Raw genomic sequence first — 144,179 nt, forward strand, 5'->3', positions numbered from 1 at the left:
TAAAGAATTGTACATTCGAATTAATCGATTAAAAAGATTTATCGCCCAGCCCTACTCCAGGTGTTTTAAATGTTTGTCCTAATCTTCTGTAGAAAAACGTAAGCAAGCTTCAACATGCTTTTTTCTTGTCGTGTTCCCCCAGGTGATCGCAGTTTACTGAAGTAGATATTTTGTCATGAAAAACTGGGCAATTCTCGTGTTTTGGACAAATTGGATGATTTTTTTTTACAGAAATCCTACAAGGAGCACCGGAGTGTGTCTGGTTTATAGTTAATATAAATGATCTCCCATCCCTCCATACTCCCTCATCTGAGATCGGCTTGTGGTCCAGGAGGGAAGGCCAGATCATTAGGGGATCCACAGGCTCCTCTAATGAGGGGACACAAGTTCTGGGTCGTTCATGAGATTGTCTGCAAGTGGGACGTGTCTAGCAGTGGCTTTTTAATTTGGGGGGAGCAAAGCTTTCTATGGGGAAAGGAGGGGGGGGGGGGGGGTTAGGAGAATGACCAAGTTCACAAGTACCCCTTTAAAACAAAGTACTACAACAGATAAAATGATTTCTTAACTGTACCTCTCGTTCCATTTAGGAGGACAAAAGGAAATAAAAAAAAAATCCCTAACCCTGCACCGTTAACATAACTTAACATTCTTTAATAAATTGGTCTCTGCTAAAACTGTGGAAAACACAGGTCCACTCAGCCAAAGTTAGTACACAGGACCTTGAAGAGGGGGTGGAAAAAAAAAGGCACAGGTCTGTTTAGAAAATAAACGTTTCTATCTTCAGTCCAAACTTGAACTATTATATATTCCAAGTTTCCAATATTCCTCTTAGACTCTATTCTTTCTGCCTCCTCTTCTTCATTCTCTAGTTCTTAGAGGTTGGCAAAAGAAAAAAAATCCTGGAGGTGTGGATTACTGCCACATTCTGGTTGGAGTGTGGTTCTTGATGGTGTTGTCTTTTTTTTATTATTCAATGTAGCAAAATTAATTTCAATCAATATGTGTGATCAAAACGAAAAAAATATTTTAAACATAAAAAACTAAAACAAATGTCAAAATACATGTATAAACAAACACTAGAAAAATCTAATTCTATTAATCCTTTTTATATTAATTTCTATTTGCTCTATGAGTTAATTTACAATGTGCCTATTATGTTAAACTTTTTATTTAATCTTTTTAAATTGTAGCCTAAATTCTTTTCCATGTTTGTATTTCAGACATACCAGAATAACAAGTTCTCCTGTTTCATCCTCCCCACAGTGGTCACAGCTCGCTGTATTGTACTTTTGTATTTTAAAAAAGTATAATGAAGTATAGTTATAATCAGGTCCAGTTTCCTGTCTTTTTATTCCTACAAAACTATCTTCCTGTTCTTCCACATCTCATCTTTTCTGCAATTCTTTCTTCAGTTTTTGATTGATACAATTGACTTTTATGTACTGTAACATTCTTCCTCTAGTTGGTTGGATTGCAACAATTTGTGTTACATAGCGCCACCTACAGTACAGGAGTGACCTGGTATTGTGACATGTCAATCAAACCCCCCTCCAGCTCTGCCCCTGGATTCTAGGGCTGGACAATAAATTGATTTAATTGATTAATTCGAATTTGCAATTTTTTTTATGATTATATTTTTTTTGGAAAATATGGGTCTTATTTTGCCAATGAACTCTTTGGGCTTCCATGAAGAGAATAGCAGCGATACTGAATATATGTTCAGCATTGCTTGCTGTTCTCTTCATGGAAGCCCACGCTTCTTTTAAGACTAATCTTAAAACTTTCCTTTGTGACAAAGCTTCTAGTCAGAGTGTCTCATGTTACCCTGAGCTACCTCTATAGTTATGCTGCTATAGGCTTAGGCTGCTGGAGGACATCAGGGTCTATTTCTCTCTCTCTGCTGAGTTCTCCTACTGCTCTCCAATCTGCATTGTTTGTTGTTATTTCATCTTTTAACTTTTTGTTCTCTGTCATTTTCTCTCTTCATAGAAGGTACACCTGGTCTGGCGTTCTGTTAGCTGTGACATCATCAGGGGAGGCAGATCATCCTCTATTACCATCTAACATAGAAAGTACTCCTGGGTCAATGTGAGCTTCTGTGCTTTCTGTGTCTCTGCTCTGTCTTCTCTAACATAGAAAGTACTCCTGGGTCAATGTGAGCTTCTGTGCTTTCTGTGTCTCTGCTCTGTCTTCTCTAACATAGAAAGTACTCCTGGGTCAATGTGAGCTTCTGAGCTTTCTGTGTCTCTGCTCTGTCTTCTCTAAGCCCCAGTGGGTGGAGGCAGATGAGCGTTCACACTGAGCCTGGTTCTGGTTCTGCTGGAGGTTCTCCTCCCTGTTAAAGGGGAGTTTTCCTCTCCACTGTCGCTTCATGCATGCTCAGTATGAGGGATTGCTGCAAAGCCATCAACAATGCAGACGACTGTCCACTGTGGCTCTACGCTCTTTCAGGAGGAGTGAATGCTGGAACTTTTTGATCAATCTGTATAATCAGATTGATTTTGACTTTGTAAAGCGCCTTGAGATGACATGCTTCATGAATTGGCGCTATATAAGTCAAATTCAATAGAATTGAATATGTTTAGGAAGATATATTGTTAAAATATTGTTGTAAATAAAACGGAGAAATATGCGCACATTAACCCAGTGTTTACATTTCTTCTCTGGCTGCCCTGTCATGTTCGAGCAGACTTCAAGATCCTGTTGCTAATCTACATGGCCTTAAACGGATTGGTGACCTCTGACCTCTCGGACCTTTTGCATTTGTACGTCTCTCCTCGAGCTCTCAGATCTCAAGGCACTAGCCTTCTAAAAATCCCTAAAGCGCTGTCTTCTCTTTCCGTGCCCCTTTACTGTGAAACAACCTCCCTCAGGACATCAGGCAGGCGGGTTCTGTTGGTGTTTTTAAAGCTAATTTAAAGACCCACTTGTTTACTTCTAAATATAAGACGCCGTTGTAAAAATCCCCATTAAACCTTTAAACTGTCTGACGGGGTTCTGCAGCAGCAGCTTTCATCGTGCAGGCTTCACTGGCAGCCAAAACAGTTTAGACTCAGGACAATGACCCAAAACAAACGGACCACAGACAAAGTTAGTTGTCTTTTAGAAGAAAGGAGATCTGCAAACCATTATAGATCTGAAGAAGGGGAAAAGGGCTACTGCATGATTGCCTGTTTAAAAGAAGGATTTTCTGTTTTAGGTTAATTGTTGTCTGTTTTCTTGTTCTAGAAAACATTTTGAGTCGTTGCTCAGCATCAGAGCTGGATCTGGGTCACTCGTGCTTCAAAACAATTGCTGTTTGTAGCCAAGTTTAATGAGACCGTGCTCCAAAGTCTGAATAGAGGTCCTTGGATGAGTGTGGCTAATTAAAGATAAAGAACATTAAAAGATGGAAAAAGATTAACTTATAAAGTTGCAGAACTTAGCACAGCTGTGCTGGGAAACCATCTTTGTACCATTCTGGAATCATAATTGGCAATAAGGCAATTTTTTTGGGTACATTATGCAAATAATTTAGAAAGCAGCTATTTTTCAGACTTTTTCTCAATCCCTCAAACCTACAGTAATCCTGTTATTCCTGGGAATGTCCAAAGTGTAGTTCGGGGGCCATTTGTGGCCCCTGGGCTGACTTTGTGTGACCCCAGACTGCAATTAAAGGATTATACTAATACTAATGAAATTTGGCCCTCCAGCACAGGTGGTTGATGCAGAGGGAGATTTTAAAATTCTAATTAGAGCAGAGTTATTATAGACAAATTAAAATCTTCTTAAAATGGAGAAATGTCAGATACGTGGTAGGTACAGCGTGTTTTTTTAACAACCATGCTTACCTTTTAAGAGGACCACATCTACCCAGACACTTTTGCTCAAAAGCAGACTTTAGTGCACCAAAATCTCATTTAAATATATTTATGAAATTTGTATAAATGAAATTATCTGTGCAAAAACATTATTTTTCAAGTGTCTTAAGCTCCAGCCCCAGTTGCAAGCAGGGTATTATGAGACTCTGGAATGACATGGAAATTTTAAAGAACACTTTTCCAGGCCTTTTTTTATAAAAAAAAAAAAGCTGTGTGTATTCATGTGTGCATGCACAGCACACAAAAATAAGAATTAAATTATTGTTGCTGGTGTGTAAATACGGTTCACGATTGTATGTATACCTTTAAACAAGCTTTTCTTTTATTATTTTTTCCCTTTATTAATTTATTAATATATATTATATGTCTCTTTGTTTAAGCATATAAAACCAAGTACTTCAGCATGAAAGTATGTGTTTCTTTAGACATTAATATGCCAATATGTCTGTCTTTGTTAAAGAGCATAAAACAAAGTATTTTAGCATGCAAACCCATTTGTTATGTGTAACAGCATCCTGTATCAGAACTACATCTGGGCCCTTGCTAACAAACCAAACCGCGTTAATAAATGCACTGGGGTACGTGAGAGACCCATCCAAGATGGCAGCCGTGCTGAAACGTCAGCTCGTCTTTGAGCCATCTATAGATGTTATAGGAAATAACATTAGAATAACAAAGCTTGTGTACAAATAAGAAGACTGATTTTAACATGATCGCTAGCTTTATGTCTCTCTTGTCCATTTTTGGTTAAAACACGTCTGTTCTTTATTCATGAAGTTACTCGCAGCAGGTAGAGTAGCCAGAAACTCACGTAAGAGTAGGACAACTTCAACATATTTTTATTCAAGTAAAAGTAACAAGTAGCCAGCCAAGAAATTACTCAAGTAAGAGAAAAAAATATTCAGTAAGAAGGCTACTCAAGTACTGAGTAACTAGTCATAACAGCTGATGATTTAATTTATAAAAATTATGTAATTGGACAGACATAAATATAAAGTTATGTGCAAAAATGAAAAATACACACAGAAAAACATAGTTGCTGCTGAACTGCTGAACTATAACTCATAAACTCTGCACAACATTCGTATATTGCACATTTCGCATCATTGCATCTCCATCTAGCAGTACAAATGCTGCCGAACTCTTAGTTGTCAAATTCTGTACATACAGATGTTTTTTTTTTTAAATATTCACCTGTACACTGTGACTTTCTCCTGCATTGTTTACATTTCAATTGCTTTACTTTCAAATCACTGCTGCACCTTATACTGTTTTTTAAATCTACGGTAAATTACAAGCTGTATTCTTGCACAAATGCCCTTTGCACAATCAAATTTCTGCACATAGAAATGGTTTTAAAAGTACTCACCTGTACACTGTGACTTCTCTTGCATTGTCTACATTTAATGTCATTGTGCATACAAAATAACAAATAAAGTTGTCTAAGTCGAAGTCTTACAAAAAAACAAAAAAAAATCAGGCAGAAAAAACACTTCTAAATCCTTGTTTTTCAAACATTGTTTTTAAACTTGAAATGTAATACTTAGAGTAAATATACATACAGTATGTTACAACAGTGAAACTTACTTCTAACAGAATACTTTTTTTACTCTCACCTGAGTAATTTTCTCAGCTGACTACTTTTTACGTTTACTGGAGTAAAAATATGTTAAAATATTTTTACTCCAGTAAAACCTTTGTGCACCCTGTGCTCTTGTCTGAGTGAATCTGTGGGCGTGGCTTCTGGAGGGGGCGGGGCTTCCGGGGGGCGGGGCTCCCGACGTGAAGCCGACGGCTCTGGCCCACTGAGCTGTATAATACACTGGAGTGCTGATTTTGCCGAAAAACTGAAGCCACTGGCCGCCATCTTGCTACTCCCTACTCTCACAGAATCCCACAGGATTTGGTTGCAACAACAAGCAGTTTTCTGGCTGAGTGAAAACGTTTCACAGGTAATTCTACAGTCAGTGGATGTACTAACACTATCAACTTCTAGGAAATTAGGTGCTGAAATATTTTCCATGTTATTCATATTAAATATACATATATGTATATATAAGTATGTGTATATGTATATATGTATATATATGTATACACATATGTAAATATATGTTGTTGTACATTGTTATTTATATATTTATAAATGTTAAACATATATATTTAAATGAATAAAATGCAAAATATTTCAGCACATGACTTTCTCAGTACTTGATAGTTTTAGTACATAACATAAAACTATATGGCATTTGACATTTTAAAAGTTTTAAGCCCGCCCTGAACATGAGAAAATCCTCGTTATTTAATGCTGTAGCGCACATATTCCCTAGTTACTGGGGGGAAATAGGGAGTACCAATATGGCGGCTGGTGGCTTCAAAGCGACTCGTTCAAACAGACGGTGATTAGCACTCCAGTGTATTATATAGCTCAGTGCTCTGGCCCTGTAAACGGAGCGGAACCGGGCGGAGCCTCGGTCTGTCAGGCTGCAGGGAGCAGGCAACACTTTAACCCTGGTCTCCGGCATGCCCCGACCGAGAAAAACTAACGTTTAGCAGGATTCAACCGGCAGGAAGAACTTTTAAAGGCGGGTCCAGAGCAGCCGGGTCCGGGTAAGAGCCTCTTTGTTCGGTGACTTTAGTGGTTTAATCGCTTTTAAAGGCGTTAAAGTTCTCCGGTTGGAACCTGTTGGAGCAGCTAGCCGCTGGCCGCTAACGCTTCCTGCCGCTAAACGAACCGGGTTCGCCGCCGGGCTCTGCTGGTTCCTCGCTGGTGACCCCGGATGATCCACCGGGCAGATGTCTCCTCCGGTCCGGTCCGGTCCGGTCCGGTCCGGCTGTCTGAGGGGGAAAACCGGGGCAAATGTCCAGAAACACGATATAAACAACTTTATATCGGAGCTTTTTTGTGGCGATGCTCGCCCTGTTTGTTTAAAGTTGACCCAAACTGCAGAAAAACGTGGTTCCTGACCCACACTACAGGAACCCACTCGTGTTTTAAAGTGTTTTCCGTGGTTTTAATAACAGCTGAGCCGCAGGAACCGAACCCTGCGCGGGTTCTGGCCAGAAGCAGCTGACTGGTTAAATTTAGAGCTTTCTCCCTGCTGAACAGGACTGGCTGTTTTCTGCTCATGGTGGTGATTTTATGTTATTTTGGTTATTTATGCTCCAGATAAAACCTGCTGGTATTCACGACCTTTGAGCTTTCCCCACATTTTTCCAACCACGGGTTTCATGTGATCTTAGCGTAAGCTGGCAGGAGATGGAAAGGCTTGGAATGGCTTCCTGTGACAAAATGTTAGTTAATATATTGTTTCATAATTAGTCAGAAAAGGTTTTCAGTCCCTAGTCCTTACTTTAACTAGGCCACTGCTCCATTTTTAAAGTGGATCTCTAAAGCATGTCGTTGTGTCTCTGGCTGGATGTTTAGGTTCAGGGTGGTTCTCCTGCTGGAGGTGGACCTCCACCCCAGTGGCTGCAGCCTCTTAGCAGGTTTTATTCCAGGATGGTTCAGCAGATTATCCCACCTGAGCTGTGGATCTCTGCAGCTCCTCCAGAGCCACCATGGTCCTCTTATCTGCTTCTCTGATCAATGCTCTCCTGGTCCATCCTGTCAGTCCAGGTGGACGTCCATGTCCTGGTAGGTCTGCAGGTGGTCCATCCTCTCTCCAGATCCACATGATGATCAGAACTCTGGGAGGATGATGTAGAACCTGATCCTGCTGTAAACTGGACCAGAACCTCCTCCCTGACCCGTCTGCTGGGTTCTTGGTCTTCATGATGTTCTCTGAAGCAAGAAACGGAACCGAGCTGAAATGATCCCCAGCTGGGCTTCTAGGCTGGTTTTCATTTGTAAAAAAAACAACAACAAAAGAAACAAACAAACTTCAAAAAGGCCATTTTCTGTTAAATTTACAGCTCTGTGTTTTTTTTGTAAGATGAAACGTTTAAATGGTGTGAATACTTTTGTAAGCTCCTGTAGATCAAACGTTTTTGCAGTTCAGGTCCAGCTGCGGGGAAAGAGTGGAAGCTGCTTCTTGCTCTGACCTACAGTCCCTTAACGTGAATTTAAGCTTCATGTCCCGTAACACGTCACTAATTAAGTACTAATTAACAGCCGTGACGAGCTTCAGGGTTTTATCTGCGTTTATCTGTGATGCGGTCGGCTCTCAGACTGAATCGGGGCTAATTATCCTGAGTTTAAACGCGTTTTTATCTGGGCTTTGTGGGTTTTAGGGCGTTGCTCGCTGCGTGTCCTTTGTGTCGGGGAGCGATGGGCGTTGGGCCGGCCCCCCTCATCTAATATTCAGCAGATACTTAAAGCGGGGGATGCTGAGCCTGAGCCGCCAGAGCTTATTGAACCCTGCCGGTCCTGAACTCGTCGGTCTCCTCTAACTTTACCCCACACAGAGGTAAGAGCTCTGCCCATTTTTTCCTCTTTCTCTGCGTTAGTAGCTGTAGGGTGTGGTGTGTGTTGATGCTTCCAGGGGGGAGCCAGAGCTTCACTGATTGGTCCTCGTGCGCCGTGAGCACCCGGCCATTGTGCCGAGGTGAGGAGGGTGTGTCGGCGTAAACAAAAGCAGGCGGGGGGGGGTTCTTCTCTTTTCCACTTGTGGGACACGGTGTGATCTGGAGACGCAGGTGATCCCTGAGTGAAAGAGAGCTCAGCAGATAAAGCATTGATCCCCCACATCTGACTGAGCTGCTGGGGCCTTTGTACCGGCAGGCATGTGGAACATTGACCCGAGCTGCAGTAGCTCCACCTCGGGGATCATTTGGGGGGGGGGGGGGGGGGGTATTTTGATGAAACCGGAGTTGGAGGCCATTAATTCAGCTCCGCTCTGAGCAGGAAGTGAGTCCGGTCATGATGGATGGGCACAACTTTCTGAATCATTAATGAGCCTTTTATTGATCCACTGAATCCCTCATACAGAACCCCCCCCAACTTACCCGCTGCTATTATGTTAGAAAAACAGCACTGCTAAAACAAAAAGCAACAATTTTAAAGCATAAATGTGTTTTTTTTTTAATTGTAGTATAAATGAAAGTGAAGGTTGAACCGATTCCGCACTGCAAAAAGGGAACTAAAAGTAGGTAAAATCCTCTTGAAATGAGTGTATTTTTCTTTGATTCGAGCTGGTAAATCATTCTATCTGCCAGTGGAATCAGATTTTTGTACTTAAAATAAAAACAATTCATCTCTATCATCTTATTTCAAGTGCATCTTATTTCAATCCATTGGCAAATAGTCTTATTTAGCTGCTCAAATCAAAGAAAGATATACTAATTTTAAGAAAATTTTACTTCCTTTTAGTTCCCTTTTTGCAGTGCGATGGAATTCTCCTGTTCTTTGTTTCTGATTTATTTATTTATTTTTATTTTTCTTTCCTAAAGATTAGAACGTATTAAAATGCCAAAAGGCAGGTTGTAATTGTGTGACGGAGGAACTGGTTAAGGCAGCTGGACAACTTCGCGTTCCCTTCAAGGAACAAGAGAAGACGTCCAGATGGCTTCTCTGAGCAGCAGCCCGTCGTTTTTAACGATGGCAGATGCGTTTCACTGCAGAAATGTAAAATTTTCTTGAAATGAGTGTGTTTGTCCTTTATTTGAGCCGGTTAATAGGATTATCTGCCAGTGGAATGAGTATTGTGACCCCTATGATAATATAATTAGATATACTGCACTTGAAATAAGACGATGAAGATGAGTTGCTCCTATTTTAAGTGCAAAAATCTCATTACAGTGGCAGATTATCTTATTTGCCCGCTCAAATCAAGGATAAAAACACTAATTTCACAAAAACTTGACTTACTTTTAGCTCCCTTTTTGCAGTGTTATAGGCAGTGGTTGGGACATCTCTTGATTCATTTCCAAACAGACGTAGAAGCTAGTGATGCACGATATTAAATATTTTAACAGATATCGATAACCAATATTTTTTTGCTTTTCATGGCCGATACCGATACCGATAAGTTCATATTCAATATAGTTTTTACATAATTTGCAGCTTGTGCTATGAAAAACGAATTATTTAGCAGCTGTGGTATATTTATAACAGCAAAGAAAAGGTTTTGGCTCTTCAAATGTTTATTTTTTATACCATCACACAAAAAAGTTGTAATTTGCTTTTAATAACAAAAGACACAAATCAATTTAGAATACAAAGAGCATCCCTTAAAAATTACTGAACAAATCTATGGTTTAAAGGTCAAAGAAAAAAGTGAAACTCCTTAAAAAATGTTTAGAAGGCTATCAGCAAAGGTACTTCTGGAGTCAAGTCAAATAATTTTCGAACATGAAATTATCTGTACTAACATATGCATATAAAAATTCAATAAACTCAATAAAAGTGCATTCTCAAAAATGAGGTGCCATGATGACGATTTTTCAGGTGAGCTAATAGGTTTGTTGTGTTAAAACCCAAATTCTTCTTTCCTCCTCTCGAAATTCTTGCTGAACAGGTTTTGCAAACTGCAATGCTGTTGTCATCTTCTAATACCCATTTTGTTTATTTATAGTCAGGCAATAATGGAGCCAAGCCTGGGTCCTGATAGTAAGGAACGCAAAATCCATAGACATAATATAAGAGTAGACGCGTCATTGGGCGGGTTCTGCCTATGCTGCGATGCGTCAGAGCGTCCGCCATCTTAAATGTGGCAAATCTGCAGTTACTCAGTCACTTAAACAGCATCAGAGGGACTTTAATCTCTGAATATACTTTGTATTCGTAGTATTTTTGTTTTTGTAATAATACAAGTTTATTTTCGTATCCCTTTAGCTTCATTCTCCTGAATTTTCTCTCCTAAAGAATAAAAATAATTAAAATAATCTAACCTGGCCCTATTACTCCAGGAGTGAAATAATTCTGTAAACTGTGATTATTCTGGAAATGTTCCCCCTTAATTCTCATAATATGATGTTTTTATCATAACATTATCACTTTTGTGTTTGTTAGTTTATTTTTACTTTAGGACTTTTTTTTCCTCATATTATTAATTTTACCTCTTTAATACTCACCCAAAAAGTCTGTTCCTAAAGGTTCACATGTGACACGGTTTTATGAAATAATGAAGACCACAATGTTTAGATTTAACAAATTTATCCTTATATTCATAACACATAAACACACACACATACATATATATATATATATATATATATATATATATATATATATATATATATATATATATATATGCGTGTGTGTGTGTATTTATTGCAGCACAGGAATGAGGCATCTTTTCTGATTCACGTTCACAATAACAGAACTCGACTTTTTTCTGCCACATACAATATGGCGGTGACGTTGACGTGCGAACCTGCGCCCTATGACGCGTCTACGTATATGATGTCTATGGCAAAATCCACAGGTCTTGTCCTGCTTTGGGGCTACTCTGCCTGAATAAAATTCCACCACATTTAATTAATTTATCGGCTATTTTTATCGGAAGAATTTACTTATCGGGCTGATATAAAATTCCACCATATCGGCCGATGTTTTATCGGGCCGATATATATCGTGCATCCAGAGAAGCTGTCCCTAAAAGAAGCTCAGATCCAGACCTGGATTCTACTTTTCTGCACAGCAGGTCAGTGAAACGGCGCTCAGCTTTGCAGCAGTTCTGCTGTGTTTCTATCCCCAACGCACAAAGTCCACACCGTCATATTTCTGGCAGCGGAGAGAGAGCGGCCTCGCTGTAACTGGAGCCCACGGTCCAACGCGCCTGTTGGGAAACTTTGCTGCATCTAATATCAGAGTTTGGAGAGCGTCTGTTGGCTCCCTGGGCTTTCAGAGATGGTTTACCTACGGTGAGCGGAGCGGCCGGACTGCAGCAGCTTCGTTAGCCAGAGTCAACAACTTTCAGGTCGAGCTTTACGCCTGAACGGACCCGGCTGAACAGAACCAGCGGCTGAACAGAACCAGCGGCTGAACAGAACCAGCGGCTGAACAGAACCAGCGGCTGAACAGAACCAGCGGCTGTTGGACCTTTGGTAACGGCCAGCATGACTTTAGGGACCTGTTGGTTTTCATTTGTGGCTCTTCATGCTTAGTTTTTACAGAAGTTTTCCTTTTTTTTAGGCTATTTATATGTAATTATCTTTTTGTTTTTGCTCATACACTGCAAAAACAGAACTAAAAGTGAGTGAAATTTTCTTGAAATCATTGTAATTTTCCTTGGTTAGAGCAGGTAAATAAGACTATTTGCAAATGGAATAAGATTTTTGCACTTAAAATAGGAACAATTCATCTCCATCGTCTTATTTCAAGTGCAGGATGTCTAATTATGTTATTTTAGAGATGAATTGTTCCTGTTTTAAGTGCAAAAGTCTCATTCTATTGGCAAATAGTCTTATCTACCTGCTCAAATCAAGGAAAAATACACGAATTTCAAGAAATTTTTACTTATTTTTAGTTCCCTTTATGCAGTGTAGTGTCTTCTAGGGCTGGGAGATAAATCGATTTAATCGATTAATTCAAATTTACAATTTTTTTTTTAAGATTTTATTTTAGTAAAATCAGGATTTTATTTTGCTAGTGAACTCATTGTGTTTCCATGAAGAGAACAGCAGCGATGCTGAATATATGTTTAGGAAAATACAATGTCAAAATATTGTAAACGGGAAACTTTTTTCTTTCTTTTTTTACACTTTAATTTATTCATTTGCTTTTTTATTAGTTTAAAGTTCACAGGTGAAGTGAATTCTGTTCTCAGCTCACTGTTAAAACTACCAGCAGCAAACATTTAAGCTTAGTTATATTCTCATAGTTTACTACGACAGGGCGGCCATCTTGTTTTACCAGCATGTTTCTCAGCTTGGATTTAGATGCACTTTAAACCCAGATAGACTTCCAGATGCAATGCTTGACATAAAAACAAGTTGTTTTTTTTGTCAAGTGAAAAGGTGGGGAATCAATCGGATTTGGTGTAATAAAATTAGCATTTTTTATTTTTAGGCCATATCGCCCAGTCCAAGTGAATTTTTCCCATTTTGTCACATCACGACTGGCTTTACTGTATTTTATTGAGATCTTGTAGTGCATAATTGTGAAGTAGATGCTTTTTAAAAAAAAAAGAAAAACAATGGCACTCAGTTTTACCCATCCCCCCTTTACCCTGATACCCCTAAATAAGATCCAGGACAACGTGCTGCTGAGACCCACAGCTCAAGTGATTAAAATCTTGCTCTTCACAGCAAAAAGCCGCCGTGGACAGAAACCCACGGGGTGTCCAGTTTCCTGGCTGCCGTTTGCAGCAGACATAGCAAACAGGAAACATGAGCTGGAAGGAGGCGCTGAAGGAGATCACATGCAACCAACAACATCGCGCCAAGCGACACAAACACTTAAAGGAGACACAATTTTATTCCTTTAATACCAGCAATGGAACAATTTAATCGTTTTAACGCAGTATTTAAAACCACCAATGATGTTTTCTGCAGAGTGTGCAGCTTTTGCTGCTGCAGGGCATCTCTGGGTCCATTTATTGACAGCAGCATGCAGGCTGCAGCATGGCCTCCCTGTGGCCTGTCACAGATGCTTGTCTCCATCTGCAAACACATGAAATGTGAAGCTTTAAAGGCGAAAGCTAATGGCGGCTTAAAACAGCCAAAAATACCCGTCTCTGTATCTGTTTATGTATTTCTACGCCAGCATCAGTATTTCCCCCGGGTTGTTCAGCAGGTGGTTGCGACATCTTTTCGGGGCGTGGTCTGTGTTTCTACCTGTGGGAGTGTGGGCTCACCTGGCGGCCCGCAGGTGTCGTGTGTCTCTGCTTGTCGGAGCGCCGCTCCAGCGATACAGAGGGTGGGGATTATTTAGTTTGTTTCATTCACTGCAAAAAGGGAACTAAAAGTAGGTAAAATCCTCTTGAAATTAGTGTAGACGGAAGACGTTTTATCATTCTCTTCCTTTTATCTCTTCTTTCTTTCACCTCTTCTCTTTTTTTTTTTCTCTTCTTGTTTTTCTTTTACTCTCCTACTTTCCCATTGTAGTTTCCATATAATTTGAAATTCTCCCTGCAGGAATCACAATAAAGCTATTTACATGCACAAATCAAGCAGAGCATTATGGCGAAAGCTGTTTGCTCCACTTGTGAAAGCAAAATCTGTCGAGCTCTATTTGGCATTATAAGATATCAATTCTTATTGCCACATTGCTAGACAGGACACTGGAAAAAAAAGAAATTAGTGTATTTTTCATTGATGTGAGCAGGTAAATGACACTATTTGCCAATGGAATAAGATTTTCGCATTTAAAATAAGAACAATTCATCTCCATCATCTTATTTGAAGTGCAGGATGTCTATTTATCTTATTTTAGGGGTATAAATTCTCATCCATTGGCAGATAATCTGATTTAGCTGTTCAAATCAAGACAAAATATACTCATTAAAGAAAATTTTACTTACTTTTACTTCCCTGTTTGCAGTATTAAAGGACAATTTATAAACCTGCTTCAAAGCGCCTCGATCTCCTGCCTGTTGCTGGTTCTGTGTTTCTAACCCGTTTCTCCACAGCGCTGGACCTGCAGCAGGTTTTGGTCCTTCCTATGAACCCCTGTTTGATTTCCTGCTGTGTTCCAGCGACGCCGAGGGGTTTAGCAGCCAGCCATGGACACCACCACCTCCCTGAAGATGACCTCCCTGGCCGTCCAGAGCCTCTTCATCTACGTGGAGGAGGAGAACCTGGCTGCGGTCAGGGCCCACCTGGACAAGTTCAGAGACGTGGACTGCAGGAGCGATGTGAGTCGGCCGCTGGGTGGACAGGAGGACGTGAACACAGCGGGAGTTTCATGTTTCCTACAAGGAGAAAGTGAACTGTCATTCTGACTGTTGGGCCGAGAATAGACGGGCGCATGACGCCGTAGAAGAAGCCGTAAAAGACGCTTATTCTGGCGACTCCTAAGAGGTTCCCTAGTTAGCAGGCATAAACAAATATGTATCTTTAAGTTAAAATCTCATCAAAAAGTTAATTTAATTTCAGTAATTCAATTCAAAAAGTAAAATTAAGAAACATTCACTCCACACTAGAATATTTCAGGCATTTCTGTTAACTTTAGTTATTCTAGCATCAGACCAATAAAAAGTAACTTTTTTTTTATGGCAGAAATGTTCGTTTGGCTTTCACAATCATTGTGAGACGTCCGGCTTGGCTGTTGGCACAGAATTCTCTGTACTATAGCTCTTCGTGGAAAGTTTGGTGGAAGGAAAAACTGTCAAGGGCTCACAAGCAGCAGGCAGCCTTCAGGGGAATATAAAGCAAAGTCTGTTAAAGGGTTTGGGAACGATGTCTCTGTTGAGCAGGTGCACCGTGTGCAGAGGCTACAGGTATATAGTCCTCGACGCAGTTGTCCTGGGTTCAATTCCCAGACTCAGGCTGTTTGCTGGATGTTTTCCCCTTATCTCTTCAAAAAAAGCATGGATTACATGGGTGTCAAACTCATTTCTACTTCATGATGCCACTTTGGAATCATGAAGTCATTAAAACGGCCGGTTGCTCCTGCATAGATGATACTGTTGATTTAAAAATTTCATTTCAAGTCACATAGAAATATCAATATTATGGATAGTAACATAAAAGTAGCACCTTAGGCCCAGTTTATACAGTTTATATGAAAAAAAGTTGATATTGGGGTGAGTTACACTTTAAACTCATCATTCTGCATCACTTCTTCTCTCTTTGGACATTTCTGGGTTGTTTTAATGTGTTGTAGGAAATCTGACATCTAGTGGCAGGATGGTGTTACTACACAGTAAAAAAATCAACATTCGCTACAAGAGGCAGTTTTAGCCAATTTAAAAGGATATATGCCTCTACTTTATGACATGATATGCCTTTTTTTGGTTCTTGAGGGCCAGATAAATTGCCTTCATGGGCCACATTCGGCACGCGGGCCTTGAGTTTGACACGTGTGGATTACGGCTTGAGTCTTTGCTTTAAGACAGCGTCTCTGGGCCGTTAAGCGGAAAATGAGACACCAGAACCAGCAACTCAGACGAGCTGAAGGCTGTGATCTTTATTTTTTGAGTTTATTTAATAGGGACATAATAAAAATAACTGCATAACTGTTTTTTTATTAGATATTTTGCAGAAACTGTATGGTCCACAGAGACACTGTGCAGCAGGACCACATTTCTGTATTAAAAGTCCTTTTTTATTAAGTTTGTGGTAAAGTGAAATTCAGTTTATTTTCTTTATTTTTTTTAACTCGAAGCCAAATTGATCAAAACGAATAAATCTTGAAATAAATCTCTGTGAGGAACAAATATGCATTAAAACTATATATTTACAGACACGTTCTAACTTTCAAGTGCAGGATTACTAATTATCTTAATTTAAGGGTCAAAATACTCCATTGGCAGATGATCATATTTACCTGCTCAAATCAAGGACAGAAACACTGTTTAAGAATTTCAATTCAATTTTATTTATATAGCGCCAAATCATGAAACATGTCATCTCAAGGCACTTTACAAAGTCAAGTTCAATCATATTATACAGATTGGGTCAGATTATACAGATTGGTCAAAAATGTCCTATATAAGGAAACCAGTTGATTGCATCAAAGTCCCGACAAGCAGCATTCACTCCTGGAGAAGCGTAGAGCCACAGGAAGAGTCATCTGCATTGTACATGGCTTTGCTGCAATCCCTCATACTGAGAAAGCATGAAGCGACAGTGGGAAGAAAAACTCCCCATTAACGGGAAGGAAAACCTCCGGCAGAACCGGGCTCAGTATGAACGATCATCTGCCTCGACCGACTGGGGTTACAGAAGACAGAGCAGAGACACAACAAGTGAGACAAAAAAGCACAGAAGCACACATTGATCTAGTAATCTGTTCTACATTAGATGGTAGTAGCGGGTGAGCCGTCTTCTCTGGATGATGTCACAGTTAACGGAACGCCAGACCAGGTGTACCTACTATGAAGAAAAAGAGAGAGAGCAAAAAGTTAAAAGCTGAAATGACGACAGTCATTTCAACGTAATACAATGCAAAACTGGAGAACAGTAGAAATCAGTAGAGTGAGAAAATTAGACCCTGATGTCCTCCAGCAGCCTAGGCCTATAGCAGCATAACTATAGAGGTAGCTCAGGGTAACATGAGCCACTCTGACTATAAGCTTTGTCACAAAGGAAAGTTTTAAGATTAATCTTAAAAGTAGACGGGGTGTCTGACTCACGGACCAAAACTGGGAGTTGGTTCCACAGGAGAGGAGCCTGATAGCTAAAGGATCTGCCTCCCATTCTACTTTTAGAGACTCTAGGAACCACCAGCAGACCTGCAGTCAACATTTTGCTTATTTTTAAATCCGTTTTTGCAGTGTGCAACTGAGATTTAAGGCCCGTTTACACTTTTTTAACCGAGCCGAGACCAGTCCGAGCTCGGTAACCGAGATAACTCTTGTGTGTAAATGGTCAGCAGACTGAACCGGACCGCGCTAACTGCGGACCAGTTCCCTAGCAGGTCTCGGACTGTTTTTTTTTGGCCCGGTTCCCTGATAACGAAGAGCGCATGAGCAGACCGCGTCATGCCCTTACAGTCAGCTGACTGTCCGCGTTTTTTCCGGCGTGTCTGGCTGCACGTCCCAATTCACACTCCATTCAGACAAATTTCAGACATTCATAATAATACTAGCTTCCTTACCGTGCCACACGATTTCTAGAGATGATTCTGCTTAGCACCTGTTGTTGTTTCCTGCGTCTGTAAATCCTTATTAGACGTTCGTTTGTCTTATCCACGTCCCAAAAGCCGACTCTGTCTAACAATAACATCCTGAATGTTACGGGCGCCGCCATTTTGATTTGTTCGGTCCCGCCTTCAATCCCAGAGAACAGTAGTACCGCAGATCGTCACTAGGAGGCGAGGAGCAACCAAGGAACCAAGATAACCGAGAAAACTCTTGTGTGTAAACGGCTGCATTTATCTCAGTTAACTGGACCAAGCTCGGACCGGTCTCGGCATGGCTTGGTTTTTAGGTGTAGTGTAAACGGGCCTTAAGTGTTTAGGTTTTTATTCATGTCGGTTTTTTTTATTTTTTATTACCAATATTGTTATTGTTTTCGTAACTCAATTTCATTAGTTTTATCCTTTTATGTGCCTGTGATGTGATCGTTGTGAAGCACTCTGTTCAGCAGAGGTTGTTGTAATAATAAACTTTTCTCATTGAGTTGGTGAACTCATTTTGAAGGAGCTTATTGATGAGGACAGGCCTGTAGCGGCGTGCTAACCCCTGCTGTTCTTCCCCCACACGCTGCAGAACGGACAGACTCCCCTGATGGTGGCAGCAGAGCTGGGCTCTCTGGAGATCGTGCAGGAGCTGATCCGCAGAGGAGCCACCGTCAACATGGACGATGTTGTAAGCGTGAAGACGCCGCCGCCGCCTGATCAACGCGGTGCTCATGGGAACCGCGTCGTCCGCTGGAACAAACAAAAGATGCAGCCGGAGGCTTTGATGTTAGATGCTGCTGAGGTCAGCCCCAGTCACAGCTCAGCCTCGGTCATTATGAGCCACCATGAGCCATAATGACATCTCATTACAGGTGAACTCTTTTAACCAAATGACAGGATCTGCTCCCCAGGCGACGCCCTGCCTCTGCAGGAGCCGGCCCCCTGTACACACACACTAACTCACGCGTTTAGTCTCCCTCCCGCCTCAACACTCATACCCTCACACACCTCTCATTACCCGCCATTACTCATGGCGTGTTTCAGCCCTGGGCTTTACTCCGGCTGTAGCAGACAGCAGGAGGGTTAGATTCTCCAGTCGCCGCTCTGTTGACGTTGCTCTCTGGCTCTAAGCATCAATGCGGCACCGGGTTCCCATGAGCACCTGGTACGATCAGCTGGTGGGTATGGGCTGCCCGATTGGCCGGGGGTTCTGCCGGGTTTGTTGTCTCCTGGGAAGTCCACCGGAGTAACGGCTTGAAACTGTGTGCAGGACTGCTGGACGGCGCTGATCTCCGCCGCCAAGGAGGGACACTTCGAGGTGGTGAGGGAACTCCTGGAGAACAATGCCAACTTGGAGCACAGAGACATGGTGAGAACAGACCGTTAATGGCAAAATATATATGTGTGTGTGTCATAAAATGTGCTTATATTCCTTATATAGCGCTATCATGTAAGTACATTTAACTAAATTAAATTCCACTAAACTTCCAGCTTTTGCGTTCTTTCTATTCATCAGGAGCTGCCATAATAAATGTAATTTCAGTGGTTATAAGCTACTCTAAACTATATCAATGTAAATAAATCGGCCTCATGATTGATTTAAAGGAAAAAAAAGGACATTTATGTATTTTTCCTCAAAGCTAAGATCTCTTAATGAAGAGGCATTACAATTTAATTTTATATATATATATATATATATATATATATATATATATATATATATATATATATATATATATATATTATATATATATATATATATATATATATATATATATATATATATATATATATATATATATAAAATATATATTTTATTATTAATATTTTTATTATATATATTATTATATAAAAGATTATAACAAAGAACGTACATGAACTTGTAAATGATGTAATCAGGAATTTTATTACTAATCAAACCCTCATGTTTGTCATTTCTTTAGGCAGAAACGTTTAAAGACAAAAAAACTGAACAAAGTTGCTAACTTTACAACAAACAACGTATAAAAGATAAAAAGAAAATGAAAAAAAAGGAAAAGAAAAGTAAATACCAAAATATCTAAATAGTAACTGGTTGTTTCCGTTCCTTCACATTTCTTCCTGGTTTCCATCAGAACCTGATGACGTTCTTAGAGGAAGTTACTCCTGAGCCCTGAGATTAAACATATCTAAGGTGTGAGCAACTTCATCAGTGTTATTTATGGCTTAAAACGTTTAATTGTCGTTTCGGATAAACGGTCTAAAGCATTAATACGATTTATCTTGCTATGACGAAATCTAAAAGGTTTTAAAGTGATAAAATGGTCACATCAGAGGTTTTCTGTGCTCTACATAAATATTTATGTAAAAAAAAACAACTTGTAGTGGGACTGAGCAACTACTCATTATAGATTCTCAATTTTAGTATTTTATAAAGAGAAGTGGTGGCTAAGTGTCGATTAAAACTGACCTAAACCCTGACAGTTTGGGAATTTTCGTTTATTCCCGTTTCTGTTCGAAGCGGCGCCTCAGTTCTGGAGAAGCAACCTAATTTACTTTCTCTGAAATGGACATGAAATCGAATCAGTTTCTGTGAGCTGGCTCCTGTCTCACAAAAAATCAATGAACTTAAACCTGGTTGCCTTGGCACTGAACAGTTATCTCTGCTCCTGAGATCTGTTGCCGTTTCCTGAACCAGGTTTGGTTTTCCTTCATTAGTCGGGTCCTGGTGGGATAAAATACCGGCGCTCTTTCCTCGGGTTAGACGTTGAAATTAAAAAGACGATCCAGTTTTAACGAGTCCTGGACATTATAATTGAACGGTTCGTAGAAAAACTAAGTTCACTGCAAAAACAGAACTAAAAATAAGTAACATTTTCTTAAAATTTGTGTATCTGTCCTTGATTTGAGCAGGTAAATAAGATGATCTGCCAACAGAATAAGATTTTTGCGCTTAAAATGGGAACAATTCATCTCCATCATCTTATTTCAAGTGCTAAATGTCTAATTATCTTAATTTAGGGGTCAAAATACTCATTCCATTGGCAGATGATCTTATTTACCTGCTCAAATCAAGGACAAAAACACTATGTTTAAGAACATTTTGCTTATTTTTAGATCTGTTTTTGCAGTGTTCAGATCAGTTTTTGAAGGTTGCAGGTCTGACCAGGATGGGAGTGACGCGGCTGCGGTTCAGGATGGGTCTGAGCTGTCCAGGAGAAGTCCCAGCCGCTGATCCAGACGGATTAAAATAAACCACATTGTGTGTCACTCACTGGAAACTGTGTCACTCCGTCCATAAATAGCACATTTTCCTGCTGCAAATCTGCCTAGATTTGGTCTAATCTGCAAGACAGAAATGTGACGTGGCTTATCTCTACTGCTGCTCTTTATTTTAGCAGGAAGAAGCTTTAATCCTGTAATTATTCTTCTATTGGATCTTTCTGCTGACCTGCCCTGGTTTTTCTGCTCAGGGAGGATGGACGGCTCTCATGTGGGCCGCCTATAAAGGCCGGACGGAGGTGGCCCGGCTGCTTTTGGAAAAAGGCGCCAATCCGAACATCACCGGCCAGGTACTGAAGCCACAGAACTGGGACCCAACATACAGAGCATTAAAGAATGATCTGCGTTCATTTCCACATGCAAAAACTTTGAATGTGTTTAGCGGGACGTGTTAGACCAGGGGTGTCAAACTCATTTTGGTTTAGGGGCCGCATTCAGCTTAATCTGATCTCAAGAGGGCCACACGAGTTAACTCATTGCAAGATTAAATAGAACTAATAAAAGTGGACTTGTTGTTGATTTTTATGTTAAATAAATTTCACTTTTACACAATATATTATGAATAACCTCAGCGTTTTTAAGAAATGTATGTGCAATTTCACAGTGATTGTGCAATGTTGAAAAACATTTATTCACATTTTTTGGAACTTAAAAACACTGTCCTGCATGACAAAATACATCAAACAGATAAAAATTAAGAAATGATTTAAAATCAATTTTCCACATCTGAAGCTCAGTGCTACCATCTGCTGATTAAAACACAGCGTCCCTCGTGGTCAATATAGGAACTGCATATTTTCAATTAAAAGAAGTACATGTTTTTTTCAATAATTGTTTCATCATTCTCTTCCTTTTATCTCCTCTTTCTTTCACCTTTTTTTTTCTTCTTGTTCTTCCTTTCCTCTCCTACTTTCCCATTGTAGTGTCCATATCATTTGAGATATTCATAATAAAACATACATACATAATAAATAAGACATACATAATAAAACTATTCACATTCATAAATCAAGTGGAGCACTATGGCTAAAGCAGTACTGCTCCACTTGTGAAAGTCAAATCTGATGAGCTCTTTTTGGCATTAAGACAACAATTCTTATTGCCACATTGGCCGACAGAACACTGGGAGTTTTTTTTTTTAATAATGATAATGCATTTAGCCACAGGGCCGGACTAAATTGTTCGGTGGGCCGGATGTGGCCCGCGGGCCGTATGTTTGACACCCCTGTGTTAGACGCACAGTAGTCCAGAAGATGTTTGCATTATTAGTGAGGATGAAGTCAACGGCGCCGTAGGCATCGCTGCAGCTTCACCTTTCTTCAGCACGTCCCCTCCTGCATTACCTGCTGTTTAAGGCAGCTTAAAGTTTTTGTTATGAGCGCAGCGCTGACGCTGATCGGTGGTTTCAGTCTGCATGACTTCACCTCTGTCCTCTGGCCCTACAGTACAGCGTCTACCCCATCATCTGGGCGGCTGGCCGGGGCCACGCGGAGATCGTCCATCTCCTGCTGCAGCACGGAGCCAAGGTCAACTGCTCCGACAAGGTAGCTACTTCCTCTCACTTTGCTGCAGAGCTACGGGGTAGAGCTCTCCTGACTGCAAAAAGGCAACTAAAAGTAGATCAAATCTTCTTGAAATGAGTGCATTTGCAGGTAAAAAAAGATGATCTGCCAATGGAATGAGATTTTTGCACTTAAAATAGGAACAACTTATCTATATCATCTCATTTCAAGTGTCGTATATCTAATTATGTTATTTTAGGGGTAGTAATACTCATTCTATTGGCTGATCATCTTATTTACCTGCTCAAAATCAAGGAGAAATAACACTAATTTAAAGAAAATGTTACTTTTACTTGCCCTTTTGGAGTTTGTCAGAGTTAGACTAAGGTCAATATACATGTTTACGTTTCTGAGTCCTCTTTTATTTTTTTTAAAGCTAATTTAATTGCTAATGTTGTAATTTTTCTTTGCAGTACGGCACCACCCCTCTGATCTGGGCAGCCAGGAAGGACCACTATGACTGCGTGATGCACCTCTTGGCTCATGGAGCTGATGTGGATCAGGAAGGAGCAGTAAGTGGTCTGCAGTCAGTTCATCTATGTCAGGGATGGGCAACTTCCATGATAAAGAGGGCCAAATTTTTTTCAGCACGACCATTGGAGGGCCACATGACCACGCACTTCAAATAATTGGATATGAAAGACGCTACAAATTATTCTCAATAAGAACAAATTTTAGATGAATTTATATCTGTATGTTTACTGCACCAACATATAACTATTTTCTGCATATAAATGCATTTTAATATGTCCTTAAGCAAAAGACAAACCGTTTGCTTTAAAAAAAAAATTGCAAAAAAGGAATTTAATCTCCATATCAATGCATTCAGGAGCATGGGTCATTTCAAATTTACAAGGAAAGAGGCATAAAACGGAACAGAACTTAACTCAAACAATAATGTGTCTATCCAGAAACTGTGTGGGCTTTCTTACAATACTGAATGCTCTATAATTGTATTTCTGTTAATTTTTGATTATGCACATCTGTTAGCTTTTTATTCTGAAAAATCTAATGTCCCATGCTCCTGAATGCACCATAGCTTTCTGACGCTCACGAATGCATCACACTGGTCTGTGAACGCGGTGCTGCACGTTTGATCTTCTGCTTAAGACAAAGCTTTGCAGTTTCAAAACTCACGTCGGCTCTCACGGTTTATTGTTGTGTGTGAATGACAAGAGACCAAAAAAAAAAATTCCCCATGTCCGTACTTCTTCCCATTTTGTCTGAAAAATGTGACTTTCTCGTCAAATTTTCCCTTTATTCCACTGCTAGTGGCCATGGCTCTTGACTTTCTTCCTCGCTGTTGCAAAGCGGCCCATGCCCGCTATTGTTTGGGTACGGCCCCCTATCGGTCAAAAGTATAATTACATTTTTTTTTTCTATCATTATTAAATTATTATCGATCTATTCGCGGGCCGCACTGAGTGATGACGAGGGCCGTGTGCGGCCCCCGGGCTGCCAGTTGCCCATCCCTGATCTATGTTTTCACGTTTACTGGCACTTCTGGTAAAAGCCTTAAAATGAAGCAACATATTCTCACAGTGAATAATAAAAAAACAACAACATTTCATTTAAGCATTGAAGGAGTTAAATGGTTTTCAGCAAATCAGTGGCGCCAATCTATCAATTAATATTGGAAAGTGATTTAATACTCAACAGTTCAGGAAACCCACTTACCTTTATGATAGCTCATATAGTTCATTTATGGGGACTGTGGCTCAGTGGGAAGAGTAGTGGGTTCAATTCCAGCTTCCCCCTGTCACATGTCACTGTGCCTCTGGGCAAGGCACTCAACTCCAAGTAGCCTATCGATCTGCATATCTGTGTATGAATGTTTGCGTGTTATAAGGCGTCTACCCCATCATATTGGGTGAACATGACTAGAAAAGCGCTATATAAGTTCAGTCCATTTACTATTTAATGGGAACTATATGGAGGTATTAATCAATGGATTTTAAGATATGATAAATTGCACATATATTTTAGTATTTATCATGTATACAATATATAATTATAAAAAACTTTTTTGTTTAAATTAATGTTTTCCAACATTAAGAGGTATAGTCCCATATAAATCATATTAATACCTCTTCCAGCATATAATCTCATATCATTTGGGACATATTTAATCTATATCTAACAACATATTAACTAGTTTAAGAATACATTCAGACAATATATGAAAATGGAAATAATTGCAGTATTGTCCCATTTACGAAATATCACTTTCATATATAAAGTATATTATATGATATATTTTACTATGTTAATATTTAAGTTTCACAATGTCTTTAATTTACATGAAATATATTATCACGTATTGTATTGAGAAATATATATATATATATATATATATATATATATATATATATATATATATATATATATATATATATATATATATATATATATATATATATATATATATATATAATTCTTTTATTTAATTATTTACTTATTTTTTTATATATGCTGTGGGCCCGTTTCTCCTACTTGCATGGCTGAATGTTACTGAGCTGATACTTAGTCCCAGAAATAAACAGTCAGAGGCCAGATCTGCTGAAATCAGTCTCACTATTTCATATTTTAACACCGATGTGAAGAACTGAGAGCTTTTGTGAGACTAATGTGAAAAATGTGGTAAAACGCTGCAGGGGTTTAAAAACCACTTTGTCGTTTTCTCCACAGAACTCCATGACGGCTCTGATCGTGGCGGTGAAAGGAGGCCACACAGGAGTGGTCAAAGAGCTCCTGAAGAGGAACCCCAATGTGAACATGACTGACAAGGACGGCAACACGGCGCTGGCCATCGCTGCCAAGGAGGGCCACACGGAGATTGTGCAGGACCTGCTGGACGCCGGCACCTACGTCAACATCCCAGACCGGGTAAGCAGCACCGGGACGCCCCCTTAACCAGGCGTATGACCCAGTATGAAGAATAACTCTCTGTTTCCCTTCTTGAACTGGCTTCAGAGTGGAGAGACTGTGCTGATCGGGGCGGTGAGAGGCGGTCATGTGGAGATAGTCCGAGCTCTGCTGAACAAATATGCTGACGTCGACGTCAGGGGCCAGGTAGGGGCCCCTTTCCTGTTTGTCTCCCTTCTTGGGTTCTCTGTGTGAATTGTAACTCTATCGTTTTATCTAGTTTATATTTATTACACTATGTAGGGTTTAACTGTTTGATATTTTTATCAGTTAATCGTTTATTTCGTAAGATAAATCACGGTTTTCCTTTTCCCCTCCAGGATGGAAAGACTGCCCTCTACTGGGCAGTGGAGAAAGGTAACGCTGCCATGGTGAGGGACATCCTGCAGTGTAATCCTGATACAGAGAGCTGCACCAAGGTACACACAGGCTTAGTAAACGGGCAACATTTACTCCTACAGTTTGAAGTTCATGAGTTTTACTTGTTTTTTTGTTCCTCAAACTTTTCATATCTTCTATGAACTATTAAAAAAACAAAATAATGTAAATAAAATGAAACTACAAAATTAAAGTTTTAAACTATTCCCAACAAAATGATCATACAATTAATACTCCACACTATTATCTGGGTTTCAAATGAAAGTAAATTATGCCAAAGTAGTGATTCTGTAATATTAAATGATCTCATTCCACATCATGCAGGTGCTCTGTCTGCACTGAAGAAGATTCACTTACCCTGAGAAGCCCGATACTTGAAACTGATAGCATGACTCACTTTCAGACTGATTCAGCTAATAATCACCTGACCAGATGGAGGCACTTATTGAGGATTCAAATTTCGTTTCTCGGATGTTCGGTTGATCCTTAAATATGGAACAAAAATGTGAGACTGTGACGTCGGGGCAAAAGTAACACACCCTGTCCTGATGCAACAGAATACTATGAGTTCCCCCGCCCTTAATCCCAAAACTCATGCGTTATTCAAACTGAGGTTGCATTAAAATAACACACATGCTTCAAAAACTTGGCAGGATGTTGATGATGCATAAAATCTGCTTTATTTCTTTATGCTTAGATCAATGCAGCACTCTGTTTCCAAAACAAGGAAGTGAGGAGAAATATTTAGGACGCAATTTAAGAAAAGAAAAAATCCCATGTGGTCATGAACATCCTTCACAATGAATAAAGGGATGTTTCTGGATTTAAAAAGAATCCAGTTCCTCCCAAAGAATCATTTTAATGTGTATAAAGAATTTATATAACATTTTTTAGCTTTAATGGATTTCCTATACTCCAGAAGTTAAAAACGGATATTAAGTTTAAATTGGATGTGCATTTTCTGTTTGTCTTTCAGGAAGGAGAGACGCCGCTTATTAAAGCCACAAAAATGAGGAACATAGACATAGTGGAGCTGTTGCTGGATAAAGGAGCCAAAGTGTCTGCAGTGGACAGGGTACTGTCCAGCAAACCCTAAACCGTCGTTGTTCCTTTTATTTGGTGCCTCTATGGCGTCGCTCTTCATCAGTCGGCACGTTCTCTTTTAGAAAGGAGACACGGCGCTCCACATCGCCATCCGCGGACGGAGCCGGAAGTTGGCCGAGATGCTGCTGAGGAACCCAAAAGATGGCCGCCTCCTGTACCGGCCCAACAAAGCTGGAGAAACGCCGTACAACATCGACTGCACCCACCAGAAGAGCATCCTGACGCAGATATTTGGAGCCAGTAAGAGCCGCCTTTGCATTTCGTTACAGAGGAGTGTTTCTGTTTGGAAAGTTGTGTTCACCCCCATCCCGTCCGGCCTTTCCACAGAGCACCTTTCCCCGACCGAGTCTGACGGAGACATGCTGGGTTATGACCTGTACAGCTCGGCTCTGGCCGACATCCTGAGCGAGCCCACCATGCAGCCGCCCATCTGTGTGGGCCTGTACGCCCAGTGGGGCAGCGGCAAGTCCTTCCTCCTTAAAAAGCTCGAGGGTGAGCAAGTGGAGGAGTCCTCTGGAAAAGGAACTGGCTTTTTGCAGCACGTCTCGTCACGGTTTGGTGTGCTAATTGGTTTTTTCCTCACCTTGTGTCCCTCAGATGAGATGAAGACCTTTGCAGGCCAGCAGATCGAGCCGCTGGTTCAGTTCTCCTGGCTGGTGGTCTTCCTCTCGCTGCTCCTCTGTGGCTCAGTGGGCATCATCCTGGGTTTTACTGTTAATCCACACCTGGCGATCGCCGTCTCCATCAGCCTCTTCGCCCTGCTCTACATCTTCTTCGGTGAGGAGACAAACGAGCTGGACATCGGGTGTTGAACTGTGTTCATTTGGACTTTATTTGTAGTAAATGTAAAAGCAGTTCAGCTGTCTGGAACCTTTTCAGATGTTACATCGCAGCCACAGACGTTGCTGTATGTTGTTGGGGTTTTATATGAAATACCAACACAAAGCAGTGTAGAGTTATTAAAAAAAAGATGCATGTTTTTTTATGAAATAGAGTATAGCAGGGCCCCATTTACTCTGAAAACCCAAATGACAAGAAAATCTTGACTTTTATGGGAGCATGATGGGAAGAAAGCGGTAAGAAATCCCCGTTTGAGGTTTTTGACCAGTCAAAAGTTTCTTGAAATAAATGTATTTCTCCTTGATTTGAGCAGCTAAATAAGACTATTTGCCAATGGAATGAGTATTTTTACCCCTAATATAAGATAATTAGAAATATGTAGAAGAAGAAGAAGAAGGTGCTCTGCGCAGACAAAAACTGAACCTTTTTGGCCTTCAGACATAAACATAACGAAGTGAAAAGTTCTGCATATTATCCTGAAAACCCCCCCCCCCCCCCCCATTTTAAAACATGGTGGTGGTAGCATCATGCTGTGGGGATTTCTCTCTTCTTCTGGGGAGCAGGTCAGAAGGAAGGATGGATGGAGCTAAATCAGGACAATCCTGGAGGAAAAACCATTAGAGGCTGCAGGAGACCTGAGCCTGAGAGCCACCCTGAACATACAGCCAGAGATATTATGGGATGGTTCAGATCAAAATGATGGTCTAGTCAAAGCCCGGATCTTATTCCAATTAAGAATCTGTGGCAGAGCTGGGAAAAGGTGTTTAAAGAAGGTCCAGCCTTCTTTAAACACCTTCTGGAGACGTATCCCAGACGGCCTCCTGCTGTGACTCTGGGAAAAGGTGATTCTATACAGTATTTATTCACATATGTAGACCACAACAGGTTTTTATTTATTACATTAAAAGAAAATAGGGTGGTCAAAATACTAAACTTTCAAACTCTATATCGTCACGGAGGAAAATATTTAATATTATTAATAAAAAAAAGTGACAAATAAGTTAAATTAAAGTTAAATTAAAAACTCCAATCTCAACATGTAACATGCTTTCTCAAAAAAATAACCATAAATGCTAAATATATAACCCAAATTAACATATGCCTAGTAGCATGCGAGCCACAGCTACACAACATTAATGCGGCCCGCCGGTCGTGCTGACATCAGTTTAATGTATTAAATTATGAACGGGAACTTTGACTTACTAACCTGTAGGAATTCGTCATGAAGGCCAAAGTGTCGGTTTTGAGATGTTTGGCCACGTTTGTTGTGCTGTTTGACTTCGTCGCCGCTTTAAAACTCTGTTTGCTCAACGGATTGTCAAGATCTTTGGGTTTCCCATCTTCATTTGCCTTACATGCTTAACAGAAAATCACATGTACTCCCTTTTATTTTTCTACCACTTAAAATTCACTCCCTGCTCTGTTTGTCACATGAAATCACCGTCGATACTTTGTGGGGTTAAAGTGTAAGAGGTGCAGATACTGTTTACTGGCTCTGGAGGATGTATGATTCACAGGAGCCACTAGAGGGCGCCACAACCCTTGTTTTCCCTACATTTCTCTTTACTGTAGCCACATCCTCCTGTTTACAGAGCTTCATTTAGACAGGAGCTGGTCTGTGTCTTCCTCTTTAGCGCTGGTGTACTTTGGAAGTCGGCGTGAGAGGGAGAGCTGGCACTGGGCGTGGGTCATCAGCACCCGCCTGGCCCGGCAGGTCGGCTACATGGAGCTGCTGCTCAAACTCATGTTCGTCAACCCGCTGGAGCTCCCCGAGCAGACCACCCGCGCCCTGCCCGTCAGGTGATCAGCACATTCTCAGACCCAAGCACGCCCAAGTCACCTGATTAATACATTAACACGCTCACCTTCTGTTATATCTCCGTTTTTTCTGGACTCAAACGTCCAGAATGTCGTAGAAATCTGTCACCGTTGAGATTAGAAATGCATATGAACTCTTTAGTCTTTGTAGCTAAGACCAAACACGGCGTCCGCCTCGTCCCAGGTTCCTGTTCACGGACTACAACCGCCTGTCCAGCGTTGGGGGGGAGACCTCCCTGGCAGAGATGATCGCCACGCTGTCGGACGCCTGCGAGAGGGAGTTTGGCTTCCTGGCCACCCGGCTGTTCAGGGTGTTCATGAACGACGAGATCAAAGGTAACGCCGCCGTCCCAGTCTCAACGTTTCACGTCTGTTTACAGGACAGGCAGCCAGTGTTTGATTTGGGGCTAACCTATCAGATAATATGTGAAAGGTTTCATCTTTATCTAGACCACACGTGTCAAACACGAGGCCCGCAGGCCGAATAAGGCCCGTCAAGGCAATTTATCTGGTCCTCAAGAGCCAAAAAAGGCAGATGACGTCTTAAAGTAGAGGCATATATCCTTTTATATTGTATAAAGTTGCTAAAACTGTGCCTCCTGTAGCGAATGTTGATTTTTATTTTTTTTTTATGTGGTAACAGCATCCTGCAACTAGATCTGAGCTTTCCCAAAACCCATTAAAACAACCCATAAATGTTCAAAGAAGAGGAAAAGTGATGCAGTATGATGAGTTTAAAGTGTAACTCACCCCAATTGCAACTTTTTTTGCAGATAAACTGTATAAACTGGGCTTAAGGTGCTACTTTTATGTTACTATGCATTTTTTTTATACTTCTATGCGAACAGAACTGAACTGAAATCAAAAGTATCGTCTATTCAGAGGCAACCGGCCCTTTTAATGACTTCATGATGCCAAAGTGGCCCCATATAGAAATTAGTTTGACACTCCTGATCTATACACTCTCAGGTTTTTATTGCTTATCCCTCCTTCTCCTTCCCAGCTGTGGCGTTAGACTGTAACCAAACTGCATTTAGGTTTGTGGTTGTAAAGCGGTAACATGCTGCTTTTCATCCGTCTGTCTGATGTTACGGTCCATCTTCCAACACCTCAGGTCAAAAATGGAAGAAAACCTGCTGCCTTCCCTCCTTCGTGCTGTTCTCCCTGACGCTGGCGTGCCTGATCACCGGTGTGGTGCTGTTGGCCATCTTTAAGGTACCTAAGGCAATGAAAAGTTCAGCAATCTCTTTATTTAGATCTATTTCTAATGAGGATTTAGTTATTTCCCAACAACTGCAGACCAGTCTAATGGAGATTCCTGGCTGTTTTAGCGTGTAGCTGTGCCGGGGGGATGAACGCTGTCTTTAAATGTGGGATTATTATTGTTCCTCATTAGGTCGACTCTGAAAACCTGACGGTGAACGCGGTGCTGATAGCCATGGCCAGTGTGGTGGGTCTGGCCTTGCTGCTGAACTTCAGGACCTGGTGGCAGGTGGCCGACTCCGTCCTGAACTCCCAGAGGAAGCGGCTGCACGGCGCTGCCAACAACCTGCATAAGCTGAAGAGTGAAGGATTTATGAAGGTACAGTAATCAACTTAAGCAATTCCACCAAACCAGACATAAATCCTTTATCCTCCTGTTGTCAGATCCTTTTTGCGTATGAAGTTAGAGTTTTACTCTCTAATGCGGTTGACTTCCTTCACTGAAAATAAAATTGCCATGAATTGTGCCGTCCAACGCGTGTCGCCAGGTCCTGAAGCATGAAGTGGAGATGATGTCAAAAATGGCCAAAACCATCGACGGCTTCACCCAGAACCAAACGCGCATGGCCGTGATCATCGACGGGCTGGACGCCTGTGAGCAGGACAAAGTTCTGCAGATGCTCGACACGGTGAGCGTTCCCCGGACGTTGTTTCTGCCCAGAGACGGGCTGCTTCATCAGACCGCACGGCTTTAGAACGACATTTATTCCTCCGAAAAGTCATTACACAGTCAGATGTTTCATGATTTGTAGCTTTGATATCACATAAGACCAATAAAAAAGGATTTTTAGTCAAGAAATAAAGCTGTTACAGCCTTCGTGATACAGTCCCTATCATCCTGAACTAAGGAGTCAGGCATATTGATGGAAAGTTGAGTGGAAGGAAAAAACTCTTTCCGCTAACAATTGTCAAATGTACCAATGCCTACCTGTGACTGTGGTATTTCTGGACCGGCCGGCAAACTAGAGCATCTGCTATTCAAGAATTGTGAAAACTGGGTCCAGCAGAACAGGAAGTCGATGCAGATGGTCACTTAAAAACAAATTATTACAAGATTTTCATTGATAAATTATGATTAATTGGGAATCCTTGCTATACCACGAAGTATTGGTCTTTTATGAACCACGTTTTTGCTTTCAATTGAAATTTAAAGTAAACAGAATCACTAACATCTAGAAACCTTTTCTCTAAAGCATCCATGTGTTGATTTAATGAAGCAAGGCGCTTTTTAAAGAGAGAACGACCCATGCAGGCCAAGGGAATAGAAACCCTTCTGGACATTAATGACAAACGCCAGACGCTTTTATATTCCAGATCTACAAGGAGTTACTGACCCCTTTTCTACACAAATCAGAATATTTTGTGTATTTATTGTGGCAAAAGGTAAAAAATGTGAAATGTTGCAAAAAATATCTTTTTGCGTTTTAAAATATAGGAACGTCAGACTTTAATTTTGCCGTTTGAGTAGTTCTGACTTGATGATTTTGGCCGACACCAGAACCAGCAAGGCAGCCAAACTGAAGCAACCTGAGCAGAACCACAGGCGGGTCGCATTTCTGCAGGAAGCCATGCAAAAGGTTACCTGACTCCGCCAGATAGATTTGCTCCGCATATCCATCTGGAAACCTTCCGTTGAAGTAATTTTGGGAAGGGGCGAAAATACTGGTTAGCTGATTGGCCTATGTTGGTGATAGACGGGCCAAATGAACCAATCAGATTCGTCGTCGCTCTGTTACGAGCGACGACGAAAACACAACCACAAGCCAAGCTACTCTTGCTGCTGCAGGTAAAGGCTCATTAGCTCAGCAAAGAAATACTCTGTAATTCCGATAAAACTTGCTCGATAGCCACGCTAACGCTAGTTTCATCGGCTGAAGCCGCCATGCTGTTAAGACTGAACTGACGCGCTTCCCGTTGCGTCACACCTCAACCCGCCTCAAAGCCAACGCTGATTGGACGTTCGTTTGGTGAACGGCTCCAAATTTTCTTCAACGGAGAGTATCCAGACTGATCTGCGAGTGAAACCTTGAAAGCTCGCGAGATCAGGATGGTCTCGCGAGGCTATGCAAAAGGAGCCCAGACCCGGTTCTGAGAGCAGATACTGAGCAGAACACGAACGTGTAGCCCCACATTTCTGCACGAAAACCCGCTTTTATTGTCTGAGAAGACTTTAGGTTTTTATTGGCTTCTATCATTCACTTATTATCTAATCTGGGATGCACCTGCGTAGCAGAGCAGCCTCAGTTCACCTCTGGGTTTAGATCCTTCTCCCCGGTGGCTGTAATATGATTTCCTTTAGCTAAATGTTGTTATTTGGTGCAGTAATCCCTGGGAAGATGCCAGTCTCCTGTGTTCTAATGTAATCTTCTCGTCTCTTCCAGAACCTCCCCCATTTATTTATTTTTATTTCATGTTTTGAAATGTTCCAAACGGCCCTCAGAACCGAGCTTTAGCGCCGTAGCTGCAGACCTCATGTGACGGCGCCTCCGTTTACGGTGAAAACCGCAGCGCTAGGTGCAGAGAGCCACCGGCCCTCGGGGTGAGCCTGAGGTTGCTGGTCGGGGTTTAACAAATCACGAATGCATGGAGCACAAATTGGTGTCCTGTGACTCCCGGACAATGTGCTTTAGTGAGCCGAAAGGAAATCCCCGGCCTCATGTGCTGTGGACAGGCAGCGCTCACAGGAGTCATTAATTTTAAGGGCCACTGCTGACTGCAGCCTCCAGCTGTTAGGATGTCGACTGATTAGATGTAGAAGTAGCCTTTTTAACGCTAAAGTTATAGAAGCTACATTGAGCAATCTGCTGGGCTGATGGCATTTCATGTGACTCGCACAGATCCGGTTCCCATTTTCAGCAGAAGCTCAGGCAGCAAATGTAGAGATCATAAAACGTTTATTCCTCTTCTTACGGAGGTGTTTTTTTTTTTTTTTTACCGCAGGTGAGGGTTCTCTTCTCCAAGGGTCCCTTCATCTCCATCTTCGCCAGCGACCCGCATATCATCATCAAAGCCATCAACCAAAACCTGAACAGCGTGCTGAGAGACTCCAACATCAACGGCCACGACTACATGAGGAACATCGTCCACCTGCCGGTGTTTCTCAACAGCAGGGGCCTCAGCAGAGCCAAGAACCTGTGCATGGCCACGCCCAGCAACGGAGAGGCCGTGCCTGCAGACGGTGAGCCACAGCCAACAGGAATGGCTGCACACTTATTCAGATCAGCAAAGTAATAGATTCGCTTATTATGGCCGACAGCTGATGAAAAACCCAAGTTCTGTTTCATAGGAAGTGAATTAATTCAGTTAATTACCGTAATAAATCACGTTTTTAATGAGAATCCAATTAATGGAGGCGCATCTGTATGTTTTGATAACTAGAAACGGTTTATTTCCTGATTTATTTCTTCTGTTTTTCCTGCTCTTACCTTTAGGGTGGCATGAGGACGTGGACAGGAAGGTGTCCCAGAACAGTCTGTCCCAGGATCAGGCCAAGCTGGGCAGCAAGAACGCTCTAAACCGAAGGGTAACGGCCTGCCTGCCTGCTGCTGCGAAGAACTAGAGCTTATTATTGTCAGGCATCATTTTAAGACGGCATTGCAGTTTTAGACAGTACACTGCAAAAACGGAACTAAAAATAAGTAATATTGTCTTGAAAAAGGTGTATCTGTCCTAGATTTGAGCAGGTAAATAAGATTATCTGCCAATGGAATAAGATTTTTACACTTGAAATAAGAACAATTCATCTCCATCATCTCATTTCAAGTGCAGTATATCTAATTATCTTATTTTAGGGGTGGAAAATACTCATTCCATTGGCAGATAATCTTATTTACCTGCTCAAATCTAGGACAAACGCACTAATTTTAAGAACATTTTTCTTATTTTTAGATCCGTTTTTACAGTGTAGATGATTCACCAACAACTTCCTCAGTTTTTTTATGACAGGGAACTATTGTTGGACTGTAACGGTACAAATCACAGCGTTTCTGGTACATTTAGTCAAACTAAGTAAACTAAGAATCTCCATTTCTGAAATCAATTTATTTTTATTGTCCTCTAAACCTTTAAAAAGTGGACAGTGATTTTGGTTAGATTATTTTCAGTGAATAAAGAAGTATGAGCAGGCATAGCTGATGCCTGGATAGATGGATTAGAATAGAAACACCTTTATTCTCCCATACTGGGGACAGGATGCACCACAGTTACACACTATATTGTAGTTAATTAATAAAATAATAAAATTATATCAACCCTGGTCCTCAAGACACATTGCCCTGCATGTTTTCCCTGCTTCAACCCCCCCAGATGTAACGGGCAACCATCTGAATCAGGCGTGTTTAAAGCAGCCCAGCATGCTTTGAGGACCAGAGTTCAAAAACGCAACATTATACAACAATAAAACCACTGGAAGTTGGTCAGTGTTGGCTTTTATAAAATCTTAAATAAGATTGAGCCCATATTTGAGGACTAAACATGTTTGAATCTGATATTTACATAGTCCCAGCTGTACCTGAATGCAGCGTTTGCAGCTGTTGGGGAAAATCCCGTCTCATCAGGAATTTCATTTTGCAACTTTCATTTCATACCATGTGTAGAAGTTGGGCTGATTGGAGGCCAGATTATCCTCCCATCTCTCAGCGCTGTGAACAAAGGCATGAAGTAATGTTTGAGTCCAGTCATTTAGGAAATGAAAAGTGAACTCTGTGAGCTACATGCTAACGTAGCGAAGAACAAACCGCGTACCTCACCGTAAACTCACATCCGTTTGCAAATATCTCCGTCGCTAGATGTGCAACGCTGGCTACCTTCTCCCTGTCCTGACTCAGGGCGAGGAATACGAATGCATGCCGCACTTTTCAGATGTTTATTTCCAAGATAATTGTGGAGAAACCCTGAATTATTCTCCTTTTTGTGTTGAGTAATCACAAAAAAATACCATTAAGAGACCTTTGTGTTTGTGTTTTTGTGGCGACTAGATGTCTGGGGCTTCGTCCATCGTGCAGCTCTTGTAAACACGCTTCGTCTCACGTCAGTCAGATTAGTGCATGTCTGATGATGTCACGTTTTTTTTTAGCCATAATAATTTGTTTACTTTGTCACATTTTGTCCTGAAACGGCTGATCGTGGTCAGGAAGCACAGATTTAGCTCTAACTGCTGTGTTTACTCCTCCTCCCTGGGGGGGGGGGGGGGTAGTGTAGGCGTGGTGTTGGCGGGTTACGGGGGGGATGAGGTGCTCTGTGTGCGGCCAGGGTTCCTGGTGTAATTGATGTAATGGCTGTTTATCCTTCCTGCTGTGTTGCCACAGCCTAATGACAAGGCCTAGCAGCAGTGGGTCCCTGTGACAAAACACTGGCACCAGGTCTGCTGGCAGGAGGCTAAGTGACTCTGCTGCTTTAGCTCATGCCGTCCTCCCTCCTGTGGACGCTCCCCCCCCCCCACCCCCGTCCTCTCCGCCTTACTGCCTTGTTTGTCAGTTTTCTTGTGGATAACGTCACAGAAAATGTATGAAACCAACAAATCTGCCGTTAATTCTTCCCAAATGAGCAAAAAAAAAAAAAAACCCAAGGAATATATGTATTTGTATGTTTAGAGCCGACCTAGTGGTGGCCAAGCGCTCCGTCTCCCAGAGAAAGAGGTCATGAGACGGCTGTTAGGACTTCAAAGTGGACCACAGGGCTCCACTGGCTGCTGACCATCACAGCTGTCTGATTTCCACACAGATGTCTGCTGTGGATCTGTGTCGGCGCCGGGCCTGTGTCCCGACTCTGCTGCAGCGGCCAGCAGCTCTGAACCGAAGGGATGAATGATCTCTACAGACAGGGAGACTCCTCCTATAGACCTATAGATCTTTTTCTTCCCTGGATCAGAGTTATTCTCAGGAACGGCCTCTCGGTTCACACGGGCTTCTCTTTGATCAGTGCGTCGTCTTCATTACGCTTCAGTGACCATTTTTGAAGCCATTAGGATGCTCCTCTCAGTTTTTCCGTATGTAATGCAACACCCCGCTGACTCCTGGTTTCCACCGTCTAGCTGTTCCTGTGATTTGAGGTTGAAGAATTTGGGACTTAACCTGACAAAAGCCAGCTGTATGTCGCTCCGCCTAGCTCCACTCACATCCATCTGGGACATCGCCCATAGAAAGTGATTTCTCCAACCAATTTTATGGTCTGGCCAATCAGGACGCAGGGCTGGAATTTCATAGATGTGACGTAGTGGAGACGCGACCGTGACGTCAGACTGTTTTGATAGCAATGGTGGCTCGTCGAGAAAGCAAGCGTTAGCATTGATGCTGCTATTTCTTCCATGTTCTCCAATCTACCTAATATTGTTTCATTAAAAGAACATCAGAGAACGCCTCTGAAGGCTTTTGTTGGTGGAAACCATGTTTTCGCCCTTCTCCCGACCGCATTTGGCAAGCTTTGTCCGCTAACCGCTCCGGGGCGCGTCCGCGTCTGCAGCGGACGCGCCCCGGAGCGGTTAGCGGTTAGCGGCTAACGAGCGGTTAGCCGCTAACCGTTAGCGGTTAGCGCTAACTATGTTAGGAGGCCTTTAGTCCTCAACGCGGTCGGCCCGGGAATCAACTCCGACCCGCGGCGCTTTGCCGCCTGTCTTCCCCCCTCTTCCTGTCAGCTCACTGTCAATAAAACGCGGTCCACTAGAGCCGGAAACACATTATTATTATTATTATTATTATTATTATTATTATTATGTTTTTTTTTCTGCGTCGCTCTCATTAGCGTCACGGGTTAGCTTCGGTGTGAGTGGTTGAAATAGCACGTCGATTAAGATGACAGACAAGTGGCTTATCCAATCATATGCAAGAATTTTTGATAAGGCCCAGCCTTCAATAAAGGCAATTCCTATGGCGGTGTCCCAGATGTATGTGAGTGGAGCTAGGCGGAGCGACATGCAGCTGGCTGTTGTCAGGTTATGTGGGACTAGCCCTGCTTCTTAATCGTTACGCTCAGTTTGAGCCGTCCACCGTCACCGCTGGGAGGGCATCAGGCCCCCATCATCACACCGCCACCACCGTGCTTGGTACAGAACCTCGTCTTGATCCCTTCCAACAGTCTTCTTGTTGTTATAATGGCGCTTTCAGTGTTTGTCCTGCCTGAGCATTAAAGGTTTTAGATCCCTGGACAGCTTGAACTAGTTGTCTTTGCAGCGGCGGGGTTTCTATCCGTCTATGTTGGTATTAAAGTTGCGCTACGCTCTGGACTGAGCCTCTGCGGTTCCTGCAGGGTGCAGAGTGTGGTAAACCTGAGCCTCTGCGGTTCCTGGTCATTTAAGCCAATTAGCTCTCTCGTTAGGGGAACATGTTTGGGTCAGACGGTTGAAATTTGGTGTTCCAACTGGATAATGATCCCAAACACTGAGTCCTCCGGCTCTTGGAATGGATCAACCGGACCGGCGTTCAGCTTCTGACCCCGGCCTCCACCCTGCTGAGTGTTTCTGAACTACGATTAAAAGTCCCGGTCCGTGCCAGGAAACCAACCCATTTAGAGGAAATCTGACGGTTCTGCCAAGAAGAGCGCTTTACATATCCAGCATGTTTATGGCTGCAAACAGGGAGCGTTCAAGACGCTGTTTGCTAAGCAGGGGTGACTCCTGTGTAGAATAGTGGAGATCCTCAATAATTACATCAGATTATGTGGCCTTCAGGCCTTTTTATGGGAGAATGGAAACTTCTGCATGGAGCCACACATGCAGGGCACAATTATTTCTATAGAACACTTCAGTACAGAGACAATGCAAAGTGCTTTACATGATTAAAATATAGGGGGAAAAATTAATAAAAGCAAGTGGGAATAAAATGTAGGAACAAGATAGAACATGGAAAAATAGAAACTAAAAGCAAACAATAAAAACAGTTGGACTACAAAGTTTAACTAATGATGTTTCAGTAAAACAGTTTAACTAGAACAGTTAAAGATAATCCTGAACAAATGTGTTTTAATCTTGATTTAAAGGAACTCAGGCTTTCAGTTTTCTAGAAGTTTGTTCCAGAAGGAAGGAAGGACTTCAGAACCGGGTCCAAGTTCTCTACGTTCTTAGTCTTAGTGAGGACTTCAGAACCGGGTCCATGTTCTCTACGTTCTTAGTCTTAGTGAGGACTTCAGAACCGGGTCCATGTTCTCTACGTTCTTAGTCTTAGTGAGGACTTCAGAACCGGATCCATGTTCTCTACGTTCTTAGTCTTAGTGAGGACTTCAGAACCGGATCCATGTTCTCTATGTTCTTAGTCTCAGTGGAAGGACTTCAGAACCGGGTCCATGTTCTCTACGTTCTTAGTCTTAGTGAGGACTTCAGAACCGGGTCCATGTTCTCTACGTTCTTAGTCTTAGTGGAAGGACTTCAGAACCGGGTCCATGTTCTCTACGTTCTTAGTCTTAGTGGAAGGACTTCAGAACCGGGTCCATGTTCTCTATGTTCTTAGTCTTAGTGAGGACTTCAGAACCGGGTCCATGTTCTCTACGTTCTTAGTCTTAGTGGAAGGACTTCAGAACCGGGTCCATGTTCTCTACGTTCTTAGTCTTAGTGGGGACTTCAGAACCGGGTCCATGTTCTCTACGTTCTTAGTCTTAGTGGAAGGACTTCAGAACCGGGTCCATGTTCTCTACGTTCTTAGTCTTAGTGGAAGGACTTCAGAACCGGGTCCATGTTCTCTATGTTCTTAGTCTTAGTGAGGACTTCAGAACCGGGTCCATGTTCTCTACGTTCTTAGTCTTAGTGGAAGGACTTCAGAACCGGGTCCATGTTCTCTATGTTCTTAGTCTTAGTGAGGACTTCAGAACCGGGTCCATGTTCTCTACGTTCTTAGTCTTAGTGGAAGGACTTCAGAACCGGGTCCATGTTCTCTACGTTCTTAGTCTTAGTGGAAGGACTTCAGAACCGGGTCCATGTTCTCTACGTTCTTAGTCTTAGTGGAAGGACTTCAGAACCGGGTCCATGTTCTCTACGTTCTTAGTCTTGGTGAGGACTTCAGAACCGGGTCCATGTTCTCTACGTTCTTAGTCTTAGTGAGGACTTCAGAACTGGGTCCATGTTCTCTACGTTCTTAGTCTTAGTGAGGACTTCAGAACCGGGTCCATGTTCTCTACGTTCTTAGTTTTAGTGAGGACTTCAGAACCGGGTCCATGTTCTCTACGTTCTTAGTCTTAGTGAGGACTTCAGAACCGGGTCCATGTTCTCTACGTTCTTAGTCTCAGTGGAAGGACTTCAGAACCGGGGCCATGTTCTCTACGTTCTTAGTCTTAGTGAGGACTTCAGAACCGGGTCCATGTTCTCTACGTTCTTAGTCTTAGTGAGGACTTCAGACCCGGGTCCATGTTCTCTACATTCTTAGTCTTAGTGAGGACTTCAGAACCGGGTCCATGTTCTCTACGTTCTTAGTCTTAGTGAGGACTTCAGAACCGGGTCCATGTTCTCTACGTTCTTAGTCTCAGTGGAAGGACTTCAGAACCGGGTCCATGTTCTCTACGTTCTTAGTCTTAGTGAGGACTTCAGAACCGGGTCCATGTTCTCTACGTTCTTAGTCTTAGTGGAAGGACTTCAGAACTGGGTCCATGTTCACTACGTTCTTAGTCTTAGTGAGGACTTCAGAACCGGGTCCATGTTCTCTACGTTCTTAGTCTTAGTGGAAGGACTTCAGAACCGGGTCCATGTTCTCTACGTTCTTAGTCTTAGTGGAAGGACTTCAGAACCGGGTCCATGTTCTCTACGTTCTTAGTCTTAGTGAGGACTTCAGAACCGGGTCCATGTTCTCTACGTTCTTAGTCTTAGTGAGGACTTCAGAACTGGGTCCATGTTCTCTACGTTCTTAGTCTTAGTGAGGACTTCAGAACCGGGTCCATGTTCTCTACGTTCTTAGTCTCAGTGGAAGGACTTCAGAACCGGGTCCATGTTCTCTACGTTCTTAGTCTTAGTGAGGACTTCAGAACCGGGTCCATGTTCTCTAAGTTCTTAGTCTTAGTGAGGACTTCAGAACCGGGTCCATGTTCTCTACGTTCTTAGTCTTAGTGAGGACTTCAGAACCGGGTCCATGTTCTCTACGTTCTTAGTCTTAGTGGAAGGACTTCAGAACCGGGTCCATGTTCTCTACGTTCTTAGTCTCAGTGGAAGGACTTCAGAACCGGGTCCATGTTCTCTACGTTCTTAGTCTTAGTGAGGACTTCAGAACCGGGTCCATGTTCTCTACGTTCTTAGTCTTAGTGAGGACTTCAGAACCGGGTCCATGTTCTCTACGTTCTTAGTCTTAGTGGAAGGACTTCAGAACCGGGTCCATGTTCTCTACGTTCTTAGTCTTAGTGAGGACTTCAGAACCGGGTCCATGTTCTCTACGTTCTTAGTCTTAGTGGAAGGACTTCAGAACCGGGTCCATGTTCTCTACGTTCTTAGTCTTAGTGAGGACTTCAGAACCGGGTCCATGTTCTCTACGTTCTTAGTCTCAGTGGAAGGACTTCAGAACCGGGTCCATGTTCTCTACGTTCTTAGTCTTAGTGGAAGGACTTCAGAACCGGGTCCATGTTCTCAGTGATCAGTTCTACTAAAGATAAACATGGATTAGTTTTTCCAGATCCTGCTGAGACATCAGTCCTTTAATCCTGGAAATGTTCTCCAGGTTCTAGAAGGTCCACTTTGTCTTTAGATGGAGGTTCAGGTCTGAGTCCATCACTACTCCCAGGTTTCAGGCCTGATCAGTGGTTCCTAGCTGAAGCAGCTGAAGCTGTGAGCTAACTCTGGATCTCTCCTCTATTGGTCCAGAAATTATTACTTCAGTTTTGTTTTTATTCAGTTAAAGAACATTTTGTCTCATCCTGCATTGATTTCTTCAATCCAGACTTTGGCTCAATCCAGACATAACTCTGGATTTCTCCATTCTCATTGGTGGCACAATAAAGCGAGGCTGCATTATTTTATATTCCAAATAAGCTCTACGGTACTAAACATAGTTTAAATGGACCGTGTGAGACCCAGTGACCGTTAAATGTTAAATATCCGGTTCTGATCCGGTCGTCCAGGACACGTACCGCCGCCGGCAGATGCAGAGAACCCTGACCAGGCAGATGTCGTTCGACCTGACCAAGCTGCTCGTGACCGAGGACTGGTTCTGTGACATCAGCCCGCAGACCATGAGGAGGCTGCTCAACATCGTCTCCATCACAGGTGAGGACGCCACCGTCGAGCTTCACTTCCTGGTGAAAATGTGACGCGGGTTCACCTGCAGGGTAAAGCTGTTTATCTGCTTGTTGTTTTTTTTTTATTAATTTTAACCTGGTTAAAATGGCTCGTCTAATGCAGGCATGTCCAAAGTGCGGCCTGGGGGCCATTTTTGGCCCCCGGACTGACGGAGATGGAAACATTTTATTTTTATTAGGTTAAAATGATACAGACAGGTTAAGATCTTACAACTGAAAATGTATTCATCTTCTAATAACAACACTTTGTACATTCTATTTAATTTCATAGTAAATACGACCACATCTGTTTGAGGACTTTAACTCAGATGCAAGCTTTTGTGCATTAAAAGCTGCTTTTTTACCCCAAATCATTTATTAAAATGAGCATTTTTTTTTGTTTTTAATCAATAGTCTAATGCAATTTGCAAACTAGATGATCATCTTTTAATAAAGCAAATGTGCAAAACCCGTTTTTAAGCTATGGCTCTGCAGCTATTTTCCTTCAGAAAATCTGAATAATTAGTTTAATTAAAATGAGCATATCTTATCTGCATAAAGCAGATTAAAAAAAATTCACAACATGATTTTTGGGTCATTTTTCATTATTATTATTTTTTGGCCCTCGAGTACTTTTGACTCGATAATTTCGGCCCGTGTGCCAAAAAGTTTTGACACCCCTGCTCTAATGCAACGCTGCAGAGTACGGTTACATCTATATATGCACTGGTGACTGCTACCATGTTTTAAAATGACAGTCGGAATGATAAAGGCAAGCTCAGCCCTTCCTCAACCTGTTACTGCACACTGCAGGTCAGCTTGCTGAAAGAACGCAGTCAAACTTTCCGTGTTTGGAGATATTTTGGTCACGGTGTGGAAATTAGAGCCACAAATGACTGTAGAAACTAAAATGCACTAGGCAGCCTCCTGCAGCAGGATGCTAGCGCTGCTGGAGCCCATATCCTAAATTAGTGCCTAGCTAATGTTAGAAGGTGTGATCTTCAGCAGGAAAAACATCTTTATCTGAAACTATCTATAGATATGCTTTAGTCTACCCAGCAAACTCGTCACAGCAAAGAATAAAGACGGATTATAACAAAGATTCCAGTAAAGATGAGATCTACAGCGGGCGTGGAGCAGGTGGCGGCGCGTCCTAACCCTCTGTTACCGCGCCAACAGGTCGGCTGCTGCGGGCCAATCAGATAATCTTCAACTGGGACCGCCTGGCGTCGTGGATCCACCTGACGGAGGAGTGGCCGTACAGAACCTCGTGGATCATCCTGTTCCTGGAGGAGGCTGACGGCGTGTCGGATCAGGTCACGCTCAAGGCCATCTATGAGAGGTATGCACCTGACACCCATATGTTAATCACCTGCACTCTTTTACCGGCCAATTAAAAAGTATTTTCATACCTTCAATGTTGTTTTTTTTATCACAAATTATCACATTACAACCACAAACTACATAGTGTTTATAGGGATTTTGTGAGATGGACACAAAGTAGTGCATATTTGTGGAAGGAAAGTTATGCTTTGTGTTTTTCTTTTCTTTTGTTTCACAAAACAAGAATCTACAAAGTGCATTTATATTGAGCCCCCCTCAGTTAATGCTTTTCTTCCACCAACCTTACGCTGCGATCTCAGTCTGTCGGTGTGTGTCTCTAGCACAGTCTCAATTGGATTGAGGTCAGGACTTTGACTAGGCCACTCTGACAATCAAAGCATCTCCATCCATCTTCTCATCAGCTCTGACCTGCTTCCTGAGGGTCAGCCTCCCCGCAGCATGACGCAGCCACCACCGTGGTGGACCTCTGAAGGGAGCTGGTTGCACCGGTCCTTTCACAATAGTTCACTTTCACTTTATTTATTTTTTAGTAAATTATCCATCATTAAACACAGGAAACAGTAAAAAAAAAACAACGACAGACAAACAAACCCACAATTTACCAAAAAAAAAAGGAATAGGCTGAAGCAAAGCTTATTATTGCCTACCCTGTTTTATACTTACAAACCTTTACAACCTACCAGGTTCTATACAGTACATATATAAATATTCAAAACTACATAACATAGGATTTTATAATTTTACATTTTAAAGCCCTTTTAAAATTCATCAAGAAAGGACATAACTTTAAATCGTCATTCAGTTCATTCCACAGTTTCACACCAATAACTGAAACACATCTAGACTTTATCTGGCTCTTCTCTTTTGCACATTCAAATATAAACAAACCTTGCAAATTATATTTATTCTCTCTTAACTTAAATAATTTCTGAATACCAGAAGGAAGACTTTTGTTCACTGCTTTATACATTATTTCCAGTATTTTTATATAAACACTGTCTTTGAATTTTAATGTGTTGCTTTGAATGAAGAGTTTATCAGTTGGTTCCCGGTATCCCACCTTATTAATAAGCCTTATAGCTTTTTTTTGCAACTTAAAACAATTATTGATAAGTTAGTTATTTGTATTTCCCCATCCTTCTGAACAATAAGACAAATAAGGCATGACCAAAGAGGAATATATAATATGCAGGCCTTTGATATTTATTAAATCTTTTATTTTAAACAATATTCCAATAGTTTTTGCAACTTTGTTTCTAATATATTCTATGTGAGGCTTCCAACAATAATGCACAACACGGTAACATCTGTTACTTAAAATCCCCAAAGAAACACATTTGAGTTTGTAGTTGTAATGGTACAAAATGTGAAAACATCGCAGGGGTTTGATTAAAGCGTTGTATCTTTATTATTTATTTTTACTCCTTCTGCTGGTAGCAACCAGTGATCTTTATAAATTAGCTGTAAAACAATTGTTGAAACTAATTTGTGCTCCCTTGATTTCTGTTGCTAAATGCGACCAGCAGGTGGCAGTAGTGGACTTCGTTTTCAAGACAACGTCATTAGTTCTCATTTAATTGGAAGCTGGCAGATTTTTTGTAACTGATCACATTGTTTAAGGCAACAGAAGTAAGAACTTTATTAACTCGAATGTGGAGGAATAATCCAAGAGTCGTGCCTTTGCACATGCTCAGTACGAATCTTTGTCCCTGTGAGGTCAAGAAGTGTTTTTCAGGCCGACTCGCTGCGGGAGCGGAGGGGAGGGGAGGGCGGGGACTGAAAGAGCCCGAGTCTCTGGGTTCAGGAGCTGCTGTGCATCAATCTCTGGCCTTTAAAGGTCGCACTCTGTCACAATACACTAGCGCCCACGACTCCTGCGGCGGGGATGTGTCACAGACCGTTACTGTCAGCCACTCGGGCACACGGCGCTCCATCCCCCATCTCCACGCAGCTCTGCAGCCTCATTGCATTTGCTTCTTTAGCCGTGTGGCCCGTGAAGGAGCGCGCATTTTACATTATGTTGTTTAGGAAGCCTTAAAATGTGCGTCTGATCAGAATCCGTCACTACGGCACCCGTTGTGGCGCCGGTCGTTTCGCTCAGTGTTGGCCGTCTAAGTGTCTTTGACCAACAGTGCTGTCCGTCTTTATCTCTCCGCTCTGCAGCGGCGGTCCGAGGAGCCGACCTAATGATGATGACAGGAAATCTCAAACAGGCTAAACGCAACGCCTCGTCTGCTGGCCTTATCGCGAGCTGCTATCTTCCGCTGATAAGACTCAGGCCTCTGTCCGTGGAGCTTTTTATGTCTCAGCTCGCCTCTTCCTCTTTCTGCTCACACTCTTTAGGTCCCTTTTTTTTTTTTTTTTTTCGGTTGCTTATGTGCGACCACTTTACGTGCCTCCACCAACTCTCTCTCCTGCCTGTTTGCTTGTGAAATGAAAAGCTGTTCCTCTTTATTCACCCTGTCAGCAGTTTTCATTTCATACGTGCACAGACGACGTTGTTCCGTCGTCTTAACGTTAAACCGTCCGACCAGCAGCGTTGCTTTATCACATTGGCTTTCTGTCACGAGTGTAATGTTTGCTCCGTTTGCACAGAGCGGCCTGCGCGCACGCCCCCTGAGCGCTACTAAGTGAATATATTAGTGGTGAAGTGAACGCGGGGGTGAGTCAGCCCCCTTATAGGTCAACTGTCGCCCTGCATCTCAGTCACAAGGCAACACGCTCTCCTCCTCGCCTCCTTCCAGATCCTAGCGCTCAGCAGTACGTAGATCAGCGGGAATATTGGTCATTTCTCCTCCAGAAGCACATAAACAAGGACTGCAGCACAGGAAACGGCTCGTTCTAACCTTGTGTGCGGTTCTTCAGCTGTTTTATTTTTTATTTTTAAAGCTCCTGTCCAGTGCAAAAAAACAAAGACATTTTTCCCCCGTTGTCTTCCTGTCTCCCACAAACAAGCAGACTGCAAAAAGGCAACTAAAATTAGGTAAATTATTCTTGAAATGAGTGCATTTTTTCTTGATTTGAGCAGGTAAATAAGATTATTTGCCAATGGAATAAGATGTTTGCACTTAAAGTAGGAACAATGCATCTCCATCAACTTATTTCAAGTGCAGAATATCTAAATATCTTATTTTAGGGGTAGAACTACTAATCCCATTGGCAAATGGTCTTATTTACCTGCTCAAATCAATGAAAAATACACTAATTTCTAGAAAATGTTACTTACTTTTAGTTCCCTTTTTGCAGTGCAGCCTTTCTGACCACACATGGCAGGAGGAGCGCAGAGCTAAATCCCGTCCTGGGAGCAGGTCCGTGCAGCCTTCCTAATCTGATGGGGAATGTGTAATCGCTTATTAACCGCAGCCTTTTCTCTCAGTAAAGGCACGACTGCTGGACGCCATCCATGTTTCTGATAGTCATGGTAAAATAATTTAAGATGCATCATATCATTTTCACAATCTATGAAAAATGGTTTCTTGATCTGAAAATCAGGCTGAAGGAGGAATTATTCTCTTATCTATTGACTGATCTCTTAAGATTCCTGTTATTTTCTGATCCTCAGATCAGTCAAGTATATTTACACTTCAGTTAGAGACCAATCACTGAAAACTAGTATAAAATGTCATTAATCACTGTAAGATTTCTTCACCGATGATTTGACAAAGAGAAATAAACGTATGAACAATTCAAAGATAATTTTTTTATTTAATTATGTTGTGTAAACTACTTGTAAAGATTGGAGGTTATAAGGCTGGAAAACTGAATTTATAAATATATTATTTTATCCTGACTGATCACAGATCTGACATTTATCAAGACTTTTTGGCTTAGCTGGGGTTGGACTGAGGGTCGGTCTCCTTGAATCTCCTATCGTTTCCTAACGAGGAGAGGAGCCATCATTAGGGGCCGATCGGCCAATCAGAAGCAGGTAACCCAGAGGAGATTTCACTTTAGACATAATAATAAAATAATATATACGTTTTTCCTTTCTTAAATGCGTTATCTAGATAAATATAAAAAATATCTGCGGTACTTTACTGTAGCTAAGATTTTCTCTTGTTGAGGCCATCTTCACCTTCAGAGATTTAAATATGTAATCAGTCCATTTAATGCCACAAATATTTAGTATTTACTGTTACAGTTAATTACCCATTATTTCAAAAGTTTCTTACTTTTCCGAATAGGAAAACAAAATATTAAATCATTAACAGATTTGACATATTTTTACATACCTTCAGGAAAAAAAATACTTATTTTCAGCTTTAATAGTAGAAAAGTCTACTGTATTTTTCAGATCACAAGATGGACTAAATATTCTCCCCTAGTGTGTAATATCTCTCCTCCACGTCCACAGCTCTCTATCTGTCCCTGTCTGGAGGACAGAGTAGCTGGATTACACTGCCCTGTTTCCAACATAAGGCCAACATAAACTTTTATATTTAATTAACTTACAAAGTTTATTGTTGCTAGCGCGTACTCCAGGCTGCCTTACATGAATGCACTTCTAGTTTAGACTTTACAGTCAGGCAGTCTGGTAGACAGCTCAGGGGTCCTATCAGGTAGTGACCACTGAGCTATATAATACACTGGAGTGCTAATCGCCCGCTGTCAGAAAGAGTTGCTTTGAAGCCACCAGCCGCCATATTGGTACTCCCTATTTCCCCCCAGTAACTAGGGAATATGTGCACTACAGCATCGGATAACGAGGATTTTCTTATGTTCAGGGGAGGCTTAAAACTTTTAAAATGTCAAATGCCATATACTTTTATGTTATGTTCTAAAACTATTAAGTACTGAGAAAGTCATGTGATGAAATATTTTGAGATATATATATATATATATATATATATATATATATATATATATATATATATATATATATATATATATATATATATATATATATATATATATATATATATATATATATATATATATATATAAAAAAATAAATAAATAAATAAAAACATATAAAATATTTCAGCACCTAATTTCCTAGTAGTTGATAGTGTTAGTACATCCACTGACTGTAGAATTACCTGTGGAACCTTTTCCCACAGCCAGAAAACTGCTTGTTGTTGCAACCAAATCCTATGGAATTCTGTAAGAGTAGGGAGGAGCAAGATGGCGGCCAGTGACTTCAGTTTTTCAGCACTCCAGTGTATAATATAGCTCAGTGGTAGTGACACAGTGTACCGTAACGCTCCTAATATCCACTGAGTGGAGCGGCTTTGTTGCTAACCAAAGTCATATTTACACGTTTTAACAGATTTCTGAGCTCATTGTACCACATAAAGTCAGTCAGTAAGCACAAAGGTGATCATAGATAAGGCACATCATCAATTATTGAGAAATTTAAGGATTTTAAGTACACCTTATAGTCTGAAAAATATTGTAATCTGGTTTGTTTTGTCTACAAGAGTAATGAAACAAAATTCCCCCTTTTTGTAGTTGGGAATTAAACTTCCCATCATCCATGTTTTAAGTGTCCATGCTTGAACTGTCGTGGATTTTTATCTCATTCCTCTCTGCTTCATCACTTCTAAAGAGTTTTCCTTTGTTTCAGCAGCCGTTGGGCGACTACTGAGCGTAGCTAGCGTGGCTAGCGTGGCTCTTTCCTCAGTGTGGGTTAGAGGTTTTTTTACCCCCAAAGACTGGTAACTGAGACCTTTACTCATCCTTGTTTAGTCGATGTTGTTCAGAGTCGTTACCGTTTATCTTCTGTAGAGGAACGTGAAGAGATTATGGTTTGATGGGATAAAGCGCCACAAAGTAGAGCATCACTGTGAAGTCCAGCAGCACAACGTTACATGGTTTTCAATTTACTGTACCATTAGAAATAAGACACGCATTTTCCGTGTAAATATTCAGTTTTCAAATCCTGCAAAATTCACGACTGCCGTTGGTTCTGGACTTTGACTAGGCCGTTTCCAGCACATGAATATGCTTTCATCTAAACCATTAGAATGAGCAGATTTCCTGTCCCTGCTGAAGAATGGCTTCCACACAGCGTCATACTACCCCCTCCATGTTTCATTATGGGGACGGTGGCTTCAGGTTTTTCCTACACATAGTTATTTTAATGCAGTTTAGTTTGTCTCATCTGACCAGAACTTCTTCTGCAGGAGCGGGTCGGCAGCCAGGTCCTGTCAGATTAGCAGCTCTGAGGGCATTTAGTTGGATTTTATTTAAGAGTAGAATATCATGATGTTCCACTTGGTGTTAAACTGTCACTCAGAGCCCAAATAAAATATGGAACAGTTGAAGTGGCCTAAATAGTTTTGCAGCATATTAAAATCAGTCAGCAAATGAAACGAGTGATTAAATGGATGAAGTTTTGTTCTGGGAAGGAGAGGCTGTGCAGTAAAACCAGAAGCTCGCTTTAGAACAAAGTTCTACGTTTATTTCTGATGTTTTTCAGGCAAGCTGCGACTGGTTTCGAGTCGAGTAGCTGTAGCCTAACATATTTGGACCTTGTGATGTGCGAGGGCGGGTTTAGTCAGACCATCAGTGGGAGTTTATTCCTGGAAGCCCAGATCCAAATTCAGCTCTAGAAAAAGTGTCACTGGTCCACTGAGCAGGTTCCTGCACCGCTCTGACATCTGCTGCCCCGTCTGTGCCAGGATGGCCCCGCTGCAGCCCGGACTGGGTCTGCGGCGCTGCAGCCCGGACTGGGTCTGCGGCGCTGCAGCCCGGACTGGGTCTGCGGCGCTGCAGCCCGGACTGGGTCTGCGGCGCTGCAGCCGAGTCGCCTGCTCCGCACACACCCCACGCGTTCACACGAACCGGCGAACGCTGCGCGCTCACACACACCGGCGTACCTGAAACGCCGTTTTCCATGCATGTTCTGCAGTTGAGGCACGTACACTAATGGAAGCTCTGGTAAATCTGATGCATATGCTGCCTATAATACCCTCCTTAAACACGCGTGTTTTCACACGTGAACGAGCTCCCACGCCGGTGCGTGAACATATGTCGCCTCCAACTCCTCCGAGAGTCGGCGTAATTAATCGGGCCCTGAGATGCGGGCCGCGTTCGACAAACACGCTCGCACAGGTTCGCGCTGGAAATAGTTACATTAGAGAACATGTTTACAATAGTTTAGCCTGCTGCTGAATTCTGTTAATTGATCAGAAGTTCATTCTCACACCAAATCCACTCCTTGGACTCTGGAAACTGACTGAATCTGTACTGCAGCAATTCTCTGTTAATTAGAGCGAATTCTGTTCCTCATACTGAGAAATTACGACGATGCTCTGTTCAACCAGGATTACTTTAATTGGCACAATTAGTGTAATTTACTTGCAATTATGTACTACATTTAAAAAGATAATTCCTGAGCACACACTGGTCTTTTCCTTTATGTGAAACTCTTAAATAAGCTTTTATTATCTGCACACCAACAGAAATGCTGCAATCTTCTTTTCTTGTTAATGAGCCCTTATAAACTTTCCCTGTCCTCAGGCGAAAAGTGTTTCATCCTCCTCTACATGTTCCTTTTTTATATTCCGCAAACTTCAATGTCTTATTGGGAGTCTCTGTCTCTCTGGAGGAGCAGCAGAGTTCTGCAGCTCAGGTGGGGGAATCTATGGTTGTGCACGCCACAAATCAGCCCTTTTATAGAAGAGTGGTAAAATAAACCACTCTTGGTTCTTCTCGGTCCTGTTGGTGGACATGAGAACTGAGGAAAGTTTGCCATAAGCCAAGAAGAAGAAGCTCCTGTGGTCCGGAGAGAGGAAAACTGACCTTGAGCTGTAGACGGAGCAGTGGGTGGTGGTAAAGTAACTCGCCACATCACCCTGGACCCACCTCTTATGTGATGCATGGTAGGGCTGGGATTAAAAAATAAATCTCCGATTTTATCATACTAAATCCGATTAATCGATTTTTTCCCCCTCCTTTTTGCTTCATAAAACGAAATTATTTTAAAACCTTGCTTTTTATGTCAAGCATTTCATCAGGGAGTTGACCTGAATTCAAAGTGCAACTAAAACCAAGCTGTGAAACATGCAAAACAAGATGGTAGCCGTGATATTATAAACAATGAAAATATAACAAAACATTTGCTGCTAGTGGTATTACACATTGAGCTAAGAACAGGCTTCACTGCACTTGTGAACTTCAAACTAAGTTTAAAAATAAAGTAAATAAGTAAATGAAGTACCTCGAAATTATGGTAAAAAAAAAGTTTCCACTTAACAATATTTTGACAATACATTTGCCTAAACATATATTCAGCATCATATGCTGTTCTCTTCATGGAAACCCAATGAGTGTATTGGCAAAATAAAATCCAGATTTTCCAAAAATGAAATCTTCAAGAATTGTAAATTCGAATTAATCGATTAAATCAATTTATCGCCCAGCCCTAACTCATGGTAGTGGCAGCATCATGCTGTGGTGATGCTTTTCCTCAGCAGAGGCATGGAAGCTGATTAGAGTTGATTGGAAGATGGATGGAGCTAAATGCAGAATAATCCTGGAGGAAGAGCCTTCTGGATGCCGCAGAAGTCCTGACACTGAACATGTAGCCAGAGCTACGGAGGAATCGGTTAGGTCAGGGGCCTCCAGTGATCATCTGTGGGTAAATATTGGTTTATTATAGTGGCCTAGTCAAAGTCCAGGTATAAATACAGTTGAGTATCTGTGAAAAGACTTAAGAGCAGGTCTGTTCAGAAACTCCAGCCGATCTGAACGATTTGCTTTAAAGTATTTCATTTAGGGGTTAACTAAAAATGCATCCCACACTTTTCAGAGTAAAGTAATTTATAATTTTACTTTAAATTGCCAGTTCTAAAGTAGCTTGTCCTGAACTCTCCTCCGTCCAGGAGTTGTCCATGTCAGGAGAAGGGCAGCTAACATCTGTGCAGCAGACCCCACACATCCTGCACACAAGCTGCTTAGACTTTTACCTCCAAGGCGGCGCAAACGTATAAATAAATAAAAATAAACTTACAAATTTAGTTTGTTTTTTAAATACTCTGAAGTTAACAAGACCAATTTGAAAAGATTAAAGAGGCGAGGAGGTCCCTTGTCTTTGGTTAACGTATATGACGTATTTTAGTAAAAGTGATAATATGCTGCTAGGACTGAAACTATTTCCCTGTAAATGGGTGAAACTGTAATAAATAAATGAATGACGAGTCGCCAGTAGAGTTCTGGTTGTATATTTATTCAGGGTGCTGAGAGATCACAGGGCAAAAAAAAGCCCAGCGAGGAGAACAGAATGGTCTGTATGAGATAAAGATGGAAAAGGGAGCCTGGTGGAAAAGATAAGAAATGGCATTTAGAAAGAAATCAGAGTGTGTGAATGTTACAGAGAAACCAGGCAGAAATGTTGCCTTTGTGTTTGAAATGTAACGTAATATCGGTTCTTCTGGGTCCTGTTGGTGGACAGGTTTGCTCTGCATTGTCGCTGCTGTTGTTCAGGTGCTGATGGTGACTAAGCCATGAATCAGCCCAGCTAGCTCTCACACCCCCTATTCCCCGCTGAGCTGCTTAAAATGTAAAATGTTTATAAAAAAAAAGAAAAAAGAAAGGCAGTTTGCACAGGTGACCCAGGAGGAGGCATGATGTGTGTGTGGACGGCACCACGTGAGGATGGAAAGAACGTCACGCAGCATTCTTTGGTAGAAAATCCTTAAAGCCCTTTTTATTTCTGCCTCTAAGCCAAGGTTGAGGGATTAGTTTAATTGGTCTGAAACAAGAGAAGTCCTCTGTTCTTTTTCTTTGAGGACAAGTAATGCCGATGAAACCTCCTCTACGCCTCAGAGTGCTGACCTCTGCTCCCGAGTCACATTTGATTACGGCGCGATTTTAAATTTAATTGCGACATTAAGATGGAAGATCACAATCAGAAGACGTGTGAGATGTGCGGGACTTTCCGCCGCCGGCACCTTCAGCACTGATCTGCCCCGCTTCACCGTCTCCTGGTGCTGGAGCTCCTGGAAGCTAAAGGCGTCTGATTAGACAGAGCAGCGCGGCGTTGACCTTTAAAGGGACCCCCCCCCCCCCCCCCACACACACACACACGTCTGGTCTGATGTTAACATCTTCACTCTGCAGAAGCCAATGAGCGGCACAGAGGCCGCCTGTGTCTGTGCAGCTCCAGGATCTGGTTAGATTATCAGGAGGGACACTTCCTCTTCTCCTCTCAGTTGTCTTCAAACCCAATTAAAGACGCTTGTAATTGTTTCCTTAGTCGTTCTCTCTTGTCCAGGGTTGAGCTTTAAATTTGCTCAAAGAGCCACAAGAGCAGCTATGATTACATTTGACGACTAGATCATTATCTGAACTCAGTTATTGCAGATGTGTAGTTGGTAATGAACTATAAATATGGGTTGTTTTGGCTGTTTGTAACAATAATCATTGCAACTTAAAGCTGCAGTAGTGTGATTGACATTGCTAACAACCAATCAGAGCCAGACATTCCACCTGGCTCTGATTGGTTGTTTCTGACCGGGAGCGCCGTTTCTGCAAATGGCATTAGGATTACAGGGAGGAGCCAGAGGAGCTGGATTACCTGTCATGGTAATAGTGGATTATCTGCCTCCCCTGATGATGTCACAGCTAACAGAACGCCAGACCAGGTGTACCTTCTAAGGAGAGAAAAAGAGAGGGAACAAAAAGTTAAAAACTGAAATGACAATAAACAATGCAGATTGGAGAGCAGTAGGAGAACTCAGCAGAGAGAAATAGACCCTGATGTCTTTCAGCAGCCTAAGCCTATAGCAGCATAACTATAGAGGTAGCTCAGGGTAAGCACTGTTATGCTGATGACACTCAGCTATATTTGCAGTAATCCCTGATGTATTAATATTTAATACACGCCTTATTACACGGTTCTTAAACTTGAAGATTTCGATTTTTGCTAGTGACTATCTGCACACTATTTTTTTTACTTTTCCAGGATTGTTTGAGACATTCTTTCAATTGTCCAGTGATTTACTTCATCCGTCAAGTGACTATCTATCTTCTTTTGACTTGAATATTTAAATCTTAATAGAAGCTAAGGACTGTTTGCACACTTTTAGCTTCTTAAAGGTGTTGTTGGCACATTTTACTGTATTTATGGGTTTAATCATGTCAGGATTTGCGTCTGTGTCGTGTATGAATTGTGAGCCGTGTCTCACCAACGTTTCACTATGATGACGTTAAAGGTTATCGGTTGGTGCTAGGGTACGGTGCGTCGACTGATTGGAGAGCATCTGACTCGCCGTTTGGTCCGATCAGCAGCTGATTTCTTTCTGATTTATTGACTTATTGACTGTTAGGTTTATTCCACGCGTGTAATCCACTGCTGCATGTTTGTCTTCCCTCCACCCGTCCACTTAACAGAGCAGCACGTGGCCAATCAACTGGCCATTTAGGCTGCTAAACGTGCAGATTTGAACCTCATGAACCAGTTAGTGTCACAATGAACAAACCCTGCTATGGCCCGGGGACGCCTGAAACTTCTCCCCTGCACATAAATCTACAGTTGGAGGTTTATTGCCCTGCTTTCTGCTGCAGGCTTCGGTTGGGGCTTTAAGGGCCTGGCAGAGGAGGCGACCGCTTCGCTGCTACACACGAGTTTAATCAGGATTTCAGGGAACCGGCGAGCGTTGAGCCCCTCTCACCGAAAGGTCCGCCCTCCAAGACGCCTGGTTTGTAGCAGCCTGGTGTGTTTCCCATTAGGCTGCTTGTCTTTGTGGTCTGCGCTGGGATGCACAGGTCCACTTTAGTAGGAGAGATTTATTTACTGGACCAAAGTTTGCCACAAATCTCCATGGAAAGCAAACTTTGCTATGATTTGTCATCTGGCCCTGCCAAAAAAACAGAGAAAGTGAGAGAAACTCCGAGTCAGAGGTTGTCCGCAGTACGTGAAGCATTTATTTAAGTTTGGGGGGGGAAATGCATCTGGATGCATGGCGTCATCCAAAGTGAAAACATATTTTTCTTTCTGCCTCTGCCTTTGGGGTGGTGGAGGCCTTGGCAGCGTTCGCTGTAACAATAACCTCCCACAGCAGCGACGCTTAAAAGTCCACGCGCCAACGTGCCCGCTCGCTGTTTTTCCCCCTGAGAGAGCCTCGGCGTCTTCAACCACGCGGCGGGGCGGACCCTGCCAGCGGAGGAATGCGGCGTACCCGGGCCTGGTTAACTTCTGCACCCACACACTCCGGCGCTGGCCACACAGCGGCTGACATTGAAGCTCTTGAGCGGCTCGTACACAATGTGCACAGGCGGTCGTCTGTTCTCCTGGCATCTCTCTGTCTTTGGGTCCCTTTATGGAAATGTTTGGCAGGGAGACCACCTCTTTGTGGCGTCTGTGTGAAAGTTGTCCGTAGGCACAGAGGGTAGCTGTAGAGCAACATCAAGTGGCACATTCATGCTCTGCGTGCCCGAGGAGTGCACTTATGGGATAGGTTGATGAATTCTGCTCCTGCCCACTTATTGCAGTGTGGAGGAGGTTTTAGGGAAGAAAGGCTGCGCTTCAGTCAGCTTTGGGACCTATTAGCACTTGGACATGCTTAGAAGGCTCTCAGTGGCCACGCTACACACCATGCGCCTGGCTGGACGGGTCTGCACTGCTGCAGCTATAAGCTCAACCCTTCAATGGGCCTTTTGTAGCAAAGCTCCTCAGATAACACACTTTCCTCCAGCTCACCTTTCGTCCTTTTGAAATCAAGACGATTGCTTCCTGGGCGCTCCGGCCCGAACAACAAGCTTCTTGTTTACCGACTGGTGGCTGAGCAGCAAAGTGTGACGTTACAGCTGTGCTCAGAAGTTTACATACCCTGGCAGAAGGCCGGAGTTCGTTGGTCAGTCTCTGTTGAAGATCGAGGGGAAGATATTTGTTAACAAACTTAATGACAGCTGAATCTACCGTTTTGCATTGGCTTTTTACATCTTCATCGTAGATGAAGTGTAAGTTCTAAAGTCCTTCCATGGCTCCCTGGATCTCAGAGAATAGACTTTAAAATCCTTCTGTTAGTCTATAAATCCCTGAATTAGCACCTAAATACATCACAGACTTGTTATCAGGGCATCAACCCTCCAGACCACTCAGGTCTTCTGGCTCCAGCCTGCTCTGCAGAACCAGAACCAGAACCAGAACCAGACATGGAGAAGCAGCATTTAGTTCCTATGCTCCACTGATCTGGAACAAACTCCCAGAAAACTGTAAAAGTGTGGAAAGCCTGAGTTCCTTTAAATCGAGATTAAAAACACATCTGTTTAAAATTGCCTTTGACTGTTCTAGTTAAACAGTTTTACTGTTTTTAATGTTCTTTTTTGTTACTACATTCTATCCCTACTTGCTTTTATTCTATTTTCTATCTACATTTTATTATTTTGCTTTATCTTAATCATGTAAAGCACTTTGTATTGTCTTGTACTGAATTGTGCTATATAAATAAATTTGCCTTGCCTTGCCTTGCCTTGCCTTGGAAATGAGAGGCTTTTTATTCTCAGATGGTAAAGCTGGAAACTAAACTTCGGTTCCTGTAGTTCTTCATCCGTCTTGCATGAACGGTGTGCTTGAGATCCGGAGACCAAAATGTCCAAGTCTGTCCCACGGTCAGCTTCCAGAGTGAGCAAAAGTTTGACTCCAGTGTTTTTCTAAGGTGGAGCATGTGTGTCTCCCCGTGTCGCCGTAGCTCAAACATACCCAAACTATCGGTGCTCCACCTCTGTGTGTCTCACTAGGATCAGGAAACGTTTCATCTAAGGTTCTTTGGACCTCTCTCCTGCCATAGGAACGTTATGATTGCATGGTTCCCGCGGATCCTTAAAAAGTCTTAAAAGGCATTGAATTCTGTAATATAAAACTAAGGCCTTAATTGGCATTAAAATGTCTTAAATCAGTCTTTCTTAGGTCTTAAAATTTTGTCTGGAGCCCAGAAACTCACTGCCTCTTAAACATGCACAGAATTACAGCACAGGTGAGGCGGCTTACCTTTACGAGGCAGTGTCTGTTTGCTTATGTGTCTGCGATTTCAGGCCAAAACCTCCAAGTTATAAAGGATATAGTTATAGCTAGAGACGCAGGTTATAAAGGATCATTTGAGTAGTTTCTAATAATTGGTTGACTATTAATGGTTTCAACCAACCGCTAACGAGGAGAGAACGACGTACGGAGTAAGATGGCCGTCATAATTATGACTTCTGAAAAATGTGTCAGGGTATGTAAACTTAAGAGCACAAGTGGATCTGTCTAATATTCATTGCAATGGTCAATCCATCCATCCATCCATCCATCCATCCATCCATCCATCCATTGGTCTGAGATTTGATCGGAGGAGCGAGACATCCAGGATAGAATCCGGATCTTCCGAGGCCTAAAAAAAAAACACCTTAATATGTTTTTTATGAAAAGACTGAAGTTTCTAGCTGGATGGACTCATAAAAACATAAATTCCCTGTAAAAACCCAGAGGCTGTTTTTTTTTTTTTGTATACCAAAAAGAAGTGTGTGTTTGTGAGTCATTGGCTCCTATTGGTCTGTGTCTCCAGACAGCAGTGGAAGGGGGGGGGGCAGACTTCTCCTCAGACTGTATACGGGGGTTAATGCAGTTCACCAGAACAAGAACAAACACACACACATGCACGTGGCTACAGATGCTGCAGAGTTCCTCCCTGCAGATGTGTCCTTGGTGGACATTGTGGTTAATCTGCACCGTGTCTGTCTGGAGCTTTAATTTCTGCTCCCAAAGCTCAGTGGACCCGTTCTCCACAGTGGACAGGGACTCTGTGGGGGTTAAATAATGCTCAGCTGGTACTGCTGGGGAAAAGTCCCCCCCCCACCATGACACCACCTCCACCCGCCTGAACCGTGACTACAAGGCAGGATCCATGTTTCATGCTGGCTCCACCAGAATCTGACCCGACCATCAGACTCATCGGACCCGTTGTCCAGTTCTGCTGGGTCTGTGTGAATTATGGCCGCCTGCTGCTGTAGCTCTTCTGCTTCAAGGTTTAACGTTTAAACCTGAGAGATGGCAGCATGCGAAAGTCCTCAGATCAGCAGCTTCTGAAATACTCAGGCCAGCCGGGCTACGTTCAAAGTAAAATCCCCCTTCTCCCCCATTCTGATGCTCAGCTTGAACTTCATCAAGTCTTCATCACAGCGTCTGGAAGTCCAGCGCTTGGAGTCCCCCAACCCATGTGATATATCTACCCTAACAAGCATATAATAATAATAATAATAATAATAATAATAATAATAATAATAATAATAATACATTTAAGTTATACTGCACTTTCTATCAAAAGATCTCCAAGTGCTACAGGGAAAAAAAATAAAATAATAAAAAAAATATATATATATATAAATAAATTAATTAAAAACATAAATAAAAAATAAATAAAAGCGTTAAAAAACGTTAAAAATAAAACATCTAAAGGGGACCAGAAGCTTTCCCAAAAAGAAATGTTTTAAGGCCTTTTACTAAAAACCGCATGTTGTGGCCAGCGGCTGCACAGTGTTGGTGGATCCGTCTGTGGTGTTCTTTCTACTGGAAAATAGTAGAAACAACACTAAAATTAGATTTTTCTTTCTTATTTCTGTAATTTCTTGAGAGCAGGCATCCCCCCCCCCCCCACCCCCGTCCACCAGAGCTACTTTTAGATGCATCCCTGCATCAACACCTGAATCATGCCTGGAAATAAGCCATTTATTTGTTTCCAGTGTCTTGGACCAGGAATGCTCTCCTGAAAGGCCACATTTTCTGAGTTATGATGTTCATATTTGTCAGTTTTCATCTTAAAGCTTGTGTAATTTTTTTTTAAATTCTAGTATCTAGCTCCTTCAGGGCTGGAAAAAGCAGAAGTTTCCTGACGTGGTATTTACTTATGCCTGTGATAAACACGCTGTTAACCGCAGCAGCGCATCATAACGCGCTTCCGTCTGCTGCTTGCTAAATTACCCTGATTGTCATCTTCTCAGGTTTCCTCCTCTGCTCAGAGGAGATAACATCCCTCACTCTATCTGTCCCCGAACATCCACCCCGTTACTATCTTGCCTTCTCTAAATCCGGTTATCTCTCTGCTCTCATGATGATGATGACCGTTGGCGTATCTCTTTAATCTTAGCAGCACGGCTTGCTATTTCCCCTTTTTTTCCTCCCATCAGCATGCAACGCTTTTTATTATGAAGGTAAAAATTCACAAATTAATATGAGCTGAAGGATCTCCGGTGTGTGTTTTAGTCTAAAATTAATTTAAATTCTTGGGGAAAGTTTTTAATGTGCGGCTGATCCTGTGACACTTGTCGTTTTTTTATGTTACTTGAAGAATCTCCAAAAACATCCCCACCACCAAGGATGTGGAGCCGCTGCTGGAGATCGACGGAGACATCCGCAGCTTCGAGGTCTTCCTCTCGTCCAGGACGCCCGTTCTGGCCGCCAGAGACGTGGAGATGTTCCTGCCCTGCACCGTCAACCTGGACCCCAAACTCAGGGAGATCATAGCAGGTTTGTCCGCACGCTGAACTTCTGGGCCTCCGATCAATTCTCTGTGTAGTTTAGATCATCCGCTGGTTTTCAGCTAATCAAACTTAACTTTCCATGTTTTGGGTCATTTGTTTTTTAAATGGCAGAATACCTCCTTCAAATTAAGAAGCTATACACATATACTAAAGTTATTTTTGCTTTTATCCTGAGCCAGGATGATGGGCTTCTGATTGGTCCAATTCATAACATCTGAGGCACGCTTGATGTATTTTAAGACGACGTCTCAAACACACGGCATCCTTCTTTGAGATAATTGGGGAAATAAAAACTAATCGGCCAATGGATCAGGAAGAACACCGTGGACCTCCACAAGTCGGGCTGATCTAATTTCCAGATGCCTAAAGGGAATGTGAGGCCATCGTCTCATTCACAGAGGAGATGTGTTTGGTGTTTCAGTACAAAATATGCAAATCCACCCCAAAAGTCCGTGTGGAGACGATGTTGAAGCTGGCAGGAGGTTCTCCTCATCCATCGTGGAAGCAGTTCTGGAACAACATGGAGGCAGAACCCGTTACTCCGAAGCTTTTCCACCGCATCCAAAGACCAAGACCTTGGTGTTTTGGTGACGATGTTCCAGTGTTGTAGTACTCGAGTCCGAGACTAGAACTCGAGTCCGAGTCATTAGCTAAATTTAGAGACTCGTGACTTGACTTGGACTTGAGCACCGATGACTCGAACTTGGACTCGGACTCCTACATTCAGATCATTCTGACTCGGAAATTGAGAAAAAGACTCAACTTTTTTTTTATATCATTAGGCTATAATTTTAATATGTTATTAGAATATTATTTGGTGTATGATTTTAATATCAAAATTATTAGTGCAATGTGGTGGAGTCTGGATTTTTTTTTTAGTTTAAAAACATGTAGGCTATGCTTACTTTAGTGCGGAACTTGGACTCGACTTGATCAATAAGGACTCGACTCGGACTCGACTGATTTTTTTTTTTTAATGACTTGGACTTGACTCGGACTTGAACACTGGAGACTCGAACCTGTACTAGGACTCGAGGCATAGTGACTTGACTACAACACTGCCATGTTCTGACACAGCTAAAGTTTGGCCAACAGAACTGGTGCAGGAAGATGGAGGCCAGAGAACACGGTCTCCACTATGAAGCACGGAGGAGGCAGCATCATGTTGGGTAGATGTGAGACGGACTGGTGCACGGCATAAATTAGATGGAAACAAGTTTATGTGGAAATATTTAAGATTTTGCACTTTGAAAACGACCCTAATCACCCCAGCAAAGTTACCAAGGGACAAGCTGTCATCTTGAAACTCTGATCTTAAAATCTGTAGGAGAACCAAACCTGACCCAGTTACAGCGGTTCTGTCCGCAGGAATGGGTCACAATTCCTGCAAACCCAGAACTTCTGGGCCAAGTCATAAAGATTAAAAGGCAACGCCGCGAAATACGGAGAAAATGTTTGGAAACTTACTGGCCTAAACCAGGAAGCATTTAGTCTGGTTTTACTGTCAGTGAGGAGAAGAGCTTTTTATTTAGTTTGATGTGACACGGCTTTTATTTCACATCAGACCGGAGGGTTTGGTTCTTAGTCTGGTCGGCCCAGAGGTCCAGTTAAATCCCAGTAGAGCTCCATGTTTACATTATGGCCTCCTTTATTCATGGAAAGCCTCCCAAACAGCTGCTTGCATCTAGTGATTGTTATGGTTATTCCCCACGATGCCACCCTGCAGTTCAACTAGTTTTTAGTGTCTTATTTTACCAACTCTGAATAAATACACTTTTTAAATGTTTGTTTCTGATTTTCCAGTCTGAGATTTTGTTGCTGCTGCCATTAAATATGACTTTTCTTTTTTTTTTTAAGTGTTCTTTGTCAGGGCTTCAGATTAAAGTGGCTTTAACTGGACTTCTGCAGCAGCTTTATAAATGTAATTGATTAAAATGTAATGTTGCATTTTCAGCTTCTGGTCTCAGATTACGGTTTCTCTAGATAAAATACTGCATTTATTTTTTAAAAGCTGTTTCTGTTGTGCTCTTGCGATCTCTGGCAGCGTTACGTAACGCTCGCCCCGCTCTAAAAGCGTCGGCTGCAGGAACTCTCCGTTCCCACATCTTGTTTCTCATTTTCAAAGTGTTGAATGCCAAGCAGGTTTTTACTCCAGAAGCTGTGAAAACGGGACAATGTCATTCAGTGTCGCCGCTCTGCGTGTGGTTCTTCACAGTTTGTAGTCACTGTGACGTAAAATAGCGCATCGCTATAAAACTCTGAGGCCCCGGCGTGGCTGCTGCGATGCGTCAGCGGCTTCTCGGGCTTTTACAGGAGCGTCAGTGACGCCTGGTGTGAAGCTGCTGCATCATGGTGTGGTGAGACCGCTGAAAGCCACCGGTCACACACCAAGCCCGGTCCGTTCAGCCCAGACTGACTCACGCAGGGCGCAGGTGCATGAGCTCCGCAGCCAGAAAGCCAGACTAATAGTCTGCAGCTTTTCTAAGTCATCGTGCCCCTCTGTGGGTTTTAATTCATGTGTTATTTGGGTTTTATGCGACAGAGCACACAATATTTCTTTGCAAGTACAAATCTAAAAAAGTGCGGCGTGCTTTTGTGGACCTTTTATTGTATATCTATCGTCTTTACTCGGTACGGCTAAATCAATCTCAACTTGTTTTCCTCCAGGTGTCGCCCTAATTGGTTAACGGGGTTCTCCTGCGTGTCGTTTTTAGATTCAGGATAAATGCCTCAGAGGTTTGTTGGAGAACATTAGTGGTTGTCCTCCAGACAAGGAGCAGAGAAACAGCCTAGAGGACCAGGTTAACTCCGGATGAGCTGCAGGACAACTGCGGGTATTAGTCAGACACTTCAAAAGTCAGAAACTCATGGAGGCAATAAGAAATCCACAGAAAGTGGATAAACTAAAACATGACATTTTCCTTTAACTTTGCAATTTACCCCCACACCCATTGAGAGTTAAAAGGGCCTAGTCAAAGTCCAGACCTGAACCTGAGTATCTGTAGCTCTGATATTCACAGACGCTCTCTGTCTGATCGGACCGAGCTTGAAAACTGGGTCAACACCGAAGTCTGCAGACGTTCAAAGCCGGCAGAATAAAACCCAAAAGAGCTGCAACTGTTGGAAAAGTTGGTTCCACACAGACGTCATTTTCCTTCTGTCTCACATGTTTGCTCTTTGAACAAAATCCCCCCTAAAAGAAAAAAGTTTTTGGTTTTATGCTGTGACCAAATGTTTGGGGAGTGAAAACTTTCCCGCGGCGCGGCGGTGCGTCCTCCTCCACTCGTCGGTCCTGAGGGAGCGGGAGGCGAGCGGCGCCCCGGCCCAGTCATCCTGGGCGAGCAGTTGGCGGCTGACGGCCGGTGTGCCGTGGCCAGCCAGTTGGCCGTGCTGTCGCTGATGGCCGCCCCTGAGCCTGACTCACATCATAAGGGCCCCATTGTGTTCACAGGCGGGATTGGGTCTCACTCAGCGCGTCATTCAGCTGCCACTTCTATGACTAGGAGACATTCTGGTGCCTGCGTCTTGTTTCTGGGCCGGTGCACACAGAGCCGCTCTGTTCTGCCTTTGGGCTCCTCCGCCTGAGTTTTGGGAGGTTTTTAGCCGAGCCTGCTGCTCGGTTCCTCTCACAGACCGGCACATTTATGGGGGAACCATCGTGGCGACGGGCTCAGGGTTTGTGTTGAGGCGGCGGGCTCCGTTTGGGCGTCTGAGCTGATGTCCTGCACTGCAAAAATAGAACTCAAAATAAGAAATTATTTATTAAAATGAGAGTGTTTTTTCCTTGATTTGAGCAGGTAAATAAGATTATTTGCCAATGGAATGAGATTTTTGCACTTAAAATAGGAACAATTCATCTCTATCATCTTATTTCAAGTGAAGTATATCTAATTATCTTATTTTAGGGGTAAAAATACTCATCCCATTGGCAAATAATCTTATTTACCTGCTCAAATCAAGGACAAATACACTCAATTAAAGAACATTTTACTTATTTTTAGTTCTCTTTTTGCAGTGCTGAGGGGGCAGCAGGAGCCTGCATACGTGAGGCTCGTCTCTTGGCCTGCTAAGAACTGGGGAGAAGAGAATATCAGCACATCTGCTGTGTGCAAATAAAAAATAAATACATATTTATTTCAGGAATCAAAGTGGGAACAGAAGTCCTGGCAGCTCCTGGGCGGTTCGAGTGTCTCCCGTTTCAGGGGAACATGGGAGAAATGACGAGTTCGCTGGAATTCCCAGCTGCACTCTGAGCATCCAAGAATTTTCTTCTTGCATGCATCAGATGTTTGATAAGCATTTTTTTTCTTCTTCCTTTTAAATTCATAAGCGTCCTAACCCCCCCTCTGGAGATCATAAAGTAAACCAAAAAGATTGATGCGTGGGCGGATCTGAAGGGTCTTTATAGTGGACGGCTGATAAACTCTCCTCTGTTCTCTCTCTGTTCTCTCTGTTCTCTCTGTTCTCTCTCAGACGTGCGTGCCGCCAGGGAGCAGATGCATTTAGGAGGAGTGACCTATCCCACGCTGCCCCTGCAGGAGGCAGTGCCCCGCCCGCAGCCGGGCTACGGCCAGCTCTCCGCCGCCTGCTCCCCGACCGGCTCCTTCGGCGGGTCCCTGCCTCCGCAGCCCCACAGCTCCTACTTCAGCGGCATGACGGGCCCCCAGCACCCCTTCTACAACCGGGTGAGACACGGCGGCTCCACACGCTCAGATCAGTGCACTGCTCTGTCAGATGTCCGCACAAAACCCACCCCCCAGATGTTCCCACAGTATTTTGTGTTGTGTGCATGAGCCTCCCCTCATGATTTTATTCTTTTCTCCCCATGTGAATGTGCGTAATGTCCCTTCTTTCTCCCCCCCCCCTGTAGCCGTATTTCCCCCATCATGTGTACCACCTGCCTCGACATTACTCTCACCATGTCCCCTCATCCTCGCGTCCTTCCATTAAACCGCCCAGTCAACCTCAGGACACCAATGGACTTGTGAGTAAAGATGAAACACCCGACCCGTCTCTCCGTGTGGCGAGCTCAGCACCAGCTGCTGCTGCTGCTGCTGCTGTGTCTCTTCCTCAACCCTTGAGCAGGGCTTTTGGTCCATGGTGTCAATCTGCTGCATGAACAAACCAAATCAGCCTCACTTCCTTTTCTTTTTAACACTCCCTCTTGTCCCACGTTGTTTTTTTTTTTCTTTCTTTTCTTTGATTCCTCCTCCCAATCTGATTTGCTTCAGCTTTTTTTAATTTTTTTTAAGTTTTTAATATTTCCGCTGCTTCCATGCTGGGTTAATGTCGTGATCCCATCCAGCTGCATTTATTTACATTCCAACTGCAGACTTTCATGTATTTTATTACGATTTGATGTGATAAACCAACACAATTAAGTGGATTCTTTCTAAGTATAGGAACATTTTTACAAATAAAACTCTGAGAAATGTGGCGGTTCCTGTTGCAGGTTTGTTTCCACCAGCTCTGCACATCCAGACGCCGACCCGTTCTCAGCAGAATAACGCGAGTTCAGACTGATTGGAGGGAGACCGTCTGTGTTCATCACATGTTACCAGTGATTTTGAACTGGATTTGGGTCTGGACTTTGACTAGGCCATGATCTGAACTGAACTAAAGCTGTGAAAGCTTCTTCTCACGCCACCCGTTTGAGTCGTCTCTTGACACACAGACTGAAACCTTTTGCTCGCTCTTTGTTGCTCGGACCAGTCAGACCTTATAGTTTCAGGTCTGGCCACAGATTCTCAGTTGGACTTAAATCTAAACTTTGACTAGGCCACTCTGACACACAAACCTGCTTTAACATCTCTGGCTGCGTGTTCAGGGAGTTTCTCCTGAGTGGGACTCTCCGCCGCAGTCTGAGGTTTTCTGCAGGTTGTTTCCTCCAGGATGGACCAGATTTATCTCCATCCATCTTCCCTCCACCTCTGACCAGCTGAAGAAAAGTATACCCACAGCATGATGCTGCCACCACCGTGTTACACAGCGGGCAAAAAGAAAGAATGCATAAATAAAATAATTATTTGTTTACAGAAAAGAGTTATTGAAGAGAAATTTTACAGTGCAATTTATAATTTGTTACCATACTTCCATAAAGGCCAGATTAGTAGAGTGCATGACTCTCTGCAGCTCCTCCAGAGCCACCATGGTCCTCCTGCTTCTCTGATCAATGCTCTCCTGGTCCAGCCTGTCAGTCCAGGTGGACGTCCATGTCCTGGTAGGTCTGCAGGTGGTCCATCCTCTCTCCAGGTCCACATGATGATCAGAGCTGTGGATGTTGCTGTAGAACCTGATCCTGCTGTAAACCGGACCAGAACTTCCTTCCAGACCCGTCTGCTGGTCTCCATGATGCTGGTTGTTCTCTAATGAACCTCTGAGGCCAGAACCAGAACATCAATGCTGAGATTAAATTACTCAAGGTGGACTCTGGTGACTGCCTTCTGAAGGCACTTTGCTGCACAGACTTTTATTTTAGGGTACCTGAGCAAGGAAGGATAAATGCAAACCTGCGTCGCTTTTTTTCAGATTTTTATCTCTAAGAAATGCTGAAATCTTTGTGTTGGTTTGTCACATCAAGCTTTAGCAACTGGAACTAAATGTGGAACAGCTAAAGGGTGTGAATAATTGTTATCCAGGCTCTGTAGACTGCAGCGCCTCATCCTGACGGGTCTTTAGTTTAGGAGACAAACCCTGAATAGGCAAAGGTCATCCCAGAGTGTGGAGCATTCAGCCTTCATCAAGCTTCCTTCTTATGCGTATTTGTTTCCATTCTGCATCCATGTCAGGATGTTATTGCAGAGGATGCCAGGGAGGTCCTCCTCTCAAGCCCCTGTGACGCAGCTACGGTAACCTGACTAACGAGGGATTCGTTAGCGTCCGCATTCTGCACCTATGCACCGGACTGTGTAGTCAAAGTAACCCAGCATCGTCTGTCTGGTGACCTAACCGCATCGCTTTAATCATGTTTCTTTGCTCGCACGGATAAAATGCATGAAAGTTGTGCAGAAAACAAGTGATACATGAAATGTACGCAAGAAACAATGCAACTTTAAAGCAAAAAAAAATGGTTATAATATGGTAAGAGAGAAAAGTTAAATGAATATTTTGGCCAAACATTCATACATGCAGTTCTAATTGTTGCCGCCTGAACACATGAAAAAACTCTGAGAAATACAAGTAAGCAGTTTATAGGAGCTGATTATACTGATTATTTACATCACTGGCCGTTTTTTTTAGCTTACACCGTGAAGCAGCTCAGTATCACTGCAAAAAGGGAACTAAAAGTAAGTAAAATGTTCTTGAAATTAATAAAACCAACGTAACCCAGAGCCAGCTGTGACTTCACTGTGAAAAAGTGTCGCGTTTCCCACCACACTTTTTCCTTCCACTAAACTTTCCATCTGGATGCTCAGATCCAGCCCTCTTCTTTAGCACCGACCTCCTGTGAAAGAAAATTTTTTGTACTTTTTTAAAATTGCACTGTTTTTATTGACCCTTACAAATTTAGTACGTCTTGTAGTGGTCCAAAATGATGATCTTATTGTAGCTGTAAGCTATAATGATCTAAATTAACAGAAAAAAGTAGTTGTAATAGTTCAATCTGTGCGTATATAACACGAGTTTCACTTTTTGAATTGAATTGCTGTAATAAATAAACTTTTCATGGATCATCTAATTTTTTTTAAATGCATCAGTAATATGCAAATATTACAGTATTTTACAGACTATAAAGCGTACTTAAAATCCTTAAATCTTCTCACAAAATGGATTTAATGCACCTTTTTTATAATCCGGTGCGCCTTTATGGTCCCACATATACAGTAAGCGTTGTTTCCAGAGCCGACCTCACACAGATGCCGGCCAGATCACAGCCTCGATGACGGAACAAGCAGAACTTCAGCCGGGATTTGAACCTGTGACCCGCTTGCTCAGAGGCAGTGTTTTAAGACTGTTGCGGAGAAGAGCCGAGGCTCCAGAGCCGAGCAGCTGCTGCTGGAACAATCTAAGCGATAAGGCGAGTCAGGAGGCTGGTGCTTATCAGAGCTGAGGCAGCAGGCGGAGGAGCTGCGTGAACCGTGGAGACGCAGATCGACCCCAAACCTTCTCCTCTCCTCTTATCGCTCAGCATTCCTGCTTTGTGTTCATTTAGGTCCCGCTCTTTATGCTCCTCGCATCTCCCTCCTCCGTTTGTTAATGCCGGTAAGTTTAGGCTCATCGTGAGGCGCTTGCGTACATTTCTTTCTCGGAGTCGGAGGACACACGCACACACACACACACACGTGTGCGTGTGCGTGTCGGCGTGCGTTGGCGAGCAGCTCCTCGCGTACGTAAGCAGGCCCGGCCGAGTGTAATTACCGAGCTGATGTCGCCGTGAGTACGGCTCCCTGTGGCTGCCGGGATTATCATCAGAGCAACTGTTGGGGCTGGCAGCTCACGCACACACACACACACACACACACACACACACACACACACACACACACACAGACGTACTGTACGCTGACAATGAGCCCAGCTCTGGTGGAGCTTATCTCCATACCAAGACGCTTCCTCCCTCACAGAGCTCTGTTTCCTCTTCCCCATCCTTCTGCCCAGCCCTGAGCTCGGCCCAGCTGTAATTACACTCTTATCACACACACACACACACACACACACACACACACACACACACACACACACACACACACACACACACACACGCGGTCTCCGTCACACACGTCGAAGACACGTCTGAATCTTCCCTGAATTGAAACTTCTGCTTTTGTGGAGTGAAGGTGCCTCTCTCTGTCTGCAAAGATTAGGGCTGCAGCAGAAACAAAATCTTCTCCTTTGATAATTCTCTAACAGCTTCTGCGTTCCAGGCTGAACCCCCCCCCACCCCCCCCACCCCCGCTGTGAGACGGATACATGTCCACCCTGTCCTCTTTCTGTCTGTCTCCTCTGTTCATTTCTGCCTCCCTAACGTCTCTGTTCACAGGTACGGCCCCGGCTGTGCAGCCCTCCCCCCAGTCCTTATCTGTGGTTTTGACTGTTTGCTTCTTCTTGTCTCCTTATCAAGCATTTAAAATCGCTGCCTTGCAAAGTGAAGCAGGTACATGTTTGGTTTGGTGGCCTCTTTTATCTTCACGTTCATCCTTTTGTCATCCACCCGTCTCTGCTCCATCTATAGCGTCTCTGCTCCATCTTTAGTGTCTTTGCTCCGTCTTTAGCATCTCTGCTCCGTCTTTAGTGTCTTTGCTCCGTCTTTAGCATCTCTGCTCCGTCTTTAGCGTCTCTGCTCCATCTTTAGCGTCTCTGCTCCATCTATAGCGTCTCTGCTCCATTTATAGCGTCTCTGCTCCATCTATAGCGTCTCTGCTCCATCTTTAGTGTCTTTGCTCCGTCTTTAGCATCTCTGCTCCGTCTTTAGCGTCTCTGCTCCATCTTTAGCGTCTCTGCTCCATCTATAGCGTCTCTGCTCCATCTATAGCGTCTCTGCTCCATCTATAGCGTCTCTGCTCCATCTTTAGCGTCTCTGCTCCATCTATAGCGTCTCTGCTCCATCTTTAGCGTCTCTGCTCCTTCTTTAGCGTCTCTGCTCCATCTTTAGCGTCTCTGCTCCATCTTTAGCGTCTCTGCTCCATCTATAGCGTCTCTGCTCCGTCTTTAGCGTCTCTGCTCCATCTTTAGCGTCTCTGCTCCATCTATAGCGTCTCTGCTCCATCTATAGCGTCTCTGCTCCATCTATAGCGTCTCTGCTCCATCTTTAGCGTCTCTGCTCCTTCTTTAGCGTCTCTGCTCCGTCTTTAGCGTCTCTGCTCCATCTATAGCGTCTCTGCTCCATCTTTAGCGTCTCTGCTCCATCTTTAGCGTCTCTGCTCCATCTTTAGTGTCTCTGCTCTGTCTTTAGCGTCTCTGCTCTGTCTTTAGCGTCTCTGCTCCGTCTTTAGTGTCTCTGCTCCGTCTTTAGTGTCTCTGCTCCATCTTTAGTGTCTCTGCTCCATCTTTCACACTAACATAGTAACACGTTGCCATCCGGCATGCATTAGAAAGAGACGTTAACACCGCCGTCCTTCACTAGAGTCACTAACACACAGAGCCTTGCTAGAATGTTCACACCTCCAGAAACCTTTTCCCACTTTCTCGTGTTAGAAATTCAGGCTTTGACGTCTTTTAATCGCATTTTATGCAGTCGACCAACAAAAGGTGGTGCTTAGTTAAGTGAAGTGGAAGCAGTTAAGTGTAAAAGTCCAGATGTGTGCAGTCTAGCCTCCGTGTAACTCAAGCCGCAAAGAGGCCCTTGGTAACACTGGAGGAGCTCCACATGTCCACAGCTCAGGTGGAGGTAGCTGCTGCACGGACAGCCATCAGTTGAATGCCTCAGATCTGACCTTTTACATAAGAGTGGTGAGAAGAAAGAGATGGAGCTAAATCAGGACCATCCTGGAGGTAAACCTGTCAGAGGCTGCAGGAGGAGGTTCACCGTCCAGCAGGAGAACCAGCCTGAACATGCAGAGATACGATGGGATGGTTAAGATCGAAGCAGATTGTTAAAGTGGCCTAGTCAAAGTGCAACTGAGAGTCTGTGGCAAGTGTTAACGCTGTACGTTCACAGATGTTCTGCATCCAATCTGCAAAAGAGCTAAAACCAAAGAAAAGTTTCACTCAAACATGTCGCCTGGATACAAGTTTGCTCAGTTTTTAGTAGAAATCAACTGTAACACATTTCCTTTCTGTCCTTCCACTAATGCACTACTTTTCATTGGTCCTCCACATAAAATCCCAGCGAAATACTGTGAAGTTTGAATATTCAACCTAACAAAAGGCGCTGTGGTTTCACCCTAGCACTAAAAACTTCTGAGCGGCAGTGTTCATCCACACCATCACAGAAGGTTGGCTCTCACCAGCGTCAACAGTTTTGTACGGAATGATGGTAATTTTGTCCAACATCCACTGGGAGTCCAGCTAAGCCCCGCTCTGCTGTCCCTCAGAACCAGAGACAAAGCCAGGGGGCTTAGTCTGGAGCCAGGTCTTAATGGCGCTAATAGCCGAGGGGAGCGAGAGAGGGAGGCCGGCACAGGAGGTTGAGGGGGATAATAAGAGAGAGGAAGGAAGGAAAGGCGACAGTAAGGAGAAATGGGGGGGTGCATTATTGCTACCGTCGATAGGATGAAGTTGTGAGATGCTGGCCGGCTGCTATGAGCCACATTCAGCCTCCTCCACAGTGATGGCCGCTGACGTTCAGCCTGGACTCTGCCGTCCTGCCTGGTGCATGTCTCCTCTGTAGGACCGGCTGCTCGCTCTGCACTCGTCTGTGTGTGTTTTCTGGGTGTGCCGGTCGGCTCTAACAAGCACATTTCATTTCTGCCAATCTCTGCACACACCGACCGTGTGCTCATGTCTGTGGGTGCAGGTGTGTCCCGTGGCGCCGCTCAGCTCGCTGGGGACGGACGGCGTGTGCGAGCGGCTCAAGCAGGTCGACGGGATGGACCCCAACATGCTGCCTCAGTACGCGGCCATAATCACCAAGGTAAGAACGCTGTTCCTCCGCTTCGCCTGCATCTGTAGCTCCGGCTTTTATTCACCGAGCTCTGTGCGTTTGCAGGCCAACATAAACGGCCGAGTGCTCACCCACTGCAACCTGGACGAGCTGAAGAGGGAGATGGAGATGAACTTCGGTGACTGGCAGCTCTTCAGAGGAATGGTGAGACGAAATGACCCAAAGGAACATATAAACGGTGACACGATGCTTTTCAAAGTGGTTTAAAAGCCAAGGAAGGGGGTTCATAAGTTATTTGCAAAACTATTCACACGCCTTTAGGTTTGTCAGCCACAAGCTCCAGCTTTGATTTTAATTCACAGACTAGTGCATAAAAGTAGACGGAAAACATTTTCATTATTTGAACTGAGCGTCCACCTGAGTGTGAGAACTTCAGGATGAATGCAGCTGCTCTGTTTCTGGCCTCAGAGCTTCTCTAGAGAACAGCCAGAGGACCCAGGAGACGGGTCCAGGAGGGACGTCTCAGAGATGTTTGAAGCAACTTGGAGGTCTGTGGGACCTCTGGGTGAGATGCAAAGACCCAAAGCTCGGGTGGCAGAAGCTGTTAGCAGGACAACTTTACTCATGCGCTCCACTAATCTGATGTGGGGGCTGCAGTCCTTCCTGCGGTTTGCCACGGTCCAGGTGTGGGACGTAGAAAGTGTTCTTTAAATGAAATTCTTACCTTCATGTTGTGTGAACCCACTATCCCCTAAATGTGACATGGAGGTGGCAGCATCATGCTGTGGGGAGGCATTGCTGCAGCGGAGACAGCAGAGCAGGTGAACCTGCAGCCAGATATACTATGGGAGGGTTGGAGTGGCCTAGTCAAAGTAATAAGCCAACCTTTATTGAGAGTCTGTGGCAAGACTTTTGATGTTCACTGATTCTCTCCATCCAGTCTGACTGAAGAATGGACAAAGTTTCCGTCTCCAGAAGCAGGTGGTTCTACAGGGTTCTGACTCGGAGGACCTGAATATAAATACACGCCAAACCTTTTAGATTTTTAGTCTCAAAAAGATTTGAAGACCATTTATCGTTCTCCTTCCTCTCTACATTTCTGTCTCATAAGATCCCCATAAAATACATTAAAGTTTGAGGTTTTGATCTGACAGAATCAGACAGCTGTGCATTTTTTTGCAGCTTCCTGTTAATCCAGGCCATCTCAGGCTTACTCCTCCATTTAAGCAGCACCGTTTCTCATAAATAGACTTGAGGCTTAGACGGCCTTAAGATATTGGGATTTTATAATCCGTATTACCAGAAGCTCACTCGTCAGTCCAGAAATCACCGCCACATGCCGCCACACTAACGCGGGGCGTGTTGGTCGCGTTCAGCCGGGCTCACTCTCAAGCATCTGGAAAGTTCAGGGGACTTTCAGCTTCATGAAAAAAAAAAAAAAGCCCAGTGTTGTGTTGCCAGGATGCTGCGAGCGTGGCCATCTGGTTCAAGATGGCTGACTGATGTGTGGATGAAGGGAGGTTATTGTCGGGGAGGGAAAGGACAGATGAGCAGCTCTGCTTAAAGAACCGCTCACAACCTGCTGCCTGTTGGGCAACGTCAGCAGCCCAGAAAGACGTTGAGCTCAGATCCATGTTGGGCGCTTTGGGTGACGTTTCCCTGAAATCTGTGTTTCAGGTGATGGAGCAGCGGCACGCGGAGACGCAGGCGGCGCTTCAGGACGAGTCCCGCGCCGCCAGCGAGGCGGGCGGCAGCGTGCTCCACGGGGAGCCCGGCCGACGCGCCGCTGCAGCCCAGCGGGAAACTGGGCCCTTCAGCCTCAACCTGAGCTTTGAGGAGCTGAGCGGGGCGGGGCTGGAGGAGCCGCCGAGACGCAGCAGCAACCCGCAGTGGACGGTGAGTCCTCCAGCCAGGAGAACAAAGCCAAGCAGACACGTTCTTTATGCTTACTGAGGAACTGCTCATGCCCTTTAACTGGTTCACATTCTGTCGCTTTGCAACCACAACCCTCTGCATTTCAAAGTAGTGCTGGGTATCGCTAGGATGAGCCGATTCGATACGATTGTTGATACATAGCTCACGATACAATACGATTCTCGATACAGTCAGTTTGATTTACTTTGACTCGAATATCGATATTTATTACTTACAAATTAATGCTCAAAGTCATTCAATCAACAAAACAAGCCAAATATCTATGTTCAATTTATTGAACACTGATATATTAAACAGGAAAACAAAGTTCATTTGGTTCAATGCATTGAACGTATCACAGAAACCAAAAATGTGCCCAAACGTCTGATTTTAGGAACGAAGGAGTTTCTAAGATCCTGTCTGCCATGCCGCAAATTCATCTCACTTGCTCTTCCTCACTGTAAACAGTAATGGTGCTCTGTAATAACGCCCTCTAGGCATTGGGAGGTATATCGATATCGAAAGCCAGAATATCGATAATAAATCGTTTTCAAAAATATCGATATTAATCTTTGTATCGATTTTTATGCACAGCCCTATTTCAAAGTTTGGACTAACAAGAAGTAGCGCTGAAGTGTGAAGTGAGAGGATAAAGATTTGTTTGTGTATAAAAACCCAGGGAGAAGGTTTTCTAGCCAGCGTAAGACGGCGCCTCTACCTGAGCTCAGCGCCCCCACAGCGGCATGCAGGGGAGGGAAGCTGGTCAGGGTGGATGGAGCTAAATCCAGGTCGATCCTGGAGGAAATCCTGAAAACCGCCACATCAAAGTACACTGCAAAAACGGAACTAAAAATAAGTCAAATTTTCTTGAAATTAGTGTATATGTCCTTGTTTTGAGCACATAAATAAGATGATCTGCCAATGGAATGAGTATTTTGACCCCTAAAATAAGATAATTAGACATTTTACCCTCTAAAGAAGATGATGGAGATAAGTTGTTCCTATTTTAAGTGCAAAAATCTCATTCCATTGGCAAATCATCTTATTTACGTGCTCAAAACAAGGACATAGACACTAATTTCAAGAAAATTTGACTTATTTTTAGTTCCGTTTTTGCAGTGTGTAATCGTGGCTTAGAAATGGCCTAGTCCAAGTCCAGCCCTAAATCCAGTCGTAAGAAGAAACTAATGCATGCGTCTAGGATGAGACTTTGTCGTTTTTTGGGTGAGATGCGTGTTGAGCAGCGATCTGCCGAGCGTCCACAGCAGCAGACCGCATGTTGGTGACCTCAGAGGTTTCACACGAGCGCAGCAGGAGGAAACGAACGCCGCGTTGAGTTTGACAGAATTAAAAATACACACGCAGAGTTCAGCGCACCAAAAGGTGTCGTGGGGCCCGCGTTTATTTTCACCCGCCCTATTCCCAGCCTGCAGAAAACGTCTAAGAACAAACAAGTGGCGAGTCGACAGCTGGCTCTGCTGCTGATTTATACGTCTCACTTTGTGAATTGTTGTAAATGTAGTCGCTCCCAAATCTTTTCTGTGCTGGTAACATTTTGCTTCATCCGACTGAACTTTTTGTTGTTTTTTTTCTGTGCGTGTAATCTGAACATATGTGGACTGTCTGGCGTTGGTGTGTTTTACGGCGGTTTTACAGACGTAGTGACGGGACTTTCTCCTCCTGCTGTCAGGTGACAAACCACCACACTTCAAGCATGTCCAGCCTCAACTCCCAGGAATCGTCCAATGACATCTGCAAGCTGACCGACAAGCAGCAGGCGGAGTACCGGGACGCCTACAGGGAGTACATCGCTCAGATGGCCCAGCTGGAGATGTCCGGCAGCGGGGGGGAGCGGCCCGTGCAGCCCCATCCGGGCCAGTTCCTCCAGGCCGCCAGCTCCGAGGACAAAGGGGTGCGTTCGCTCTCTCTCACACACACAGACTATGACTTCATCTGTGGGCGAAGTAATCCAGTTAGAGCACACTTAGAAAAAGTATTCACACACTGCAAAAACAGAACTAAAAATAAGTAATATTTTCTCGAAATTAGTGCATTTGTCCTTGATTTGAGCAGGTAAATAAGATTATCTGCCACTGGAGTGAGTATTTTTACCCCTAAAATAAGATAATTAGATATAATGCACTTGAAATAAGGTGATGGAAATGAGTTCTTCCTATTTTAAGTGCAAAAATCTTATTCCATTGGCAGATTATTTTACTTACCTGCTCAAATAAAGTATAAATATACTAATTTCAATAACAATTTACTTATTTTTAGTTCTGTTTTTGCAGTGCACCTCTTGAACTTCCGTCATGTTATGTCTACAAACGTCAATGTGTTTGATACGATGGACCGACTCAGGAGTGGCGCTAATAAACTGAGCAAAGATTTTTTTATTTAAAAACAAAAATCTGAAAGGTGCGGCGTGCTTTTGAATTCTGGCCTGTTTTACTTCAAGACCTCTAAATAAAATGCAGCGTGGCCATTTTCCTTCACAAGTCACCTGGCGGTCAGACGGAGGCCGCCTGTGAGACACGGCAGTGGCAGCATCATGCTGCGGGATTACAGGAGCTGAGGAGCTGATGGGGAGAGGAAGGAAGGTTCAGAACAGTCCTGGTGATGAAAGGAGCCGACAAACCTGGGCGTACGTGTCCAAGCCTTAAATGGCCTAGTCAAAGTCCAGACCCAGATGGAATCATCTTTAGAAGCTCCAGGCTCAGGGATAACGCTGCTTCTAAGAGCAGTCAGCTTAGTAGCCTTTTAAATGTAATGAAACTTAACATTTTAACTTTTTTAACTCAATATTTTATTGCTATTTGAGCACAAAGATATTTAAACTGGTTTAAGCAGAAAGGAGTTTGATATAAATGAGACAAACTATGGAGGCCTCAATGTATGTAGATGTTTTTTTAGATATTAAAATGTTTGCTAGCTCAAAAAGGAGATTTTAAAAGGGGATAAAAGTGATTTAAATGAACATTTAATCGATGCTTTGATTTCCTGCAGTCTAATTATCTCTGACGGGCCTGCGGTTCTGGGCGGTTCTGAGCGGTTCTGGGTTGTAAAACGTTTAGCGTCACGTTTAGCCTGAGGAGGTCCTAAGATGATGGGAAGCTGGAGAATACGTTGATGTTTGTGGCTGAAGTTTGACAGAAGTTCAAGTAAACTCTCACAGCTGCACCAGAGAAGAAGAGCGACTGTATTTCTCTCTGAGCGTCTGACGCAGACGAAGCTCCGGGTCAGTGTGGTTCTGTGTTCTGACGCCTGTAATCGGTCCAAACTGGGGAAAATGGAGACGATCCCTTCTTACTTTGATTCTTTGTTTCTTGTGAGCCCCCCCGGCCTGTTTCTATGTTCCCTTTATTAAATCCTGTGCCCTCTCCTCAGGCCAAGGAAGGAGCCGACCAGGACAGCCGCAAGCCCTTCATCAAGAGGGCCTCCAAGAGCAGCGACGTCCCAGATTTCGCCTCCGGGGCCGACGCTCCGCTCCTGGATCCCATCAGTGAAGAGGACGAGAAGCTGGACCACAGCTTGTCCTCCAGGACCCCGGGCTCCAAGAAGAAAGGCGCCGGGTCGTACTATCACCAGCTCCCCAGCGAGGAGGACTCTGGCCCGGACGAAGCCGACAACACCACGCCTCTCCTCCACAAAGAGGGACGAGCCGGTCCTCCTGCTCCCCACGGGGCCCCGCAGCCCGCCGGGCTCCTGGCCAAGCCTGGCCTCCTCACAGACATCCTCCTGGACAAGAAGGACTCCTCCGACTCGGGGATGCGCTCCAGCGACAGCTCCCCTGATCCCTCCCTGGAGGAGGCCGGCGGTGAGAGGGGCCCCCCCAAGCCCAGCCTGATCGAGCTGGAGCTGGAGGGCCTGGTGAAGACCAGGGGCCTCCTGCCCAGCAGGCTGAGCGGCCTGCAGGACGCGGCCGTGGCCCGCATGTCCATCTGCTCGGACGCGCCGTCCGAAGCCAGCCTGGCGGCCAGCAGCCCGGACGAGGCGTGGCCCTGCGACGGCGTCAGCAACCTGAACCGCGCCGCCAGCAGCTCCACCCTCAACAACAACAACTCCCCCGACGACACCAACTCCAACGCCAACAACAGCCGTCAGCGGCAGGACGCCTTCCCCGCCTCCAGCATCGTCGTCCACCCAGGAAGCAGCAGCAGCGCCGCCGTCACCGTCCACCAGAACCAGAACCTGGTGTCCATCAGCCTGGGGGATGAGCGGGAGAGCGTCCTGTGAGACGGCTCTAGATGTCGTGGTGATGTAGAGCAGACATGTGTTCCTCAAGTTCTCCGTAGTCGATGCTGAATAAAGAACCCGGTTCTACGGAACCTGTTCCCGCCGTATCAGCGTAGGATTGTCTCCTGTGTGTAAACTGTGTGTGTGTTTGTGGAAGGGATGATTAGTGTTCTCACATAAAGAGTCAGCAGCTAGTTACTGAAGACGTTAGTTTAGTTTCTGTCAGCCGACTGTTACATGTTTAGTCAACCAATAAACCTTTCACCTCATCACCCTTAATATTTCCCTCATGGTCTTTATTTCTCTGTCTGGAAATCAGCTGATGAAACACTCGGACTCTTCAACGACTTCCTACGCAGTCGGTTAAAAATCTGGAATAAATAAATACGTTTTAGTTTTGGATTTAAGTTTCTGTCCTCATCCTCATGGTCACATGTTCCCAGAATTTATTCCCTATCCTAATATGGAAAAGTCGTATCAATTAGTTCATCCATCATCCATCCATGCACGCATTATCAACGCTTCCATCTATGCATTTGTTCCTCCATCTATGGTTGCAACCATCAATCCATGCATGCATTCATTATCTACTGCTTCTGTCTATCCGTGCATGTATCCATTTATCCATTTATCCATCTATGCTCACACCACCCACCCCTCTTTCTGTCCCTCCATCTAGTTTTGGAATAAATTTGTTTATTGATCTTCAGTTTATCGGACTGTCCTACATTTGGTTTCAGCCGCTTTCATATTTCAAGCATCACTGCTGTGAGACTCGTATAAATTGACAGTGAGCTTTTGAATTCTTTGCTCAAAATGAAAACGTTGACGTAAATAAAACTGCAGGAACCTTGGATTTAGCTTTAAAACGACTTAAGCGGTCTAATTTGCAGCTGGTTTCATGGTTACCGGCGCAGTTATATAGAACAAGGCCAAGTCTCCGCTGACAGTACTGCTGTTGACCCATAGAGGGCGCACTCTCCATACAAACCTGCTGCAGGGCTGTGGACACTGCCTGTCAATGAGAAACCACTGAGGAGAAACTCAGACCAACTAGACTCAAAGTGGAGAGTGTTGACATTTACAAGGAGGAGGGTTTTAAGTTACCGGCCCAGACTGAGTCCGTTCTGCTGCTCACATGAAACTGAGCTCTTTGTCTTTAGAGTTCCTTTGGTGGAAACACACGCCATTCCTCAGGTTAGATGGAAGCATGAGGAGAACCCCGGTGTGCTGTATAAATCACGTTTGGCCCATTCCAGCCTCCTCCTGAGCGCTTTAACATATAATACAAGCGCTGGCATGCTGGCCTACAGTAGCATGTTAAATCATTCCTGTCCTGGGCTAGAGTTTATTCACAGTGTGACTATTCGCCACCAGGCCACAGTGGGTTTTATGTGGCAGGACAAGTGCGTGGTAAATTGTGAAATCGAAGGAAAATGTTAGGTTTACCATTTGCAATAAATAAACTGTGCGTTTGTGTTTAGTTGCTCCAAGTCAAAGCTTGGCAGAAGCACCTTTCGCTCTTTAGGAGCGTCTCTGGCAGCTCATCTACAGGCTGAAATATTTTCTAACGCAAAATACCTGAAGATCAGATCAGATGGAGAATGTCACCTCAGTTTTTACTTTGACTAGGCCACTCTAACCGCTGAATCATAATATCTCTGGCTGTATGTTCAGGTCTCCTGCAGCCTCTGACAGGTTTTCTGTTCAGTATCTAACTCCATCCATCTTCCCATCCCCGTCCCTGCTGAAGAAAAGCTACCCCTCAGCATGATGCTGCCACCACCATGTTTCTCTGAGGGAACTCCATGCAGGCCAAAAAAGTTCAGCTTCTCTCATCTTCTACCAGGTGTGTGCCTTTCAGATGTTAAAAAAATAAAATCCAAAAAGCGTTATTCTGCATCCACTTCACAAAGTGAAGTTACTCGACAGACTGCTAACTGGTTCACACGGAATAACTTTGCAAGGCACTGCAGGAGGATTCAAACCTACAGACCCCTTTCCGCTGCATTTCCTTTATTCAGTTTATATGATCGAATTAGGTTTTCATCAGTTTCCTCAGCAACATGTTTAAACAGTGAGGCGAAATCATTTTAAAACTAAACCAAGTTACTGCTCAGATTTATTAGCAACCAATCACAGGCCCAGTTTCATCTTAAATTAAATTGCTTAAGATTGAAAAGCAGCGCTGGCCAGAGCTTAACTGGCTCAGACTAAAACCACCTAATCCTATTTACTTTACATAGCTTGTGAGAAAGTAAAAGTGCAGCCAGTCAGTGCGCTCCAAATAGGCTTTTTACGCAACCTGTGCGCCTCAAGCTGGTGTTTGCCTTCAAGGCAGAGATGTTGACGCAGTCTCGGCTCATTATAGGTCTGATAGCGCCGGTCTGATGAGGACTTCAGACCGCAGCATGGCAGCCGTCATTACGCACCGCGATGCCCCCAAATAAAACATGTTGCAGTTGCGTTTTGGGTTTATTTTGTATAAAAAAAAAAAAAAAGAGAGAGGTACAATTTACATTACTTTTATAAAAAGTTTCAGCATAATTAAGTACAACATTACACGTTTTGCAGAAGTCTCAAATTCCTGCAACTATACAAGATCAACTCCCGCGGAGAGAGAAAGAGTTCACAAGGTCTCATTCTTTCACTTTAACTTTTTTATGTTTTAAACATCGTCCAGTCCTTCATGTGCCAACAATTCTGACAAGACAAGACTAAACTTTTTTTTTTCTTTTTCTTACAGCAACTAACCAAGTCTGTTCTGTACACGTTCCCACCTCCGCAAAAAAAGCGAAGAGTTCAAACGGGGAGAGGGGCCGAGTGAGGAGGAGGTTAGGGTACAGGGAGGGGAAATAATCCCGTATAACGCGCCTTCCATTTCCAGAAAGGACCCACAAATAAGATTTCATAAATTAAATAATAATGAGGTGTCCAAACAGAAAACACATCACATCAGATTGTCCCATTATAAGCAAAAGTCTCTTGATTTCAGAAAAAAACAGAAAAAAAAAATCCAGGCCTGGAGGAGAGGGAGGCTGGAGGAGGAGAGGGGGAGGAAAGTCCTGCTCCCCAGGTCCTGTGTGTGTTTTTGCGTCTTGACCAAACACCTGCAAAAGATTGAGAAAGAGAGGCGTGTTTAGAAAATGCAAACAGGGCAGAGATCCGGACAGACTGGCGCCAGGGAGGAAGCCGCAGTTTTTAACATTTAACCAAACACTCCCAATACTGAGCAAACCCTGCGCTCCAGATGCGCGCACGCAGCCACACACACACACACACACACGCATGGGAACAGGGGGAGTGCCGTGCACGCACTTTTCGCACAACTTCAGCCTCCAATCTGGGGAAGAATCAGCGTAATTGCCGCTCAGCTGGCGCCTACCCACTTCTTGTACCAATTATGTGCAGACATCGTAGTAGCAGTAATCCAAACAGCCATTATTTTCCCGTTGCAGATGCTCTTCATTACAGACACAAGAGGCTATAATACAACCCTGACGGCTGCTGCTGCTTGCGTACAGTAAAGCGAGCAGCTTGGAGCGAAGAGCCTCCAGGTTATTTCTGCAACAACAACAAAAAAAAAAAATCTGACGCAAAGTGCGCCTTTCCAGACACAATAAAGCTCCATCAAATGGATCTAAAGTGGATTTAAGTCTGCGTCGTGCGCAAACGGCGCCTTCTCTCGCAGAACAACATATTGGGACCTTTAGATTCCAGCGACGGGAGGAACAAACGGACTGGTGTCGCTCTGCCTGAGCAGACTGGGAGACAGGCTGTATTGGAGCCTAAGAGCCCTGGACAGAATGCAGCAGCAGACACGGGGACAGCCTACTTACCGCTTTAACGATGCAGAGTCCGGCTGTCATCTGTCAGCAGCTCTGACGGCAACTCCGGGGACTGAAAACAAACAAACACACAAACCAAATGTTAGCGGGGTTTACGCAGCGTGTTCGATCGAAGTGGCTGGCGTCGCACCAGCGCCGATGTGGGTCGGATCTCTTCCTCACGCGATGGCGAACAAAAGGGGAAAAGGGAGAAACATGCCATTTTCTTTTCCCAACAAGCCATTTTGTGCGCATCGGCTGCCGGGGCGCAGATAGGAGCAGCCCGGCCGCGTTTTTTCTCCTATAGTTTAGTCAGCTGCGGCGTAATTACCTGTAATGACAGGATGCTGATGTCTGTGTTGAGGGTGGTCAGAGGGGTCCTGGACGCGCTCTGCCCCGGCCGCGCAGCGGGGTGATGCAGGCTGGAGTCCAGGGCGATCTGCAGGTCCAGGATGTAGTCGATGACATGCTGCAGGATTTCCATCTTGCTGACGTTCTTGTTCTGCGGGATGCTCGGCACCAGCTCCTTCAGCTTGGAGTAGCAGTCGTTCATGTTGTACAGCAGGCTGAGCGGGTCGTCCACCGGGGTCTTGCTCCGGGAGATTCCCAGGGGGTGCTCCGAGAAATTCGTGCCGGCTTTCCGGAAGGACCGCACGGGGCTTATTGCTTTCATTCTGCCGGGGTTGAAGAGTTGTCGCCGGTGGGGAGGGCTTGCTTTGGCTCGGTTATTCCTTTTTGTTCTGTCAGACGATCAGCGCTCAGACTGGATCACCCGAACTGTCAGAGCGGGTTTTATAGGCAACAGCCTGTGCTTGTGACACGGCCGGCTCCAAGGCGCTGATTGGGCGCGGCCGCCGCGTCGCTCAGAGCGCCTCTATCCTCCCATTGGCTGATTTACGCAGCGGCGGCGCAGGTTGGAGGCGGAACCAGCGGAGGGCGCTTCAGCAGCTCCGGTGGGCAATTTGGAAAATTAAGCGCTTACCTGTTTCTGATCAAGAAAATTAATGATGGATGTCAGATGGTGAGGCTGAGGACGCGCCTGGATCTTTGCACGCAAGTTAGAAATGTGAAACTTTATTACGGAAATAAATAGGGACGTAGTCATAATAATAATAATAATAATAATAATAATAATAATAATAATAATAATAATAATAATAATAATAATAATAAAGAAACACTATTTGATGCAACCAACACTCATGTTTCCAGCTGTACACTCAGACGTGGAGGCATGGAGCAGTGGAGACAGGACTGGACCAGGCGCGTCTGATGACTCCTCATCAGGCCAGTCGGGACCCGGTGTGGAGGCAGGTTTGTGCGGCTGAGTCCCACAGGAGAGACTCCATCGTAGGCATAAACAATAAAATAAAAAAATACTACTACTTTCATGGGAAAGGGGGGTTATTGCTGTCAGGCTTTTGGATTGACTACAATGTGCTCACGATGATAAAAATGACAAATCAGTGAAGTAGCCTCACACACTTTATGGCTGTTCCTACATTATTCCCGATTTAATGCTCTAAAGCTGATGCCCAAAGTGTCCATCATCCGCAGTAGATGCCGCACTATTGGGTTTAATTTTTTAATCGTTGGTGCAGAACTAAGAATCTGACTGTGCCGTTTACTATGAAAGGTGCGCAGCGATGTTCCATCGCCACGTTTTCTTTATATGCAAATAACTATCGTGCACTTTTTGTGGTCCAAATGAAAACTTCCTGAAAAGTGTCCTAATATCTGAGCGCATGAAGATGTGTTGATGGTTTCTGAAGGAGCCATTTGTTTGGTCGGAATTACGCGCTTCATTCTTCAGCTGGAGTTGACAGGGGCGCTGTGATTGCCCCCAGGGGCAGGGCAAGGCTGTTAGGATGTGCTTCAGTTCAGCTGTGATCATTACATTTGACCCAAATTAATATAGGTGTCTGTTGAAAAGATGACGAGAAGGATCGGCACCGGAATGTGACTCCAGTGGTGAAAATCTGAGACTCTGGATGTTACTTTAATGCTCTGTCTAATTCAGGACACATGTTAAACCAGGGCGGTCACGCACAACCTAAAGAAAGTCGCTGTTAGATTTGATAAGATGATTTCGAATCCAGAGAAAGACTAGGAAATGAGGAAAAAAAGTCGAGCCAGGCACCATCTGTGCCACCTTTTTACGCGCAGCTTCTCCTCCCGTTTTTTTATGCATTTCCAAACATAATCTGGATCTCCCGCAGTCTGCGTCCACATCTGCTGCGAGAGATGTTTCCCATTTTCTCTCCTTCTTCCCGTCGTCCCCGCAGCTGTGAACCCATTTCTCTGACTGATGCCTGACGGACGGACTGACAGACAGAGACGCGGTGAATTGGCGCAAGAGCACGTCGGCGCGGAGCTGAGCGCGCCGCAGCCTCCGCTCTGCTCCTCGTCCTCCCTCTTCTCCTCCTGCTCCCCTCTCTCTCTCCGCCTTTGGAGCAGACTCTCTGGCGCCGTGACGTCAGCCCATTCACGGCAGCCCTCCAGCCAAGCCCTCGCGGCGCCGCTCGGGCGGTTTCCATGGAGGTCACGGGGTTTCAGGGGGCGGTCCTCAGCTGATCAACCCGGGAAGGAGCCCCTAAAACTCCGGTCCGGACGGGTTCGCCGGGTCCTCTTGATGCCTTCAGAACTTCCAGTCACACAGAAATCTAACCTGGGGGGTCTCTAGGAACACAGTGGGGGGCTTTAATGATCTCAGGGACACACCAGGGTTTCAGGAGATGTTATAAAATTTAGGTCCCAATGATGAACAAACATCATCATCCTTAGGAGTTGTTTTTTTAAACAATCCGAAAGTCTAAATTCATGATTAAGAGTCCTTTTAAACTCTAAATGTACTGATGGCCCTTTGAGCTTGCTTTAGCGCTGCGGTCTGTGATTTAGAAATACTGTAAATCTCATCATTTATAACCTGATTATGTAATTCCAGGGTGAGGCCAGGAGTCATTGGGTAGAGGTGCAGCAGATTTGGCCCTCATCCAGTCATCCCAAACCAAAGGTGGCGCCACTAAATCCAGTCCAACTCAGGTGCAGTAAGGCTGTTTCACCTCCTGTCCATCATTCTCTGAATGACCTGAGTATTAAATTAGTAGTTAAGCAGGCCTACAGTTGCAGTCCAGCTGATCCCCAGAATACTTCCAGGATGTCGTATTTAAAGCCTATTACTTTGACCGCTAATATAATACTACTGTATTACATACATGATGGAAAATCCAAATGTTCTATAAATGAAGTATATTTAGTTTTCACGAAGGCACAATTGGTTTTATTCATAGCTAAACTAGCCTAGAATTGACACGCGAGTCTGAAGCAGGATGGATAACTTATAAAAACTTGAGTCATGTAAGTTTGTTGAAAGTTTCTCATTTCTGAGAGGGACATTAACTATTACCTGCATTAAGGGGGAGAAGTACGGATAACCCTCAGCAATGGGAACCAGACTTATTTAGCTGATAACGAATGCAACAAATGTCATAGTTGTCCATAATTAACATTTGACCCGAAATGGACTAATGTGAAATCTTCAATGTTTTCCATCAGATCAAAGACGCACACAGATCCAACATAAGATGATGTTCTCTGGTGTGAATTATTTTCACTACTTTAAGCATATTTGACATAATTCAAAGAAACATTGAACACAAAACTACTCCTGTGATCAGGAGAGCTGATTATTTGCTCCACCAATGTAATCTAAATGTAATGTAGTCTGTGCAGGACCAACACGACAATAATAATAATAATAATAATAATAATAATAATAATAATAATAGATGATTGATGATTGATGATGATAAGCTGAATAATCAGTAATAGTACTACTTATAATAATAATAATAATAATAATAACAATAAAGCCAAAAGATTTACTTGAAAATGTTAGTGTCTAGTTTAATTTAAACTAAACATTGCCGGTTTTCTCCCTAAATGTTCCCTTGTCTCTGGGATGTAGATTTTGCTGGACCAAAATAAAAATAGATTAATTTTTCATGAATAAAACTAACCAACGACAATAACAAAAAATATATAAATACATTTAAATAAATAAATAAATAGTAGGGATGCTTTGTGCATTTTTGTCACAGGTGTATTTAAACCAAACTTTCTTGGCTGGTAAAGTTTTCTGAAGGTGTTTTCGAACTGCCAACCTCATGCCTTGCAAAGGGATACAAAAAACAAACAAAAGCAAAACTTTCCCCAAAGTTTTTATTTTCATTTTGATCCTCGGAAACTCCCAGACATTCCTGCTCCATCAGCCGGTCCGGCCATCAGGTTCTGGTTCAGGCGCAGCTGCAGCTGCAGCCGGCCTGTGTGCGCCCTGCAGCTGGACGCGCTCCGGTCCCAGAGCCAGGCGGAGGGAACCAGGGCAGAACCGGAGTTAGAATAAAGTCCAACCAGAGGTTCCTGCTTCAGTGGGACACGCTTCAGACCCCACAGAGTCCGCTCCGCATCATGGTACCTGCGCTGCTTTCTGCACCAGAACCGATCCTTCGTCGTGTTTCTGCTGCCACGCGCCTGTCGCGTGGGGGAGTGCCCCCCCGGAGTGGAGCAGGGAATCCCCACGGGGCGGGCTCTGGTGCTGGACCCCCCCCAGAAGGCAGCAGCCAGCCCGGGACTGAGCCGCAGGTTGATGAGCTCTGCGCCTGCGTCACTCTGCAGGTCCAAAGGAAAAGCTGCAAACCTGTTGAGATTTCACCCATTTCACTCATCTGGCCCGTTTCTGCCCTGTCCTGCTGTCCAGATGGGGCTCTTTGTGCCCTCTGAGGCCCGGTTCTGCTGTCATGTGGGGGGGGGGGGGGGGGTGGAGGTGGCCGCGCAGAAGCCTTCAGAGGATGGAGAGATAAGGGCAGATTGGACAGGGAGACAAAAGGCACAATGGCTGCCGGAGAGCTTTCCAGGCTGGTTGTGGAGTGGCCACTCCAAGCCTTCCTGGAGGCCGAGTCGCCTCCTCCTCCTCCTCCTCCTCCTCCTCCTCCTCCTCCTCCTCCTCATCCTCCTCCACCTCCTCCTCGTCCACAGAGGTCCAGCTGCATCCCTCCATTTCTCTTAGGCATGGCTTTTTGTCTCTGCTCCGTCCTTTTGAGGCACTCGGGTTAGATGGCGTTCATACTGACTTGGGTTCTGGTTCTGTTGGAGTTTCTTTTTTTTTTTTTTTTTTTTTTATGTTTGCACAGGCAGAAAATCTATGCGGTCTTAAAAAAAGTGTTTGCTCCCAGATTTATTAGCTTCTTGTTACTCGTCACATGTTTCAGATCGCCACATTTTAATATCAAACAAATAAGGATTTCATGTATTAAAGGAGAACTGTGCAAACCAGCCTAGCCCCATGTGTAGAAGTAAATTCCCTAAAATCTAACGATGTAGACGATAACAGCCATGAAGCGCTCGTGATAATTGGCCGTCAGTGTTTTACGAGTGTGTGAAGGAATTTCGGGCCACTCTGTTTTGCAGAATTGTTTTATTTCAGCCACCTTGGAGCGTTTTTCTTCACAAACAGCCACCTGTAGTCGCACCACAGCCTCCTGATTGGGTCTAAGTCCATTTATTTGACTCTATCAAAGGAGCTATAACTGACTTTATTTAAGACAAAAATGCTTTTACGCACCATATTATTGACTAATTGAGCTCATCCCAGTCCATGTAAGCAGAACCATGAGGCATTATAAATGTTGACTATTCATATGAGAGAATCCCATTTACCTGAGACGTAGCCAATAATGTCAGAGGAATCATTTGGGGGCGGGGCTTACAGTTCAAACTAAAACTGTTCCCCTTGCTCACAGTCTGAAGTTGTGCTAATCAGGGACTTTGTTTCTAATCTATTCTTCAATTTCTTTAGATCGAGGCATGATCTGTTCTCCTTCATGTTGCCAGACAGGTTCTGTTTGGGTCATTTTTGGGTTCTGGCAGTAGAGTGTGGTAAGAGTTGTTGGTTAATCACATTTAATTCATAATTTAACACCTTTGCTGCTGGGACACCCCAGTTTCCCAACGGTGGGACATTAAAGGATATTTCTATTCCATCTATTCCAACCAGGAGGGGTGTGATTACTTTTTCGCCTGGGGCCAGGTTGGTTAGAATAGCTTTTCTTTTCCCTTTTAAGAATAAAACAAATCCTTTAGAAAGCTGCTGTCTGGATTTACTCAGATCCCTTTTTGTCTGATATTAAATTCTGTTTGATCGTCTGAAACATTTAAATGTGACAAAAGAGCCGAAACAGACGAAAGGGGGTAAATACTTTTTTCACAGCGCTCTGACCAGGATCAAACAAAGTGAATGTGAATCTGTTTTAGTTTGCACAGAGCTGCTCTGAAAGCATATTGACGACGTTTCGTCTGTCTGTCACATAAAGAGGCTTCAGAAGTCATTTGCTGTGAATTTGCACCGTTTTAATTAATTCTACTTAATTTAACGGATTTGAACCTGCGTCCGTAACATGAATGCATTTCACAACTAGTCACTAAAATGTGCTAAAGCTCGTCTTCTAGCAGAGTTCAACCACAGAGATCTGTCGGACATAGCCTCCCCCACCCGTTGGCAACCTGCAAAAGTTGGCCGCTGTCTAACTTTTGAGCAATATTGCCTGTTGGCACACAATCACACGCCAGCGTTGCTGTGTCGCCCACCTATCACTGCGGCACAGCTGTCACTGCAGCGACAAGCCTGTGCCCCCCCCCCCAAATCAGATGTCTGCATACTTTGCTTTTCACACAGGAGGTGGGACTGTGTGCTTTCTGGTTGAACATACAGCTAGAAGGTGGAAATCAGCTCGTCTGAGCATATATTACCGCTTAGGGTCGCTTATCTGACTTCACGTGAACGCTACGGCTCTGCTGGCCGTCTGAGCCGGTCCCGGTTCAAATGCAGCAGGTGTGGGCAGCAACAGTGCAATCAAATGTAATGTAATGAATTTCACATGCTGTTTAATGATGCATCTGGACGGCTATTTCTCCAGGCTGGGATGACTGTGCAGCAGACAACTTTAATTCATTTTTATAAACAAGAATCTGGTGCAGGAGTTGGAATTTATCTGCTATTTTCTTAAACCCATCCTCCTGGCAGGACGTTTGACCACTCTCCCCGTCAGAATAGGTTAGATGTGTTCATTTTCTGCCACTGACGAGGCTTTCAAACCAAGTCTGCAGATTTTCTATGAGGTTGAGTCCTGGGCCATTCATTGGTCCCTCAAATGAGATGTTCAGGAAGAGCCCAGGAACCGTAAGGCTCAAGTCTATTGTGAACTGGGAGAATGTCGGAGCACCGGCGATGCTGTTCAAAGTAAAGACATTTCCAACATCAACATAGACTGATAAAAAAAAGCCCCTGCTGCAAAAACTGGCACGCTCAGGAGGGGCTGAAATTCACAGCTGTCCAGCTGGACAAGCCAAATGCCTGCAGGAGAAAAGCTGCATGGTCAGATGAAAGAAAGTTTCAGCTGCTTGGACTCGTGATGAGAAGAGCGTTTGGAGGAGTCAAGGTGACGATTTAAACCTGAAAACACGGCGAAACCAGTAAAGCATGGTGGCAGAAGCATGATGCTGTGGGCCCGTTTCACAGTCCACCGTAGTTCTGCATCGCTCCAGGTGTTTGGGAATAACAGAGGAAGACTACCTCCGAGTTCTTCAGCTTCTCTCCAGACCATCAGTCAGATGACTAAAAACGTGGAGCCAGCAGGATGTTACAGCAGGACCATCAACAGGCGAACCTCAGAGAATGGCTGCAACCCCGTCTGTAAAAATCTATCTAAGAGCCGAGTCCTGCAGGGTTTAAATGAAATACCCAATAAAATGAATCATGTTCATTCACGTTTCCTCGGATAAATGTATAGAAGTTGTTTCATCATCATTTCACCCACAAAGAAAAGAAAGATGGAAATATTTCCCTAACTTCTTAAGTCAGAGAGTCTATTTTCCAAAATAAAAAATAAAAAAAGCATACTCATACTTTTTAAGGCTTTTCTCACCTTGTACGACGCCTAAACTGCTGATCTTGTTATCAACTAACATAGAGGTCCTGGAGGATGATGTGGATGTGGAAATTTAAGAGTAAATTATTCTGGGCCTGAGTAAATGAGATTTAAACACCCAAAAAATTTAAAATAATTGCCATTAAAAAGGCTTTGCATACAAAACCTCTTACTTTTTCTGTAAGGAAAGAAATAAACACAATAAATAGTAACTACAGCATCTTGGTTACATCTGTAGCAGGTCTGGTGTCCACACAACAAGCAGTTGAGAAGTTCAACATGTTTGGATTGAAATAAAATCCAGGCGGAAACCTAATGTGCCATTCTGGCACAGTTTAGCACAATTTTAGAAATTTGGTATTTATTCTTGAAATTGAAAATGTGGAATGTTATTATATATTTGGTCATAAAACTACAGACTCCCTTCAAAAAAAGAGGAAATTAAAAACTTTTCAGCACTCTTTATTTACTTTTACACTCCAATTGCAAACTATATGTACAAACAAATGAAAAAGAGAAATAACGGCGTAAAACTACGAGCACGTTATTGTTGAGCTAAGGGGGCTTGAAGCAGCTTTCATGACCAGGGGGAGAGGCTGGAAACGCTTCACCAGAGACGAAGCTGGGCTTGTTTCAATCCCATGGCGCAGTCTGACAGCTTCCTCTATTCCAAGGGGAATTGAGAATGTGTCGGCGAGACCTGAAACCAGGTTCTGATACCACTCAGCCCACAGACTTCTTGGGTTCTGTGGTGTAACTGTTCCGTGTCCAACGGTCACTCTGCTCAGTTGGATTCCAGGGAATCTCTCTACTGTACGTCTAATAAAACCAGGAAGCTAAACCGAAAACCCGTCGACATTTTACTTAAAAAGAAAAAAAAGAAGAATAGTGCGGCTAACGCAAAATAAGACAATTAGAAAAATGTTCTGGTTCTATTTGTGGCATTTTGAAGTGGAGATGATCTGTTTCTGCATTTTCAGCGAACTGGTTCATCTGGTCAGCGTCTCTGCAGCCAACAAGTGGATCATCACCTGGAAACAGTCATTTCTGAGAGCACAGATCAGTAACATCTGCTGTTCCATGTCTTTGCCCCGTGCCGACAGGTCAGGGATGCTGTTGGTGAAGATGACTCTTCGTACCAACCTCATCATTCTGCTGGTTTCTGACAGCCAACGTGGACAATGGAAGGAGTTCCTGCACAGGGGTGCAGCTGGTAGCAACAAGGTCCTGGGTTCAAATCCTGCCCTGGGGTCTTTCTGCTTGGTCTGCATGTTCTCCCTGTGCATGTGTGGGTTCTCTCCGGGTCTCTTAGGTTAGAGTACGTGTGTCTCTGTGTTGCCCCTTTATGGACTGGTGGCCTGTCCAGGGTCCAATCTCTGTGCCCTGAAACACAAACAGTTGTTCTTTTCCAAGTAATCACGGCTTACTCTCTGAAGAGGATGTGAGAACTTCCTGGAGAACGAGTCACTGTTGACGTCTCTCTCAGCCAGGAAGCTGAAGCTGTTCAAGAACCACTCGGTTAAATGGTTGAGTCAAAACCTTCCTGTTGGCGGAGGTGGGCAGTAACTAGTTACACCCTCTGGGTTAAATTTTCCAAAGTCCAGAACCGGCCCATTGTAGCCGCCGGACTGACTCGCACCGATCCGTTTTATTTTACAGGGGGACTTCTAAAAGTTTACAGTGTCCTAATGTCTGTGGAGGTGAATCGAACTGCTTATATGGTTTATATCATCACTGGAAGCACACTGGAGGGATTGGATTTATGTTGAAAAAAATTAGGATCTGGAGATCTTTGTTTCTTCTTCCTGAGTCTTTTTGGTAATGCCATTACTCTTTTTACTCTTGTTTTTATTCATTTTTCATCTTTATTCATTCAAACATCATATTTCTTTTACAGAACTTTATGCTTTTGTTTCTGATTACACAAATTCGAACAAATGAAATAAGATTCTATCATCATTTACTCAAAGATACTGTTTTGGATTATCAACTATGGGGTAAGATAACTGTCAATATGAACGTATGTGTAGGTGTCTGAATTTGTAATAAATGTGAATACATTTAAGATTTGCATTTGTTCCCTGTTGTCAACTCGTGTATACGTGTGATATCAGATGTTTTATCTCTAAAAGTACAAATTTAAAAGTTACAAATACAAGTTACAAAGTTGCAACGTTTGCAACAGTAAAAGTACAAATCACAGATTTACGAATCTACAACCCCTGATGAAGCTGTTTTACACTCCTTACCAGTCGGTGGCGGTAATGAGACGTCACAGCAGATGTTTGTTCTGTGAGAATGCAAGGCTGCAGCCATAGACATAAGAGTAGACCCCGCATCGAGCGCTTTCGCCTATTGGCGCTGACGAGATTTGAGGGCGCCATCTTGGGGCGGTCGACAGCTCAATGTAATGTGTTGACCAGGCGCAGTCAACACATTATCAATTTTAATCAATTTTAATCCACTATAACTGGCTGAGTATTGAACTCATTCTCGCGTTTTTTTTTGCTGAAAACTTTAAAACTATAACTATTATAACAAATGCTCCAGTGCATTTAAATAATCTTTGTGGGGTTAAAAGTAATAGAATATTCTGACGGGATGTATGTATGTTGCAAAACACAGCCACTCATAAATTGTTATAATTTTGTACATACATACATACATACACATATATATATATATATATATATATATATATATATATATATATATATATATATATATATATATATATATATATATATATACACACACACACACACACACATATATATATATACTGTGTATTAACTAATGCCTAAGGCTCTGATGCCTTCACGGAGTAGATGCAATCTTGGAGAGACTTAGTCACAAAAACTTGAACTCTGTTTATAGCATCCACGTGTAGACCTGTATCTCTCTACCTAATATTAGAAAAATCACATTCTAATCGAAAATATAAACAATATCTGTTCATCTTACTTGTGAAAGGTTATCCCCCGAGCCCTGACGTTAATAGTCCGTTGATTCAAACAAAAATAAGCTGCACAGTGCTGAGGCATCATTCGTCTGTTCAGCTTGATTCAGCCGGATAGCGTAGCAGGTTGACCTCCCCAAGATGGTGGCCGTAATTCCTGCGCCGCGACAGTCAATGCGGGGTCTACTCTTAGGCTGCAGTCAAATACCTTTTTACAGAGTCAGGACTCTTCAGCCGAAGCGGAAATGCGTCAGCGGTCGCAGTGCTTAACTAATTTGGCTTTCAATTAGCAAAAATCAAATATTACTTTTATAAATACATTTTCTGGCAAAGTCTAATAGCATAGCTTCAAAAATGATAGCATTATCATAACTTAGAGTTAGTAGTTTCTAAATACATTGGTGTTGGTGCAGCCACTCAGAGACCGTAGCTATTACCTATTAGCAGTAGCTAATACATGGAGGACATGTTTACATTATTACACTTATGATACTCCGAGGCTTCCGTAGTAGCTATTACAGCAAAGTTGTTTGTAATTCATTTAGCGCACTGCTAGATTGGTGTGCCAGTGTAAAAATCTTTCACACTGGTGCTTTAAGGGTATTCGGATGGAGCCGAAATGCTGCCTTCCTCTTGTTTAATGGCGGCTGGTGAAAAAGTTTCAGGCACGTTATCGCCACCAACTGGTAAGGAGTGTAAAACAGCTTTACCAGGGGTTGTGGATTTGTACTTGTGATTTGTACTTGTATTGTTGAAATAGTTGTAACTTGTATCTGTAACTTCTGAACTTGTATTCTCACAGATGAAACATCTGATGATCTGATGTATGCACGAGCTGACAAGAAGGAACAAATGCTAATCTTACATTTATTCACAATTATTGACTCACATTTACAAACTCAGACACCTACGCATGCGTTTATATTGACAGTTATCTTAAATCGGGTTCCTGATTTGTTTTCAAGTCACACAAGTCTTTCTTCTGTGGGCAGAACGGAACGAGCGTGACTTCTGCCTTCAGAGGAGCTTTGCTTCCTTCCCTCAGATGTACCTCTTTGCTGCTGGAGAAAAAAAAAAAAAAGCCCACTTCCTTCTAACCTCAGTCTTCTTGCTCTTACTCAATCTTTCTCTATTTATAAAACACAAAGGGAAGAGAGAGTTAATGTAGAAAACACGGGGGTTTGTGTGAAAATGGAGAAGAGGCCGGCGGCGGCTGATTCACGGCAGCGCTCTGCGCCGTCTCTCCGATCGCCCGTCGTTGTTTTGCATCTTCAGAGGTAGATTCTGCGTCTGCTGCGGCCGACTGTGAGCGCCGATAAACTCTGATGTTGGAAGATGTTCAGACGTCCACACCGTTTTCACTCAGATCCGTTGCTTTTATGGACTTTTATAACAGTTAAAAATGCTGAAGACGTTTATTTTTATTTTTACATTATTCGCTGCATTTTGTACTTCAGGGCCACAGCTGAAATGTCTTTAAATTGTACAAAATAAGCAAAAAAAAAAAAGAAGAAGAAAAACCCCAAAACACTACATTTGTTTTAATACCACCAGCACTTTTCTAAATGCTAAATCAACAGAAAAACAATGCAGTCTGCTCCATTCCAAGCCGACAGCTTAACAACATCACTGCCAAGATGCTTTTCACTGTCTTTGAAGCGTTACTTATTGTTCAGAGGAAGTGTGAAAAATGGGCTGCTTCAGAGAGTCGAGATTCACACCATCAAAATCAGCCCCCCCCCCCCCGACATCCCGTTTGCTGCAGAGCGTGCGGACATGCTGAGGTCAAAACGGTCTGAAGAGATCCGATAAAATTATCCAAAATTGTTGAGGATTCTGTGTTCTTCATCGTGGAGCGCAGAGAAGCTGGTTTGTCATTAAATCTAAATATGTCAGACTTTCAGCTGCAGCACACCAGGTTTTCTGAAGGTCCGGGTTCCACCGGCTCCGTCGCTCAGATTTAGACTCTGGCTCCATAATTAACGGTCAGCAGGTAAACGGTGGACGGCATGAAGAAACTTCAGGACATTTTACTGAACCCGACCTTCTGTGAACATTTTTAAGTCTTGCCACAGATTACTGGTTGAAATAAGGTCTGGGCTTTGACTAGGCCGTCTCTGGCTGCAGGTCCAGGCTGGTTCTCCTGCTGGGAGGTGAAACTCCACCCAGGTCCTCTGCAGCCTCCAACAGGTTTACTTCCTGGATTCAGCTTCACCCATCTCCCCATCAACTCATACGGATACAGGAACTACTCTGCGTCCAGACGTCCAGACGTCCAGACGTCCAGACTGTCCAGACTGTCCAGACTGTCTGACGCGTTCCCTGAGCCTCTTGTGTTCCCTGAGCCTCTTGCGTTCCCTGAGCTTCCTGCGTTCCCTGAGCCTCTTGCGTTCCCTGAGCCTCCTGCGTTCCCTGAGCTTCCTGCGTTCCCTGAGCCTCTTGCGTTCCCTGAGCCTCCTGCGTTCCCTGAGCTTCCTGCGTTCCCTGAGCCTCTTGCGTTCCCTGAGCCTCGTGCGTTCCCTGAGCCTCCTGTGTTCCCTGAGCCTCCTGCGTTCCCTGAGCCTCTTGCGTTCCCTGAGCCTCTTGCGTTCCCTGAGCTTCCTGCGTTCCCTGAGCTTCCTGCGTTCCCTGAGCTTCCTGCGTTCCCTGAGCCTCCTGCGTTCCCTGAGCCTCTTGCGTTCCCTGAGCCTCGTGCGTTCCCTGAGCCTCCTGTGTTCCCTGAGCCTCCTGCGTTCCCTGAGCCTCTTGCGTTCCCTGAGCTTCCTGCGTTCCCTGAGCCTCTTGCGTTCCCTGAGCCTCCTGCGTTCCCTGAGCTTCCTGCGTTCCCTGAGCCTCTTGCGTTCCCTGAGCCTCTTGCGTTCCCTGAGCCTCTTGCGTTCCCTGAGCCTCCTGCGTTCCCTGAGCCTCTTGCGTTCCCTGAGCCTCCTGCGTTCCCTGAGCCTCTTGCGTTCCCTGAGCCTCTTGCGTTCCCTGAGCTTCCTGCGTTCTCTGAGCCTCCTGTGTTCCCTGAGCCTCCTGTGTTCCCTGAGCCTCCTGCGTTCCCTGAGCTTCCTGCGTTCTCTGAGCCTCCTGCGTTCCCTGAGCCTCTTGCGTTCCCTGAGCCTCCTGCGTTCCCTGAGCCTCTTGCGTTCCCTGAGCCTCTTGCGTTCCCTGAGCCTCTTGCGTTCCCTGAGCCTCCTGCGTTCCCTGAGCCTCCTGCGTTCCCTGAGCCTCCAGCGTTCCCTGAGCCTCTTGCGTTCCCTGAGCTTCCTGCGTTCTCTGAGCCTCCTGTGTTCCCTGAGCCTCTTGCGTTCCCTGAGCCTCCTGCGTTCCCTGAGCCTCTTGCGTTCCCTGAGCCTCTTGCGTTCCCTGAGCCTCTTGCGTTCCCTGAGCCTCCTGTGTTCCCTGAGCCTCCTGCGTTCCCTGAGCCTCCTGCGTTCCCTGAGCCTCTTGCGTTCCCTGAGCCTCCAGCGTTCCCTGAGCCTCCTGCGTTCTCTGAGCCTCCTGCGTTCCCTGAGCCTCGTGCGTTCTCTGAGCCTCCTGCGTTCCCTGAGCCTCTTGCGTTCCCTGAGCCTCGTGCGTTCCCTGAGCCTCCTGCGTTCCCTGAGCCTCTTGCGTTCCCTGAGCCTCCAGCGTTCCCTGAGCCTCGTGCGTTCCCTGAGCCTCCAGCGTTCCCTGAGCCTCGTGCGTTCCCTGAGCCTCGTGCGTTCCCTGAGCCTCGTGCGTTCCCTGAGCCTCCAGCGTTCCCTGAGCCTCCTGCGTTCCCTGAGCCTCCAGCGTTCCCTGAGCCTCGTGCGTTCCCTGAGCCTCCAGCGTTCCCTGAGCCTCCAGCGTTCCCTGAGCCTCCTGCGTTCCCTGAGCCTCGTGCGTTCCCTGAGCCTCCAGCGTTCCCTGAGCCTCCTGCGTTCCCTGAGCCTCCAGCGTTCCCTGAGCCTCCAGCGTTCCCTGAGCCTCCTGCGTTCCCTGAGCCTCTTGCGTTCCCTGAGCCTCCAGCGTTCCCTGAGCCTCCAGCGTTCTCTGAGCCTCCTGTGTTCCCTGAGCCTCCTGTGTTCCCTGAGCCTCCTGCGTTCCCTGAGCCTCCTGCGTTCCCTGAGCCTCCTGCGTTCCCTGAGTGTCCAGCGTTCCCTGAGTGTCCAGCGTTCCCTGAGCCTCCTGCGTTCCCTGAGCCTCTTGCGTTCCCTGAGCCTCCTGCGTTCCCTGAGCCTCTTGCGTTCCCTGAGCCTCTTGCGTTCCCTGAGCTTCCTGCGTTCTCTGAGCCTCCTGTGTTCCCTGAGCCTCCTGTGTTCCCTGAGCCTCCTGCGTTCCCTGAGCTTCCTGCGTTCTCTGAGCCTCCTGTGTTCCCTGAGCCTCTTGCGTTCCCTGAGCCTCCTGCGTTCCCTGAGCCTCTTGCGTTCCCTGAGCCTCTTGCGTTCCCTGAGCCTCTTGCGTTCCCTGAGCCTCCTGCGTTCCCTGAGCCTCCTGCGTTCCCTGAGCCTCCAGCGTTCCCTGAGCCTCTTGCGTTCCCTGAGCTTCCTGCGTTCTCTGAGCCTCCTGTGTTCCCTGAGCCTCTTGCGTTCCCTGAGCCTCCTGCGTTCCCTGAGCCTCTTGCGTTCCCTGAGCCTCTTGCGTTCCCTGAGCCTCTTGCGTTCCCTGAGCCTCCTGTGTTCCCTGAGCCTCCTGCGTTCCCTGAGCCTCCTGCGTTCCCTGAGCCTCTTGCGTTCCCTGAGCCTCCAGCGTTCCCTGAGCCTCCTGCGTTCTCTGAGCCTCCTGCGTTCCCTGAGCCTCGTGCGTTCCCTGAGCCTCCAGCGTTCCCTGAGCCTCGTGCGTTCCCTGAGCCTCCAGCGTTCCCTGAGCCTCTTGCGTTCCCTGAGCCTCCAGCGTTCCCTGAGCCTCCTGCGTTCTCTGAGCCTCCTGCGTTCCCTGAGCCTCGTGCGTTCCCTGAGCCTCCAGCGTTCCCTGAGCCTCGTGCGTTCCCTGAGCCTCCTGCGTTCCCTGAGCCTCTTGCGTTCCCTGAGCCTCCAGCGTTCCCTGAGCCTCGTGCGTTCCCTGAGCCTCCAGCGTTCCCTGAGCCTCGTGCGTTCCCTGAGCCTCCAGCGTTCCCTGAGCCTCCAGCGTTCCCTGAGCCTCCTGCGTTCCCTGAGCCTCGTGCGTTCCCTGAGCCTCCAGCGTTCCCTGAGCCTCCTGCGTTCCCTGAGCCTCCAGCGTTCCCTGAGCCTCCAGCGTTCCCTGAGCCTCCTGCGTTCCCTGAGCCTCTTGCGTTCCCTGAGCCTCCAGCGTTCCCTGAGCCTCCAGCGTTCTCTGAGCCTCCTGTGTTCCCTGAGCCTCCTGTGTTCCCTGAGCCTCCTGCGTTCCCTGAGCCTCCTGCGTTCCCTGAGCCTCCTGCGTTCCCTGAGCCTCCTGCGTTCCCTGAGTGTCCAGCGTTCCCTGAGCCTCGTGTGTTCCCTGAGCCTCCTGCGTTCCCTGAGCCTCCTGCGTTCCCTGAGCCTCCTGCGTTCCCTGAGCCTCCTGCGTTCCCTGAGTGTCCAGCGTTCCCTGAGCCTCCTGCGTTCCCTGAGCCTCCTCCGTTCCCTGGGCCTCCTGTGCATCGGTATCTGCTGCAGCCGTCCGCTCAGCCCTCGTACGCAGATGTGCCGCTGTGAGCACGTTGAAGTGGTCAGGTGGATCGCTGAGAGCCAGCGTTTTTAACTGATCACGACAACAAAGGTTCTCACGGCTCTAATCCCCCCCCCCCCCCCCCCCCCCCACTCGCCCGTCTCACATCTCCTGGGCTCAGGCTGGACGGGGCCTGAAGGTATGCACCTTCTCAGGCCTTTCCTCTTACCATCCCCATTACCGTCACGTTCGCTTTCCTCACAGATTATCTCGCTGCCTTCTTTCTCCAAACCTTTTCTTCTTTCCCTCTTTAGTTTTTTTTTCCCCTCCACGGTTTATCCGTTCTTTCCCACCGAGGGCATGCGGGTCGGAAAGGACCCTCTTTAGCCGCCGACCAACAAAAGCTGAGTCACTTTGGAGATGAAGAGTGGCGCCTTTGAATGACACTCGCTAAGCCCCGATTGAAGAGACGCTCCAGTCTCTTATCGACAATAGGCTGAGCCCTGTGAGCGGACGGCGAGCGGCTCATTCAGGACGGTGGGAAACTAAAGCTGCGAGGAGAGAGAAACTACTTTCCTTCAGCTGGTGCATCTCTGCGATGTAATTATGTGAAATGGCTTTAAACCTGCTGTGTTTCATATTGCCACCAGCTTTTCCCCACTCCATACGATAAGCTCCAGCACAGTTAGTCTCAGCCAACAGGTTAATGCGGCCATTTGCTTTAATATCAGCAGAATGAATCAACCTTTAAAGGCTGTTAGTGTTATTAAAATGGGCCCACGGGAGCTGCCAGGCTTTGTGCGCTTCCTGAGTCGGGCTACGTGTTGCAGTTAGGTCTAGATTATTGGGACTTATTGAAGTAACAAGCTAATGGAATTAAGGTGCTGGATTTCATGCGCCGTTGCCAAGACTCGGCATTAAAAGGATGTGCGCTGAATAAATAGTGCTTTAAGTAGATGAGATTCTGACACGGGAGAGTTTCGCTTGTCAGAGCGGCATTGTTTGCCCGACTCCTGAGCCGGTGAGACTGTCAAGTGTGCTGCTGGCCGCGGATAGATGGATGGATGGAGGATTCAGGGCGGATTTTAACTCTCACAGCGCTTCTTTTTTTTTAATAGAGGCTGATAAACTCTTTAAACGCTGACTGAAAAGAAACTTTCTGTTTGAAAGAAAGCAAGTAAAGGAGCTGCTGGATGCACACCTAAAGACAGCGGCGCCCCGAGTGATGGGGGGGCGCAAGGGGCTTCCATGCAGATCTATATTTGCCAGCTAATTACGTACGTGAAAAGAGGAATCAAAATGAAATCCAAATATTTACCAAAATAAACTCGTGTTTTGTTTCATTTCTCCGTCGGCGGTGCCAGAACAGAGTCCTCTCCATTACAGATAATTCATCTGATGTTTGTGTTTGTGTCGCTGGATTAGCTGGGAGGCGTTGCTGTTGGCCCGCGCTGCAAAACGCTCTCATCTGTATTTTAATGGAAGAAGAAGCAGTGGGAGGATGTGGCGCCGTGCCACGATTTCACAGTGAAAGAGAGGATCGTACGTAGCAGGTAATCTATTTGTGAGAGGGTTTCATCCGCATAAAAGGAATTAGTGGAAAACATTTAAAAGGCAGCTTTGACTGCGTGTGTGTGTGTGTGTGTGTGTGTGTGTGTGTGTGTGTGTGTGTGTGTGTGTGGTGGAGGAGCCATATTTGATCAGCCCTAGCTGGAATGTCTCAGCGGAGTGCATCTATGCTTTGATGATGCTGATAACGAACGTTAAATAAAGTTAAATCTGACTTAAATCAGGAAACACAAAGTGGATCCCGTCCCAAAAAATGCAAACCTCGTGACATCACAGCATCAAAGTGTTCACACCCCTGAAACTTAGTCACCTTTTGTCGCTTTTCAACCAGAAACTTCTGTATGTTTAAGCGACAGACTAAGACAACGTTGAGGGAAAATGACGCAAGGTTTCCATTTTCTTCTAGAAATAAAAATCCATGAAGGCTGGCCTCGATTTGTAGTCAACCCCCGTTAATCTGATACCCTTAAATAAAGTTTAACACAGCGAGCTGCTTTCACAAAAGACACCTGCTTAGTAAATACGGTGCATTTTAATGTCAGTACACATGAAAAATGAAGATCTAAAAACGAGTGACCTGCCAAATATGTTTAACACACCTGAGTCGTTACTTATCGTTTAAGTGCTCCGGGCACTTTGGAAGGTAAACGGATCAAATTAGCGTGTAGTGCTCAGTTTATTATAGAGACTGATCCAGTTGCGGATCTTTTGGGGTTAATCTCTAACAGCGTTGCTCATCTAGAGAATAAAGTTTCTGCCCATTTTTCTTTGTGAATTAACGGGTTCGTCATTAAATCAAAATATGTCAGACACACCAGGATGGAGAGCTACTGTCAACATCCATTTTCCTCATGAGGCAAGGCAAATTTATTTATTTTTAAGAAAATAAAAACAGAACAAAACCAAGTTGGAACAATATGTAGACACAAAATAAAACGTAGGAAAACAGAAACTAAAAGCAAATATTAAAAACTGTTGGACTACAAAGTTGAACTAATGATGTTTCAGTAAAACAGTTTAACTAGAACAGTTAAAATCCTAAACAAATGTGTTTTAATCTTGATTTAAAGGAACTTAGGCTTTCAGCACTTTTACAGTTTTCTGGGAGTTTGTTCCAGAGGGAAGGAAGGACTTCAGAACCGGGTCCATGTTCTCTACGTTCTTAGTCTTAGTGAGGACTTCAGAACCGGGTCCATGTTCTCTACGTTCTTAGTATTAGTGGAAGGACTTCAGAACCGGGTCCATGTTCTCTACGTTCTTAGTCTTAGTGAGGACTTCAGAACCGGGTCCATGTTCTTTACGTTTCTCCAGATCCTGCTGAGACATCAGTCCTTTAATCCTGGACCTCGGTTTTTCAAATGGATTAAGGGCCAGACTTTGACTAGGCCATATCAATGCATGGACATGCATTGATCTAAAGCATCCCATAATATATCTGGTCATAGCTGGTTGTCCTGCTGGAAGGTGAACCTCCTTTACTGGGGCCAGTCCCCACTGCTGCTCGGTCCCCAGCTGTGAAGTGAACCGTGGTTTGTTGCTGTTGTGTGTGAAAGGTTGTGTTATTCACACATGTCCCCACAGAAAGCATCCAGGTCAGCGACTGACGCTTTAGAAACGCTCCAGTCTGAGCAGCCAAAGCAAGTTATAACATCTGACCAGCTCCTAACAGACTGAGACGCAGGCTTAGAAGTTCTTAACTGCTTCCTGTAGGTTGGAACGAGATGTGATTTTAAAAGTTTAAAGCGACAAAGGAGCAAACACTGCGATGCACACGCATACTTCCACACAGAGAGCCTGCAGGTGGTAGGGGCCCTGTAGCTGGGCTCTTCACAGCCCTGTCACAGTGTGAGGAGCCGGAGAAAAGCCTCGTCTTTTATCAGGCTCTGAACGCAGCAGTGTTGACATTGGGATGGCACCTCATTAGGTTAGGCCCTGCTCCACATGCACGGGTAACCAGGCTGGCCGTGGCCTCCGGCGCCGCACCTCCCAGGGCGACGGCTATTGCACAACACCTCTGACTACTAAAGTCCTTTCGCTAATATCTCCCTTCTGAAAAGATTACCACATGCAACCGTAGCTAATATAAATATAGTGAGTATTTGGAAAAAAAATAATTTGACTTTTCAAGTTTCTCTTGTGAAAAACATCTGCACTCTGCACAAAAAATGGGTAATTCAACGGATGATTAAAGATATATAAAAGACAATTAACCCTACATTTCTGCACACATGCATGATTATTTAAAAGCTAATCTAACACAATGTTGTGGGGCTGTGGGAGGAAACTGGTTTGCATGCATGAAACCCATGAAACCTTGCAGTAGTCTGCAGAAGGACCACAGACAGGTCTTCTGTTCTCCCGTCAAACCGGGTCAGACGCATTAAAGCTGAAATCTTAAAGTGAGGAAAGTGGCAACACGGTGAGTTCAAGCTTCTTAGCAGCAATTAGATTGTATTATTTTTGCCTTTGAACTGAAGCAAACATTTTAAAGAACACCAGTTTGTTTGACAGCGATTGGACAAATTATTAGAACTTTACGTTCTATTGAAATCATCATTGCTAATGCAGTTCTTCTGGTTTTTCCTTTAAAGAAAAAAATTAAAAAAAAGGAGAAAAGGTAAAAGAAAAAGAGGAGTGAAAAGGGAGAGAACGATACATCCTCAATGTGCTTCTTCATCTGCAAAGAGAGACGTAAAAAGAACAGCACAACCAGCTGATAAAGTATTAAAGACACAAACAACCAACGCCTTGAAACCATCACTGAAGAACATTCAGTATTAATTAATAAGACGTGTAGAAAGTGACAGCTGAAGATAATAACAGGGGTTTTCTCTATAGAAGCTGTAGGAGTTTGTGAGAGTGTGCTTGTGTATGAGAGGTTTATCCATGAGGAAAATGCTCCCCCCCCGCCCCACCTCCCAGAGCACTGAAAAAGAAGCCTCGACAGGTTTTTCCTTCAGCGGTGGAGTCTTGTGCAGTGATTGTGCGTGGAGGCCGATGTGGCTGAGAGCTGATTTAGTGGCGGCTCTGATTATTGTTTTGACTCCTGGTCAGAAGTCTTTGGTGTGTCCCCTGGTTGAAGCTGTAAATGGTGAAATTCCCACCTCCACATTATATCCCCAGTGGTTCTCACTGGAACATTCAGAAGTTTACAAAAGCGATTGACGCTAACAAGCTTTTTTTTTTGCAACTGGAGGTCTTTTTTTTTTTTGCTTTTATGGGTCCTACCACTGCAATGCTTTGGTTGATCGCGTGCTAAATACTTTTATCTCTACCGTCCGTCCCTCATCATTCTGCATCACTTCACCGAAGGACTAATCTGCTTGGATTTCTTTGCGGTCACCAACATCAATAGTTAAAATAAAAACTATTCAAGCTCACTCATATTCTTTTAAGAATGAATTTTAGTATTTCTGAATGATATCCGAATTTTATTTCAGTCACCTCATCAGAGAAGAGGACCCAGGGAGAAGAAAGCTGCTCCCTTTTTCGCTCCGCTGAGAGAAACCAGGGGGACAGACGGACTTTGAAAGAAGCTCGGTTTGGGTTCACTTTCACAGTCCTCTTACTTCCTGCGAGGCGTTTGTCGCCTCATCTGCAGTTTCTGTATAGAATCCCCTCCTCTGATCCTGTTTCTGCTTTATTACCTTCTAAGCCTTCATCGAAGAGAGATGGTCAAGCTGGAAAGGGGATGTGAGCTGAAAAAGAGGAAGTGATCTCAGGGAGTATCCAGTCTTCCTCCTGACATATGACACTGCTGATTAAAAAAAAAAAAAAATCATATTTTGACTCATTACTTTTTAAACACACGACTGCCTTGAGGTTGATTGAGACGTTCTTGGCTTAAGAGCGTCTTGGCTGCCTAAGGTCACATTAGCTCCTCGCTGGTGTGAGGGAATCAAATGAGATCATTTAACGTGTCTGAGAGTGGACACAGCCAGGAGATTGGAGAGAGCCTGCCTGTAAAGGAAGACAGAAGGAGAGCAGTGCAAAAACAGGAGGAGGGAGGGTAAGGAGGAGGAGGAGGAGGAGGAGGGGGAGGAGGGGGGGGGGGGTGTCCGGTCATGCTCAAGCACAGCATCTTTGAGGGAGAAGAGGGGAAAGACGCGGGGAAAAAAGAAAGGAGAGCACTTTGTAAGCCACCAAGGCTTCATTACCATGTCAATCTGAGAAGAGAGAGCTAGAGAGGGAGAAACAGGCCGGCCAGGGCCCAGCAGTGGGGCCGGATCCATATGGTGCTGCCGGCTCTGGAATGAATAGTGAATGGAGCGGCTGGGCGCTGGGCTGCTGGAATCTGCCTCCAAGCCTTTGTGAGCAGGATGACCAAAGACAAGAGGGAGCTCTGCAGATGGCCCGCTCTATAAATAGGTAGCTAGTCTATCTCTGTGCTGTCACTCCACTCGTCTATCTGCTTCTCGGCTCCCACCCTCGCCCTCCCCCACACCCTGCCGGGCCCCTGGACCCAACTCCCCCCCCCCCCCTAAAAAAACAAAACAAAAACATAAAGGCCTCTGCTTACATGCCTGTATGACATCACCACCACCACCAACGTGGAGAACCCCTCCGCCTTCAATAATTTACCCGACGGATTTCTCTGCAGATGCGGGCGAGGTGTGCGCGGGCGCTCGTCGTGTTGGGGAGGCTTTGGAGCTCGCTTTCGGGCAAAAGCACGCGAGCGGGGAGCGGCACAGGCGCTGAGCAGTCGTGTTTTCAGTCCAAACTTCTCGCAGATGGACTTTAAAGTGAGTGATAAATCCACGTCCAGATTGAGGGTCCTTTTGTCATTAAACTAAGCCTTAGCACTGCTGTCCATCTGGCTCTCCGCATGTGCGCGCCTGTGCGCATGTGTACCGACACTGGATGGGATCCTGTAGCGGGAAGAGCAACGCGAGCCTTCCTTTTAAAGTGTTGCTGACTGTAGCACACTTTAAGCTAGCCTTCTGCTCTCACATCTCCTACGGTCTCTCCAAACACACACACTCGCTTTACCCCCAGGATCCGGTAAACACGCCTCAGAGCCAGCGCGCTCTCCGTCTGCGACAGACCCAGACTTGGAGGTGCCTGATCTGTGAGCTAACACCACAGATAATTGTTAGGAGGAGAGAAACCCAGAAGCAGACCTGCAGAGACGGTGCAATGGGATGACGTGTGTGTGTGTGTGTGTGTGTGTGTGTGTGTGTGTGTGTGTGTGTGTGTTAACCCACTGGTAAACAGAGCCGAGCGAATCGCCTGGATGAGTTACGTCTGGACCACACAGAGTAAAAGGCATCGCTCTGAACAAGAGGCCGGTGTTGCATAAAAGCTGCGGCGTCGAGGCTGGGTGGCACCGGAGCAAGCGAGAGAGAGAGAGAGAGAGACAGGCAGGCAGACAGACAGACGCAGAGCTCTCTCCAAATTTGCCAGGTTTTTCTGTACTATCCAACAGGCTGTGGTGTTCCAAGTTTCATTGTTTTGTCCAGTTGGAGTTTCGTACCAGCTGCTGGCTCTGTGTGTGTGTGTGTGCGTGGCGGTGCTTCTGTGTGTAATGACGGAGCGCTCTAAACACCCCTCTGACATGTAATGGCTCTCTGGTGGTGAAAGCAGCCAGGTGCTCACCGCAGGCGACATCGCACAGTCAGCCCCATGATGCGATGCGCCCGGCGCCACGTGACGTCATCGTTCTCTGTCCTGTCCGGGCCGAGCAAACAGCTTGTGGTGTTTGTGCACGCTGTAAAAAAAAAAGAAGAAAAACAAAATCAGAACAATTAGTAGATTACTTGAAGTAGTGCTACGTTAAAGTTGTACGTTGCAACAATTTTTTTCGGTTGTCAGAATGGAGATAGTTATGGAGATGGTTGGTGATGTTGGAAGTGATGTTCTGTTGAGAGGTTTTAATATCCTACATGAATCAAAGACCTCCAGATGAAGAGGTCTAAGTGGTTAAAGTTAAAGCAATAGTTGGTAATCCTGTTCAGAACCACTTTTTGGAGTAAAATCGTCCATTCTGAAAGTAGTCGATACACATTATGTAATCAGAAAAAGGAGGTTAAAAAATCAATCTCTGAGGAAGCTGCAGGCATATAAAAACTCAACCAATCCCTGCCGTTTGGTCCGAATAACAGTGATTGGTCAGAGTTTTGTTCCTACTCCCCCCCCCCCCCTCCTAGTTAAGGGGGAATCACCTCATCTATTGGTTGTCCCACATGTCAATCATTCTGACGCGCTCATCTAACGGCCGTGCTCGTTCCTTGTTAGTCTCCGCTTGCTGGCTGCACATGCGCACTAATTAATGTTTATGTATCCGGTTAGTTTAGCTGTTAGCTTAGCGGTTAGCTTAGCTGTTAGCTTAGCGTTTCAGCTTTGCTGTTAGCTTAGTGGTTCAGCTACCGTATACTTCCAAAATGGAAGAGTCGCAAGAAGCAAAACACGTACAAGTTTATGAGAGTAAGAGAAATGCCTCAGTAGAAAGAAAAAAGACCAGAGTGGATTTTTTTTTCATGTGATCCCCCTGAGAAAGAGAAGATCAGATAAGACGGTCAGGCGCAGTTATTAAAAAAGGGACTTACTTACATTTCCAAAAATCACTGACTCTACCTTTAAAGGCTAATCCATGAGGGGCCAAGACCAAAGTGGACCTTTACCATCTTAAATAAACTCCAGTCTCACAAATGTCATGCCTGGCTATAAAAAACCCTTAATGAACCTTTAAAACCTTATGTTTGCATTCGGAGGTTATTTACACAGAACCTGACTGTTGTTGGCACTGGAAACGGAGCCTGGAGGTGACGCGATGCCAGTGATCTTCCTGTGTGAAACAAAGTGCTGAGAAGGAAACATGTGAGCCGTTTCCTGTCACAGAAAGGCAAGGCAGAGAAATCAATACATGGGCAATCACCTTTTTCACTTTTTAGACTGATTTACTTGTTTTTAGTACCAACCTGTGAGACTCAGGATGAAATTCTGCTGTTCTGCTGTTTCTAATGTTCACTGTCATAAAAAATAAACCTAACTGTTAAATAAGGTCCACCTGCGATTAATTTAATCTTCAGCTGTTCTATGAAACTATCAGAGGTTTAGTCAAAAATGTTGGTGAGGAACCAACATGGTGAAGACCAAGGAACCCAACCGACAGGTCAGGGAGAAGGTTCTGCTTCAGGTTCTAAAACAATGTCCAAGCTACGTGGAGCCCTGGTCAACCAATCAGCTGAAAACAGAGGAAAAGTTTGGCAAAACTACTGAAAGAAGAAGTAAATAGTTGAAGGCGAGCCACACAAACTGGTGATTTCAGCCTTTTTGATCACAAGTGACGACATACAGCCAGAGCAACGATGAGATGGTTCAGAATTTAGATTATACTGTGTTCACGTGTTGGAATGGCCTAGTCAAAGTCCATACCTAAATATACCTCAGAACCAGTGGTGAAGCTGGAAAACTGTGTTCACAGATGCTCTTCATACCATCTGAACTGTTTGAAGTTTGTTTTTGTGACAAACTTCGCCACAGGTCCACCAGGTTCTGGAAAAGCTTTTTTCCTGCTGCCATCAGACTGTTAAACTGCTGTTGAACACAACCCATAAACTCTGCACAACTGTTATTCGCATATTTTGCACTTTTTGCATCATTGCATCTCCATCTAGCATTACAAATGCTACCGAACTCTTAATCTTTAAATGCATTCTTGCACAATCCAATTCTGTACATAAAATGGTTCTTGTATACTGTGACTTTCTCCTGCATTGTTCACATTTCAATTGTTTTTTATACTGTATTTTAAATCTACTGTTTACTTTTAAATCTCTGCCGCACCTAAAACTATAATTTAACTTCTAATGCAATTTACAAGCTGTATGCAACGAAATTTTCGTTCTGTATGCACTCTGTGCATACAAAATGACAAATAAAGTTGTCTAAGTCTAAATGAGATGAAGGGGCAGATAGCCCCGCTTTCTTCTGCCTTAAACTTACAGAGAGAGTTAGGAAACTGAATTATTTCAGGGCTATTTGTTAGAGTGAATATCTCCCTAATGCATCTTTTATTTCTTTCCCCTCTGTCTGTATGAACTCCAGCTAGACTCATGTTGAAGGTGGCATAAAGCAGAAACACACGTTTGCTTGACTTATCCAATGTGGCCCATGTAAAAAATGAAAACTCCAGGTTTCAGCCTCAGGAGCTGGATTCTTGTTTTGCTGCGTGGAAACAGGCAGCATCCATCACAGCGGGGTTGTGGGGACGTTGCTGGGCCCGGACTGGGACATTATCAGACGTGCTCCATGCAGAAGGACAACAATCTCAGGAGTCAGGTAACTGCAGTGTTACTGGAACCTGCAGTGTCTCTATTGTGTTACAGGAGCTCTGCTGTAGATGTCTGCCCATCCTGCTGGTGTTCATGTTCAGGACTCGCCGCGTCCAGCTGGCCGGGGTGGGACTCGGCTCACCTCCGTGCTGTTCGGGCTTTAGCACGGTGACGGACTTAGTAGGTTTAGACCAAAGCAAACAGGAGACCACTGGAGAGGGAGGGCGGGATGAAGGAGATAGAAGGAGCTGTGCAGAACAGGACAGATGGGTCGGGGATCAGGGCCCTGCGTCCCTCTCACTCTCTGTGACGTCTCTGCTTCTCCTGCTGCAGGTCTTTGGACTTCGCATGCGGCCAGATAAACTTTTCCCACTACTTGGTTAATGTGAGCCGTGTATTGCAACAATTAAAAACATATATATATTTCCCAGTCTTGTGGCATAAAGGATTCTTCCCAGCAGAGCTTAATCTGGGAAGCTGCCTTTTCCGTGACCCCCTCCCTCCTCTTCCTCATGGCCGCCGACACATGCACACAGAAAGCACCAGAAATCGACAGACAGGGAGACAGAAGTTGTTTTCGTCTTTTCCTTTTTCTCTCTCTCTTCCGCATATGGTCATCTGTCCTGCCTGCCTGCCTGCCTGCCTGCCTGCCTGCCTGTCTGTCTGTCTGCCTGCCTGTCTGTCTCTCTGTCTGTCTGTCTGTCTGTCATTACAGTAAATCAGAGGGCTCTTCGGCTTTATCCGAGCGTCCTTCTGGCTGGGACGGCTGCAGCAGATGTTGGAGCTTGGGACAAAATGGATTTCCCCCCACCGAGAGCAGCTTTTCTTGCCCTCCTTAATGGAGGCTCCTTGAAATGCTAATGCCCCACCATTAGTATAGTGGTGGTCTGGCATAGTGACGGTGGGAAAAAAAGGGGGAAACCACGATCGGGGCTGAAAAAAACCTTTGTCACCAAACAACTCCTGGAAAATATACTCCGCTGATCCAGACAGAAAAGCGACCAGAGGAGGATTGAGAGGGAAAAAGCAAGAGAAGGAGACATTTGTCTCACCACAGTGTGATGGCATCCCATCCCCTGGCCTCCTCCTCCTCCTCCTCCTCCTTTTCTCCCAAGTCTCCAAACCTCTTCCAAGTTGTGCTCCAAAGAGGGATAATGATAATCAAACATATGAATGGAGCCATAAAAGAACCAATTTCTGCTCTGCAACGAGCATTTAAGGGATCAGGCAGAGATTCTGAAATTAGGAGGCTTAATTCGCTGGGAACATTTGACGATCGGCCGCTGCTTACAGTTATCGGAGGAATCAAACGGGAAAAGAGCAAAGCTGCTTTGCTGCGGTTGCTGGAATTAGATTTTTGCATTGCCGTGCAATGAGCAATCTCGAAGAGAGACGCAAAGATATGCAGATACCAGTGGTGCCTCGCAAAAATATCCATAATCCTTTTCCACATTTTGCCACATTACAACCACATATTAAAGGCTGATTAATTGTATGTGACAGTCAGACACACAGTAACCAATAACTGCAAAATGCAGGAAAAACAATGTAGGATTAATTATTTTTTTTTAAATTAACATCCAAAAGACGCACATGACGTTTATATGTATTCAATCTTTTCTGGCTGGCATGCAAAACAGAAAACTAAGCCTGCAGATCCCCTTTAACACATCATCCTCACAGTGAAACACGGCGGTGGCAGCATCATGCTGTTGGGAAGACTTTCTTCAGACATTGCTCAAAAATCCTGAAGGAAAACCTGTAGAGGATGCAGGAGAACCTGAGGCTGGGGTGGAGGTCCACCTTCCAGCAGGAGAACCAGCCTGAACCTCCAGCCTGAGGTATTATGAGATGGTTTGGATCAAATTCATGGGTTAGGATGGCCTAGTCAAAGTCCCGACAAACAGCTGGTTAGGAATCTGTGGCAATGCATGAAAACAGAGGTTCACAGGTGCTCTCCAACCTATTGGACTGATGTTGAGCTGTTTTGGTGGAGCGATAACCCAAGAGACTTTAAACTGTGGCTGCTATAAGGTATTGCTTCAAGGGGCTGGATATAAATACTCTGATTTTATTTGTATAATATAAAGAAAAAAAAAACATAATTTTCTACTTTGCTTCGGTATTAAAATCCCAACAGAATAAACTGAGGTCGTTGTGACCTTACAAATGTTTGAGTTTGCAGCGCTAAAAGCCACTTCAGGGTTAAACATCATCACAAAAATGCACCTTGACTCTACAGAGAGTCCCGTCGCCCTTAAAGCTGAAGGAAGCTCTTTTTGCTCATTTGCTATTTCTTGGTTAACCTCCTTCCTGCACTCACACATGCTCACAGATTTATCGCTCTGGACACTCTTGTCCCTGTCAGCAGCTGGCCGGCTGAGTCTTGTTTGAGCTCGTGTGTGTGTTTGAATGCTTTTGCACAAATATGTGCGTGTGTGTGCGTGTGTGTGTGTGTGTGTGTGTGTGTGGAGCCCAAGTAAAGCCGGCTGCTCTGCTCTGCTGTGCTGGCCAGGCCATGTGGCCACTTTAAAGCTCCTTTCTGAGAGGCCTGTGAAGTTGTTAAGGAGCTCCACTACACTGGCAGTTGGCTCTGGGAATCCCTTTGCCAGCTGTAGCCTGCACACACACACACACACACACACACACACACACACACACACACACACACACACACACACACACACACACACACACACACACACACACACACACACACCCTCCCTGCTTCACTCCCCTCTCTTTGTCTCACATGTTCTGCTTCTCGTGCTCACACTCGTCCGTCTTCCTCTGCCCGTCTCCGTCCCCTCTTTCTGCCGGTAATTGTCTGTTTTCTTGTCTTCTGTCCACCCCCCCCCCCCCCCCACCTCCCCGCGCTGTCTGTTCCTCGTTCTGACCACGGTACCCGCATAATCTATGTAGTGAAACATCATTGCGGACCTTCTGTCTCTGCTGGCACCGGTCCGGCTGCACATGTTTTCTCCTGTATACCTGCTCGGATCGCTGCAAATGCACTTTGGCAACCAGCGCCGAGACACGTGCAGCAACCATGGGAGGAAAAGAAAAACCTGTGCAGAGAGTTTAAGATAGAGGTAACGTTTTAAAATTTAGCAAAATGAGCCGATATTTTTTTTTTTCTTGCAGTGGTTCTGGTCTCATTGTCGCTCAGGCATAAATACTGCGGAGTTGCGCGGGCCTCTGAAGTTTGGCTGACCTTTCATTGAGAGCAGAGAGCAGGTGCACCTGTGTCCTGTGCGCTGGCTCATGCTCCCAAGGTCCGCCGAGCACATCTGCTTGAGAGCGCCGGCTTGTGCACACAAGGAGGACATTTGCTTGTATTGTCATCAGCTCCATTTGCGGAGGGAGTCCCTGGCTGCAGGGTCACGGATGAATTGTGGGAGAAGGCCGGCAGCTCCGCCGTCTAGTCGCTAATCTGCTGATAGGCAGAGGGAAAACTTGGACATTATACTTTTCCTCCTGCGTACTCTTTCTCCTGATCGCACCACACCTCAGTCTCCTTTTCTAATTTAGAATAGGGCCTTTGTGTCTGGGTTTTTTAAAAAAAAATTAGTTTTATTTATTTTTGTTCCCATTCTTCATGACTTCTTCTTTCCTGAACCTGCAGGTTAATGTTTGAATCGTTTGGATGGTTTTTAGTTTGGGACAAAATGTGTATCACAGCCTGTGAAGCAGACAGAGGCGTGTTTCCTTTAAATATTTCTCTTTTTCATGATATAGGGCGAGTTTAAAATCTTTAATGTTGATTTTTTTGTGCCTTTTTTTTTTTTTACTTTCAAAGCTGTCATGTTCCGTGTGTTGGACCACAGTGCAGACAAGAGATGGTGAGCCACGTGATGAGATTTTTATCAAAAGCAGACACTTCCATAAAACAAGGCGGTGACAAACGGAGGATCCAACGATCAGGCAGAGGAAGAGGAGGAAGAGCAGAGAAGAGCGCAGGAGGAAAGGTGAAGGCAATCAGCTGACTTCTTCTTTCCTGAACCTGCAGGTTAATGTTTAAATCATTTGGATGGTTTTTAATTTGGGATGAAATGTGTATCACAGCCTGTGAAGCAGACAGAGGCGCGTTTCCTTTAAATATTTCATGATATAGGGCGGGTTTAAAATCCTTAATGTTGATTTTTTTGTATACCTTTTTTTTTTTTTTACTTTCAAAGCTGTCATGTTCCGTGATGAGATGAATACGAGTTTTTATCAAAAGCAGACACTTCCATGAAACAAGGCGGTGACAAACGGAGGTTAGCAAAACGATCAGGCAGAGGAAGAGGAGGAAGAGCAGAGAAGAGCGCAGGAGGAAAGGTGAAGGCAATCAGCTGATAATGAGAGACAGGGAGGAAACAGAGATCTAACAGAAATTAATAAGTAAAGAAAACAGGATCCAAGAGCAACCAAATCAAAACACAAACGGATGTCCCGGCAGTAGAAGGTGGGATTACAGCCTCTGCGCCCAGAAAAGCATCCCCACAGGATGATGCTGCCACCGCTGTGTTTCACAGAGGGAGGGATGTGTTCGGGGGTATAAAGGTGGGCCAGAAAGTTCAGTTCTGGTCCCACCAGAGCAGAACATCTTCTCCCACATCTTCATTGTAGATGTGCAGCTGAATGACAGTAAAGTGTGTCTGCGTTTATGTCGGATCCAGAACTTTACTTCTACAAACCTGAGAGGCTTTCGCACGGCAGCCGTGTTCCCGTTGGGCACAAATTCTTTCGGGTACGACGGGTTTCACACTGTTCAGGTGTTCACAGGTAAAATATTATGAGCTTAATGCAGCTGGGGATCTGTGCCAAGCTGATGTTCACAGACCCCCCCCCCCCCCAACACACACACACACACACACTCTGACTGAACTAGAGCTGTTTTGCAAAGAAGAACGGGTGAAAACTTCAGTCTCCAGATGCACAAAGCTGGTAGAGAAGAACAGAAGGACTGTAGCAGCAGTAGAAGGTGGGTCAGGAGAGTATTTTGCCGTTAGAAAAGGTTTTACACTGCAAAATGAAACTAAAAATAACTAAAAATATTGTCTTGAACTTAGTGTATTTGTCCTTGTTTTGAGCGGGTAAATAAGATGATCTGCCAATGGAATGAGTATTTTGACCCCTACAATAAGATAATTAGATACACTACACTTGAAATAAGACGATTGAGATGAGTTGTTCCTATTTTAAGCGCAGAAATTTTATTCCATTGGCAAATCATCTTATTTGCATGCTCAAATCAAGGACAAATACACTCATTTTAGGAAAATTCAACTAATTTTTTGTTTTGTTTTTGCAGTGTAGATGAAAACACTATCGCTGCTTCTACGTAAGGTGAAGTCATGTGCTATAGATATGAAGGGGGAACGTTTGTTGGCGAAAACGGGAACAGTTCCTTCCACAACTGTTGCGTTTTTTATTAACTCTCATCTACATTGCAGAAACTTCTTTCTCTGGCACCAGCAGACGTGTTGTTAGAGGCCAAAGGTCTCCTCCCGTCCTCTGCTCCGCTCTCTCCTCCCTCCTCTCCTCCTCTGCTTCCTCTGGAGACGGCCGTGCAAGCTGGCGTCCTCTTCCCTCCACAGATGTCTCTGTTCCTATAGGGCTCTCGTTTGCGAGGCGATGTGTTGGCAATTCTGCGAAGCACACCTAACACATGCGTCTGGGCGCACACGAACACACACATCCGCAGATGCTCCCTCACACAGCAACACACACACACACACACACACACACACGGTGGCAGAAACACCCTAACGCACGGTGTGACTCTGCTGTTGTCACCGCTGGAGTCGATGTCTGCGAAGACTCTCTCCCGGTTCCTCCTCTTCCTGTGTGCGTGGCCCTTCAGAGGAGAGACGGAGAAAGTGAGGAGAAGATGCTGAACATGTGTGTGTGTTCGTGTGTGTGTGTGTGTGTGTGTGTACACACAACACATCCTGTGTGACAACCTGGCATAGCCTAGATCCGCCAGTGCTCTCAAGTTGGGTGTGAGAAGATTGTCATCACATACCTGAAGCTGGCAGGATTAACACCTGTTATGAGCCGCCGTGTGCTGCTTTCATTGTGTGTTCTTCATTTCAGGTATTTAGCTCAGATCTTTTTTTTTTTTTTTTTTGCAAAGAAACTTGTAATGAGTTTGTCAAACAGGACTCATTTCCTTCATTAGCGCCCAGAGAGAAGCCGGCTGCAGCTTTTCCACCAACTTTCAGTCGTTTTTTCGCCCGCTTTTCGTCCCAGTTGTGCTTGCAGGACGGCGGGACCAGCCTGGCGGTGTGCGTTCTCCTGTCTTCAGCAGTCCTTCTCTGACACGTTCTCTGTCGCTGGCTGCTCCGTAGTGTGTCGCTCCCGAGTTTGTGCGACTGTGTGTACGTGTCCACAGCATGGCGGTCCATCTGTCTCCAGGAGAGCGGCTTCCTGTTCTCTCCTTCTCATCCCTGCCACCGCAGGAACACACAACCTGCTCTGACATCCGCTCACGCACACACAAAAAAAGCCTGCGTGTCTGTCTGTCTGTCTGTCTGTCTGTCTGTCTGTCTGTCTGTCTGCCTGCCTGCCTGTCTGTCTGTCTGCCAACAGTTGTACGTCCGTCTTTTCGCACACATCCCCATAAAACTCATCAAAGCCGGTCATCTGCCTTCCTTCTGTCTCTCTGTCTGCTCGTCCATTTGTCTGTCATCCAAACGGTCACAAAAGATGCTGTTTAGTGTGTGTGTGTGTGTGTGTGTGGGGGGGGGGGGGGTTCACAGGCACCATGTGGCGTCCCTAGCTGAAGCTCTACAACAGCCTTAACTAAATGGCAGCGGCACAAAATGGCTGCAGAAAAGTATCTGCTCCAAGATGGCCGCAGAGGGAAGGCTGGACTCTGGCCTTCGTCGATGGCGATCAGGCCGACGGCTGAGGAGGACGGATCGAACGCTACGATTGTTGCACAGCTCCACGTTTGCAGCAGCAGGGGACGGATGGTGCACAGGAGGGACGTGTGTGTGTGTGTGTGTGTGTGTGTGTGTGTGTGTGTGTGTGTGTCCACGGAGGACATTGATTGGTGCTATTTCTTCTTTGCCACATGACAGATGCAGCCTGTTCACAGTAGAAACGTCAATGCCCACACCTGCTTGGGTGGCGAGTGTGAGGCATCGCTGCCGATTGGCTCCGTGGAGCCAGACAGGGAGACTGACGGAGTGGGAGGATGGACAGAAACCCGGCAGGATGAGCTCTGCTGTGGGAAACTGGTGTTTTATTTCTCACGGAAAAAAAACAAACAAAAAAAGTTTAATTTTTGTCTCCCCGCTCCGAAGAGCATTTCCCAAACGTCCTTCTGATGATCAAGACGACTTCTGGTAACCATGAGACGGGCCTTTATGTTCCTTTGGGTCAGCAGTGGCTCTGGTCAGCCTGCAGGGCTCTAGATGTTCTTCTGGGTTCTTCTGGGTCGTGATGAGCTCTTAGATCAGGGGTGTCAAACTCATTTTGGTTTAGGGGCCGCATTCAGCTTAATCTGATCTCAAGAGGGCCACACGAGTAAACTCATTCCAAGATTAAATAGAACTAATAAATGTGGACTTGTTGATTTTTATGTTAAGTTTATTTCACCTTTACACAATATATTATGAATAACCTCAGCGTTTTTAAGAAAAGTATGTGCAATTTCAACAATACTTTTACTCAGTTAAACATTTACTTGTGCATTGTGCATAAGAACTGATCACAGTGATTGTACAATGTTGAAAAACATTTATTCACATTTTTTGGAACTTAAAACACTGTCCTGCATGACAAAATACAACAGATAAAAATTAAAAAATGATTTGAATTTTTCCACACCTGAAGCTTAATCTGCTAATTAAAACCCTCGTGGACAATATAGGAACTGCATATTTTCAATTAAACAAAGTACATGTTTTTTTCAATAATTGTTTTATCATTCTCTTCCTTTTATCTTGTCCACTTGTGAAAGTCAAATCTGATGAGCTCTTTGTGGCATCTTATTGCCACATTGCCAGACAGGACACTGCATTATCATTATTTTTTTATAATGATAATGCATTTAGCCACAGGGCCGGACTAAATTGTTCGGCGGGCCGTATGTTTGACACCCCTGTCTTAGAGGAACTTTGGTGGGTCGGCCTCTCCTGGGCAGGTTCCCCATTAGTTCATGTTTTCTCCATTCGTGGATAATGGTTCCGTTTGTGGTTCTCTGGAGTCCAAAAGCCTCAGAAATGTCTTTGTAATCCGTTCCAGACTGAGTGATTGCTCTTTGAGAGTGATGCTCTCAGAAAGCATCCTGACGCTTTCTGAGATGTTTTAGCCCAGTTTATGCTGCCAGACAGGTTCTGTTCATGGATCCTGGTCCATGTGACACTAAACTCCGATCTTAAATTTTATACAGACAGTTAGGCTGTTTTTGATAGCTTTTATCTCTTAATAAATTAAGTCACGGGATAAAATAAATAAAGCAAGAACAGAAGAAATCTGTGAGGAGGCAAATACTTCTTGTCATCACCGTTCAGTAATTGATGGTATCAGCGGTGGATTCTCTGCGTTGAAGCGGTCGGCTCGCAGCATACGACTTCAGGGCCAGAGCTGCTTATTAGCCCGATGATTACAGCGCGGAGGCTAAAACAGAGCAACGTTATGGAAAATAAATAGAACTGTACGATTCTCCTTTACAGTTGGTGGAAATGATCGTACACCACATGTTGTGCCTGCCTTTTCCATCCACTGCTATCAGTTTCCAGCTCTCCGCCATCATGGGGCAATCTGTTGACTGTTGATTTAGCGGAAAAATAACCCTGTACCATATTATCTCCGCGCATATGTGTCAATCATGCAGCTTAAAAATAATAATAATAATGATAATAATAAGACCGAATAATGAAATCTGTGAAAATCGTGACAGAGACTTATCTGGCACATCGGGGAGTTTTAAATGAGGAAAAAAAAAAAAGATGAAAATTAAAAAAAAAGAGAGAATCTCTAAGCGCCGGGGCGTGTTTGACGCAGGTAGGATTATAGGCCCTAATAAGTTATAAATGATAGTAATGGCCATCTGTTCGCCTATAGGGAGCTCCTAGCCAGCTCTGATTTGGCACGCAGAGCCGCGGCACGACAGACACTCCTTTGAGCGTTGGGCGTTTAGAACGCAGCCACCTCGTGCCTGGGCATTTGCTAAATTCAGACGTGACACCCTGACAGCAGATGCTCAAAGCTAGACTTCAAGACGTGGATAAGCAGAGATTTTTTTTTTTCTCTCCCCAACCTCCATCTTCAGCAGGAGCAATATGAGCTCTGCAAATAAGGAACTGTCAAATGTGCCTGCAATTAATGCAAATCAATTAGGACGAAAAAAAACAAAAAAACGGGGGGCACGGTTCTCAGCAGAAGAATGCGTTTTTTTTTTTTTTTTGAACGTCAAGAAACACGTGAGCGCACGTTTGTCCCTGGTAACCCTGGCCTCTTCCATCTGTGTGTGTGTTTATGTGTCAGGGCTGCAGTCTTAGCCCTGTGGCAGGTGTCTCATCCCAGTGCAGTGTTTGCAGTCTGGCCTCTAAGCGCTGGAGCCTGTCTGAGGCAGATTACACACACACAGGAGCAGATGGGTGCAGACCTCAGCAGCAGCAAACACACAGAGCGGGGCCAGGCCAGCTGAACGTACTGGATCAATACGAGCGAGTATTTATACATTTGAAATCATGTGCACACAACACATGCCCGCTCTCTCCTCTGTGTTTCCGTGTAGCTGCACTGTTAGCTTGTATTTGTGTCGGTTTTCTGGCTTCAGGGTGTGTGAAGAAATACGAGGGTAAGCGCTCCGATCCTGCCGCCCAGAGAAGAAAGCAAAGAACAGCAACTTGATCTGGATCCCCTCGTCTTAGGCGTTCCCCGACCTAAATATGCCGGGCAGAGAACCTGAAGCTGTCCCCATCCATACGCATTTCTGTCTTTGGTTCAGTCTTCTTTGTATTTGGATTATTTTAAGGTTGTGTGTTAATGTCACTTAGGGTTCTCCTTATTCTTAAATGTTGGTTCTTTCTGGTGTTCCGTCTTTCTTTTCTTTTCTTATTGGATCCTTTCATGTTTTGGTTCAGTTCTCTCTCAGATAATGAATCACTTTCCCTCATTTTTTCCTGATTCCAGTTCATTCTTCCGCATCTGAACCAGACTACCCTAATTGGTTAGACCCGGTTCTCATGGCCATTAATCTGCTTTACCAGCAGTTAAAAGCTTCTCGGTTCTCTCTCCTCCTCCACATGTTCTTTGGTACCTACTCGTCCTCCAAGCGGGTCTCCTTCTGGGTCCCTGTTAGAGGTCTGCCTGTTTTTTTCCTCATGCCATTTCTTGTAAATTCTTCAATAATTAACAATCAATAAACGTATTTGCCCACGCTTCACTGCATATGGGTACAAAATACTGAAATTATGAAAAAGCCATGACTGCACTGCTGCTTACTGACAGCGACCAAAGAACAAAACCTCATGAAAAATGGTTGTTGTTTCATGCTTCAGCATGTTGTGGGCAAACCTAATTATAGTTTATCCCCCATATAACCTTTCTTGGGTGGAGTTTCATACTCTAAAGTGTTCTCATAATATCATCTCATAATCTAAAGTCAAATACATAATTAGGAAGATCCTGCAGAAAGGAGGTCTTGCACTTTTTCCGTCGAAGGGAGGAAATGCTCAGATGCATTTAAGGTTGAGAGGTTTATATGCAGCTGTGGTCCAGAACTACAAGTGAGGAGCAAATCCATTTATGCCTGCAACAATTTGCCTGTGAGCTGAGCTAACTTGACAGTACAGTGCATGAAGGATAGTGATTTCTAATGGTATAATTTATAGTGGCTGAAATTATTTATAACCTAAACTGGATTAATTTAATAATTTTTCAAGCCCAAGCAAATAAGGTGCATTTTTTTACACCTTAAACAAAATAAATAAACTAAAAGTGAAGTGCAACAAGACCGTAACATCACAACAATTAGGCTAAAACAGAGACGTTTAGAGGAAACTACTTTCAGTGAGATGCCTTAACCAAGTGTCCTTTTTCCAGCTTTAATGACATATCTTACAAAGTAAAATCATTCTTTCACCTAAATTAATTTATAACAATGTGCTTCATCCTTAACATTTGACAGCATGATAACCCAGATTTATTGTCCGTCCGTCCGTCCGTCTTCTTCTGCTTATCCGGGGTCGGGTGGCGGGGGCAGCAGCTTCAGTAGGGAGGCCCAGACGTCCCTCTCCCCAGCCACTTGGGCCAGCTCCTCAGGAGGAATCCCAAGGCGTTCCCAGCCGGGAGACATAGTCCCTCCAGCGTGTCCTGGGTCTTCCCCTGGGCCTCCTCCCGGTGGGACGTGCCCGGAACACCTCACCAGGGAGGCGTCCAGGAGGCATCCTGACCAGATGCCCGAGCCACCTCAACTGGCTCCTCTGGACGTGGAGGAGCAGCGGCTCTACTCTGAGTCCTCCCCGGATGACAGAGCTCCTCACCCTATCTCTAAGGGAGAGCCCAGACACACTACGGAGAAAACTCATTTCAGCCGCTTGTATCCGGGATCTCGTTCTTTCGGTCACGACCCAAAGCTCGTGACCATAGATGAGGGTAGGAACGTAGATCGACCGGTAAATCGAGAGCTTCGCCTTTTGGCTCAGCTCTCTCTTCACCACAACGGATCGGTACAGCGCCCGCTTCACAGCAGACGCTGCACCAATCCGCCTGTCGATCTCCCGCTCCATCTTCCCCTCATTCGTGAACAAGACCCCAAGATACTTGAACTCCTCCACTAGGGGCAGGACATCCTCCCCAACCCGGAGAAGGCACTCTACCCTTTTCCGGTTCAAGACCATGGTCTCGGATTTGGAGGCACTGATTTTCATCCCGGCCGCTTCGCACTCGGCTGCGAACCGCTCCAGTGAGAGCTGTAGATCACGCCCTGATGAAGCCAATAGGACCACGTCATCCGCGAATAGCAGAGACGCAATCCTAAGGCCACCAAAGCGGATCCCCTCAACACCTTGGCTGCGCCTAGAAATTCTGTCCATAAAAGTTATGAACAGAATCGGTGACAAAGGGCAGCCTTGGCGGAGTCCAACTCTCACCGGAAACGAGTCCGACTTACTGCCGGCAATGCGGACCAGACTCTGACACCGGTCGTACAGAGACCTGACAGCCCTTATTAAAGGGTCCGGTACTCCATACTCCCGGAGTACCCCCCACAGGATCCCCCGGGGGACACGGTCGAATGCCTTCTCCAGATCCACAAAGCACATGTAGACTGGTTGGGCAAACTCCCATGCCCCCTCAAGAATCCTGCTGAGGGTATAGAGCTGGTCCAGTGTTCCACGGCCAGGACGAAAACGAAAACGCCGTGGAACAGATTTATTGTGAATAATGTAAAGTCTTTATAAGCTCTTAAAGTCAACGTGAGAGAAGAAAAGTGTTAGTAACATGTAAAAATTACCTAAAATACTTAATCTGCCAGCGGTATGAGTAATTATGGGTTTTATTTTATATGAAAATAAAGAACCAATCCTTTTTCAGAAAATGAAAACTGAAAATTCAGACATTTCATCAGTGTCACACGGTTGATTAAAGATAACTCACTGATGGACGGTAGTCTCTGCTGCAGTGTTTCAACCACCAAACAGCATAGAGTGTTAAATGGGAGTCTTACTGTGCAAGTAGGCGTTTTAAAGTTGTTTGTGTTCTTACAACATGTAGCTGGAAATACTTGAATCCTTCACCGGCCATTATATCAAGGCTCCATCAGAATACCTATTTTGGTTCAGGACTCTCTAGCCAAAGTGGAACTGCGTCAGCATTCGCCATGATAAGTTCTGTCCGAATATCGCAGTCAGAAATGAAAGAGGAAGGAAAAGGAGCCTGTACGCTTCCTCTCACAGCTAATTTGGCCTAGGAACCTTGCAACGTCCCTTACTATAAAGAATCTAAAAAGATTCTATAAAGAATCCCACAAACCTTTGAGTGTCTTGATGTATAAGAAATCAATGAAAATGTCCAGCGAGAAGAAAGTGTGCACTTTGTAGTTCATTTTCAGAAGGCTGTAGGCCCGGATTTGACTAGAATCATCCATGTGATGACCTAGCTGCTAGGTTTTAGCTGCTAGGTTTTAGCTGCTAGGTTTTCGCTGCTAGGTTTTAGCTGCTAGGTTTTCGCTGCTAGGTTTTAGCTGCTAGGTTTTAGCTTCTAGGTTTTAGCTGCTAGGTTTTAGCTGCTAGGTTTTAGCTGCTAGGTTTTCGCTGCTAGGTTTTAGCTGCTAGGTTTTAGCTGCTAGGATTTAGCTGCTAGGTTTTAACTGCTAGGTTTTAGCTGCTAAGTTTTAGCTTCTAGGTTTTAGCTGCTAGGTTTTAGCTGCTAGGTTTTAGCTGCTAGGTTTTAGCTGCTAGGTTTTAGTTGCTAAGTTTTAACTGCTAGGTTTTAGCTGCTAAGTTTTAGCTGCTAAGTTTTAGCTGCTAGGTTTTAGTTGCTAAGTTTTAGCTGCTAGGTTTTAGCTGCTAAGTTTTAGCTGCTAGGTTTTAGCTGCTAGGTTTTAGCTGCTAAGTTTTAGCTGCTAGGTTTTAGTTGCTAAGTTTTACCTGCTAAGTTTTAGCTGCTAGGTTTTAGCTGCTAGGTTTTAGCTGCTAAGTTTTAGCTGCTAGGTTTTAGCTGCTAAGTTTTAGCTGATATGTTTTAGCTGCTAAGTTTTAGCTGCTAGGTTTTAGCTGCTAAGTTTTAGCTACTAGTTTTTAGCTGCTAGGTTTTAGCTGCAGGCTCTGGTTTGTTGACTTGCTTTAAAAAGGGGCACTCTGGGTGAAGGTGTGCTTATACTCCACGGGGCAGCAAATAATATTGGAGCCAGAATAGAAGAGACAGAAGCAGTTTGACGAGTGAGATAACTTTCTTTGGCCCTTCACAATAAGAGCCCCAAGCGTCCTCGCTGTTTCTTGCTTCTGCTAAATAGTTTGGGGCAGGGTGTACGCCATCTCCTACCCATCTTCTCATTAATTAATGTTAATATCACTTGACACGAGTTAGAAAAAAACTGACAAATGGAGTAATGTCTGTTCAGAACTTTTATTATTTTATTTTTTATTTTATTAGTCTATAACTTTATCAGTTGCATGTTATTTATGTAGTGAAACCACGATTTTACTGTAAAAAGCGCAAGATGATATTCTTACTGTATTGCCCACCTCTACGTTAAAGGTTGAGGGTGTGAATATACTTTACACATCCATCCATCCATCCATCCATCCATCCATCCATCCATCCATCCATCCATCCATCCATCCATCCATCCATCCATCCATCCATCCATCCATCCGGTTGAGGGGTAAAATGTCCAGGAGGGAAGCCCAGACATCCTTCACCTCGGTGACCACCTCCAGCTCCTTCAGGGACATCCCATGATGCTCCCAGGCCAGAGTCCAGTGAGCCCTAATCCGTCTGTCCATCTCCTCTTGCATCCTGCCATCATTTGTGAACAAAAGACGAAAGGGCTGAGCCCTGGCCTCAGACTAAGAGGAGGAGACTCTCATCCAGGTCACGTCACATTCAGCTGCAGACCACTCCAGAGCACACCAGAGGTCGGGGCGAGAAGAAACCAACAGAACCACATCATCTGCAAAAAGCAAAGAGGAGATCCTGAGGTTCCCAAATCAGACCGCCTCCTTTCCTTAACAGAATTAGTGACAAGCAGCGGCTGTGGCGCAACCCGGCCTGCACTGGGAACAAGCTCGGCTGTGTGCTGAGAATGCGGTCACCGCTCCAGAGTTTGACTGCATATAATAGAGAGAGAGCCATTGTTGTTGGGTTGTGTTGTAAACGGGGTTTACCCTCACGACCAAACAAAATGCCACAAGTTTTCCAGCTTGCAACTGGACTGCACTCCACTTCAGAATGACGTCAGTCCCAGATTTGTTTTTCGCCTTCTGAAGCACACTGACATAATAAACTCGAGTGTTTTGAGTGTCACACCGGGGTGTGTGGGGGTCAGGTCTGACCTTCACGCTAACATTTTTCTACTAATTGTGTGGAATCACTAAGATGTAAAAGTTCATGAGGAAGCACAATCATTTCTGAGAAGCCCCTTGCTTTGCCAGTATCCAGTAAGATCCACGGCTGATTGCAGAATGGGGCGGGGGGGCGGAAAGCGGGCAGGGTCGGACGTCGCTGGGGCGTGGCCACTCACTGAGAAACCCACAAATACCTCCACCGTCAGTCAAAAAAGATATTCCAGTGTCAGGTTCAGTGTAAATTTAGCTCGGACCTGTCTTTGATTAGATTTCTTTCTTCTTCTTCATCTTTTTCTTCTTGTTTTGTCATCACCTGTTACCATGGCAATGGAAACAACAGAGCGGGGATTGTGGCTTCTTGCAGTTTATTGCATTACATTCCTTCATCTTGTAACGTGCTGCCAAGAACACGGGATCATCTGCGGTCATCAAGTATGCGAACAAGGCCTGGACGCTGTAGACTGAACGGTCTAAATGTGTACACAAACATTCGGTTGTTTTATTATCCAACAGAAGCTGTAGTGGGCAGAAAAAAAAAAAAAAAAAAAGAACCCTGACATTTCAGCTCGCTGCTCCAAACAGGCAGGTATGAGAACTTTGTTTCTCGTTTTTGTCTCCATACTTTGTGATTGTTGACTCATCAAACTCAAGGATGCAACGACTGTTTTACATTCATTTGCTGCATTCTTTTCTCATGTTGCAGCCATTCTTAGGGTATAACAGGAATGACAAGGTTAAGTCAGAAGAAATGTGTTTGTCTCAGACAAAAGTAAGAAGAGTGTGCGTTAATGCTTTGACGAACATAAAGTGCTTGGCACCCCTAGACCTCCTTCACATTTCATCACATTAAAACCACAGTCATCAGATTCTATTGTACATTTTTGTGATGGGAATAAGCACCCAGTTGAGAAGGAATAGGATACATGGCTTTAATTCTGGAATACCACACCTTTGTATCCAGCCACACCAGGTGTCTCTTACAGCTGCGGGTCTTTTGGGTTTTTTCTACCTGCTTTTCACCTCCAGAAACTGACGTTTCATTGTAAAACAGCTCAAGCTCAGTGAGAAGAGATGAAAAGTGTCTGTGAAGGTCAGTTTTGAAGCTTTGCTACTGATTCTCAGTCGTATTTAGGAAATGACTTTGACTAGGCCATTCTAACACATGAATCTGCCTTGATATAAACCATCCCATAGTACCTTAGGCTGCAGGTTCAGGCTGGTTCTCCTGCTGGAAGGAGAACCTCCACCTCAGTCTCAGGTTAAATATATTATAAAAAAGCTAAATAAATCGAACTTATGATTTACAAAAATTTGACATAAATGGCCACAACACTTCCTTTTGCATTCTAGCCTATCATGTAGGTCAACACTACAGTCATTACATCCTGCCAACCAATCACAGACGCAGACCCAGGAAGCTCCGCCCACTTCAAAGAGTTCAGAGAGCACCCGTTCTTTTTTCTTTTTATAAAAACTTGCAGTTTTGGTAAAAAGTTGGTTGACTAAAGGGCTGAGTTTGAAATCAGTGTTTGTGTCTTTATCTAAAAATATGTTGCTAAGGAACAGCTTAAAATGGCCAGGGCTGCACTTAAAATATTTGTTTCGAATTCGTTGATAATCATCAATATCGATCCAATATGATTTTTTTTTTATTGATATGCATTTTTTTAAATACAGCCCTGCTATAAACTGGACCAGAACTTCCTCCCTGACCCGTCTGCTGGGTTCCTTGGTCTCCATGATGCTGGATGTTCTCTAAAGAACCTCTGAGGCCGGAAACACAACAGCTGCATTTAGACTCAGTTTGAGGTGCACACAAGTGGACTCCCGGCTAATCAGGAGCCTTTGGATCACCAGCAACTGGTGGATTAAAAGTGCACGCCACACCTTTGTCATAAAAATCTTCCGTTCTGTTTATAGTTGAGAACGTCTTGGTGATGGTCTCTCACCGAATCCCCTGAAGTTTGGGGTCGTAACGTGGCCACATGTGAAGGACTTGTGGATGCACAGATGCTCCTCTGTGTGCTCCTCACAGCTGCTGTGAAAAGCCTCCATGTGACCGAGCACTGCTGGTCACACATGAAAAGGAGAATGTGTCGTCAACGTTTCTGATGTATAGAACCTAACAGGCAACACTGAGCTGTGTGTTTGTGTTTACGAGGCTGCAGAGAGAGGGGGGCTAGCTTTGTTCACAGCTGTGCGTGTCCTCAGGGGCCTTATGTCCAAACAGGAAGAGGTGTCAGATAGCCTGGGGACACGTCCCTGGGACACAGCGACTGGAGAACGCTCCCCTCCCTAACACATGCCACCCCCCCCCCCCCCCCCCCCCCCAGCTCCTTGAATGGATGCTCAGTTGACACCAGCCTCCGTCCTTCAGAACGTCTGAGTCACATAAATCTACATCCACACCTGTGGAAGATCTGATGATGAATAATTAGACACTGCTCCACCAAACGACCAAAGGATGCAGCACAGAAGCTGGCAAGCAGGAGGTAGAGAGGAGAAAACAGACTATTTCATCATCCTTTAATGGTGCTATGAGAAATATTTGTTCCCTCGAGGAATTTCTGGTTAGTTTTGTTTTCTCGTCACACTTAAATATCTCAGCCCATCAAACTATTTCTGATAGCAAACACAACTACTAATTCAATTCAATTAAATTTTATTCATATAGCGCCAATTCATGAAACATGTCATCTCAAGGCACTTTACAAAGTTAAATTCAATCAGATTATACAGATTGGTCAGAAATGTTCCTATATAAGGAAACCAGTTGATTGCATCAAAGTCCCGACAAGCAGCATTCACTCCTGGGGAACCGTAGAGCCACAGGGAGAGTCGTCTGCATTGTACATGGCTTTGCTGCAATCCCTCATACTGAGCAAGCATGAAGCGACAGTGGGAAGAAAAACTCCCCATTAACGGGAAGGAAAACCTCCGGCAGAACTGGGCTCAGTATGAACGGTCATCTGCCTCGACCGACTGGGGTTACAGAAGACAGAACAGACACAACAAGAGAGACAAAAAAGCACAGAAGCACACATTGATCTAGTAATCTGTTCTACATTAGATGGTAGTAGCGGGTGAGCCGTCTTCTCTGGATGATGTCACAGTTAACAGAACACCAGACCAGGTGTACCTACTATGAAGAAAAAGAGAGAGAGCAAAAAGTTAAAAGCTGAAATGACGACAGTCATTTCAATGTAATACAATGCAAAACTGGAGAACAGTAGAAATCAGTAGAGTGAGAAAATTAGACCCTGATGTCCTCCAGCAGCCTAAGCCTATAGCAGCATAACTATAGAGATAGCTCAGGGTAACATGAGCCACTCTAACTATAAGCTTTGTCAAAAAGGAAAGTTTTAAGATTAGTCTTAAAAATAGATAGGGTGTCTGCCTCACAGACCAAAACTGGGAGTTGGTTCCACAGGAGAGGAGCCTGATAGCTAAAGGATCTGCCTCCCATTCTACTTTTAGAGACTCTAGGAACCACCAGCAGACCTGCAGTCTGAGAGCGAAGTGCTCTGTTAGGAACATACGGGGTAATCAGAGCTCTGATATATGATGGAGCTTGATTATTAAGGGCTTTATACGTTAGAAGAAGAATTTTAAATTATATTCTTGATTTAACAGGAAGCCAATGAAGGGAAGCTAAAATTGGAGAAATATGATCCCTTTTGTTGATTTTCATCAGAACTCTTGCTGCAGCATTTTGGATCAGCTGAAGGCTTTGAACTGCATTTTGTGGACTTCCTGATAGTAAAGAATTACAATAGTCCAGCCTTGAAGTAACAAATGCATGGACTAGTTTTTCAGCATCACTCCTGGACAGAATGTTTCTAATTTTGGCGATATTCCGGAGGTGAAAAAAGGAAACTCTGGAAACCTGTTTAATATGGGATTTAAATGACATGTCTTGGTCAAAAATAACAAGATTTTTTACTTTATTACCAGAGGCCAAGTTAATGGCCTACTAAAATAAATGGTACAATAATTTAATTTCTAAAGAGAAAAGATGGATCCAAAACAAGAGGGCCCAGTGACTAAAACTATTGCCTGGTTGTTCCACCCTCTGCAGCAACAACTGCCATTAAACTTTGGAGAACACTGACTGGAGCTATGTTTACATGCACATCATTTCACACTGGGATTAAAATGCATTCAGATTAAATAATGGGATTTCACTGTTTATATGGACAAACAATCAATTAATCCAATCATAATGTGCGTGTGTATGCACCTGTCTTTATTCTGAATAGAACCACTCTGACATGCACAGTTATCAAATTATACTAAAAAACACAGAAGAAGAAGAACGTCTGTCTTTGCTAAATTACAAAAATAGTAAACAAAGCGATATATATGAGTTTATCTTCCGATCGCCCAGGCTGGACTTGCACGATGTGCTAATTATGTTTGAAACGTTACTGAGTAAAAAATAATTTTGAGCTCTTTTATTTTTTCAAACAGAAAGGTCGTATCAGGACCCCGGCAGTTTTGTTTCCAGACGTATTTCCACCACTCACCAACGTGGAAATACGTCATATTTACGTCTGGCTCACATGCGCATTCGGGTCAGTTTGGCACATTTGGAATAACTTGATCCTGACGAACGTTTACATGCACATTGATCGGATTATCAATCAGCATAAACCACATCTCTTATTCGGATTACGATTTCATTCCGATTGAGCTTAATCCGGTCATAATATTCCGATTGGTTTATTTACATGACGCTTTTTTATTCTGATCGGACCTTTATTCAGATTTGTCCATGTAAACGTAGATAATGAGGCCTAACATCGCTGTGGGGAAGTTTTGGCTCACTCTTCTTTGCAGAATTGTGTGAATTCAGTCACATTTGAGCGTTCTTTAGCATGAAGAGTTGGACTTGCTGGTGTCCTTTCAATCAGTGTTGTCCTGCATAACCCAAGCGTGCTTGAGTTTAAGGTCAGGATTTCATTTACATTGGTAAATGTAATCAACGTTTAAAAAATAATTTACTCAGATTATCTATAGTTTATTTGTAGATTTTCCTCTTGGGATCTGAATGCTTTCGTCTGTGTAAAAATGTTTGTCACATCAGTTCAGAGTCACTTTTCCCTATTTAAGGTTGAATCTGGAAATAATTATGGGTGTGTGTGTTTTTGCGCTCGCATTGTTATCCACTTCTCTTACCCGTGCTCTATAGATGCTCTGTTCATGCCGGTAGGTGTGAGTGTAAGTGTCACTGCGTGTTTGTGTATGTTGTAACTAATTAGTTTTCAGCCTGACTGCTTGTGTGTGTAAATTAGTTTGAAAGGCTAAGTAATCACCCTGGATGAGGACTGAGCGTGTATGTGTGTGTCGTGTGAAGGCAGCTGGACCTTAGCCAAACCCTTCCCCGGTCATTTTAGCTACGCCCTCTCCACTATGAAGCACGCACTTGTTGGGAGTTTGTGTTTAAGCAGCTGAACATCGATTCTGATGATTGAAATTCTTAACGAACTGTAAAACTAGCAACAAGTTTGACTAGTTCCATTATTGCAGAGCAGCAAAAAGGCCCTTAAAGAGGCAGAACAACCGGCGCTCAGGACCGGGATTGACAACCACCATCTATCACCACCTTTCTGCAGAAGGTCCTGGGTTCAAATCTCAGCCTGCGGTCTTTCTGCATAGAGTTTGCATGTTCTCCCTGTAGATGCATGGGTTCTCTCTGGGTACTCCAGCTTCCTCCGATAGTCCAAAAACACATAACCCTTAGATTAATTGGGCTCTCTTAGGTGAGAGACCACCCCCTATTCTCTCTACCTGATTTTTAGGACAGAAAAGAAAATAAGTAAAAGACTGCAGACATGTTTCTTTGTTAATCTTATGGAGTAGTAGCAAATTACCCGACACCATAAAAGCTCATACTCACATGCTCTACCACGACTTATGTGAGCTGCATTTCTGTTTGCACATCATAGCCTTTTGTTGCTTAAAGCTACAGTTGGTAATCCTGTTCAGAAACACTTTTTCTTACACTGGGTAAAATGGTCCTTCCATCTTGAAAGTAGTAAATACATTATGTATTCAGAAAAAGGAGATTCAAAAATCATTCTCTGTGGGAACTGCAGGCCTGTGAAAACTATAATTAATCTCTGCCGTTTGGTCTGAATGGCAGGGATTGATCAGAGTTCTGGTTCTGCTCTCACCCTCCTCTGTCCCTCAGGTTCTGGGTGTATCACCTTTTCTATTGGTTGTCCCACATGTCATCATTCCTCTAGCGTTTATGTAGCCGGTTAGCCTAGCGGCTAGGTTAGCTGTTAGCTGTTCATTGTAGCTCCACTGCTCTCACCGTAGATTTTGAACATTATTAACATCATTAGACGTGTGGTGCAATAGAAAAAAGGTTAAATAAAAAGTCCAATAGAACTTTTGAATCCTAGCCTATAATTAATATAGTATATAATAATGTAGGTTAATAGGTTAATACATCAGTCATTGCATCCCCCCAGCCAATCACAGACGCAGACCCAGGAACGCTTCGCCACCAAGCTCCGCCCCCTTTAAAGAGTTCAGAGAGTGCATGTTCTTTTGTTCTTTTTTAAAAACTTTTCCTAAAAAGTTGGTTTACTAAAGGGTTGTGTTTGAATTCAGTGTTTGTGGGTTCTTTATCTAAAAATAGGTCATTAAGCAACGGCATAAACACTTAAAATATATGTTTTGAATCTTTTGATAATCATCAGTATAGATTAATATGATTTCTATTTTATCAATATGCTTTTTTCTATTTTGTCCAGCCCTAGGATGAGCCTCCATGTGCTTAAAAACAGCAGCGCTCCAACTGCAGGTTGCTCAGTGCGAGAACCAGAAGACTCCTGGATAGGTGTTGAAACATTTTCAGAAAATTATTTTTTTTTATATCTTTTATTCTATAGACCTGTGCATCACTTTGGTCAAATGGGTATTTAAAGCACTCTATAAACAATGCTTGACTGATTGATACACACGCCTTATATCCATATAATGATATTTAATTTCATAGTTCAAGCTCTTTCTTTGCTGACTGTTGGGATTTCATGTAAAAAAAAAATCTAATTTGTAATAAAACTGCTGTTTCTCTGTGATCCTGTTTATAGTGCAAACATTCGGTTTATTTGGACATTTTACACACGAAGCATCCTGCCGTCCGTTCTCCCCAAATGTTCCCACACTGCTCAGGGTTGAATTCTTTTCCATTTCACTCATTCCTCCTTTCTCGATTGCTTTCTCACCATTTACTGTGTCATAGCTGCCTCTCTCTGCCCTGATATATTTAAACCAGGCCCCTGGGGGGGAACAGAAGTCCCCCTCAATCTGGAACCAATTGTTTCATTCGGTTCATGAATCCAGAACCAAACCCCGACAAAAGAAGTCTTGTAAGGACCGCGGTGTTATTTGCTTTTACCCCTAGTTGCAGATTGAGCTTTTATCCGAATATTTATTGTGCCTCAGTGCTGCAGCTGTGGATGTGGAGAGAGGCCTGAAGCGTCGCAGCACATCAAAGTTGTCACAATATGGAGAGGGTTGGGAGGGGGGGGGGGGCACGAAGGCTGTGGGCACGTATGAAATAAACCAGAACTGTCAGTGATAAGAGGCCATTTTTAAATGCTCCCTGCAAGTTTGGATGGTTGGTTAACGTTCCCACACATCCAACACCAGCTTAGTTCCACTTACGTCTTCAAAGGAGGAAGTAATCACAAAGACGCTTTTCACTGCAGAGCATCGATAAGCTACTAATTAATAAGCTGAACTTGGATTGTTTTTGAAAATTTATAAAAATGATTAAAAAAAACCCTTCATACAATAAAAACTGGTCTAATTTCCGTCTTTGCATCTGAAGCAGCATTTCAGACAATTTTATTTTATGTATTAAAAAAGACCAGACCTGTGGCTGTGTGGCAAATACACTGTCAAGTATTTTACTTCTACTTCTTTACATTTTGTCACATTGCAAGCACAAAATGTTAATATGTTTTATTGGGATTTTATGAGATCAACAGAAGTTAGAGCGTGATTTTGTTTGTTGTGGGGAAAAAAATTACATGATTCCTAAAATTAACACTATAAGCAAGGCAAGACAAGACACATTTATTTGTATAGCACATTTCAGTACAAAGACAACACAAAGTGCTTTACATTATTAAACTATAGGAAAAAAACCCAGAATAAAAGTAAGTAGGAATAAAATGTAGAAACAAAATAAAACTAAAAGCAAACATTAAAAACAGTTGGACTACAAAGTTAAACCAATGATGTTTCAGTAAAACAGTTTAACTAGAACAGTTAAAATCCTGAAAAAAATTGTTTTTAATCTTGATTTAAAGGAACTCAGGCTTTCAGCACTTTTACAGTTTTCTGGAAGTTTGTTCCAGATCAGTGGAGCATAGGAACTAAATGCTGGAGGGTTATATGATGTTCTATACGATATTCTGTGCATCTAACTGGTTAAAAAAAAGAATTAAATAGAGTCCACCTGATTGTAATTGGATATCAATATAAATGCAGCTGCTCTGGTCTGCCTTGGTCATGAAATCTGGCCTTTATGGAAGAGCTTGAAGAAGATAGTTTGTTACAGGTCATGTAGGGGAAACAGCAAATATGTGGAGGTGTGAGGATTCTCTGGTCAGGTGAGACCAAATCTAGCTTTTTGGCCCACATGCTCATTACTGAGTGGTTAGAAATGAACAATAAAGGTCACAGCATTCAAACTGTGAAACAAGGTGGTGGCGTCATCATGCTGTGGGGAGACAAAGCCAGAAAAAACATTCTCGAAAAGACTTTAACCAAAAGGTGTTTCAGCAAAGCTTTGGCTGAGGGCAAATAAATACTAATGCAGTCCACAGTTTTAAGATTTGTGAATAAAAATGAAACTACATCACAACTGTGCATAATTTTATGTTGTTCCAACACATGAAATCTTAATAAAATCCAGTGGAGTTTTGTTGTGCAAAGTTGCGGGGGTGAATAGTTTAGCAGAGCGGCGTAGTTGAGTCTAAGTGCACACGAGCATCTGCTGCAGATTGTGCCAGTTGGAAGCCAATTAGCATATGTCATCAGGTAGAGTAATGCTTTCTAGATATAGACTTGTGAACAGAGTCAGCTGACCCGCACACGTCACTAAAACATTCATTATCAAGGTTAAAATGGGCCCACACAGTCCAACCAAAGCAAATGTTAAAGGTTACATATCAAACTAGAGACCTTTTGATTTATTTTACAAAAGGCAATGAATCGACAACCCAAAAATGTCTCAAATCCTCATATTTAGCTCTAAGCCAGTTTCTGCTACCGTTGGTATGTTCTGGTGACTTCTTCTTGGCACCCTGACCTCTCAAGCATCTTGGTGAGCGGTCACATGCAGGGATAGGAGGGCTCAGGGCTGGACAGCAGGGCAGGAGGATCTCCGCCTGCTCTTAAACCCATTAAGGCCACCTGGGTGTGTAGCCGTGCGTGGCTGGAAAGATGGCCGGGAGGTGTGACGCCGGTGCAGGAGAGGTGGCCAGGAGGAGCAGGCTGGCTGGCCAGATTAGCAGGCTCTCACATGATGCATAACAGATTCCCCTCTCATGGAAAACCTGCCTGCATGCCGCCACCAGCTCACGCCTTCATCACCCTCAGACCTGACTCCTCGGACGTCCAGCCGGAAGCCCCCCTCCTGCTTTGCATCGTTTTAAGTCGACATTTGTGGATTTGTCGTTTCATATCAGACACGTACGGCAGGAGGAGCAGCCAGAGAGACTTTTTCCTCCCGGCTGATTGGGTCAAACGTCATTATCCAGTCCAGCCAGCAGGTGATTAGATGGTGGATCGCTTTAGCTCTGGGCTTAGCTTTGGCATTTTTCTTTCAAACACACAGCCTGCCGTGTGTGTTTGAGCAAATGAGGTTCGCTGGTAGCTCCGCTCTGACAGGGTGATGTGAGCATGGTGCCTTGGAAAAGTATTCATACCCTTTAACGATTTCACATTTTATCACGTTACTATGGAGCCCGTAGTTTACAAGATGTTAAGTCGTGGCCACGTGTTACTAATGCTTGGCCACAAGATAAATAAGTTGTGGATAAGTTAATTATGAGGGAGCTCCTTTATGGTGGTGTAGCATGCATTCAAGAAGCATGGAGAACATAGACTTGGTTTGATTTTATTTCAACTATAATGACATCCTGCGATCTCTTGCAGTTAAACACCAAGTGGTAATAAGTAAGAGACACTTAATTCAGGTGCTGAAGGCATACGGATTGCGACGTAAAGAGTGTGCAGACATTGACTTCATCCAGAGGAGCTGGAAGGACCCAGAAGACTGCATGGTTATAGGTGGATGCACAAAAAATGTCAGATGAACGTTAATCATCACATCCCTGGATCCACTCTCGTCCGCTGAACGTGAAGCACGGAGGCTAAACCGAAGGCAGTATTTATCTAATCTATCTCGTTCCCACGCATTAGTAACACGTGGCCACAACTTAACGTCTTGTAAACCTTTTTTCTGTCCATGTCACCAGACGGGCTCCGCACGTTACAGAAAACTTCAGTGTCTTTTATCTGGATTTCGAGCCGTTGACCAACACCGTGGTGGAACATAGAGATGAAGCTGAAGGAAAATGAAACGTGGTTTATAAAGTATTTTAAAATAAAGATGTATGGGATGTACAGTGGAATTCAGCCTCGTTGTAGCCCCACAGCATGACACGTCCACCTCCATGTTTCAGTGTAGGGGTTGTTTGTTTAATGGTTATCTCAGAGTTTGTTTTCCACAAAACAAAGAGCTTCATTTGTTGGACAAAATGTTTGCAGTTTGTTAGAAAACACTGGGGAGTTTCCCGCCACTTTTCTATTAAGGTTAGAATTGTTGAGAAGACAAATAAAAGTTATAATGTCAGCATTTTCTCCCACCTGAGCTGTGGGTCTCTGCAGCTCCTCCAGAGCCACCATGGTCCTCCTGCTTCTCTGATCAATGCTCTCCTGGTCCAGCCTGTCAGTCCAGGTGGACGTCCATGTCCTGGTAGGTCTGCAGGTGCTCCATCCTCTCTCCAGGTCCATATGATGATCAGAACTCTGGGAGGTTCTGTAGAACCTGACCCTGCTGGGTTTCCTGGTCTCCATGATGCTGGATGTTCTCTAAAGAACCTCTGAAGCCAGAAACGGATGACTCTTGGGCTAGATTTATTCAGGGGTCTCAGAGTAGAGAGGTTTTTATTTGCCAGTAATAGTTTTACTTCTGCATCTGGTACCGCTCTATGTATTTATCACATGAGATCGAAATAAAGCACAAGTTTGTTGTTGGAACCTGAAATGTGGAGAAAAAAAAATGTGTGTAAATAAAACAAAAGACGATCCAAAATGTTGGTCTGTGATACTTTGTGTTCGTTTGTCAGCAGGACGGAGGTTCAGCCATAAATAAGGTCACCACGGGGACTACAGACGCAAGTGCAGCAAAGTATAACGTTGAATGTCAGCAGTGGGAGCCCACTGTGTGTGTGTGTGTGTGTGTGTGTGTGTGTGTGTGTGTGTGTGTGTGGATGAAAACCCCACCAGCAGTATGGCCCCATTGAGAGTCGTAAACACACGCAGGCATCTACTTCCACAAATAGACCTTTTAGAGCGAAGGAGAGGCAGAGAGATTATTTCACACAAAACAAATCTAAAACTCAAGAATGCATAGAAATGTAAGTGGTGAAAAAATGCTGAACAATTAAAAAACGTTGTGATTAAAATCCCAAACTGGACCATCAGGTCTCCTCACAGAAGCAGGTTCTCCAACAGCAACAGTCTATGGATGCGTCTTCATAATCTGTCGTCATTATTCGGTAATCCTGCCTTCTCACTCCAGCTCTGCCCTGACAGACCCCCCCCCCCCCCCCCCCCCGCAGCGTCTCTCTCTCTCTCTCTCTCTGGTGGTGTTGTGGCTGAGCGTGCCGTCTTGATTCCCACATCCTGTCAGTGCGTCCTAATCCCGCCGTTATGGAGACCGATCGCTTCATCGCCGCCTCACTTCTAACTCCGGAGCTCCAACCTCAGATTTTCCTGCAGCGGTGAGAGAACCTCTGCTGGCAGGCCACATCTCACCCGGCCTGACCCCCCCCTCTATCTCAGGCTATTTCCTAATATTATTTATGTGGCGGCCATCTTTAGTCATCACTAAGCTGGCTTTTTGAGGGCTTTTCACTGAAAGGCTAAAAACATACAAATCCTCCCCAAAACCGACCAAAAGAAAAAAACCATATGGAGCACTATACCTTAATCAGAGCCTCCCTGCTTGTGTGCTCGTCTGCCGCGGTGTGTGCGCTCACTAATATTAGAATAATCCCTGGTGATTATGGGAGCAGTTATTAGGATGAATATGGCAGCCAGGCTGGTTGGGTTGAGCTGAGCCTAGGCAGCAGCGAGAAACAGATGTCAGTTGACCCACATCTGCAGTGCATGCTGGGACGTGGGGAGTGTCAGTGTATGGCCACCTCAGGGATACTGTAATCTGGACCCCCCCCCCAAAGTTCATGTTGTCCCCCTGAACGCTGTTTGGACGTCTCTTTAAGGGCTTCTTCTGGTCATGTCTGGATACAAAAACATTTAACTCTTTACGGCCTAAAATATTCACACCCCTGATGTTGGAAGGCCTGCTTCCATCACCCTAATCTTTAGCTGCCTCCACAGATCCTCTGCGGGATTAAAGTAAAAAAAAAAAAATGTTGCCTGTCTGTCTGTCTGTCCGACAACTGGAAATATAATATCAAGATGTACCAACACAGATTGTTTTTTTGTGTGTTGGTGATTTCTAATCTCAGCTGTACTGATTGCTTTTTCTTTGCTAATTACAAACACTGTTTAAGAACCATGTATATGAAGATGAAATAATATCCCTATCCTAGTCTTCCTTTGGTGAATAGTCACTGGTTTTGCATTTAAGAAGCAGAGTCATGCCACTGGGTGCGACAGCGGTCACTGTAAAACATGGATTTACTTTTATTCTGAAACAAAATATTTATGATGTTGACATTTAAACTATCCTTACCAACTTGTATAAGGGATTAGCAAGGCTAGCATCAGTAACTACTCTCTGTGTGTGTCCTCTAGAGGCCCTGGTATGAACCTCCAGTCCTTAAAGGTCATTCTAAAGCAACATTTAACGGATTTCTGCTCTAACGCACCACTGCTGGCTGCCTGGGTACTTTGGCTGACTCTGCACACCCTTGCCTTCAATGCGGCTGAAGGGTGCCGCCATTTTTATAATCAATGGCAGAAGTTCACGGTGAAAGTTTTGGACATTATAAGGACAGGGAGAAAAGTAAGGAAATCTAAACCTAAAGTCAGTGGATTTCATACCTAAACCTAATTTACATCCTGCAGTTTATCTCCCTCCCCTGATGGTTAACCCTATCATCGGTGAGTGAGAAACCTGAACCTAAAGTCGCTGGATTTAATAAGACTTCATTAACTTTCTGTTTGTACTGACGATTTCGGGGGTGAATTTTATTTTTTTATTTAATTTTTGCTTTTTTTCAAGTCACCTATGAAAACAATAAACATTTTGGGAGTGACATGTGGCATTAACTGTAGAAATGGCGCTGAGCCTGCAGTAAGGTACTTTTGTTCGTTGCACCCGGCTAGCTTAACGGACAAAGTACTGCTTCTCATGTCTTAAAACTCAGCAGCCCTCTGTTTCACCTGAATCCTGGTTTTGTTAGCCCGGGGAAAAGAGAGGAGGTGGATTCTCCTTTTACATAAACGCAGGTTGGTGTACTGAAGTCAAACTGCAGTCATTTCTTCTAAGCTATACACCATTTTACTCATTGAGACAGCTCTCCTCGTTTGGCCCGGTTTCCCATCACAAGCTTGCACATGAGTGGCTGAAAAGCAGCTCATTTAGTTGATAATAGAGGGGGAGAAATAAAAACCCAGTCCCTCTTATCATTGTTTTGGGGGATTTTAAACGCAAAACTTCTAAACTACAGGCAGCATATTAGGAGCTCTCTCAGAAAAGATGCATACTGCACATTTCCCCGGGCTGGTGAAACAGAGCAATTCTGCTGTACTTCTTTAGCCTTCCTGTTATCTGCTAAAAGTCTCGCCCTCTCTTGCAACCTGAATGAACCACAAACATGCGTCAACATGCTGTATACAGTAGTTTCCTTTTAAATAGTGTCTGACATCATACATCTGACTTCATTTCCAAACATTTGAGTGATACTACAAATGTCTACACGCAGTTACAGAATCCCCCCGTTAAGAGCGTTATAGTTACCCAGACCAGCTAGCACTTAGCACGTGCATTTTCTAAAACTGAGTTTCTGAGTCTCCAGCGGGTAGAACAATCATGCATGATCAAATGTGGCCTGCTGGTTAACTGAGCTGACCGAGTGAGGGTGCACAGAGTGTGGCGTGCATTGAAATGCAGGCTGCATCCAGGGACTGTTGTCCAAATATGAGCTACAACCCAAAGCAGGGAAAGAAGCTTTGGGAAGTACTGCCACCCATGGGCCAGGACGTCTACTGGTGACCTTGGAGAGCAGGTTGGTGGAGAGACTCTCCTGGCCAAGAGGTGGTGCTGATTTCTGAGGCAAATCCTCCTGTAGCCTGGACGTCAAGACATGCAACATGTTATAGCTTAAAATTTCATTTTAATGAGCAAGAAAGGGTCAGAAAACATGCACATGTCTTAGAATTACCCCTGACAAGAGAAAGGCGAGGGGGAAGGAGTTCCCCATAGCCAAACCAAACATTGTGGTTTTTAAGTTATGGTTGCATTTTCCTGAAATGATGCGGTAGACCAACACTGAGAATCAGCGAGCTCTAATTGAAAACAGCTCACTGAAGCTCCGGCAAAGACTGACTGTGGGATAAAGTCTGTTTCTCCATTGTGCTCCGACGTTCTGGTTCTCTGGTCATTCCTCTGAAGCCCCCAGAGACCCGAGGGGTTGCAGTCCAAGATAGCTGGAGGATGACTCATGTAGCCTTTCTTTGGCTGTCAAATGACAAGTTTACAGAGTGTCACATTGCCTACTAAGGAGTGAGACACCGCATCGTTTTATTCCCCAGGACAAACGGCTTTGCCCTGAAATCCAGAGTAGGAACAGCGGCAGTTTCTGCTTCCTGCTTGAAGATCCTGGAAGCGTCACAGAATTTGTCATCCTTGTGTTTTTGTCATTTGATTTTTCTCACCTTGTTTAGCAGGATTAGATCTTGTTCTTGTCGTCTGACGGAGCGGAGGGGTTTGACAGACAGTGAGGTTGGGCATCGTGACATAGGTCTGTGCCCCCGTCATCGTCTCTGATCGTCCCATGCTGCTGCTCAGAGTGACAGGCGCCTACAGGAACATTTACTGCTGGTGCAGCTAAAACATGTCCGCCTCGTCCGCTGGCTCCGGGAAATACACAACTTTGTTTTCTTCACCACCTCGTTTAAAATGTAATGCTTCTGTTTTCATCAAAGAATTATTGTTTTTTTTATTTACAAATGCTTTTTTTATGTCTTTAGACTGCCAACATTAGGGAAAAATACCAATTGAACACATTACCATCTTTCCTTGTAAGTACATTTCTGATGAGGCTGTTGGCATGAAATTCACACCAGATGTCGGTACCAGACCAAATATTTCGCACCAACAAAGGAATCAAAAGAAATTACTCCATTCATTAAGTTATATGTAATAAAGTGGAATGAACAGGGGATAAAATAGCAAACTGAGACACAAAAAGGCATAGAAAGCCAAGTAATTAGTTAAAGTCTTAAAACATTTAGAAATGTAAGTACTGTCAGGGCAATTTTTATAGATATTGCACTTCAGGAAGACCTCTATGAAAACTTACGGTGTAAGACTCCACTGCCGAAGAAAAGGCAAGTTGAGACTTTGCTTTGGTGGAGAAATTCTGGACAAGCCAATGAAATACTGATAGAAAGTTTGGTTTAAAAAAGACAAAAGCTGACCCTGGATTTCACTGAGCACACTTTGGTTGCAGCAGCAGCAACGCACTTCACCCAAAGACCCCAACAGTGAACCATGAAGGTGAGAGCATCATTGTGTTGGACTCTTTTTTTCCGTCATGACAGACTTTAAAACACTGACAGAAGAGTAAATGGAGAGATTTAACCCGGCCAGTCAGATTGATAATGTGCAGCACTCTCTCTTCTGCACATTATAAATCTGGGTCGGCTCCCATTGAATCCATCTGGGGAAAGAAGGACATTCAGCAGAACTCTCTGAGCTGATTGGGTGAAGCAACACCTAGCGCCCGCCTACCAAAGGTTGGTTTTAGACAATCTCAGTGTAATATTAAAATGTAAACAGCAAAAAGGTAAACTATTCAAAGCACTTCTTGCTGTTCTTCTATCAAAGATGAAATCGTGGATTCTGGCCAAAGAGATGAGAAAGCAGCAGCTTGGTTCTCCGGCGCTGCCATGTTTGTGTTGGTTTGGCTGTGGAATCGACCGCTCCGGTATGTCCCGCCTTAAACCTCAATACTGCAACGTGATTGGCCACAAACGGTTGAAGTGGGAGCGGTACAAGATGGATTCTTGTTTGTTTGTGAATGCACAAATGTGGCCGGAAATTTAACTTGTTGGCATGGTTAACAAAGTCTTTCTTTAAAGGGACAGTGTGTAACTAATTTGGCTTTTAATTAGCAAAAATCACTTAGACTTAGACTTAGACAGACTTAGACAACTTTATTTGTCATTCGGTATGCACAAGTGCGTACAGAACGAAATTTCGTTTCGTACAGCTTTTGTGAATCGCAGTAGAAGTTAAATTACAGTTTAGGTGCGGCAAAGATTTAGAAGTAAACAGTAGATTTTAAATATACAGTATACAAACAGTTGAAATGTAACAAAAAAGAGACATTATTTATGTACCGATTGGATTGTGCAGGGCATTTGTGCATGAATGCATTTGTTTGTGCAATTTTAAGACTAGGAGTCCAATAGCATTTTTAATGCTATATGAGCTGCAATGATGCAAAAATGTGCAAAAAAATGCAAATGTGTGAATATATGAGCTACAATGATGCTAAAATGTGCAAAAAATGCAAATGTTGTGCAGAGTTTGTTGGTTGTAGTTTGTCAGTTCAACAGCAGTTTAACAGTTTAACAGTATCAAGTATTGCTTTTATAAATACATATTCTGGCAAAGTCTAATCACATCACAAATGAAAGCGTTCTCATTACTGAGAATTTGTGGTTTTTAAATACATAGGTGTTGGTGCTGAAAGGGGACAAACTTGTCATCCTTAAACATTTTTCCTATTTGTCTCCTCTATGAAGACATGCTGTCGATGGAGGAGGAGTAGAAAACAAGCAAAGACGACCGTAGATCCTTTTATTTGCTATTTTTCTGTTGAAATGGGGGACCATTCATACTCTTTGCCCAGAGAGATGAAAGAGAAAGTGACCAAAAAAAGAAAACGAAGTGATAACCTGGAGAAAATGAGAGTCTTTATCGGTTATTATTACCTGGGTGGCGAAAATTCACGAGGGAGCGGGGATTTAAAACGGATTGGTTTTAAGGTTGCAGACTTTCTGCTGGACATGTCAGTTAAGTTAACATAACGGTGAAGTTTGTTTTGGAGTTGTGTGAGAAACGGGGCAGTTTGGTCCAGCAGCTACTCTGTCGTTTGTTCGTCTTGTCTCCCTGAAGTAGAGCGAGACGAACAGAGAGATAAGTGGAGCGATACGTTCACCGTAGTGCAGCAGCAGAGGCGGGTCTCTTCACTCATGTTTAAAGTCTGTAGGTGTCCCCTAACAGATTCTGGTCCTACTACTCACCTGGGAGGACTGACAGCAGTCAGGACGGAGCTAATTTCCTTCAGTTTCATGTTTGTCAGCTAAATGTTAGCAAAACTCAAATGTCTCTAAAGCATTTTAAATACAAGGCTTGTCACTATTAAAGGTGAAACTTTAAGGGACCAATTTGTAGAGCTGAGGTGAAATGGTGACTAAGTTTTATTTTATTACCTCTTTGTGGGCAATCTTCTGATATCTCAGTATTTCCTAACCTAGAGGCTCTTTTTTTAGATCGTAAGTGCTGCCATAAAGCTGACAAAGCTTTTATTTTGGAACTACAGCTCCCCCCCCCCCCCCACCCACACACACACACACACACTTAAATGCATCCCAGTTTATGGTGTGTAAAAAAATACTCCTGATATTGTGGTGGAATAATTTCACACTAAAAGTTTAGACAAATTCAAAGTAGAAACTAATCCCCACTTGAAAGAATGCAATAAAATATTTGACACTAACACTGTCTGTTAAATAATGGAACCATTGTTTTAATTTGTTACTGTTCTTTTTAACCTTAATTAGGGTAGGGTTTTATTTTAATTAATTGATTTATTTAGCCATTGTTTTCTTTTCTTCTCAGACAGCAGTTTCTCTAAGCCACTCATCAAAACAGAAAAGACAAGAAAGTGTAGCTGCCCTGTCCTACTGTCACAGATGTAAATATGTTGAGTTTGTGTGCTTTGGCCAGATAGGACTAAGATTAACCCCTAATTGTAAAATAAATACCTGTTTTTTACTGATATGAACTATTTTTTAATGGTTATTAGTTTATTTTGTGTTACACCCTGAGCCAGACATCATCCCTGCTGTTTAGGGGGTTATAACTTCTGTGGGCCTGTTTCATTTGTAGTTCTTGGTAACTTCAGTGCGTGTGGCATTATGATCTCCATACTGGAGGACTTTCAATATAAATCTGGTGAACTCTGTCAGAAAAAGGGAACATTAGCGGGTCTCACTGCACTATAACAATCCAAAACATGTGGCCAAATAAACACATAAACGCTAAACCAGAACTAAATTCTGCCTGTCTCTATGACCTTCTCAGTTCCCAGAACTAAATCCTGTAGAAACCTGCCGGGATGAGAGGACCCTGGACTCTGGAGGAGCAATGGGCGAAGATCCAACCATGTGAACCGTTTTAAGAGGAGACCAGGAGCGGTCCTGTTGGCACAAGAAGACTGGACGATGGAGGGACAGCAGGCAGAATAATAACTGGAACACATCCCTGGTTGGTAGAGTGTTTTTCTGCTCCTAATTCCCGTCTTGTTTAAAATGTGGAACCCTCATGCTGCACTTTAATGTCATTCAAGCAACATCTTCAACACTTCCAAGGACAAAAACGACTGCTTCCTGTGTGTAAATGTCGTTCACCGTATATTTTTTTGCTTCACCCACAAACGGTCTGAAACTCTGGTCCATCGCTGCAATTTACACAATATGTTCACAACTCATAAACAAGTTAGACTGGGCGTCTGTGTTTGAGCGACGGTGCAGAAGGACAGGAGGGCATCAGATGAGTACAGACTGTTTCCACCTGCCAGGTGCCTGGTCTCTAATCCCCCCCTCTCTGTCTGATTAAACACACACACACACACGCACACACACACACACACACACACACACACACACACACAGGCGCAACAAGGTCATCTCTCTGTCAACCATACAATAGTGCTGTGTACCCATCTGGCCTACATCCTAAACACTTCCTCTTTAGAAAGCAAATAAAAACCAGAGCAGAGACACTTAGAAACAGCTCAGGGCTTTGATAAGTTACAGAAAAGTCTACATAGTTTCTTTTTACAATAAATATTCGTGATTTTTTTTTTTTTATCCATCTGTGGCAGAGGTCTGAAGCTCAAATCCTCGGAGGGTCAGTGTCCTGCAACATTTAGACGTGTCTCTGGTCCTACCACCTGATGGCTAAACGCCTCCTAGCATGCAGACCTGCTCTGCTAATCAGTTAATATTTTATTCAGGTGTGTTGAAGCAGAGACGCAGGAAAAGGTTGCAGAACAACAGCCTTTGAGGACTGGAGGTGGAGACCAAGGGGATCAGCTGGTGAGCACAGCTTCATTAACATTATCTGCATCTCATACCCAGAATAAAAGTTTTGACACAATTTTTTCACCATATTTCATCATTTTCTGAGGAATTCTGAGGACTTTTTAGTCTCTAATTTAAGCTGAAATACAGAAGTTTACGAATGTTTATGGCATCTATCTGTACAGTGGTCAGGATTTATATAAATAAACTCTGCCAAAACCAGAGACTACCAGGATGGAAGGAGGAATGGAGGAATGGATGGATGGATGAACAGGAGAGATGCATGGATCAGAAGATTTAGGGAGGGACAGAGCGATGGATGAAACCGAAAGATGATTGGATGAAAGGGTGGTTGGATAGATTTGAGGAAAGATGGATGAACATTTAGGTAATGAATCAAGAAATAAACATTGCAAAAAAGAAAAAATCAGTTGTTGTCCAAAGTCTGACCATCGGATGGATTTTTTGCAGCCCGTGTTGGAGATTCAAGATTGGTGCAGGTTTGACCCGTCGGCACAGGAAATTCATGCAAATGGACTTAATCTAAGATTTTTATGGCTTATTTTCAATGATTCTCCAAGGTCTTTATATCAAGATACAGATCCAGGGGTAACTGTGTTAGTGTTAGCTGGCCATAGTGTTATATTAATAATAACAATTATTATTATTATTAGTGTTCCCAGAAGGAAGCTCTGTCATGTTCTCAGTGAGCGGACCAGACTGAATTGTCTTCTTCTTCATTTGCATAAATTGTTTGGTGCATTTAGTGTAAAGTTTTCTCGTTTAACCTTGATTTCTGTTCCTACTGTTTATAAAATACATCTTTTCACTGTTAAGTTTCATTCTGGGGACTTCACAACTTGTATATGAAGAAAGAAGAGAATGAATGGGCTTCACAATGAAGGTTCCTAATGTTAAAGCGCGTAACTCCTCCTGCATGCCATGAATCATGTTATTTAGTTGGAATCTTTCGCTGGGAGAGCCGTGCTTTGATACGAAGAGGATCGGAGGGATTTGTAGAAGCAGTGACACCCGTCCTCCTCCTCATCCATCTCCTCCCACTCTCCCTGGGGAGGTTTGGCCTTTTTCGCCCCCCTCTGATAGCTTTTATGTCTGATGAGGTTCTGTTCTGCAGAGGTGAGGATGAGGTCAAAACCACTTCAAATGCAAACCCGAGGAGCTTCACACTGTAGATAAATGAAGAAAAATGTGGAAAAATATGTTTGTTTGCACTCAATTGGTTTGCCAGAGCAGCAGTTTGCAATTTTTGGGTTTTGGCTTTTTATGAATTTACCTATATTTGTGCTGCTGTAGACGCTTAGTGAGCGGTAAAAGCATTTAGATTCACAGGATGGTTGGTGTAAAAGCGGAATGCATTGTGTGTGGTTTGATCTACATTATGATAGTGGAGGAATTCCTGGTGGTGCCATGCTGTCTGCGCCATCCCCTCTGCTCACCTGGTGAGGCTGTGATTAAATATCATTCCCCCCTCAGGCCACAGGTATCGCATACAGGTAGACCCCATAGCTTTCCCCCCCTTTGCTGTGGGACAGCAGAGAGTCGCCAAACTCCAGGAACTGCAGACGGTGTTGAAAGTTTGTGGCACACTAATGAGCAATCTGTCAACGACTGTGTGCTACAGGGAACTCGGAGAAAAACAGAAACATCAGAGGAAAATATAGATTATATGGTGCAAATTCTTGCCTGGATTCCTCTGTGCACCACCCACACCTGGAGCCTGACAGACCATGCAACAATACCTTTGTAGGCATCAAAGATCTCCACCTTCAACCAGCTGGGACGCTTCTATTGTTTAATATTTTATTGTTTCTAAAAGCAGAGTTTACTTTAATATGATAACATTTCATACGTCTCACATTAAGGGTTAAGCA

The 144,179-nt window shown here is 44.2% G+C and overlaps 2 protein-coding genes across 8 annotated transcripts; one reads left to right on the forward strand and one right to left on the reverse strand.

Annotated features, from left to right (window-relative positions):
- Positions 1-6,307: 6,307 nt before the first annotated feature.
- kidins220a (kinase D-interacting substrate 220a) lies at positions 6,308-77,574 on the forward strand. Of its 7 annotated transcripts, none has more exons than XM_036150660.1 (32): positions 6,308-6,467; positions 14,438-14,596; positions 18,116-18,214; positions 18,797-18,895; positions 20,979-21,077; positions 22,233-22,331; positions 22,763-22,861; positions 25,038-25,235; positions 25,323-25,421; positions 25,595-25,693; positions 26,629-26,727; positions 26,819-26,996; positions 27,084-27,248; positions 27,354-27,533; positions 29,231-29,396; positions 29,599-29,750; positions 30,529-30,629; positions 30,811-30,996; positions 31,166-31,306; positions 33,618-33,855; positions 34,109-34,200; positions 41,700-41,844; positions 43,035-43,197; positions 59,471-59,649; positions 64,137-64,348; positions 64,534-64,647; positions 66,452-66,511; positions 71,059-71,175; positions 71,251-71,349; positions 72,823-73,041; positions 74,750-74,971; positions 76,447-77,574. In XM_036150660.1, exons 2-32 carry the CDS (start codon positions 14,465-14,467, stop codon positions 77,293-77,295), a joined length of 5,100 nt encoding a protein of 1,699 aa, XP_036006553.1. In that variant the 5' UTR covers positions 6,308-6,467; positions 14,438-14,464; the 3' UTR covers positions 77,296-77,574. The 7 variants fall into 7 exon arrangements, with proteins under 7 accessions (XP_036006553.1, XP_036006557.1, XP_036006558.1 ...); XM_036150664.1 differs by lacking the exon at positions 66,452-66,511 and adding an exon at positions 68,725-68,757; XM_036150662.1 differs by lacking the exon at positions 6,308-6,467 and adding an exon at positions 8,162-8,266.
- A 2,183-nt stretch (positions 77,575-79,757) lies between these two features.
- id2a (inhibitor of DNA binding 2a) lies at positions 79,758-81,902 on the reverse strand. The gene is made up of 3 exons (XM_012867793.3): positions 81,454-81,902; positions 81,135-81,195; positions 79,758-80,405 (listed from the first exon to the last, which is right to left on the reverse strand). Exons 1-2 carry the CDS (start codon positions 81,793-81,795, stop codon positions 81,139-81,141), a joined length of 399 nt encoding a protein of 132 aa, XP_012723247.1. The 5' UTR covers positions 81,796-81,902; the 3' UTR covers positions 79,758-80,405; positions 81,135-81,138.
- Between the last annotated feature and the right edge of the window lie 62,277 nt (positions 81,903-144,179).

Source organism: Fundulus heteroclitus, chromosome 19, assembly GCF_011125445.2.
Source record: "Fundulus heteroclitus isolate FHET01 chromosome 19, MU-UCD_Fhet_4.1, whole genome shotgun sequence".
Classification (NCBI taxonomy): Eukaryota; Metazoa; Chordata; class Actinopteri; order Cyprinodontiformes; family Fundulidae; genus Fundulus; species Fundulus heteroclitus.

What these genes read in the sequence shown, in the direction of transcription:
- kidins220a (XM_036150660.1), top strand. Translation starts at nt 14,465, where the DNA reads ATGGACACCACCACCTCCCTGAAGATGACCTCCCTGGCCGTCCAGAGC. An exon ending in CCGTCAACATGGACGATGTT is followed by an intron (nt 18,215 to 18,796) that starts GTAAGCGTGAAG and finishes AACTGTGTGCAG; the next exon opens with GACTGCTGGACGGCGCTGAT. An exon ending in AGAGTGAAGGATTTATGAAG is followed by an intron (nt 30,997 to 31,165) that starts GTACAGTAATCA and finishes GCGTGTCGCCAG; the next exon opens with GTCCTGAAGCATGAAGTGGA.
- id2a (XM_012867793.3), bottom strand. Translation starts at nt 81,795, where the DNA reads ATGAAAGCAATAAGCCCCGTGCGGTCCTTCCGGAAAGCCGGCACGAAT. An exon ending in TCAGCATCCTGTCATTACAG is followed by an intron (nt 81,196 to 81,453) that starts GTAATTACGCCG and finishes GTTTGTTTTCAG; the next exon opens with TCCCCGGAGTTGCCGTCAGA.